The following is a 144,179-nucleotide window of genomic DNA, read 5'->3' as shown; positions in this document are numbered from 1 at the left end:
AAACTTTTGAAAAAGCAGTTAAAATAATGCATAGCACATCCACTTTATGGTCTTGATCTCTGCAGCATCAGGTGCAAGGTGGGAACCAGCCATGAAGAGGATGGCCTCCCTCACTTATACACCCAAACGTATTCTCACACATGGCCAGTTTGGATTCGCTAAATCACCTAACAGATGTGTCTTTGGGGGTGAGTGTGAAAATTCAACACAAGCATGGAGGGAACGTGCAAACTCCACACAAAGAACAAATAGGGAGTATAATTCAGGATCTGTGAGGCAGTAGCACTTACAGCTATAGTGCAGAGCTGCTCAACAATAATTCTCCATCCATCCATCCATTGTCCAACCTGCTATATCCTAACACAGGGTCACGGGGGTCTACTGGAGCCAATCCCAGCCAACACAGGGCACAAGGCAGGAAAGAAACCCCAGTCAGGGCACCAGCCCAACAATAATTCTCCATAAATTTAATTTTAGATCATAGTAACACAACTCTCTATAGCAAAAGGGGGTGCAATACAATGACATTTTATTGAGTCTGTTGTAATAGAGATAACTGTTCTGTGGTCAGCAAAATAGAACACAAGATAGGCATTTTTTTTAATGACTTCCAATATTCGAGCAAATACAAGAGTACATATCAAGCAAAGTAAATCATTCTACACAAATATCTGAGTTACGTCATCTTAGAGTTAATTTCAACCACTTATACACGAGGTGTTCCCGCTAGCAGAACACCGCCATATTTCATAGTTGTTTGTGTATGTTGCAATACACCACCGACTCAATTAAAGCATTAATAGTATTTTTACTTAACTAAATGTGTCTTTTTTTAAATGAATCATAGGTTTCCATGTTGTCTGCTCTCTTTTCATTAGTAAAATGTAATCTGCATACGAACAGTATATGCCAAAGCGAGTTAAGCGACACAACTGAGTGAATCAGCTTTTATCAAAGATCTCACCTACATCCAGCCACATACACTGAAAGGTTTATCACCATTACGTAGCTGAGTTTCAGACCTTTACAATGGTTTATTGTTGTCTGTGATTGGTCACAGAGACTGGAAATATATTGCTTTTCTCAAAAAGGGAAAATTAAACATATCTTAAAACATTTGTAGGTGTGCTACTGAGGATTAAAACTTCAACTCCCAGCAGTCCCTTCAGTGGCCCTGATTGGTCGTCAGCTGAGGATGCAGGGTCTGCTGGGTACAAGGAGGTCGGCACAACATTTAAAAGGGGGCCAGTGATTCTAAAAGATTAAGTCTTTTGTGTTTTGTGTCTGGAGTTGCCTGTCTATTTACCTTCCTGATTAATACTTGTGGATTCTTGTTTTGTCCTGGATCATCTCCTGTTTTGGGTGTATGGACTGTCTGGCGTCTTCCTGCTGCATGAGGACTCTCTGAGGATTTGTTGTCGTCTTGCAAAGAAAGGAGCACCCCTGATCCCATTCATACGCCATCATCTCATCAGGGAATACCGGTAGGACTGACATTTACATTCATATACAGCATGCAGATCCCTGGACTATCTACCATCATTTTATTTCATCAGTTGCCATTTTCATGAACTTCATAGTGTGTGGTTTTTGTTGGTGGTTTGTTATCGCCGTAAAGGGAACTGGGGTGGGATTGTTGTTTCATTTATTATTGTTCAATACATTTATTAATTGCTGTTTTTTTGTCTCTGTGAAGGAGTGTATGCAGGTCAGGCCAAGGCAGGTTTTGTCACTAGAATTTCCAATAAAAAAATAAATAAATCACTGTCTTATCAACAGTGTGAATCTTAGAGGCACTGGACTGCTACAATCAGCTTTTATCAAAGATCTCACCTACATCGAGCCACATACAGCGAAAGGCTCATCACCATTGCATAGCTGAGTTTCAGACGTTTACAATGATGTATTGTTGTCTGTGATTGGTCACTTGTACTACATGTCACAGCATAAAAGACTGGAAAAATAGTACTCGAAGGGAGAAAATGAATCACATATCTTAAAACAGTTTTTTATTCCTAAACTTTTGATTTCTACCGTTGTTTACAACATACCACGCAATTCATGTCCAGCTGTATATGGGGGATTTGTGGATTTCTTTTTTTTTAATTTTTTTTTTTATTAATTTTATTGCAATCCATACAAAGCAATCGAGTTTTTACAAAAAGAAAAATTGAGTTAAGAACAGATTGATCCCCATGCCTGAGAGAGACAGCAAGCCAAACGGCGTTAAATTTAAGGCTTGTAAACATACCTAAATTAATAAATTCTCTGTGCTTTATGAACTTATTTTAAAATATTACTGATTAGATCCTGCCATGTTTTGAAAAAAGTCTGTACGGATCCTCTAACTGAGTATTTGATTTTTTTCTAATTTCAAATAATATAACACATCAGTTTCCCACTGACTTAAAAGAGGAGAGTTTGGGTTCTTCCAGTTTATCAGAATGAGTCTGTGTGCCAAGAGTGTAGTGAATGCCATCACAATTTGTTTGTCCTTCTCCGCTTTAAGCCCCTCTGGAAGAACCCCAAACACAGCTGTTAATGGGTTAGGAGGGATTGTGAGTCCAAGGCTGTCTGAGAGGTAATTAAAAATTTTTGTCCAGAATAATGTTAATTTGGTGCAGGCCCAGAACACGTGACCCAGTGAGGCTGGAACTTGGTTGCAATGTTCGCAGGTTGGATCATGCCCTGGAAACATTTTGGAGTGTTTTAGTCGATACAGATGTGCTCGAGATATAATTTTGAGTTGTATAATTGTATTCTTTGCATATGGAGCTCGAGTGAATTCTCTGCATTGCTACTTTCCACTCCTTTTCTGATATATTAATTGAGAGATCTTTTTCCCAGTGTCCTCTTGGATCTTTGAAAGGGAGGGATGATAAAATGATTTTATATATTGTAGAGATGGAGTCTAAATCCTTGAGATTGAGCAATATTTTTTCCAGCATGGATGAGGGTGCAAGATGAGGAAAATCTGGAAGGTTCTGTTTAACAAAGTTCCTAATTTGAAGATTTGAAAGAAATGTGTAGCTGGAATGTTAAATTTGGAATGTAATTGTTCATAGGATGCAAAGACGTTGCCTATATAAAGATCTCTAAGCAAGTTAATTCCAAATTTTTTCCAGATATTAAATACTGCATATGTTTGTGAAGGTTGAAAGAGGTGGTTCTCTTGCAGAGGTGCCACAAATAGAAGCTTCTCCTTCTTAAAATGCTTTCTACATTGGTTCCAGATTCTAAGTGAGTGGAGCCGAATTGGGTTATTAGTATATTGCCGATAACGTGTGTTTGTTGGAGCAAAGAGCAAGGAATACAAAGAAGTACTGCAAGATTTTACTTCTATTGCGGTAAAAGCCTGTGTATGTTCTTCTATTTGTGTCCAGGTTCTTATCGCCTGTATATTTGCTGCCCAGTAATAAAACTGGAAGTTAGGTAGAGCCATGCCGCCTTCTGCCTTTTGTCTTTGTAGGGTCGCTCTTTTGATGCGTGGATGTTTTGAATTCCAAATAAATTAGGTTATTGTTGAATCTAATTGCCTAAAGAATGATTTATTAATGTATATTGGAATGTTTTGAAATAAAAAAGGAGCTTAGGAAGAATATTCATCTTAACAGTGTTAATTCTTCCAGCTAGTGTGAGATGAAGGGTTGACCATCTATGCAAGTCTTGTTTAATTTTTTCCATGCAGACGGCGAAATTTTGTTGATAAAGAGCTTTATGTTTACTTGTGATGTTTACCCCTAGGTATTTAAACTGTTCTGCAATGATAAAAGGTAGAGTATCTAATCTAATATTATATGCTTGAGAATTCACTGGAAAGAGTACACTTTTATTCAGATTAATTCTGAGACCAGAGATCTTTTGAAATTCTGTGAGTGCTGCTAAGACTGCAGGCACATAATTTTCTGGGTCCGAAATATACAGGAGATTTGTGGATTTCTATCTCCAAATGTATATTTATATGTATAAACTATAACTGCTACTGCAATAGTTATTTTGAGAGAATGTTTAGGTGCAAGAGACTCAACGTTTCCAATGAGAGACATTAGGTTTCTAAACATGGGGACAACTTGTGACAAACAGTATAACTGTACAATGCAATGGGATATGTCATCTAAACTTGGTGCAAAGATTGGGGCACAAACGAAAATTAATTCTAGTGATGTGCGTCATCAAGTGTCTTGGTTATGTACTGTAAAATGCAGTGTTTTAGAGAGACATTTTTTGTGTTTTATTTAGTTTGATATTGGTGTAAACTTGTAACGGTTTTTAATCATATAAATACTTTATTTTTAAAATTTGGAATGTTGTACTCACTGCTAATCACCCATTTGCAGCTCCTTTATTACATAAGCAGAATAATAGCCGTTTAATTTTAAGTATGCAATATAGGTGCAAAAATGTCAAAAACTCCTTAGTGCATAAAGGGTTAATTCAGTTCACTCAAAATAATTCCCACAAGTCAGTTTGGACAAAATTGTGCGCTCAATATTTTACACTAAAGATGGATTATTATTCATATAAAAACATGACACAGACATTAACATCAATAGGTAACAATGTATTAGTACTAGCTGTGTAAGCGCATGCTGTAAAAAGCCCGGGGTCCCAGAAACTATTGAAATCGTCAGAAAAAAACTGAAATGTAGAGATGTCAGGTAATTGAAAAGAAGTACTCTGGGCGTCTCTCTCTCCTAGGAGGATTCCTTTTGCCAACGTGCTCACCTCGCTTGTGTATTAGTGGCGGGAGGAAAAAAAAAGTAAAAGGGATAGAGTTTTGCTGATGTTAGTAGTTAAGCGGGGTCCTTTCATCGGATTAGCGCTATTTCAGCTGTGGAATGGCCAAAATGGGGGAGGCAGCTTGATGGATGAGGTTTCTAGGACTCTAAACAAATCCAATCATATGTGATATCATCTACTGTTAAATTCTACTCCATACTTCAAAAATTTATATTTTTATACTGTATTGGGGATTTGTTCTGTTCTGTTCTGTGTTTTGTATTGTATTGTATTGACCCCCTTCTTTTTGACACCCACTGTATGCCCAACCTACCTGGAAAGGGGTCTCTCTTTGAACTGCCTTTCCCAAGGTTTCTTCCATTTTTTTCCTACAAGGATTTTTCCTTGTCTTCTTAGAGTGTCAAGGCTGGGGGGCTATCAAGAGGCAGGGCCTTTTAAAGCCCATTGCTGCACTTCTTGTTTGATTTTGGGCTATACAAAAAATAAATTGTATTGTCTTGTATTGTATTGTAAGCGACTTTGTCCTTCTTCTAAGGTTTTGTTTTGCTGACGTGCTGGCCACACTTGTGTTATTAGCAGCTAAGCATTTTTTCTGTTTCCTTGGAGGTGGAGTCCTTACCCCAACTCCACTTCTCACTTCCAGGCCAGACAGATAGGCACACACATTTCCACGCATAAACATTTATATATAAGATAATAACAATACTTCAGAAAGAATCATTTCTAGTTTCATTTCATAAAAAAATATCACTGAAAAATAAAATAAAAACAAGTGAAACAAAATAATTAACAATTAAAAATGTGGTTGCTGTAGAGGGAGTCAGGCAATAGTGTGAAGAGCACAACAATGGACGTATTTTAAAATGGCAGAATCTCACAAAGATACACTTTATCCTCCCAAAAACAATATGAATACTCTGTTTTACAAATAAAGATCAATATTTGAGAACATTCTTGGCTATAAAAATGGATGTATTTAGAAATTGTTAACCCATTATTCATTTGTTGCTGTGCTCGTTTCGTCTGTGCATATTTGTCACTGCGCTCTTTTGTTGGCGCGCTCATTTTTGGTGAAGTTGTTGAAAATACACAGTACTTGACAAAGTTGGGTTTGTGTCCAGGAACACCAGAATGCTTTAGCAGTGCCTGTCCTGTTCAACTAAGTGATTCTGCACCATTTGTACCCAGTACATTACCATGAGAATGATCGTAATAGCAAATAGTACTTTTTGTTTTATTCTTAGTAACAATTTGCATGTAAGAAAGATATAGATGTGAGTCAAAGACTTTGAATGTGTTTAATTATTTTGGAACCTTATGAGAATATTGACATACCAGTAACGGCACACTGCACGATAGCATGCAATGAATACGCTTGATTTGAGCATTCATAGTTTTCATTCTCTTTCTCTGTATGTTTAGCATTCGTTTGCTCAGAGGTTGATGCGTTTGCTGCTTCCTGAGGAGCTCTTCATTTCTCCACCCTAGCAGCCTGCTTCTTCTCTTCTTTCATCGGCATCTTTTTGCGTTAAAACTGATTAAGTCAGTGTTTCTGTTTTAATTACTTAGTATGTTTCCCTTAGTTTTTCACTTAAGCTCGCACTTAAGTCTTCAATCTGCCTCAAGAATAATTTAAGATATGAAAAGGTGGGGGAAGTGATGGCGAAAGTGGTAGGGATGAGAACGACGCCTGTACGCATGTGCCACACAGCTGCCCTGCTGACTGCTGCCCAGAGTTGATTCTACAATAAAATAAAACTAAAATAAAAAGAGGAGGGCGGCACGGTGGCACAGTGGTAGCGCTGCTGCCTCGCAGTTAGGAGACCCGGGTTCACTTCCCGGGTCCTCCCTGCGTGGAGTTTGCATGTTCTCCCCGTGTCTGCGTGGGTTTCCTCTGGGCGCTCCAGTTTCCTCCCACACTCCAAAGACATGCAGGTTAGGTGGATTGGCGATTCTAAATTGGCCTTGGTGTTTGTGTGTGTCCTGCAGTGGGTTGGCACCCTGCCCAGGATTGGTTCCTGCCTTGTGCCCCGTGTTGGCTGGGATTGGCTCCAGCAGACCCCCGTGACCCTGTATTCGGATTCAGCGGGTTCGACAATGGATGGATGGATAACCTTGGAGGTCAATCATCACCTCGTAAGTGGATCGTAGACATCACATAGTATATGTGTACCAAATGTCAGGTCAATAGGTCAAACGGTTTGTGAGCTACAGGTGATTTAAAATCCTGGACAGACAAACGGAGAGCCACAGTAGTGTATTATATAAAAATATAGGAGTGTTTGAAGATTATCTGTAAGCTGATTGGTTCAGATTAATGAGGCTCTTGACTCTTATGCCAATGAGCCTGGCTTTCTTAAGATCGTTACTTTGCTATATTCTCCAGTCTTGTCATAGAGAACTGGGGTGCTCACATGGCAGTTCTTCAGGCTTGTTGTAATAAAGGACATCCAGCGGGTGGAGCTGTTTGTAATGGTGATCTCACATATTCCTTATTCTCTGTAAAGACCCCGCATACTTTTGACCATTTAGTGTAGAAGTCATAGATATTTATGTGAATATTCTTAAACTGCTACAACAGAAGGCACAATATCACGCTTGCACATGACGCTGCACACATTAAAACACTCAAAAGTGATCCCCATCTTGAAGCAGAGGTCAAGAAAATACAAAAGTAGCTCCTGGCGCTTAATCTTAAATAGGAGGATAACGAGTGAAGTGCTCTGAGTTTGGACAGATGAAGAAGTGGAGAAGGTAGTAAGTGTAAAGTTGTTAAAAATTTCAGTGAAGCCATTTAGAGATAGCTTAAGTATCCATTACGTGCAGGAGACTGAAGATAGATGGAGTATCTCCAAATTCTTGCTATTAATTCCACCAGTTCATCCATTACTCAAAAACAGTTGAAAAGATGAAAGTGTGCTTTTTTTATTTCCCAGCCACTTTCATTTTCAAGTCACAATGCCATAATATCAGCCTGTCTTTACACTAAGTGTAAAAGTGACCGCAGTTTCAGTAAAATGTGTACCCTTTTCAATTTTATTTGAAACACATTTTGGAAATGACAACTTTTTTATTTGTTTCTTTTTTTTTTAATTGAGTTTAAACGTTTCATTATAGTGCATACATTGCAGATCAGTAAGACTGGGTACTTTCTTTGGTAGAAATACCTTTATTTGAAACGTTTTGTTTTAAAAACTTTTCATTTCCAATACAAATAATAACTACTGTGGTATTCAGCAAAGCAGAAATTGCTATGAAGTGATTTTGTTCAAATCACTAAGCTCTGCTGTTTCTGAGCTTAGTGACAAATTTAGCTGTAATTGCTTGAGCTGAGCGCCCATGACGTGCCACAGTTACACGCACATTTCATCAGAAGTGTAATCTTTCAAAAGCTTGAAGTCACAATTTTAAACTCATAAAAATTGTTCCATGTGTGGAACAAAAGACAAATCATCATGGACCTGGAGTTGCTTATACAAAGAAAGAACTCTCAGACAAGCAAAAGGTAGATACACGAGAAATGTGGGAAGAATTGGCCTCTCAGTTGGGGAGACCCTTTTTAATTCCATTGGCAAAAAAATATGTTATTCAAAATAGCACAACAGTTGCAAGATGACAGAGCTGGAGCTTCAATAAACGCAGACCTCCTGTTGCCTGGTCTTTTTATATGATCAGAGCGGAGCTGTAAGGTGTACTGCAGGTGATGATCTCTTTGGGATACTTTTTTATTTCACAAACTACTTGTAACTTAGGTAAACATTACTTGCCTTACCTTTAATGAGTAAATTAAAAAGGAACAGAGCAAAAGAGAAAAAAAACTCACTTTTATTTCCATATAGCTACTTTGTTGGCCTCTCATGGACCCCATGATTATCAGAGGTGACTGTGTGCAGAGGGTCCAGACCTATAAATACCTGGGAGTGCAGCTGGATGATAAATTGGACTGGACTGCCAATACTGATGCTCCGTGCAAGAGAGGACAGAGCTGACTATACTTCCTTAGAAAGCTGGCGTCCTTCAACATCTGCAGTAAGATGCTGCAGATGTTCTATCAGATGGTTGTGGCGAGCGCCCTGTTATACGCAGTGGTGTGCTGCATGGGCAGCATACAGAAGAAGGACGCCTCACGCCTGGAGAAACTGGTGAGGAAGGAAGGCTCTATTGTAGGCACGGAGCTTGACAGTTTGACATCCATGGCAGAGCGACGGGCACTGAGCAGACTCCTGTCAATCATGGAGAATCCACTGCATCCACTGAAGAGGATCGTCTCCAGACAGAGGAGCAGCTTCAGCGACAGACTGTTGTCACCGTCCTGCTCCACTGACAGACTGAGAAGATCGTTCCTCCCCCACACTATGCGACTCTTCAATTCCACCTGGGGGGGTAAACGTTAACATTATACAAAGTTATTGTCTGTTTTACATGCATTTTTATCAATCTTTAATTTATTTATTTTTTATCAGTATGCTGCTGCTGGAGTATGTGAATTTCCTTTTGGGATTAATAAAGTATCTATCTATCTATCTATCTATCTATCTATCTATCTATCTATCTATCTATCTATCTATCTATCTATCTGCCTGCCTTTCTGTCTGTCTGTCTGTCTGTCTGTCTGTCTGTCTGTCTGTCCATTATCCAACCCACTATATCCTAACTACAATCACTTGAAAATTATAATGACAAAACTCAGAATAAGGAAGATAATGTTTACAGTATAAATTAGATGTTTTGCAGTAGAAGTTGTTCTCTGCCAAGTCACAGATGTGGCCAAATAATGAGCTCTTGGTGCAGTCCCAAGTAGGCAGTCCCCAGGGTGCGACTCCCAGGAATCTGAAGAACCAGGTGCATCCACTGACTTCTGACTGTGGGCTTCTCTCCCGTCGGTGCCTTTGTTAGCAGTGAACCTACCATTCAGTGACATCCACAGTACGCTGGCTGAGGACGTACAGTCTGTGGAGTGTCTCGTTGATTAAAAACAATCTCAGTTTGGTGTTCCCCAAGTTTAGCAACAGAGTGCTTGAAGTGCAGTAACTCCCATCTTGACTGGCAATTTCCTATTTGTCCTGTGTGTCTCTATGAATGGTTCCTGCTTTGTGCCCAATGTGATAGGCTGTGCCTCCAGGACCCTCAGTTAGATTAAGCGGAAATGAAAATGTTATGTTACATTTCTAACATTTTTAAAGATCAGGTACTTTGCAGCCACTGATGTTAATCGTGTACATGAAAAAATTTGGAACATTTTACAGAAGCTATTTTTCAGCTTGAGTTAGTTTTGAGTTTGCTTAAAGGCAAAGGATTATAGAAATATACCGGTACGTTGAATTATTTTCTGCATGATTCATTTCTTTGAAATAGATCTTGTCTGTGAAATTAATAGTCAGCTTTATAGTTCATTAGTTCAAATACTGAGAAGAAGTCTAATGTCAAAGATCAATCGACCAGCAAAATCTAAATAGGATGGATTGCATTTGTAAAAGAGAATCTGAAAATCAATCTTTATTGCTAATCACTCATATAAGAGCCACAGAAAAATAATGTAAATCTTTGGTTAAAATTTAATCTAAAGACTCTTCTGCTTATCTGTTCGAACCACTTGAAGATTTGATGTAGATCAATTTTCTGCTGATGAAGAGTGATGTACTTATATACTGGGAAATAGGGAAACAATGTTGAGAATCAGTCAAATAAACATATCTCTAACATACAGGTAAATACTGTACATTTGTTTATTTCAGAAATAATGTAGGGAATTGTTTTGAAGATCCATTTTGGATGATTTATGTCAATTGATCAGCATTTAAAGCCCTTCTGTTAAATTAAAACTAAAATGCTAAGATAATTTAAAGCCATTAGAAACAGAAACAGACAATGTTTGCTATTTGTAATTATTCACATTTGGTGAATTATTATCTGGTAGTGGCAGTTTGGACAGAAATTATACTCACAAGGCTTTTAGGAAAATGCTCTACAATTTTTTGCACTTTGGTGTGTTTTATTATGAAAGTAGTTTAAAAAGTGCACAGGAGGGTAGGAAAAAGGTGTTGCACAGTCCCTAACTTGCTCTTATGCTCTTACGATAAAGGTGTATGAGGGATGATACAAAAAGCACAAAACAGTGCAAACATCTCTTCAGAATAATCCGGGTATTACCGTGTGGTCATGTAGGCGCAATACATAGAAAAAAAAGGCAGTGTGGTTACTCACTCAGGTGGGTGTTTTATAATCTCTTGGACCAATAGCCTGAATTTTCTGCATCCAACTTATACAACCAACATTATAAAATTCCAGAAATTATATGGTAAAATCAAGTACTGATTTATCCACGTGAGAACTTATCTGTGAATATATATGGTACATGTAAATGGAAGTTTGGTGATGGGGGTCAAAAATTCTCTATCGAGTTAAGTTTAGATTCTGATTCTATGATCAAAATGCAGAGAAAAGTTGATTTTAGCTTGGTGTCTGTACGTGTGTCTGTGGAAAGCTATGTACAATGATTACTTAAGTAAAACTTTACCTATCTTTTTATTTTATAGTCCAGTTTACTCCAGTGCTAATCTCCATATGCTTTAACACTAGAATTATCAGAGTCTATGAAAAAACTTGTAGATCCAACCCACCTTAAATCCGTTCGCACCTCTTCGCCAGCGTCTTTTGTCCTCTAAATGTGCAGATAAAGACAAGCTGTAAGCAGCCGGCTATTCCATCCCCCACCAACTTAGAATGTGCATGAACTTCTCCCAGCTCATGGCTTGATTGATTATCTGGGAGTGAAGTGGAGTTTTAGAGTGGAAATAATAGATCGTTATTTAGACCACACGCATTTCATGTGTGTTCTGTTTCTACAGTATTCTGTGTAAACACATTTTTAAAACAGAAACTTTTCCATATTTTAGTAGTAAATGACAAAATGTAGGCATAAACTGTATAATTTATGAAGCCTGAAGTCCAAAGATCAAATAAACACTTTCACAAAAGGTTCAAGGAATAGACAACAGCTTCCATGGCTCGATCCCCTATCACTCCTATATTTTCCGTTTTTAGTAGTGAGCTGCTCTTATTGTTAATATTATACAGTACACACATATACTTCATTTGCGTCTGATACACACCATGTACATTCATAGGACTTGTAAAAGTTACCTTTTTTCCCACTTTTATTCTCTCTAAATCATGATCACGATACTTACTACTGCCCCCCCACCCAGGGATCTGACACTGTTTTTAGATTTATTTGAAACTGGGTGAGTGGTGTTTTGAGACAATGGAACTGGACATTCTCTCATCTGGAGGGATAAAAGCTGACATCTTTGTATCTCACCATCACTTTATTTTTTTTCTTTCAGGTGTGTAATAGAAACCACAGGTATACACGTTGTAAATGTAGGAAGGATGATCTTTGCGTGTGTGTGAACTGTTAACATTTGAATCTGATGATTCCATATAGCGCTGAACTTACTGCTCTCTATTATTCTTTCCTCTGCATGTCCTGGAGTACAAAAGAAACAGCATACAGCAACATGTAGGTAGTGGCAAGATCAGGAAAAAAAAACACGCGGTCACTGATTTCATACCGCAAGATGTTATGCGAATGAATATGAATAATATGAATAGTGTTGCATCCGTGCCACAAAGTTTTCCAAAATGTACTATACAGGTCATAAAATGAATACTTCCAAAAATCATATATACCTATGTCTCTGTTTTTTTTGACATCATAGACCATAAGGTGCATACTAATTCAGCGTGAGCAGGAACACTCAATAAAACTGAATAAAAAAAAATCAAGTGATGGTGAGATACGAAAAAGGCAGCTTTTGTCCCTCCAGATGAGAGAATGTCCAGTTCCATTGTCTCAAAACACCACTCCCATCTCCAGTTATTCCAAGTTTCAAAAAAAAAACTAATAGCATCAGATCCCTGGGGTATTTAGTATGTATCGTAATCATGATTTAGAGAGAATAAAAGTAACAAAAAAAAAGGTAACTTTTACAAGTCTTATAAATGTACACCGTGTGTTACAGACGCAATTGAAGTGTATGTGCGTACTGTATAATATTAACAATAAGAGCAGCTCACTACTGAAAATGTCAAATATATGAGTGAGTGGGGATCGAGCCAGGGACTCTTGATTACAAGTCAGCCAATCTTACCGCTACGACACGGAAGCTGTTGTCTTTTCCTTGAAACTTTTGTGAAAGTGTTTATTTGATCTTTGAACTTCAGGCTTCATACATTATACAGTTTATGCCTACATTTTGTCATTTACTACTAAAATATGGAAAAGTTTCTGTTTTAAAAATGTGTTTACACAGATTACTGTAGAAACAGAACACACATTGAAATGTGTGTGTTCCAAATAATGATCTATTATTTCCTCTCTAAAACTCCACTTCACTCCCAGATAATTAATCAAGGCATGAACGGGGAGATGTTCATGCACGTTCTAAGTTGGTGGGGGGATGGAAGAGCTGGCTGCTTGCAGATTGTCTTTATCTGCACATTTAGAGGACAAAAGACACTGGCAGAGAGGTGCAAACGGATTTAAGGTGGGCCGGATCTACAAATTTTTTCATAGGCTCTGGTGATTCTAGTGTTAAAAACGGTTTTAATCAACATTCAGTGACAACTGCCATATAAACTGTTTGATTTAACTGTGATTCTTGATTTCTCCTCCATTTATCCATGGGACCAGGCCTGTTTAACTGCAACATTTTTGCACAAGTAATTATTGAGATACATAATTTATATAAATATTCATGACTGCACATGCATGCTGACACTCTTAATTGAAATTTAAAGTGAAGATGAAGAAAAAATAATAATAATGTTACATTTATTGAGCGCCTTCCACAAACCCAATGTCGCTTTACATACAGAGTAAAAAATAAATAAATTACACAGTTTGTAGAAGAGGAAAGTTTTCAGTTGAGATTTAAAAGTGCAGAAAGAGGAGCAATCTCTGAGAGACTGAGGAAGAGAGTTCCAGAGTTGAGGGGCTGTAGCACAGAAGGACCTGCCTCCCAAGGTGGAGATTCTGGTGCGTGGGACAGTAAGGAGATTACTGCTCAAGGACCTGAGAGAGTGACAAGGAGTGTAAGGAGCTAGTAACTGAGTGAGGTAGAGGGGGGCAAGGTTATGTAGGGCTTTGAAGGTGAGAAGCAGAATCTTGAATTTAATCCTTGATGGAACCGGTAACCAGTGAAGCTGGGAGAGAACAGGGGTGATGTGAGCAAAACGCTTTGTGTGTGTGAGGACTCTGGCCTCGGAGTTCTGAATGTATTGTAGCCTCTGTATAGATTTTGCAGGGAGGCCAATGAAGAGGGAATTACAGTAATCGATACGAGGCATTATGAAACAATGAACCAGAGTTTGAGTATCATTAAAGGACAAAAATGGAGAGAGGCGAGCAATGTTACGGAGATGATAGAATAACATTTTGGAAAGAGACCTAATCTGTAGCTCAAAGTTAAGTGATGAATCAAACATACTGTAACACCAAGACTTCTGACAACAGGAGCAGGTTTGACAAGTGTACCATCAAAAGAAATGGAGAAATTGGATGCCTTAGAAAGTTGGGATTTTGGACCTACCAGTAACACTTCAGTTTTTATTGGCATTAAGTTTAAGAAAGTTATTTTCCATCCATAGCTTAAGATCTGTGATGCAGTCAGTGAGTGTGCTAGGAGATGAATCTGTACTAAGATATAACTGTATATCGTCTGCATAACAGTCGAAGTTAAGGCCATGTCTGCAAATAATCTCACCCAAAGGAAGGATATAAAGTAGAACAAGTAATGGCCCAAGTTCTGAACCCTGAGGAACACCACACGACACAGGTGAGGTGAAGGATTTATATTGGCCGAGTGTGACAAACTGTTGTCTATTGGAAAGATATGATGTGAGCCATTGAAGGGCTAAGCCAGAGATGCCAACAGAAGAGAGATGTGACAAGAGGATTTCATGATTAACAGTGTCAAATGCTGCACTTAAGTCAAGAAGGAGGAGAATATTAAGGAAACTGCAATATGCAGACATGAGAAGATCATTGATTAATCTGAGAAGAGCTGTCTCAGTGCTGTGCTGTGTATGAAAGCCAGACTGAAAAGGCTTATAGAGTGTATTATCTAGAAGAAAAGCATGGAGTTGTGTAGCAACCATGCATTTCATCACCTTGACCAAAAAAGGGAGATTAGAGATAGGCCTGTAACTGGAGAAAGGAAGGATCCAGGTTAGGTTTTTTAAACATTGGGGTAACTGTATCAGTTTTGAGGGCAGTAGGGACAGAACCTGAAATAAAACATGCATTTACCAATGAGGCAACAGGAATACTAATTATAGAAGAGCATGTCTTAAGCAGAGAAGTGGGGCAGGATCAAGTGTAAGAGGAATTAAGATTCATTAATAAGTTCAGAGATGGCAAGAGAGTCAACAGGTGAGAAACAAGTGAGTCTTTATGGCAGATCAGAATGAGTGAGTGATTGAGGTATGGAGGGAAAACTGTGATAGATTTGATCAATTTTGGTATTAAAGAAAAATAAGAAAGACTGACACTGTTCAGCGGTACTGGGGATGGCTAGAAGAGGGGGTTGAAGGAGCTTATTAACAGTTCTAAAAAGAGTTCTAGGCCTAGACTTAGCACCATTTATGAGAGAGGAATAGTAATTGGAGCGAGCTGCATTTAAGGGCATCCCTATATTTAAGTATGTGCTCAGTATAAAGCTGTGAATAAACTATGAGACTCGTTTTCTTATAAAGCCGCTCAAGACGCCAGCTAGTGGCTTTTATAGCTCTGAGCTCATCGGTGTACCAGGGACAGGAACGGGAGGCTGGAACCTGCCTAGTCCTTAAGGAAGCAAAGATATCTAATAGTTGGGAAACACAGCTCTTACAAAGGGAAACCATGTTTTCAGGAGAGGGAAGACTATGCAATTCAGAAAGAGACGAAGACAGAAGTGAAGCAGCAAACAAATCAGAATTAACAGAGCTAATGTTGCGATAGGAGACAGACTTTTTCTTGACAGATGTAGTGGTAATAATGCTAAAGTTACATTCAATAAAATTATGATTAGAAATACCAGAGAGTGAACCTGAGACATTATTCTCAGAAACATTATGAGAACCTGAGAGACATTATTCAAGCCATTTGAACAAAGCAAGTCAAGAATATGACCCTGAGCATGAGTGGGGAAATCCACATGCTGTGTCAAGTCGAAACAATCCAAAGTTGAGATGAATTCAGCTGTAAGAGAGCAGTTGATATCAACATGAATATTAAAATCACCAAGTGAAATTACAGCAGGGCAAAGAGATGAGATTACAGTGAGAAGTTCATTAAATTCAGACAGAAAGTTCACCACAGATTTGGAAGGGCGATAAACTAGCAACAGCAGCACAGGAGGGGAGGAAACCATTTTAACCGCAATATATTCAAAAGATGTGACTTCAAAAATGAGAGTTCCTTCATTGTCAAGGTAGATCTATAAATCACAGCCAGGCCACCCCCTTTTCCTGTTAACCTGGGTTTAGACAAGTGGGGGAGACAGTAAGTTTAAATGTAAATTGTCACCAGGTTGTTGCCAAGTTTCTGTAAGAAGAAATTTGTCCACTTGCTTCTGGGAGATGAGGTAATTAATCAGTGAGGTCTTGTTAGTGATGGAGCGAGTGTTCAAAAGGGCGAGCCTAAAGTTGGAACAGCCGGACGAATAGGGTGCAGACACTTTCTGAAGAGAACGAAGATGGCCTATGTTTAATCCTCGGACACCCCTAGCGTTACGCCAGTGAACACAGTGAGATGTCAATATACTTGGAAACAACGTGTCCGAGCCATAGATCTGCGAGGGGCCTCTTTTAGACCAGTGAATATAGCGAGGATGCTGAGTAATTCCAAGCAACTGGCAAAAAACTATAAGTCAGGGAGACCAATCGTGGATAACAGTCAAGATTTTCAAGTTCACATGGAGAATATATGAGCTGCATTGTCAAAAAAGTAGAAATGACAACACACAGCACAACTCCAAACCAGAGACAGAACAGGCTAAGAATATCCAGAAACCAGTGGACATCACCAAGAGCAAACAGAATGCCACACAACACCATACTAACTCCAGCTACACACGTCAGCCAACCCAAATATCACTGCATAACCAGCTAGAAAAGGAAAAGCACATTCACAGTTCTGACTGGCAACTGCAAACGAAGCAAGAGTAGATTCATACTCACTGCGAAGGCAGTAACAGGAGAGAAGGAAGAGAGCAGGCGCAGCACTGAAGCAGGTGTGATCTAGGCAATCGCCTGTGGCATTCGTAAGTAAAATTCAAAAAGAGCAGTAAAATCAGATGATAAAGGTGGAAAAGTCCGATGGGACAAAACAAAAAAAATATGACGACACCCGTGAGAAGCGTCAGCCAAACGCACATAGCGTACTCTCAACCAGAAGTGACAGGGTCCTCTGACAGCTAACATCTTGTGTGCCCTAGGAGAGCACATGCTAGAGGATGAGGTGATAGTACGTTCACATTTGTTTGGCTGAGGCCTTTAGTCAATTTGAGATACAATTGGTTACACTTCTTTCGTTTTTCTAATTGAACTAGAAACACATGAAGTGACTTGCTTAGGGTCACACAGTGACAGAAGTAGGATTTGATCCCACAACCTCAGCATTTGCAGTCCAAATCCTTAACCATGACGTCACACTGCCCAGATATGAACGATATGAGCACACATGAAAACATTCACACCACTACAGATCTGTGTGGGTCGATGTGAGTCAATTTTATACCATTATCTGCCTGTGCTGCTTGTTTATTTCATTTGACCCAATGTGTTTTGTTTTTATATTAAATACTATTGAAGTTGTTCACTTGATTCAATTTTCCTGTTAATTTTGCCATGCATTTATTTGTGTACATAATAAATATTGTTATAAGTTAATGTACTTGATTCTATGTTATTGTATTAAAGCTGGACTGACGTTTATAATCAGCGGAAATTTTTCCGGTGGCCTGCTGTCTGGCCTGGCCTGGCACTCGGAGCATCCAGTGAAATAAATTAATGGAGAAATGATACAATATAACGTTATTATACTGAAAAACAAGCAGCCGCTATTGCTCAGTACTGGGCACAAATCCTTTCGGTTTAACGTTGGAGGGTTTCTTCTTCAAGTCAAGTTTTGATTTCACGTGCGTCTTGCGCTCTGACAATTGAACAGGAGCGCAATGATGGGAGGTGCGTACTTTTTTACTGGTCCTTTTTTGATTAAAAGTTTGTAATATACTTTGAATTATATTTGGGTGTTGTATGGGTTTGGGTATTTGTTACTGTGTATTGATTTTGTTTTATGTTTGTTTCAAATTTTAATGAAGTGTAGCGTATGGTCACATTTTTAAGGTTTTTTTGTCCTTTTTTCCTCAAAGTGACTGAATAGTCTACAAGAAATGTTTTATTTTATTTTGTTATAATGAAACACAAGTGGAATGACTTGTGTTTTTAAAAGTACCTGTCGTTCTTTATTTCATGAAGTTAGTTAATGAACGTGTCTTGATTTTACTTTATTTTAATATTTTTGAAGTGTGTCTCTTGCGCTCTGACAGTTGAACCTTAGCGGTATGATGACAGAGTGACTGAACAGGCTACACGAAATGCTTCATAGTTTTTTTCTTTACTAGGTGCATCCTTTAAAAAATGCTTCACAGAATTCTGTGCCTCTGAGACATTTTTTGAGTCTTTTGTCTTCTGAAGAAATTCAAAGTGGTCTTTTTTAACTAACACTTCAATTTTTGTGGAAGAGTATTCAGCGTTACCATCCAGACACTGACAGCGGCTCGGCTGTGGAGATTCCAGACTCACCGTTGAAATTGCAAATATAATCTATGCACTGCGGATTCCACTGACAACTACTTTTTGTGGTTCAGTGCTTTTTGTACATTTGTTTTGATGTAAATATTATAGAACTACATGGTTTATTTATTTATGAAGTGTTGTTCCACACTTTATCAGAGGTTGTCTTGAGACTAATATTTAAGAGTGAAATGTAAGTGTAAAAGCTGAATCTACTGTCACCTAATTCATAAAAAATTCCAAGACAAAATGGTGTTTGTTGTTTTTTTGAGTCTGTGCCTGTACCAGAAAACTGATGTATATTGTGTGGCCTGAGATAGACTTGAGATTCCCGGCCTGAATAAGCTTCCCAGTCCAGCCCTGTATTGTATCGTACAATTGGTTCTATTGTATTGTAAAATCTTTCATTGAGTGTTTTTCTGAAATTTACTGATTTTGTATCTGCTACTTACCCCGTGTTGTTCATATTAACTGCTGAGAAAAAGTTTCAATCTCATGTTTCCAGGAAAACTAAAATATAAAAGTTTCTCACAGAGCTGGCTTCAATGGAAGGCATCAGCAAGCCTATGTTGAACAACTGCAAATAATGTTAAAACAGTCTTAAAACAATCTCAAGTTGCATAAGTCACACTATTTATCTAGTCATTTATACCCTTAGGGACAAACTGACAGAGATGGGAGTAGATTCTTACCTGTTGGCATGGATCATGGACTGTCTTACAGTATGTGCGTCTCGGGAACTGCAGGTCTGACATTGTGGTCAGTAACACAGGAGCGCCACAGGGGACTGTACTTTCTCTGGTCCTGTTCAGCCTATATACATCAGGCTTCCAATATGATTCGGAGTCCTGCCACGTGCAAAAGTTTGCTGACGACACTGCTATCGTGGGCTGCATCAGGAGTGGGCAGGAGGAGGAGTATAGGAAGCTAATCAAGGACTTTGTTAAATGGTGCGACTCAAACCACTTACACCTGAACATCAGCAAAACCAAGGAACTGGTAGTGGATTTTAGGAGGACCAGGTCCCTCATGGACCAGTTTGACATCCATGGCAGAGCGACGGTTGCTGAGCAGGCTCCTGTCAATCATGGAGAATCCACTGCATCCACTGAACAGGATCATCTCCAGACAGAGGAGCAGCTTCAGCGACAGACTGCTGTCACCGTCCTGCTCCACTGACAGACTGAGGAGGTCATTCCTCCCTCACACTATGCGACTCTTCAATTCCACCCGTTGGTAAATGTTAACATTATACAAAGTTATTGAATGTTATACCTGCATTTTTATTACTCTTTAATTTAATATTGTTTTTTATCAGTATGCTGCTGCTGGAGTATGTGAATTTCCCCCTGGAATTAATAAAGTATGTACAGTGCATCCGGAAAGTATTCACAGCGCATCACTTTTTCCACATTTTGTTATGTTACAGCCTTACTCCAAAATGGATTAAATTCATTTTTTTCCTCAGAATTCTACACATAACACCCCATAATGACAACGTGATAAAAGTTTACTTGAGGTTTTTGCCAATTTATTAAAAATAAAAACACTAATGTACATAAGTATTCACAGCCTTTGCTCAATACTTTGTCGATGCACCTTTGGCAGCAATTACAGCATCAAGTCTTTTTGAATATGATGCCACAAGCTTGGCACACCTATCCTTGGCCAGTTTTGCCCATTCCTCTTTGCAGCACCTCTCAAGCTCCATTGGGTTGGATGGGAAGCGTCGGTGCACAGCCATTTTAAGATCTCTCCAGAGATGTTCAATCGGATTCAAGTCTGGGCTCTGGCTGGGCCACTCAAGGACATTCACAGAGTTGTCCTGAAGCTACTCCTTTGATATCTTGGCTGTGTGCTTAGGGTCGTTGTCCTGCTGAAAGATGAACCGTCACCCCAGTCTGAGGTCAAGAGCGCTCTCTAGCAGGTTTTCATCCAGGATGTCTCTGTACGTTGCTGCAGTCATCTTTCCCTTTATCCTGACTAGTCTCCCAGTTGGTGCCGCTGAAAAACATCCCCACAGCATGATGCTGCCGCCACCATGCTTCACTGTAGGTATGGTATTGGCCTGGTGATGAGCGGTGCCTGGTTTCCTCCAAACGTGATGCCTGGCATTCACACCAAAGAGTTCAATCTTTGTCTCATCACACCAGAGAATTTTGTTTCTCATGGTCTGAGAGTCCTTCAGGTGCCTTTTGGCAAACTCCAGGCAGGCTGCCATGTGCCTTTTACTAAGGAGTGGCTTCCGTCTGGCCACTCTACCATACAGGCCTGATTGGTGGATTGCTGCAGAGATGGTTGTCCTTCTGGAAGGTTCTCCTCTCTCCATAGAGGACCTCTGGAGCTCTGACAGAGTGACCATCGATTTCTTAGTCACCTCCCTGATTAAGGCCCTTCTCCCCCGGTCACTCAGTTTAGATGGCCGGCCAGCTCTAGGAAGAGTCCTGGTGGTTTCGAATTTCTTCCACTTACGGATGATGGTGGCCACTGTGCTCATTGGGACCTTCAATGCAGCAGAAATTTTTCTGTAACCTTCCCCAGATTTGTGCCTCAAGACAATCCTTTCTCAGAGGTCTAGAGACAATTCCTTTGACTTCATGCTTGGTTTGTGCTCTGACATGAACTGTCAACTGTGGGACCTTATATAGACAGGTGTGTGCCTTTCAAAATCATGTCCAATCAAATGAATTTACCACAGGTGGATTCCAATTAAGCTGCAGAAACATCTCAAGGAAGATCAGAGGAAACAGGATGCACCTGAGCTCAATTTTGAGCTTCATGGCAAAGGCTGTGAATACTTATGTACATGTGCTTTCTCAATTTTTTTATTTTTAATAAATTTGCAAAAATCTCAAGCAAACTTTTTTCAGGTTGTCATTATGGGGTGTTGTGTGTAGAATTCTGAGGAAAAAATTAATTTAATCCGTTTTGGAATAAGGCTGTAACATAACAAAATGTGGAAAAAGTGATGCACTCTATCTATCTATCTATCTATCTATCTATCTATCTATCTATCTATCTATCTATCTATCTGTCTATCTATCTATCTATCTATATGCATTTTTCATAAAATATTGTTAAATAAATACTTTAAAAACTCAAGAAGTGCACAAACGTAAAGCACATTCAGGCAGGATTGAGGTTTTCAATTAAAGACTGGACTCTTGACCAATGAATGAGGAAGGAGGCCCACCTTTGGTTCAATAGCTTGATCCTATTTAAATGCTTTAGTAATGCTGGGACTCAGCATCACTTCCATTAGACATACTGTATGTATGAAAGACCTGTGTGTGCTTGGAGCAGTCTGCTCTGCTCACGCACAATCACAGCCACCAGATGGCACATAAATGCACTTTTACATTTTTTCAGCACTTGCATGCACCTCACTTCTCACTACGAAAGACCTGTGTGCTAATGACACAGATGAAGAGACACAACGTTGAAAAGAAGCAAACGCTGCAGCTCAACAACACTTCAGCAACAGAAGGCAAGGCTTGAAGGTTTCACTAGAAATATTGCCTATCTTTAGGTATTTTCTCAAGGCAAAGATTAGTAGGACTCATATGCAAGTGATACGGCTAAGATATGGTATTGCCAGTGTCTTCTTACGAAAGTAAGTGGGGCAACAAGCACATGGGCGTCCACGTCCTCTACACTGGGTAATTCCTAAGAGTTAGCTGACACCTCTTCAAGTTCACAAATATAATAAAACTGCTAGGAAGTCTTCAGGTTGTTTTTTGTCCCAAAGACCACACGCAGCTAGTTATCAATAAAAGCAAAACACAATCCAGCTTTGGACAGGATTCTGACTTGCACTAGTGGTGGCTACTAAAGTCCTCTTCAAGAGGTGTCTACAGCAGCTTCATTCTCCTTGAACAAATTCCACTGCAGTCATAACCAATGAGAAAGCAAACTGAGTTTATTTACAATAAAAGTGGGAGAATAATATTGTTATGAACACCGATACAAGATCTTCAATTTATCATCTCTTATTTCTTTTGATTAATGATTTTATTACTTGGCCTCTGCACAGCATATTGACATGGGTTAGTTATAAATGGAAGATGGCACTCTAATCAAAATATTTGCAAACACCAGAACATTACAATAAATCAGAGTGGCTGTCAGACAAGTCGCCGTGTGGAACGGAGGACATGTGTGCAAATTACCTTAATAGACTTCCATCTGTAAAAAACCGCAGCTTAATGTCCTAATCCCTACAAGGACACTTCAGCCTTGTTGTCATAGGATACCATTATAAAGTAAGCTAAACTGGCAGTTAATTAATTATAAAAAGCAATCAGCACAGGAAGGGAGAAAGATGGCCTTGTAAGACCAGTCAGCCTTTTTCAAAATAAAAATATTGTTATGTAGCTGGTGAAAAAGAGTATGTGAGGTAGAATGTCAGTCAGTCAGTCAGTCATTATCCAACCCGCTATATCCTAACTACAGGGTCACTGGGTCTGCTGGAGCCAATCCCAGCCAACACAGGGCACAAGGCAGGAAACAAACCCTGGGCAGGGTGTCAGCCTACCGCAGGAGGTAGAATGTGTTTTTTATTATCTACATCAACAGAAAAACCATTGAAGGAAATTTTATTACTACCTTTTTCATTTACTACCATTTTGTTTGGTTTATTGTGTCAAAGCTGGGCGCCGCTGGTGTCAACAAAGAAGCATTACTGTAGGCAACATTACTCAGCAGATCATAAAACAACAGAAATGTAATCTTGTGTTACAGCTCAACCTCCACATGCATTAGTCATTTTGTATATATTTCTGCATGTAAGAATGTTTTGAAGTCTTTCATGAGTGCCAAAAAGGCAGACAGTTCAAATAGTTTAGAGTGAGGATCAGGGAAAGAATGGAGTCAAAAGCACAAAGGAGAGGAAATGGAAGATGTGAAAGCCAGATTGCAAACTAATAACCAAAGTCAAAAAGCAGAGCTTATTTCTAGATCCAGTAATCAACAATCAGAAGATTCTCTGGACAACAAAAATGGCCGTCAAGACAGCCTTCAACCCTTCACCAACTGACCGCACTAATGTCATAACCCTAGAAGACATGTGCCTAGCAACCAGGACCTGTCTCACGATGAAAAAATGGTGGTGTCCACCAGCAAAACAAAATGACGTCCTGAAAGACTTTAACTAAAATAAAGGTTCTGAACAATAGAATTGAATTCTGAAATTATAAAACTCCCACAAACAACTCCTAAATGGTTTTTATAACTTAAGAGAACCTCCTTCCCCCAAAAATAAATTCCTAAGAATTAGGGGTTTAGGGACAATTAATACTTGTTATCGTATATCATTTTTAGCCATCTCAGGTTTGTGAACAGTGCCAGCTGCCTACGCTGGCATCCTGTTCTGAATGGCATGTCACTCTATTGCAGATTTAACGCAAACACTCACTGATACACACTCACAAATAAATGTTGAGCCACAACCAATGTATTAGTCTTTGGACTCACAAACTCACCTCTGTAAATCCCATTATTATGCGTACACAGAAAGGAGGAACAGAACAGGAATCTTGGTATTGTGTGGTGGTGGTAAATCCTCCCCATGCCAATCCTGTTTTAGTCTTTTTTGTAATTTGCCCTTGCACCCTTGTTTCTCCTCTGTCCAAGTTTGTATTTTTTCAAATAATTGTGATTTTTGCCACAGTCCCTTTAGCCCTCAGAGGTACACGTTTAGGCCTCCATGGTGTTCAGTTAGTGATCACTATTTAAAGCTCCTGCTTCCTGGGACACACTGCTGTGGCACTAGCACTTGTAGCAATGTTCTTCAGATCTCTTTTGTGCTTTCCCTTCTTTGTACTTCTTTTGGTGCTTTTGACAATTTAAGTTCTTTTTTCTAGCCTTGAAGTTTGCTGTTTGCTTCAGGATTTTGAGTGTTTGATTATTGATTCTGGCTGTTAACAATTTTTGTCACTGTTATATCTCTTATATTAAAAAACATTTTCTGTCGTGTGCACGTTATTCAGCATTGACCACTCCCCTCCCCACCGCTCACCCAATCATTACTCCTATTGTGCAAATCCTCTCTCCGTACCACCCCATGACACTCTCAGTGCTAACTCGCCCTTCAATGGAGTCGGTCAAAATGGTAAGGCAGAAAAGCAAATGATTTATTCAAGAACATCGAATTTTAGACTTCGATAGAAAAACAGCAGCAAGAGCTCATAATGAACGTTGAAGAAAAGAAAATGAACAAAAAAGAGCTACATATAATAAAAATGACGACAAAGAGAAAGAGTTAAATATCCCAAATAATATGCAAACAGAAAGAAAAAAAAAACATCGTTTATAAAATGTAAGTTGGAGGATTAGTAATTTGTAATATTGTTTTGACAATGCATTAATGTAATTTAATTTTTTATTTACTTTCTATTATGTTTTACGTTTTTACTTGTACTTTTTTACTTTTACTTTTTACTATATTTTATTATTCATTGTTATTTAAAATATACAGTTGCTTTGAAATGCTCAAACAACTGATTTTCTATCTATAATAACTAAGGACCAAACCATCTTCCACCTGAAGCCCGCATACTCTTCTCTATACAATGTGATAGATGACCAGGGACCCTGCCCCACCGGGACGAATAGAGGAAGGATGGACCGGGAGAGCAGCACTATTCTTCCCTGGGCGCCAGGATGGTCCTTGAACTCTGGAGGACAGCGTTTCCAGTACACCAGGAAGTGCTGACGGACCAGGGATGGTGTATGCCTGGGATGCTTCTGGGTGCAAGGGCAGTACTTCCGCCACACTGGGGAGTGCTGCCGGAAGGTCATCATCATGCATCTGGAGCACATCTGGGGCAAGATAAAAGGGGCCGCTTCACTCCAATCAGGGAGCCGGAGTCGGGTGGAAGAGGACGGAGCTTGCGAGAGGGGAGTGGAGGTAACAAGGACTGAGCTAAATTTGTAAATAGGGTGAATAAAACGTGTGTGTGTTTTGAACATCTAGAGCCGTGTCTGTCTGTGGCCGGGCTATCTTTTACAACAAACTCTTTAAATACAATCGCTTTCTTTAACAGAGGGGCATCCCAACGCCCCCCTCTAGGAGTTGGAGAGCGAAGCAAGCAGATGGCAGAGCCCCCTAGTTTCATTAATTTATCTTTTGAGGTTTTCTTTTGCTTTTGTAGTTATCACTTTTTGAAGTTTTAATTCATTATTTTGTGGACCTGTTGAGTTTTTGTTGTATTAATTGTTGTATTTAAATCAATTAAATAATCGTTGGAAACGTTTGGCCTTTCCAATTGGGGTAAATGAAAATATTTTTTTACTGTTTATCTTACAAGTAAAGTAATTATTTAAAAACTCAAAACTCAATAAGACCAAAACCATACAATTTAATGTACACCAATTTAATATCTCATTATTCCAGCATCACTGGATACAAGGCAGGTCAGCCTTGGATGTGACTGTCACAGAGCACAACCACATACACTCACCTAAAGGATTATTAGGAACACCTGTTCAATTTCTCATTAATGCAATTATCTAATCAACCAATCACATGACAGTTGCTTCAATGCATTTAGGGGTGTGGTCCTGGTCAAGACAATCTCCTGAACTCCAAACTGAATGTCAGAATGGGAAAGAAAGGTGATTTAAGCAATTTTGAGCGTGGCATGGTTGTTGGTGCCAGACGGGCCGGTCTGAGTATTTCACAATCTGCTCAGTTACTGGGATTTTCACGCACAACCATTTCTAGGGTTTACAAAGAATGGTGTGAAAATGGAAAAACATCCAGTATGCGGCAGTCCTGTGGCGAAAATGCCTTGTTGATGCTAGAGGTCAGAGGAGAATGGGCCGACTGATTCAAGCTGATAGAAGAGCAACTTTGACTGAAATATCCACTCGTTACAACCGAGGTATGCAGCAAAGCATTTGTGAAGCCACAACATGCACAACCTTGAGGCGGATGGGCTACAACAGCAAAAGACCCCACCGGGTACCACTCATCTCCACTACAAATAGGAAAAAGAGGCTACAATTTGCACAAGCTCACCAAAATTGGACAGTTGAAGACTGGAAAAATGTTGCTTGGTCTGATGAGTCTTGATTTCTGTTGAGACATTCAAATGGTAGAGTCAGAATTTGGCGTAAACAGAATGAGAACATGGATCCATCATGCCTTGTTACCACTGTGCAGGCTGGTGGTGGTGGTGTAATGGTGTGGGGGATGTTTTCTTGGCACACTTTAGGCCCCTTAGTGCCAATTGGACATCGTTTAAATGCCACGGGCTACCTGAGCATTGTTTCTGACCATGCCCATCCCTTCATGACCACCATGTACCCATCCTCTGATGGCTACTTCCAGCAGGATAATGCACCATGTCACAAAGCTCGAATCATTTCAAATTGGTTTCTTGAACATGACAATGAGTTCACTGTACTAAAATGGCCCCACAGTCACCAGATCTCAACCCAATAGAGCATCTTTGGGATGTGGTGGAATGGGAGCTTCGTGCCCTGGATGTGCATCCCACAAATCTCCATCAACTGCAAGATGCTATCCTATCAATATGGGCCAACATTTCTAAAGAAAGCTTTCAGCTCCTTGTTGAATCAATGCCACGTAGAATTAAAGCAGTTCTGAAGGCGAAAGGGGGTCAAACACCGTATTAGTATGGTGTTCCTAATAATCCTTTAGCTGAGTGTACATCTACTGTGGGGACATTCAGATTCACCAATCAATCTTTACTGAAGAAGAACATCTCTGTGATTGAATGGCTTTCATACACTATGATTTCCATGAATGTTTAGATGCATTAAAACCATCTGAAATTAAAACTCATTTCTATGTTAATTGTGTAGCAATTAATAAACTCGCTGGGAGAACTGCATGGTTCTTGAATAGCTAAAACAGCACCTTCTGTTGATATTCCCTGTGTTATACACATGAAAGTACTGTCTGAAATCACAGTATCTGTTAACCCTTCATACATCACCGGCAGCTGTCACAAAAAGGGGTGAGCATGGAGCAGTCGTAAAGTGTGACATGCCCAGTTACGTAAATCAATGTGGTCCAGCAACAAGCTCAGCAACTGCTGTAGGCAAGTCTGACACACCCAACAGCTAGAAGTCGCATGATGTGACATCGGCTTTAATTATGAGACCGATTGTTTCAGTACCATCATTGCTGGACATATTGTTTGTCTAAATGTGTTAGAGTCTAAGCGCTAGAACTGCTCTCAGATTAAGTTTGTAACTTGAGCTTGCAGGAAGCCAACTACCAGTAACAACAATCCCTTTGGCGGAAGAGGCTAAATGAATAATTTATATGCAAATGGTAGAATCTCACAAAAAAAGTTATTTAAGCTTTGTGAAAACATAGCATGTATTTAATATGTGCAAAATCTCAACAGGGCGGCACAGTGGCACAGTGGGTATTGCTGATGCCTTGCAGTTAGGAGACCCGGGTTTGCTTCAAAGGTCCTCCCTGCGTGGAGTTTGCATGTTCTCCCCGTGTCTGCGTGGGTTTCCTCCCACAGTCCAAAGACATGTAGGTTAGGTGCATTGCCGATCCTAAATTGTCCCTGGTGTGTATGTGTGTGCTCTGCAGTGGGCTGGCGCCCTGCCCAAGGGTGTGTTTCCTGCCTTGTGCCCTGTGTTACCTGGGATTGGCTCCAGTAGACTCCCGTGACCCTGTAGTTAGGATATAGTGGGTTGGATAATGGATGGATGGAAAATCTCAACAGTTGGATCAATATGCAATGAATATATGTAACAGTTTTCAGGTTTGCTTCACGTCTGGACTGCTGCCCCAAAGGTAGCGTTGTGTCTCATGAGGAGGCACAATGTTTTATAACTGTATTACTAAATATCAACCGAAAAAATAAAAATCAATGAAACAGCTTTGATTTCAGAATTATTGAAGTCCATTTCTAAGAGTGCCAAATGATTAAGTTTCAATAGTCTTCTGCACACCCCATGGTTAATTATAAAATATTAAATATAAAAAAAATATTATTCCTGCTTCTCAAAATGGGATTGAACATGTTTCAGAGTGTTGTCTCATGTTGAACATATTACTTATTTCTGTAAGTATGTGTAAAAAAAGGGAAAAAAATCATTATTTTCTTGCAGTTCTAAAATAAATAGCTATGTTAATGAACCGACCTTGTTGTTTTGTTTAAGTAATTGTCTTAAAGAAGCTAAAATGGAAAAAAACGATCTTTGGTAATTAAGGTAAATGTGCTTGCAGCAATCAAAGAAAATTAAAAGCACAATTAGAAGAAATGTTTTTGATCCTCGAAGGTTACCTGCAGCATTTATTCTTGATGCCTGCTGTGTATAAAAACACCCTGCTGATCACTGATGAAGCACATATTCACTCTGGTGGAGTGCTGTCAAATATTAACTTAGCTTGACTTTCCTAAAATACTTTGGCGATTCTAAAAGATCAGTGGACTTCTTTGTAGTTTACTCTAAGCTTGGCTAAGCAGCATACTGTATATATATATATATATATATATATATATATATATATATATATATATATATATATATATATATATATATATCTTTAAATACAATATGTTTCATATCTGTTTATCTGGTTATCAGAAGAGCCCTCTCTTTGAAGATTTTGAAACGCTTTGAGGATAAAATTCACATCAGCTGCCTCTTTATTTTAGAATTGACCTTATGAATCTTAGCCTCCAAATGATCTTATCTATTTAAGTTAGCAAGGGAACTTGAAAGGAAGATGAAGAAAACAGAGCTATGTTTCTGGAAGCAAATCTGTCGGGTGCACTGAGTTGCTGTTCTGTTGTTGTTTCATATTTCAGCTGGTCAACCAAGCTCAGAAAATGACCTTTGGAGTATTATTTAATGTTTCAGGCAAAGGCATGAGTGTCTTTCTTGTACTGAGAGCTTTTGGGGATAATGTCTGCCTGCTTTGTGAAGACGTCTAGAAATTGTTTTATTTGCTCTCATGACAGAGTGACACCAAATTTCCAATCTTAAATTACATTCAATTATTAGCGTATTACATTTTATTATTTTAGATTACATACAGTGCCTTCTCTGTTACTTTCCAACATAACTTTGCACCCTTTACCCCTTATATCAACTCTTCTTTGTACCAAATATGACTCCTTACTTTATACTGGAAGCTTATGTTTACCCTATAGAACACTAACTGGACTTCACATTCTACTTGTGGGGTAGAATGGTGTGAAACTTACAGTAGTTAATAAATTATTGGCTTCATTTTTGGACAGGCCAGTGAATTATTGAGAATTTTCTCCTTACCTTTTTCTATCTAATGAGTTTTCCAACCATTAGACTTACGTCAAGCTAATTAAGCCATACATCTTTTAAGAATAAGAATAGTGCAGTCTTAATAATAATAATAATAACATATGTCACAGGGGATTATCATCCCGGCTTAAATGATGCAAGACAGGGGTCCCCAGCTCTGGTCCTGGAAAGCTCCAGTAGCTTCAGGTTTTCATTCTAACCCTTTTCTTAATTAGTGAACTGTTCTTCTTGCGAATTAACTTCGTTTGAATTAATTTTAATTGACTTGTGTTTTAAGATTTGTCCCCTTGAATTTCTTTATTGTTCCTCTGAAGTGCTTCATTTTTTTCCTTAAATGGCACTCAAACAGAAATGAAATGTGAAGTGAGGGAGCCAACAGAAGACCAATGTAAGTCAGGGCCAGAAATCCCAACCAGTTTCATTCCATCCAGTTGCTTAATTAGGCTCTATTTCTTGTTGTTATTTAAACCCATTCTTTAATTCCATTTTTTTTCCAGGAACTCCAGGCTTGTCCCACATCCCAACAATGCGCAGGTTAGGTTGAGTTGATAGTTCTGTTGTCACTAAGTGTGGTTCTGTGTGAGGGTGCTCAGCAATGACCTAATGCCTCACCAAAGTTTGGTTCCCACCTTACACCCAATGATGCCAGGCTCCAGCTGATCAATGAAACATCATAATACACGAACAGTTAATTATTTTAGTGTTATAACATTCTTAATACAATAAAGAATAAGAGATGTCACAAGCCCTTAATGATGGCCCAAAAGCCTTGTACACATCAAATTAATATTCCACAATGGAAGAAGTCTTACAAGCCTAAAGGTGATGACCCTCAGTACTCTCAACTATCTGATAACCACCCTGTCCACTGGGAGTTTCACTGATAGAGACAAAAAAGGAAAACAAAATTCAATAATTAATTAGAAAGACAAAGGGATTAATTAACAAGAGACCAAATCCCTTTCAGTCCTTTACTTTTGCTTTAAAAAAAGGTCATCACACCCTTTATAAAAAAGCAATAGTCTGTACTAAAAACTCATACATTATTGAAACCCAGCCGGAAAAGGAATCCCAGGCAACATAACCCTGAAGCTAAAGGATGTGAAAAAAGCAATGATATCTGACAGATTATCGTATGGTGTCAGAACTGCACACTTGGGCCCATTCAGAAAGCCTTGAATTTGTACGCTTGACAGCTGTTTGGCAAATTATATTTATATAAAGAGACAACAACCTGGCAAGACTTCGGGAAAATGGCGTTACTGTTGTCAATTAAGGGATTAGAAGTTTGACAGCAGATTTCACACTGGCAATTTAAATTTTGGATGGAAAAATGCAAACAGAAAAAATGCAAAGATATTTATTCAACTCAGGAGATCTTTTTCCAAAAATTACACTTGTGATAATGTCAAAGTCTTGTATTTCATCAAATGATGTGGGAAGAAACAGATATTCATTTTATAAGAAAATTTACAGAATATTGTCACATATTTAGTATACAATATTTTTAAACATTAAGAGTGTATATACAGTATAACCACACTAATAACTGTGGTGTAGTGAAAATGAGGAAAAAATATGCTAGGGATCCAAATGTAGGATCAGATGATTATGGAGTGCTGTATTAGGACTTGTAAAATGTGTAATAGTAAAAGTATCTGTAAAAATGGCTACATTACATATGACCGATTATATAAAGGATTTAAAAACATTTTGCAGAATGTAACTGAAGAGGTAATCCCCTGGTATCTGTTCACACAAGGATAACACCAAAGGAGCTGCAAATATCAAAAGCAATGTGCTTCTTTTTACAGATAAGTGACAAAGACAAAGAAGACTAAAGCCCTCTGGAGTTGCCTTCGCGGGCGGTCAGTCAGTCATTTTCTCACACTGGGTGGTTTGCTAACTTTCTCACTTCCCAAAGAAGCACACCAAAACCCTTTCTGCTTCGCTGGTAACAGTCTGCAGTATGAAATCATGAATAAACTTGAGTTAAAGTGTGTGTGTCTGTAGATCCAGCATATACAGTACCAAAGAAAAGACAAATACCACAATAGTACATAAGGCACAGAACTGAAAAATGGTGTGTTTACACTTTACCTCAACCTCTCTCCAATAACCCTTATATTCTGAAGCTGTGTCTTGTAGTGTTTGCATTGAATGCTAGTACCCCAATAAGTATAAAAATGAGATCTGTCAGGCCACATTGTAACTGGCAACTAGCCAGGTAACATGGTGACAGACAAAAACGATAATAATCAAACCAACAATATGGGAGAGGACAGTTATAGGAACATATTTATGGAAAAAACATGTGTGTCAAAGTTAAATAAAATATCAATTATGAAATAAATAATCACATGAAGAAGAATGTCGATTATATATAAATGAGTCATTCAGCAGTAAAAAAAATGCATAATTGAATAAAAGGCACCTAATTATTATAAAATACAATATCATTATTTTATTTTGGTTCAAAAATGTTCTTACCTTAGATTTAATTACTACATGTTTTATTATAAATGACCATATTATTTTTATATTATATTTTTATTACTATTTAATTTAGTATTGTTTCTTTGTATCAGTATACTGCTGCTGGATTATGTGAATTTCCCCTTGGGATTAATAAAGTATCTATCTATCTATCTATCTATCTATCTATCTATCTATCTATATTTAAGAACGGGACTCTCCCAAACAACAGATTTCTGAATGGCTCTTTTAAGTCCTCACACTATTTGTTTCTGAAAGCCTCTTTTCGTGAATTTGTTTTTTTTTTTTGTTTAGTTGTTAATACAAACCAAAGGGTTGAACCTATTTCTATTGGTGTTAATCACTGCCTGTTGGTTGCTTTTGCCTGGTTGTAGGCGGTGGGCTACCAAAGGTCATTTGAGCTCTTTACATTTAAAGTCTTGGCCCGCTATGGTTCTGCATCGGTAGAGTTCTCACATACAGCAACGCAGCTTTCTAACTTTTCCACTGCAAAACTAGCACAACAAAGCTCTCTGTTCTCACATTCCATTTTTACAATGTCCTTTTTGTAAATCACAAATGATTTAAAGAGTAAAACAATGACGTTTACTTCACTGATGTTTAAAGCTTCATTCATTTTCCTTTTTTCGTCACTTAAAATTGGCTTAGTACTATTGTGTATTTTAGGAGAGTGATAAATTTTTCTGCTGTTTTTATAATTTAGAAAAAAACTGTTCCCATGTTTGAATAAAACTGCATCACTGTTGTAAATACGGTTAGGTCCATAAGTATTTGGACAGTGATACAATTTTCATAATTTTGGCTCTGTACGCCACCACAATGGATTTCAATTGAAGCAATCAAGATGTGATTGAAGTGTAGACTTGCAATTTTAATTTAAAGTGTTTAACAAAAACACTGTGTGAGCCATATGGAAAAGACAGCCATTTTTCTACATGGACAAACTAACATAATCATGAATATGATGATTTATTGGTTGAAAATTCTTTGCAGTCAATGACTGCCTGAAGTGTGGAACTCATGGCCTTCTCCAAGTGCTGGGTTTCCACTCTACTGATGCTTTGCCAGGCCTTTACTGCTGTTGTCTTCAGGTGTTGCTTGTTTGTTGGACTTTCTGCCTTCAGTTTTATCTTCAGCAAGTGAAATGCTTGTCAAATTGGGTTGAGGTCAGTTGATTGACTTGGCCATTGAAGAATATTCTACTTCTTTGCCTTGAAAAGCATTTGGTTTACTGTCACAGCAAGCTTTGACTCATTGTCCATCTGTACTGTGAAGCATTGTCCTATCAGGTCGGCAGCATTCGTCTGACTCAGAGCAGACAGTATAGTCCTGTACACTTCAGAAAGCATCCTGCAACTTCTGTCAGCAGTCATAACATCAATAAACACTTCCATTGGCAGTCACGCATGCCCATGCCATAACACTGCCTCCACCACGTTTCAAAGATGATGTGGCATGCTACAGATCATGAGTCATTCCTTCTCATCTCCATATCCATCATTCTGGTACATATTCATCTTAGTTTCATTTTCCACAGAAAACTGTTCCAAAACTGGATTTTTTTTTAATATTTTCAGGCAAAGCCTAATCTGTTCTTCTTATGATTGAAGATTACCAGTAGTTTGCACCTTGTGGGAAACCCTCTGTCTTTACTTTCGTGAAGTCTTTGACAATGATAGGCCTACCTCCCAGAGAGTGTTCTTGGTTTAGCTAAATGTCGTGAATTGTTTTTTCTTCACCAAGGAAAGAATTCTGCGATCATCCAGCATATTTGTCTTCCATAATTGTGATGAAGACCCCCCTCACCGCCCCCAGTCATTCTCAATAGTAAGCCTGCTTGTACTGTTACGCACACAGCAGGAAATTGTCTCTTGTCAGTACATCAGACGTGTTGACGATGTGTGCCTTCCTGCTGTGATAACTTGTACAGTGCTGTGCAGAAGAGCTCATCTTAACCTTTTGTCTTCACCCTGAATGTCTCTGAAACACAAATCTGATGCAAATGTTGGTGATACAGTAAAGAAGAGAAAAACCATCACCATTGAAAATAAAGCAGAAATAATAAAAAGGTCAGAGAGAGGTGAAACTCCATCATTCATTGGCAGAGCACTTACAGTCGGTCAACCATAGCATTTATTAAATTTATGTACGTGTTCCGACTTACATACAAATTCAACTTAAGTACAAACCTATAGTCCCCATCTCGTACGTAACCTAGGGACTGCCTGTATAAGCAAAACACTGTAAGAAGCTGCAACATGCAGGAGTTTCAGAGAAAAAAGTTTTAAAATGAATTCCTACCCACATGAACACAAGGAGGAATATGAAGCTTGAAATACAGATTGATAAATACATCCTTCATTTCTAATGACTGGCTGGTAGTAAAAAATAATTGGCTTAACTGGCATCATTACAAAAAAGACTGATGATTGTTGTCAACCACACCCCGCAACTGAAAGTGTTATTTTCACCTTAATGTCTAAGGTAGGAGAGAGGAGAGAGATTTTGCTGGAGGTCAGAAGCAGGAAGGAGGATGGCATTTTCATGGACGGCGCAAATTCAGATGGTGTTTTATGTGAGGCTGGAGGATGGAGGCCATTTTGGCAGAGGTAGGAGGCACGATGGATTTTTATCAGAGGAAGAGGATTGTTTTGTCGGAAGGAGGAGGGTGGCTCTTTGGAAGTACACCTGCACCCCCTGCACAAGAGTCACCTCTGATTTTCACTGAAACTGAGGTATTTGTTACTGAATAACTTAATTCGTCAAAAATTATCAGCACAGGCAGTGGATTTAAATTATTCCCTTGTCTTAAAAAGAACAATTGACTTTGAAAGTGATATCAAAGGCCAGACAACAAAAGGCTTGTAAAATGAAGTAAGAGGGAGAAAAAGAGAGAGCTGAAGGTTGCTGGCTCAAATCCTATAAACGCCAGAAGTGATTCCACTCCATTGGCCCCTTGAGCAAGGCCCTTAACCTGCAATTGCTCTGTCCCGAGTATGACGTAAACCTGCATCTGCCCTGTAAGCAGGCCCTCCATCTTACAGGGAAAACTTTGGGGTTGATGGCAGGATTGGGACTCCAGCCACTGTAAAAAACCTCACACTGTTCCATCCCATCTGAGATAGTGTGGTGTGGTCCTAATCTGGGATCCTGAGGTGAAGTAAGAGACTGCCCTATTATAAGAGACTGCCCAGATTATTCACAGAAATGAATGAAGGAGTAAAGCTAAAAAGAAGTAGATGATGAAGTTAAAATGGCAGCTTGGAGTTTTACTTTCACTTTGTACAATTTTAATTTGTTCCTGTCCTGTTTCAGCACACTATACTCCAATGGGTATGCAGACTGGCATCAACTGTAGATCTAAAACTGCAATCATGGCAATTTGCTTTTTTGATTATATGCACTAAATAAAATCTTAATAAGAGGCTATGGACATTGTATATCCAAGTTTTGTTTTGTTGGTCTTCGGTCACTCATGATTTTATATAGTTTGAGTGAAAAAGAAATCTTGAAACAGGAGTGGACAAGTAGTTTTCTACTGAAGATAATAAAGATAAGTTATTGTTGTATCTTTAGTATTTTAAAGTGTACAGTTTTAGGTATAAAGCACACCAGAGTTGAAATAAATTTCTTAATACAGAAATCAGGTTTTAAAAACATGTTAAGTGTTACAGTAGCACTGCCTCTTGGTTCCTGAAGAATGGCTTGAAATTTCAGCCTGTCTGATGTACTTTCGTCTTTGGCACGATAGAGTAATTAGTGATGATAAATTGTGAAGGACAGCATCATGTGAGTCTTCTTCAGTGATGGCTCCTGCCTTGTACCTGGTGCTTCTGGGACTCCTCCTGTCTGCCACTCAGTACAGAAATAAATTTCTTTGGAAGATGAACAATTAAGTCTGAAAAAAGCAGTATGCAAATTTAAACACATACTTTCCTATTCAATTCATTTCATTGATCACCAGCCTCTAGAGGGCAAGGAATAAGCAAGAGAGGTAAAAATTACTTTTCAATAATTTTAAATTGTCTACCACAGCAAACGCTTTAGTGCCATTTAGCAAGGTTTCATTCCATTTTTGATAATGTTGGTTTCTTTTTTCTTCAGGGCACTAATAATACAACCATCAATGTTCTGCGCCTGCTTTTTCCATTGTAGGTTTGTAGAACAGATTAATAGCTCTGGAAAAAAAAAAAAGCCTGCATGTAATCATTTCTACAGTTTTTGTGGTATCCTCTGTTTTGGATTTGACTCAAATGCATTTCACTTTAGAAAAACAGAATTGCACTACACAAGTTAAGTGTAAGACAGAAGGCTTACTGAGGAATTTTGGCTTACTTTGAAAATCATTTGTTATCTTTACTATAAAGCAGACTCTACAGCTAGAAAATCAGAACTCTGGGATACAAACTTAGGCTGACATTGCCACTCATCTTCTTTGTGAACCATAGTTGACTGTCTGTGTGTGACGGTAGTAGAACCGCCACCGGGTCTTTTATCAGTGCGGCGAGCCGGAAGATCCAGCAGCAGACGCTATTTAGCCAAATATAATACAGTAAAGAGTTGCTGAATGATTCATAACGTTAAATGAATCCCCATAAGACACTTATTGTTAGCACGTCATTCTGGTAAATATCAGATTTTTGATTTCAGATAATGCCTTCACTTACCGGCTTGGCAGAGTCCTCTTCTTAAGTGGACTAGCCACGTTAGTGGTCAGTTGATGGGCAGTTTTCATTCTACGCGCACATGGGTGCATACTCCCTTTATTATGCTGCTAAAAGCCGGGAAGCAGCTGATTTCACAAACAGTCAGGAGGAACCAAACGGGATGGGGGAAAAGCAGTCGCAGTGCGGAGATGGTAGTAGTTTTACTCCACATGTTCATGTATTTTATGTCTTGTTGTTGTTTAACAGTTTAGATGTAATCCTCGGGGATGTGTGAGATGTAGGTAAGATCATGTATGTGTAGGAATAAAGTGAGGATAAGGGGATGGACCCACCTCCATCTGAATGGCAGGAGCCCATTGCCTTTAGGCGAGTGGGTAGGAAATACTTAAAAAGCCTCAGTGCCATTACTTGGTAGGTGAGTGTTGAGGATAGGTGTCACTATTGTGCGTATTGCAAAGTTTCATTTTTTCCCCATGCTGTAGGTATTTTGTTCAACCTTTTTAAGCCAGAGAGATTCCAAGATTTCAGGGACAGTTTCAGTACTTGGGGAAAGACAGATTTTGGCTGCTCCAGAGCCACTGGACCAATTATTCGACCTTTTTCTTTCTACCACTTGTTTCTGTTTGGCAGCTTTGGACTACGTCCATTTTATGTGCCCTTGCCTATAATTACTATGCATGAATGTTTTCAGTAATTTATTGAATTTGTCCTGTTTGTTGGATGCCACTATTTTGTTTTGCTTGATTGTTGCATTTTATTTTTATGGATTGTTTATTCCATAATGACATTTTTTTGTAGATTTTTGTCCTTAATATCACCCGCAAATACTGGTTTCTGATTTTTCTTACAATAAACATTGGTGACTTTGATTTCTTGAGACTTTTTACTTTACCTGGGCTTTGGGTTGCCTTGAGCGCCGTTTTGCTATGAACTACCAGCGGACACTGACTGAATACAGTGTATCGTGACACTATGGTATAAAATATAGATAAATAATGTATTTTCTTTTCAAAGACTTAAAATCGATTCTATTAAAAAGCACTTGAGAATGTAAAAGAGTTGACCCTAAATTATGTAAAAACTAGTCTGAAGAACTCATCAGCACAAACAAATGCCTGTTAGATATGGCGTCTAAATGTTGTGATGCATTTCTAGACAAGCTGAATTGCCTAGTGCCCCCATCATGGCCTGATATTGCCTTGCTCCTCTAAAAACATTCTTACTAGAACATCTACAAAAACCTTTTGCAAATGATACCAATTGTAATATTTTATTCTTAATCAACACATCTTCAACCTGAGCCTGGAACAGGGGAGAGTCCTGAGGCTTTGGAAAGTATCTTGCATCACCCCAGTCCCAAAGGTATCACATCCTAGTGTGCGGAATGACTTCCGGCCTGTCACTTTGACGTCACATGTGATAAAGACCATGGAACGGCTACTGCTTCACCACCTGAGGCCACAGGTCCGCCACCCCCTCGATCCTCTGCAGTTCGCATGCGAGGAGAAGGTGGGAGCGGAGGATGCCATCATCTATATGTTACACCGATCCCTCTCCCACTTGGACAGAGGCAGTGGTGCAGTAAGAATTATGTTTCTGGACTTCTCTAGCGCCTTCAACACCATCCAACCTCTGCTCCTTAGGGACAAGCTGCCAGAGATGGGAGTAGATTCATACCTGGTGGCATGGATCATGGACTATCTTACAGACAGACCTCAGTATGTGCGTCTAGGGAACTGCAGGTCTGACATTTTGGTTAGCAACACAGGTGCGCCGCAGGGGACTGTACTTTCTCTGGTCCTGTTCAGCCTATATACATCGGACTTCCAATACAACTCGGAGTCCTGCCACGTGCAAAAGTTCACTGACGACACTGCTATCGTGGGCTGCATCAGGAGTGGGCAGGAGAAGGAGTATAGGAACCTAATCAAGGACTTTGTTAAATGGTGCGAATCAAACCACCTACACCTGAACACCAGCAAAAGCAAGGAGCTGGTGCTGGATTTTAGGAGGCCCAGGGCCCTCCTGGACCCTGTAATTATCAGAGGTGACTGTGTGCAGAGGGTGTAGACCTATAAATACCTGGGAGTGCAGCTGGATGATAAATTGGACTGGAGTGCCAATACTGATGCTCTGTGCAAGAGAGAACAGAGCTGACTATACTTCCTTAGAAGGTTGGCGTCCTTCAACATCTGCAATAAGATGCTGCAGATGTTCTATCAGACGGTTGTGGCGAGTGCCCTCTTCTACGCAGTGGCGTGCTGAGGAGGCAGCATAAAGAAGAAGGAAGCCTCACGCCTGGACAAACTGGTGAGGAAAGCAGGCTCTATTGTAGGCACAGGGCTGGACAGTTTGACATCTGTGGTGGAGCGACGGGTTCTGAGCAGGCTCCTGTCAATCATGGAGAATCCACTGCATCAACTAAACAGTGTCATCTCCAGACAGAGGAGCAGCTTCAGCAACAAATTGCTGTCACTGTCCTGCTCCACTGACAGACTGAGGAGATTGTTCCTCCCCTACACTATGCGACTCTTCAATTCCACCCGGGGGGTAAACGTTAACATTATACACAGTTATTATCTGTTTTACCTGCATTTTTATCACTATTTAATTTAATATTACTTTTTATCATTACGCTGCTGCTGGAGTATGTGAATTTCCCTTGGGATTAATAGAGTATCTATCTATCTATCTATCTATCTATCTATCTATCTATCTATCTATCTATCTATCTATCTATCTATCTATCTACATAGCCACCCATTTTTTAATGCCTTTGTTGGATAGCTTCCTTTTAGTATTTCCCACATTCAAGAACTGCATGACGCTTGGACATGACCACACACTTTAGAGCTTCACGCCATAAACATGTTACCCTATTAAAGAAATACTGAAGATAAGAATATGGGTGTCAGCTGCTCTGATTCTTATAGGGAATCCTGGTGTGGAAAGAACTCATACTGTATGTAAGTACAACCCCAAATCATAAAAAGCTGAAATGGTATGGAAAATGAAAATTCTTAAATTTGCTAATAATATAAAAATATAATCATTGCCTTGTGGTTTACTACTCAAATATCCATCCCCATATCTGAGTATACGAGAAAGTCTCGAGGAGACCACTCCTGATTTTTTTTTTTGCTTGTGCCATACGGTCCCAACTTTTTCTGATTTGGGGTTGCAAAAAAAATGTATTGTTTCCTAACATCACACTGACCAGTAAAAACCTGGCCACAAAGTAGTCTGCAGTTTGAGTCGTGCTGTGTGTATAGTCTGTGTATTCTTTCCATGTTATTGTGTCTTGTCCTTGTTTAAACCCAAACCTGTTTCGTTCTAAACTTGACGTTTTGCCATTTCAGCTTAGGCAGTTTATAGTCAATATATTTTCCTGGTTGCAAGGTTCTCACTTTTCTATGCATTTAAATCTATATGGCTGTATTTTGTCAGATGTAATCCAATGTCTGGGAGTATCACAAAACTCTCAATTAAGAGAGGCTAAGTGGCAGCATTTTTGTGCATGTTTTAATAATTATTAGCAAAAAAGGCACAGACCTTATTGTTTAGGTAATTTAATGTTTGTTAGAAAAGTCTGCACGCATATAGGGAGATTCAGGTAAGACCCCACCAGAACTGTCATGCCAAAGACACCACTGTTTATATTTGTCATTGTGTGTTTTTTGTGCTCATTAGGTATTAGTTGTGTGGGCAGATACTCCACACTGATCATGTAACGTCAAGTGAAGCAAGCATGCCTTTGCGGGCTCTACCACATGTTATATTTCTTATAGTTTTCCATTTAGTTTTATAAAACATTTTTTGAATTATTATTTTTTGATTCTGTGATAACTGATTTATTCCTGGAGCTGCTTAACTTTATTTAAGTGCATGTGCATGTCATATCCTTAAAGGACAAGCAAGTCAAAAGTCAAACATAGAGCCACACAAAGATATATAATAGCGACTTCACTTCCGCCACACTCATCTCCACACTTGTTCAAGTCAAATTTGTTCAGATGTTATCGTTAACACACCCATATTAGGAAGGAATTGAGTGCATTAATAAACAAGTGAGGTCAACAATCCAGATGCCTTCAAAAATATACTGTATATATATATTATTTAATAATAATCATAATATGAATTGACAAACCAGCTCATTTTCATCCTTTTGTATGCTCTTCTAGAAGAATTGTCCATGCATATGTTTTTACCTCAATTATTTCATAAATCCAGTCCAGAAACTCTGATACTTTAGCATAGACTCCTGGGTGATTGGGCTCAGCACATCCTGTACCCCAGCTGACCACCCCAATCAAACGCCAGACGTTTTCATCTTGGCACACCAGAGGCCCTCCGCTGTCACCCTGGCAAATAAAAATCCAATTTATTCCATCTTCAGTGGCAGATTAGTTTCAGCCTACTGTTAAATAACTGTTTTTAATGAAGAATGAAATATGTCTTTTTTTTCTTTCATTTGGCCTAATGATTGAACATAAGGAAAACTGATATCAGAGAAATTCTTACAAAAACAATCAATAAATTAGTCTGTTGGTTAGGCATGAATGGGGTGCTTGTTGCATTAAATACAATCACAATAGTTAACAGCATCTCCTCGGCACTAAGAAATATTACAATTAGATCCCTTGTCAACTACCTACATCAAAATGCAATCAGACCAAATCCATTTCTGCCTATTCTGTCTATTTCTACAGGAAATGAGTATTACTGCTACTTATTTATGACGCAGTCCCTCCTGAACCACTGACATTCTTTTTTATCTTAAAACTAATTTTGTAATTAGAAACCAATTCCCACTTTCAGTTGATGGCCTTTTAGTCAAATGGCTTAATCCTGCTTATATTTTTCTACTATACTATGGAGCCCCTTAAGTGACAAGACAAAGAAAAAAAATGAGGCATAAGAAAATAAAATTTGACTGAAGGAAAAAATAGATGGGAGAAAAAATATTTTTTTGATTGGGGGTGGGGGAGTAATGCAAAATACCTTTGTGTTCTCTGACAAAGCCTTGGTGTTTTCTCACAAAAGTATTTCCGGTCTAACCCACATTACATGTTGGCTGAAATGTAACACATGAACACAGCATCTAGCAGGACCGAATTGTATTTGTGAGTCACGTGCACCAAACCTCGACTAAAGCATCAAACCTGTTCTGCACTGTAGACTGCTACAAGGTGTACTTGGAATTACCGTAAGCAAGTGCATGTGCTGGAGGCACAGTCTCAAGTCTCAAGTTATTCTCGTAACAGATTATGTTTCACATGCTATGTTTCAGTCAACTGGTCATTTAGGTTTAGGTTTAAACATCCATCATCTAAAATTAGACCCAGAAGTACGTTTCTGAGAGAATATACAGGAATTTTAGCTGATTTTCCCCTGTCCCATCAAATAAATATATTTTTTCTCCCAATAAACACTCATTTTTTTTTCACCCATTTCACTTAATGGAATGCTCCACCAAAACATTATATTTGTTTTATATGTTTTTGACCTCATGTAATTTTTAGTTATGGCCAAGAAAAAAAGAAAGAGCACAAAGTTTCTGATAAAATGAGAGCCAATAGTGACCAATTCTAGACAACTGCAAATAATATCAAAATAATATAATAACAATAATACCTGGCTCTCCTCCCATTCTCTAGGAAAGAATCCAGTTTTCAATTTCTAGACTTTTCACATTCTGGACTTATTTAATACTAGTCGTGAACCAGGACAAACTTTAAAAATCAGTAAACAAAAAGGTATCGCTAGCTAAGTGGAGGCAAGTTACGCTCCAAAACACAAAGCTTCTCCCTCCCCTTGGCCCGCAGCCAGTCTCTCGGATTATAATAATAAATCAGTGCTGCAAGTGAACTATGATACTTAGCGCAATGAGAGAGGTTGTAAAATCAACCAGAATGTTCAAGCAAATTATAGAAAAAAACCCTCATCTAAATCCGTTAAGTAGTTCTCTTGTGAAAAGCGAACAGACATACTGACAGACAGACATTGGATTTTACATATATAGAGATTTTAGCAAAAAAAAAAAACGTGATTTGCACATCGTGTTAATACAACTGGATGACTTAACATGTGGATTTTGTGTCACGAGTAATGTGAGATTTTTTTCAAGGACATTCATAATATCTAGCATTTGGTCTTGTCTAGTGTTATGTCTAGTAACATTGGGTCCTGTGTTATCATATCACTTTTAATGTCCTTTCGCAGCCATCACTAAAAACTACATGGAGTATGAAATATATAAAAAATGTCATTTTTGGGTGGAGTATTCCTTTAAGGTGCCGAGTTCATTTTGGAATAACTCAGCAGAATGTAGTACACATAATACATTTACTCCTCAGTTCTCAGGCCTTTTTCCTCTCGTTTCATTCTAGATATTGTATGTAAGCAGCTTTTATGTGATGAAGAAATAGGTCTAAAGTGGCTCTTTGAAAATGTTAGATTATTGTTAAACTGAACCTTATCGGATACAGGTAGCAATATTGCTAAACACGTCAAATAAACTAAAATATAAAACAATTTCAAAAGAGCACTATGAACTAAAAGTTATTGATAGTGAGAGAGATGTAATTTTTGAGATCATAGACAAAGCTGGATAAACCATCCTTTCTCCCACTTAGAAATTAATAAACTCTGATCAGGCTAGCATGGAAAACAGTGATTGACACTAGAAAATGTGTAAAGTAGTTTAATAGCCTGCATGCAGTGTTCAGTAGAATGGAGGTTCATGTGCAGGAGAATGCACAGTGTGGCATTAATTCTTGATGATACAATTGAGGAAATGATGTGTTCACATACCATTTCAGTGGTATAATTAATGAACATGACGCTAACGTTTTTACACAAGCAGTGGATAGCTCTGTTTTTTCATGGAGAATCAGGGGCATCAGACATAGACTGAATGTGTGTAGTTCAATTATATCTACATTTATAATATCCAACTTTCACTTATTTGTGAAAATAAGAAATTCACCTTAAATAAGGCTTCAAAATTACAGGAATATCACTCGATAGACTTTAGCCATTTGCTGTCTGTAGAGATATTCTCCAGCTGTCTAAATGGCTTTCTTTTGGTATTCAGCATTTCCTCCCACATCCCCCCTGTAAATGTCTGATGATTCTAAACTGGCCCTGTATGAGTTGGGTATGAATTAGACCAGTTTGGATCTTTGACAATAATAATGGCTTCTGCCCAGATGATATCCACAATATATAAGACCACAAAAATAGGCAATCTACACACCGTCTGAAGGACATTAATAGCTCCACGATCGTACTAGCAGATGAATATCCTTACCTGACATGCATCTATATTGCCTTCAGGGTAGCCAGCACACAGCATTCTGGGAGTGATTTCTCCATTATACATACAGGAGCTGTTGCATTTCTTTGTGCTGATCAAGGGAACACTTGCTTCCTTTAACATATCAGGAATGTGTGCTGTCATCAAAATATAATAACAATAAACCAAGATATTATAGCATAGCATTCACAAGCTTGGTCAATGCAATGTAGGGTTGCAGGGACACAAATATTATGTATGGAAAAACAAAAACAGAAAGGAAATGTGCAAAACGGAATTATGTGTTTCCTTGTTTTGAAAATCATTTTACAAACAGCAAAAATAATATTGACTTTTTTGGAGAAGAACATTGTGTAACACTTGCACCAATATTTCATTTGCATGAACATACTAATGCACATCACCCCCTACATTTCATTCTGACTGTACCACTCATTCATTTAACATGAACAGAGTGCCAATTGATCACCGAGTATAATCGTGAACAAACCAGCACCCACTCACCCTGGCCACGTTTAGATTTGACAATCAAGCTAACCTGCACCTGTATGAGATATGCTCTGTGATGGCTGTTCTAACCATCATACCACCATGCACCTTCCTGAATTTTGATCAATGTACAATAATGTCTTTTTAAATCCTGATCCTTCAGAGATTTTCTTTGCCATCTTATGGATTTTATCGCAAATGTGGAGGAAAATGTCCTGAAGCTTTGTCAGTGGATATGAACAATACTGGACCACCTAGACCAACACTAAATGACATATTCATATCCTGAAATTATTAAATAGATGAATATCAATGGAAGTGACATGCTGACATTTTAATGCTCACATTGGCATCCTTTAACTTCATTTGCAACCCAGGAATCTCATGAAATGTTTTGTCATCCTTTTCTAATAATCCCCTATATATTTTCCTGCATAATTTCTTAAACAACACATGAGAATGAGTAATAGGAATAAAGAGCTTTGTGAAAAGGTACCAGAAAAAATGCCTCCAAGCCAAAATCATTAACAATAATTTGTTGATTAATTCTCTTCATCACATTAACTCTAGACAGCAGATTTATAATTCAATTTATTGTTACTTCAGGAAAAAATAATTGGAAGTAATCTACCAAAGAGAAAAACATAACCCTTATTTGACATTGTAAAATGAGAAAATAATAGAAAATAACAAATTGACAGAAGGTAATCTCTTCTAAGATTTTCTAGCCCATTGTCCACTCTAATAGCCATCATGCCATTTTCTGATCTCACCTATTTTAGGACTGTTGGATGGGTACAAGGTAAAAACCTACCTAGATTAGGACACCCATGTATCGAAAGGCACCATTTATATCCAAAGACGATTCTGAGGCAAACATGCAGCTTCACAGGGACATTGACGGAGCCTGAAGTTAAGAGACACACTAGTACTAACCACTGCATCAGTATGTCACTAAAAATATCTGCCATATTCTGCAACATCTACAAGATAAGAGTATGCAGCACCGCATTTGCTCCATGTATTGGACAATTGCAACTCTCTTCTGGCATGAAGATCAACCAGCAAGTGTCACCAAGCTGCTACAGATGATTCAAAATGCAGTGGCATTTCTGGTGTTCAACCAGCCAAGGTTAGCCCATGTCACGCCTCTTTTCAGATCACTGAATTGGTTCCCTGTAACAGCACATGTTTAATTAAAATTCTGAGTACCTGCCTACAGTGGCATATGGAGACACTTGTGAGGTTTTATGCTTCTTCTTGACCACTATGGTCTGCTGATGAAAGGCATCTGGTGATGACACCTCTACTTGGCATCAGATCTTGATCCAGACTCGTATAGCGTGTAGCTTCTAGCTTCCCACCTCCATTTGAAATTTTGAATACCTTAATGTGTTTAAGAAGCGTTTGAAAGATCTTTTTGTCTGTTAGGTTTCTGTAATGAAGCAATTTTGTAAGCATGTCCTGTTTTCAAACAGTCCCCCAGACTGATGTTTACTTGATTATGATCATCTCTTTTGTATGTCATTTTGAATAAAAGAATCTGCTAAGCAAATAAATGTAAATATTCTAATCAGACAGACTGCACTCCACAGATATATTCCTTACTGGTGATGAGCAAAGAAAAGCAAACTAAGTGCCAGTTTCCAAAGTCCCTAATTCCACTTCAGAGTAACAAAGAGTTTATCATAGCACCATCTGGCACAAGGTAGAAACTAACCATGGATGAAGGTAGACTTACACACACACATCCATCCACACGTACTAATTAATCAAAAAAAAAACTTTTTTAAACACCCAACATTCTGCTTACCATCATCTGGCCTTGTGTGGCCCCATCCAGATATCCAACAGCGAGTGCCACCTGCAAATTCTTCCTCATATTGTGGGAGGCAGACTGGTCTAACCGTATCTAGCAGAGGACAAACACAATTGACTTTCATGAATGAATTTATGGCATTTTCTGCCAGTAATCTCAGTGCTTAACAGTGCATCTCTTAGCCTAAAATGAGACTGCTATGGTGACTGCATTGACAGGATTACAGTTTCTTATGTAATTAGAAAACAAAAATCCTTCACAAGGACTTTGTAATGCTTGTCCATTCACCTGCAGCTTTCATTTTATTAAGTAGTCTGACACCCTTTAAGCTTGTAGTGAAAACAAAAGAAATGAGAAAAAGGCCAGTTTTGCTCAGAAAGTTGCAAGCTTAGACCATCCACAAAGAACAAAAATACTGAAATCTGATATGCTAATTTCTAAATCAAGAGTTGTGGACCGGAGAAGTCACAAGCAATTCATTGGCAATACTGTATAATCCAAGTTTACACAAGTTAAAAAAGTCAATGGCATTGATGGATGTTGGATATTGCAAGCATGGGAGCTGACTTGTCATATAGAATGGGAGGGCAAAAAATCCAAAATAATAAGAATTCAATAATAATTTACTGCGGTGGGTTGGCGCCCTGCCCGGGATTGGTTCCTGCCTTGCACCCTGTGTTGGCTGGGATTGGCTCCAGCAGACCCCCGTGACCCTGTGTTCGGATTCAATGGGTTGGAAAATGGATGGATGGATAATAATTTACACTATCACTGATGGCACTTATTGCCTGAGCTCAGAGATTGATCGTTGCTCCTCAGAACCCCTGCAGATTTTGTTTTTTATCTCCAGCCCTTGAGTTTTTGTTTATTTGTCTTTTTTCTGTTCCCCTGGCCATCAGACCTTACTTTATTCTTTGTTACTTACCCTGTTTCCCTGAAAATAAGACAGTGTCTTATACTAATTTTAGGTCCAAAAAATGCACTAGGGCTTATTTTCAGGTAGGTCTTATTTTTATTATGTCTCTCTCTCTTGCTCGTGCACTTGTGTGTGTGTGTCTCTCTCTCTCCCTCTCGCGTGTGTGTCTCTCTTTCTCGTGTATCTCTCTCGTGTGTTTGTGTGTGTCTCTCTCGTGCGCCTGTGTGTGTGTGTGTGTATGTGTCTCTCTCTCTCGCTCGCTGCACAGGGAATGCACAGGGAGAGACTGAACACGTACGGAAATCATCGACGTGCACAAACTGAACGGGAAACTGGCTTGTTCGTATACCAAGTGTGGTCATGAACAGATTTGGCAAACTTTTTGGTCGTAAACCGATTTGTACGTGTTCCAAGACGTTCCTGAACCGAGGTTCCACTGTACTTGTAAAAGCGCCTTACCTTATAACCAGGGTAGCTTCTAGGCTAAATATGGCAGCTCCCAGGACAGATGCAAAAATGGCGGATTAGCGGTAGGTCTTATTTTCGGGGGAGGGCTTATATTAGCGGTACATCAGAAATTACTGCTAGGTCTTACTTTCGGGGAAACACGGTAGTATTGCCAAATCGTATTTTTAGATATTGTTTTTATAAACTTTGCTTTCTTCATGTTATAAAGCACTTTGAGCTACTTTATGTGTATGAAAACATGCTATATAAATAAATGTTGTTTTTGTAATCGGTATCCAAAGATTAAGGATCAAAACTGCATTAATGCTTTCATTTAAATGAAGCATTAAAAACCCTGATACGTTATCAAGCCTAGTTTTTCATACACAACAGATAGGACACCCTGAGTAATTGTCGACTACGTTTGGAGTTTTTCCTTTTTAATATGTAGGGAATATTAGTGCTTGTCCGAAAAACGAATGTTGATAAGGATGTGTGGAGTTACAAAGAAGGGCAGAATTAGAAACAAGAAAATCATAACTATAACAAAAGTAGGAGTGATATCAAAGAAAACTGAGCAAAGCAGGTTAAGTTGGTACGTACAGTAAAGGCATCATAAGAGAAGAAACTGCATGTGGCAGAAATTGGAAAGTTGAGATTGTTGTGTCAAGTTAGAAAAAAGTACAGAATAAAAAATGAAACAGCCAGGGGTACAATTAAAGTAGGATAGATATTTACGAAAGTACGGGAAAGTTGGTTTAAGTGGTATGGATATATGATGAGGAGAGACAATGAATATGTGGGTAAAAGAGTGTTGAGAATGGAAGTACAGGGGAAGAGAAAGTGAGGGAGGCTGAAGTAGAGATGGATGGATAAAGTAAAAGAAGACCTGAAAGAAAAAAGCCTGACTGAGGAGGAACTGCAGGGCTAAGCTGTATGGAGAATGCTAGTCAAACATGTCAGCCCTACATAGAAGTGGGAAAAAATGAAGATAAAGAAGAAGATTGTAAATTCTTTGCTTGAAACTTTAATTTGTAGTGTTTCATTTTTCATAATACAAATACAACGATAATAATATCAGCCATACTGAAGTACGAGTAGTAAGAGATACAGATATAGATGCAGCAAAATACAATTAAGCAGTCAATCCAGACACCTTGGCTATAACTCTAAGCTTTGAATGCAAAGTTAAAATATAAGTGTCTTCCAAATGGGTTCACATTAAACTTGTTTAAAAACTTGCTAAATATTGCGCTCCATTATTCAGTACTGTCTATGAATAGATTGATGACACTCTTCACATTCACTCCTGGCTCGCTACAAAGTTCTCTTCAGTTAGCTTCTGATTTGAAAAACAATTTGACATTGTGCTTTGAGTGGATGGTGATATTGGGTTCTTGGAATATGGTGCCATGGACACAGAAAACACGAATTTCAGGTACTTCAGTAAACTTCTTGGAAGACTGGAAGATGACTGAAAGTAATGATAAAATAGAAAAAACACTTCAATCTCTCAAAATTAAGCTACAGCAGTGGTGTCAAATTATTTTTTTAAAGGAGACTACTTCATCAATATCCTAATATGTAACATATGGCGTGCTGTGACTGTGAGTTTTCACAAGGGCCTCCTTTAACATTTGTTTCATACAGTATTTGGATTCTTTTCATATGCAGATTATATCCACATATTATTTAGGTGAATAATATTTACGCTTCACATTAAAATACATCTCCAGTTATCTTCAGCTACTAGCCTGCAGTTAGAATGGGAACAGGACCCAACAAGAACAATTGAAAAAAGAGATAACACATCACACCCAAATAAACAGAATTTTGTGTTTTAGAATAACTCCAAAGAAGTGACAGCCTCATGAAGGAAATGTAGCTCAACAGGTGGTGCTGCTACTGCTCCACTCAATTTTTAAAACTACACAAGTGCCAGCGCAGGCCGCCCTTCCTGCCACTGCCCTACATGATTCTTTAGTCTTTTCCACTGGCTTGGCTGTTGTATGTGGATAGAAAATGCATTTGTATTTCCACTCTTGTCAAATGTGGCTATCGATGATGGAAATGCTCTAGTGCTGAATCCAGATATTAATGTATACACAATTCTATAATTAAGATATGGAAAAAGAAATGTCTGCAGCAATTAAATCTGTACTTTTAATATTACATTTTATTTTCAAAAGTAAATAATATTGTTATGCATAATTTATAATTTTGCTGTTATCAAAAATATCTGCAGTGACAAATTCTGTGTTGTGTTAATTACTGTTTTTTATTTTTCCCTAAAAAAATGACAACTTGTGTTATGCTATGTTATGCTCATCAGGTGTACGCAATTTTGCTTCCCGTTCAGGAATCGAACCACGAACGTCAGTGCCTGAGGCAAAGCCTCTGATGTTGTGCCACGCAGCTAGTTTGCTTACTTGACAAGGTGTAGATTGGGTGTAGACAGAGTGTACCCAAAAAGGGGAAGCAAAGGTGCGTACATCTGACAAGTCCCAAGTAGGGCAAAACACATGTCATGTACTTTTTGTATTATTTAACAGTTACTATAGAACATAACTATAATCTGCTTCTCACAACTGAAAGGGTGTGGCGGTTACATGCCAACTGGCCGACCAACCACAAGCGTTACCTGGTAGGTGATCACCCAAATCATCAGATTGTGATTCAGACCTATGAATATAAAATTCCAATCTACACTTTGTCAAGTTAGCAAATCAGCTGCCATCGTGCAAAATCAGAGGCTTTGCCTCAGGTGCTGATGTCCGAGTTCGATCCCCAACAGGGGAAGCAAAAGTGCAAACACCTGATGAGTCCTAAGTACAGCAAAACACATGCTGTGTACTCTATGTATTACTACTACTATATAACTATACAACTATATATATATATATATATATATATATATATATATATATATATATATACATACACTCTACCGTATATATATTGTGGTGTATGGCCGGCCGTTTATCCCGGCCAATACCCCCAAGCTGCCAGGTGGCGCCATTCCTGCAGTATGGAGGTTCCCCGAAGACCAGTAGGGCATCATGAACATTGCAGTTTTTATACACAGCCCTGCTGGATGCCTTGGGGGCCACTAGGAGACGCTGCAGAGGGGAACAACGGTTATTTACTTTACGCCCCGGAAGTACGTCCGAGTCACATGGACAAGGGGAATGACGTGCTTCCGGGGTGAAGAAAAAGGACTTTTTACCTGACCCGGAAGTGATACAAGATCACATGGACTGGGGATTGGGAACACTTCCAGGTCAGGGAATATAAAAGGACTATAGGAGGAGCTGAGCTGGGTGGAAGGGTGGCAATGCGTCTGGGAGTCAGAGGATTGGATTATTGGGTTTATTGTGATTGTTTATGAGTATTGTGGAGGAGAGGGTGCTTTGTGCACTGTGGCAAGTACAGTATATATATATATATATATATATATATATATATATATATTCGGTATAAATTTTGTAGAGGGGGATACAAAGGACATTTCAAAGGTCAGAGACAGAGAAAGAGAGGGAGAGATTAATCACGAAAGACAGTACATAGAATAAGTGAGGATGGGCTTGCCCTTAAATAAGATGGCAGCCAAAACTATGAAAACAGATTTCTCCTGCATAGATGTTGGACATGCCATCAAGTCACAAGTGGAATCAAAGTAGCCACATCTAAAATTGTGACTCATCTCTAATCTTAAAATTAAACAAACAAAAAAACCCAAAATGATTATATTAATGAAATATTCCTAGCATTAAGGCTTACTGAACATTAAGGTGTAGAGGCACTCAGCGATACAGGAAGGCCTCTTAGGAAAAACACTGCTCCTTCAGATCAAGAGAAGTCAGTTAAGGTGATTGAAACTCTGATTATGTCTCTTATATGTCTTGAAAATGTCTGAAATTGTGCAGCAGAAGCTGGAAAATTGGTGGCCTAGTCTTTCCAGGTCAATACACTGCCATTGTGACTGTCTCAGGGAAAGAAGATAAAAAGTGAAGTGATGTTTAAAAGATTTTAATTAGTTATTTTACAAAGTCACAGAAACTGATATTCACACTTGACTCCCCCCTTAGCACATCCACTCTTTTTGTCACAACTTAATGAAATTTTGCCTGCTATTTCATGAATTGCTGCATTTTCGTAGAAACAAAAACAGATTGTTAACTAAGTTAGCATGACCTTCTGTACATTCAAAATGGGCACAAGACCATTACGAACTTTTGCATTATAATTTATAGAGTACAATGATCACATCAGAAATGGTGGAAAAATATAATATTATTATTTATATTAATGTTAAATATTTCTTGCGCGACCAAAGCTCAAAGCTGCCTCCACGGGGCCAGAACTGTCACCACTGTGGTAAACAGAACCATTTTTCCAAAATGTGTTGTCCTACTCCCTGCTCTCATTAATTCACTGGCACAATTTGCAAGTAAAATTCACAATGGGATTTCAGGTCTAGCTGCTCGGATGTCATGCATTATTAGCTTAAACAGTATGATTATCCCTCTTTTATTAGATGCTGGTGCGACTATATCCCTATTAAACATGCACAACAATTTTGATTTCCATATTCTTTCTAATGGGCGGCACGGTGGCACAGTGGTTTCGCTTCCCAGGTCCTCCCTGCATGGAGTTTGCATGTTCTCCCCGTGTCTGCATGGGTTTCCTCCAGGTACTCCAGTTTCCTCCCACAGTCCAAAGACATGCAGGTTAGGTGCATTGGCGATTCTAAATTGTCCCTAATGTGCGCTTGGTGTGTGTGTGTGTGTGTGCGCGTACCCTGCGGTGGGGAGGCGCCCTGCCCGGGATTTGTTCCTGCCTTGCACCCTGTGCATGTTGAGATTGGCTCCAGCAGACCCCCATGACCCTGTGTTAGGATATAACGGGTTGGATAATGGATGGATGGATGGATATTCTTTCTACCACTGCCCATAGTTATGGTGACTTACAAATTTCACTTAAGGGTTTAGTCCACCTCACTGTTAAATTTGGTAAAAACCCATCCATTCATTAACTTTCTCAATCCACTGTATCCTGAGCAGGGTCTTGGAGAAGCTGGAGCCTATCCCAGCAAGCATAAGGGTAGCACCTGGACAGGGTGCAACTCCACTGCAGGGTGAACACTCAGACACACAAATAAACAAACACACACCCACAATTGGTGGGCCAATCCATGTCTTCAGACTGTGGGAGAGAACTTTAGCACACAGAGGAAGCCAACACAAAAATGGTGAGATCATGCAAACTCTATGTAAAGAGGACTCAGGATATGAACTCCACCCTCCCAGCAACACTATCACTACATCTGCATACTATCCTATTGTAAAGATTTTTCACCTAAAGAGTGCTTTAATGTGTTCTGTTCCATGCTCTGGGATTTGTTGTTATGAATAAAAAGTTGTGCATAACTCTTTCTGGTAAACTCAACACAAAATCAAAAATGCCCAGGTCTTTTTATAGGTTTGGTCTTCCTCACTGCCTTTTTCCCACAAGACTTTGCTGAACCCACTGTCACCCCTTATAATGCTTGACTGTTTACCTGCTGCTATCATCTTATTAAGTAGCCAGATAGCTTTTGGGCTTACACTGAAAACAAAAGAAAAAATGCCAGGTTTGCTTAAAAAGTTAGAATTTTTTACTATTAACATAGATCTTTTCTAAAAATTGAGAAATCTGTCATCTGTAATTAGAAAACAAAAATCCTTTCTAAGGACCTTGTAATAATTAACCTTTCAAACTGCTGCTATCATGCTCCTGTTGAGTAAGACTGTGGTACTACTCTTCATGTTTGATTGTTCTGTTACATAGGTGCATTTCTTCTGTTGGAGCGAGGGGGGTAGTTTTATGTGTGTGTGCTGTGTTATCTTTCAATAATCGCACTCAATTATGTAAGCTTGTCAGTTATGTTTCTGCCATGCTATACAATATCTACAGCACATTTACCATGGAGATGATGACTTTTTAACTGTAGTACACCATGCTACAAATCTCACTTAAATGAAGCATGAACAGGGAAACATCAACTGGAAGTAAAAAAAAAAACTTTGGCCAGTTCTTATTTTTGCTAGTTTTTTTGCTATCAACACTTAAGACATTATTGAAGAAATAGAGATTGTAAATGTAGAATGGTATCTCTCCATCCAGATTTTTAGTTTAGGGTTGCAGAGTTTATCCAGCACCATTAGATACAAGGCGAGAACAGACACTTGATGGGGCACCAGCCCATCACCTCAAATGTGCCACATGCCAGGCCTCTTTAGTACTGACGGTTATACTGGGGTACCTGAAGAAAACCAACACAAACATAGAGAGAATGTGCAAATGCCCCATAAATAATGTCCAGGTTTGAGCTCTGAGCTCTTAGGCCAGCAGGCTACGTACCTAATCATTTGTACCACTGTGCCACCCAAACAATAACTAAAGAAGCCTATATTTTATTCAGCCTTTGTGCTTTAGATATTACCATCAATTGTCTATCTTTATTGATGGTTTCATTAATTTTAAACAATTGTTTTTCTTTTCTAAAGAAAGTCTGGCACAGATAACAAAACACAAGGAAACTTCTTTTGACCCAGTGTGAAACATTCTGTGGATAATCATATTTTAGCTGTGCAAGGGGACTGGAATACCTTGCAGTCCTTTTTGATGTTATCATCGAAATGAATACAATTTAACTATGACCACATCAGACTGGAACATCTCCTTGGTTTCAGTGGCATCAAAATACCTAGACTGTACCAGATTAAAGGTTTGACCTGAAAAGCACACCAATTTCTAAAAAATGAAAATATTACTTTAAAGAAAATAAGTTTGCTTTAAATCAAGGAATTAATCTGAGCCAAAAAATATTCTACTCACCAGTAAAGTTCAGAGGCAGTTTTAACTTCATTAATGCAATGTCATTATCATGACTTCGGTGGTGGTACTTTTCATTGTAAATTATCTTCTCAACAGAATAGCCAGAGTTTTCCTCCAGTTTTACTGAACTTTGAGTCACTATTCCAGCATAAACAATCCAACTGGAAACCTGAGGTAACCTATAACTATCAAGAATAATTGCATATTACCTCCAGTTGTTGAGAAATGATAGGCTGGTGCACAACTTTCCTTGCTATGACTGGCAATAGCAGAAGTACATTAGACAAATGTCAAACTTTGTTGAACATGTTTAAAAATAGGCTAGCAAAATCCCACATTGTTACTTATTCTTTAAAAAAATGTAAGCAATACTCTATACTTAGTGAAAAACAATACATGTATGAGGTGTTTATCTCAATATAATATAATATAATATATTATTTACTGTTTCCACATGTGTTTTCTTTCAGGATCTTTCCACAGTCATTTAACTGTTGACTGATGACTCTAAACTGGTACGAGTGAGGGGTTCTAGTGAGTATACCTTGTGATGGAGTGACACTCGATCCAGGATATATTTCTGCATTGTGCCCCACTGCTTGTCAGGACAGCGTCTTGCTCTCCATGACCCAGTAACATTAAATAAAGAAGCTAGAACAGGGCAGAGTCAGGATAACTGTTCATCCATCCATTTTTGAAGTTGCTAAGTTCATCTCTGGCTCATGGGAGCTTAAAGCATGAGGAACAAGGCAGAAAGCAGTTTTGCTGAGATGCCAATTCATCAGAAATAAAAGACTGTTAATTCCACCCTGAAAATGTCAACTATGAATTTCTGCTGTTCAACAATCATGTCACGGAGTAGACAAAGCTTTGCTTTGATAGTAAACACTGGAAGAGATAGCAAGACCTGACTGACGACTTGAAAGTACCAGGACTACAACCATAGACAACAAATGATTAGTTTCATGGGGCCAGACACGATTCTCAAATGAGAATACATGCCTGGGGACAGCCCATTACAAAGTTTGCAGTGAACAGTGGTGAAATCTACCACTGCAAAGGCTACACTCACAGGAATTCCTCCTAAAACTCCCAAAACTAATTTCTCCTGTCCATGCATTTTAAACTGCTGAGGGGGTTTCAGAAATTAAAACGCTTAAATTGCTGTTATTAATTCACAAACTCTGTAATACAGGTAATTGAAGCTTAATAATTAATTTGCACTGTAACAGTGGAGACAGACAGACAAACGGACACACATGTAGACCACCGCAGGCTCCACATGACTGAGAAGTGCCACTGTCTGCTATTATATCTTTCTGTCATTTTAACTATTGCACGATAGAACAACATTAAATAGAGTTTAGATAAGCATTGTGGTCTATGGATATATAATGTGTTGAAACACTACACCTATTTTGTCATGGCATGTTTACATTTCCAATTAGATAGTAATGTTAAATGTCTTTAGTTATCCATTTTGACATGCATTCAGAGGGTTTATGGTCTCATCTAGGCATCTACTAGAGTTGTTAGGCAGATGTGTTGGTTTGGGTGTTTTGAGTACTGAAATCTGCATTTCCTATGTCTCTTTATCATCAGCTCTATCAACTGCAGTCATTTTGACTGAATGTGACACACCATTTACTTCAAATGCATATTTTCCAGTTCATATTTTCATGAATATAACTGCCAATTCTTTTAAACTTACATTGACACCTATCGTCATAACACTCAATTATAGAGACCACACACAGTATTTGTGACAACATGTTCAAGATTACCACTGATGCCGTTGAATGCCACAGAATACTATGATTCTACAGATTGGTTCTTCCATTGCATTAGGTTATGCTTGTTTTTAAAATATGTAATGTGCTCTCCTGCACACGTGACACACATTTATATGTCTAATGACTTCTTGAGTGTAGATCGTTCATGTTAAGCAGAAGCTTACTCTCTGTCAGAAAAGGTCAATGGGAGCACCTCTGATCTTTGCAGTTGAAAATTGCCAACCCCACTTTGAGTGCCGCATTCATGAGGTGTTGGATTATTTTAGAAATATGACACTCAGTAAGCTCTTTGATTGTTTCCACCCAGTTTTAAGCAAAATTCATTCATGGTTGTCTCGAGACATATATATTATACGTCTGGCTTCAGCAAGACTGGCAGATGATAGGAATCTGTGGTGAAAGAGAACCAGTTTGGCTGATCTCAAAAAAGGGAATAACAGCCTGAAGGAGATTTTCAAGGTACCACCTCAGCTCAGGCTCAGTATCACAATTAATTTGATTAACGCCCATTTACAGGCTCCCCCAGATGCTTTGCTGATTTATATATACAGTGGTTTGAAAAACTATTTGCCCCCTTCCTGATTTCTTATTCTTTTGCATGTTTGTCACACAAAATGTTTCTGATCATCAAACACATTTAACCATTAGTCAAATATAACACAAGTAAACACAAAATGCAGTTTTTAAATGATGGTTTTTATTATTTAGGGAGAAAAAATCGAAACCTACATGGCCCTGTGTGAAAAAGTAATTGCCCCCTGAACCTAATAACTGGTTGGGCCACCCTTAGCAGTAATAAGTGCAATCAAGCGTTTGCGATAACTTGCAATGAGTCTTTTACAGCGCTCTGGAGGAATTTTGTCCCACTCATCTTTGCAGAATTGTTGTAATTCAGCTTTATTTGAGGGTTTTCTAGCATGAACCGCCTTTTTAAGGTCATGCCATAGCATCTCAATTGGATTCAGGTCAGGACTTTGACTAGGCCACTCCAAAGTCTTCATTTTGTTTTTCTTCAGCCATTCAGATGTGGATTTGCTGGTGTGTTTTGGGTCATTGTCCTGTTGCAGCACCCAAGATCGCTTCAGCTTGAGTTGACGAACAGATGGACGGACATTCTCCTTCAGGATTTTTTGGTAGACAGTAGAATTCATGGTTCCATCTATCACAGCAAGCCTTCCAGGTCCTGAAGCAGCAAAACAACCCCAGACCATCACACTACCACCACCATATTTTACTGTTGGTATGATGTTCTTTTCTGAAATGCTGTGTTCCTTTTACGCCAGATGTAATGGGACATTTGCCTTCCAAAAGTTCAACTTTTGTCTCATCAGTCCACAAGGTATTTTCCCAAAAGTCTTGGCAATCATTGAGATGTTTCTTAGCAAAATTGAGACGAGCCCTAATGTTCTTTTGCTTAACAGTGGTTTGCATCTTGGAAATCTGCCATGCAGGCCGTTTTGCCCAGTCTCTTTCTTATGGTGGAGTCGTGAACACTGACCTTAATTGAGGCAAGTGAGGCCTGCAGTTCTTTAGACGTTGTCCTGGGGTCTTTGTGACCTCTCGGATGAGTCGCTCTGCGCTCTTGGGGTAATTTTGGTCGGCCGCCACTCCTGGGAAGGTTCACCACTGTTCCATGTTTTTGCCATTTGTGGATAATGGCTCTCACTGTGGTTCGCTGGAGTCCCAAAGCTTTAGAAATGGCTTTATAACCTTTACCAGACTGATAGATCTCAATTACTTCTGTTCTCATTTGTTCCTGAATTTCTTTGGATCTTGGCATGATGTCTAGCTTTTGAGGTGCTTTTGGTCTACTTCTCTGTGTCAGGCAGCTCCTATTTAAGTGATTTCTTGATTGAAACAGGTGTGGCAGTAATCAGGCCTGGGGTGGCTACAGAAATTGAACTCAGGTGTGATACACCACAGTTAGGTTATTTTTTAACAAGGGGCAATTACTTTTTCACACAGGGCCATGTAGGTTTGGATTTTTTCTCCCTAAATAATAAAACCATCATTTAAAACTGCATTTTGTGTTTACTTGTATTATATTTGACTAATGGTTAAATGTGTTTGATGATCAGAAACATTTTGTGTGACAAACATGCAAAAGAATAAGAAATCAGGAAGGGGCAAATAGTTTTTCACACCACTGTATATATATATATATATATATATATATATATATATATATAGATATATATATATATATATATATATATATATATATATATATATATATATATATATATATCCTTTTTTTCATTATAACTAATTAAAATATTTGTTTTTACTGCATAAAGATGATGGTAGTGTAGTCACACTATGCTTATTTTAAGTTAAAATCTGCCACAAAGAAAAAAAAAATGAACTCAATTTGAACAATTTATAGGTTTTCAAATTAATTTATGCTCTCCCACATTCTCTGAAATAATCTAAAAGCCGGCTCTGATTCAACCATATAAGTTACTTGTTGTGTATTATTGGACAAGTCTGTGGTTCAGTGGGCGACTTTTAGCCTCACAGTGAGAGGGGCTGTATGTGACCCAATTACTTAAAACATACTTTAGTAGCACACACATCAGGAGCTCATATTGAAATAACACCTGCTATGTATAGTGGCTCAACAACGTGAAGGAAACTTTATGGGAAGAACATTTAGAGTATGTTAGGTGGGTGTCTGTTATGGAAGGACGTAGAAGAAAGAATCCTGTGATTGCTATAATAGACATTGCATTTAATGACAAGAGGAGAAGACAAAGTGTAACAGTCTAAGGGAGTAAAATAAATTGTTGTTTATCTTTCTAGCCCACCACTAGAGATGCAGAATATGAGGTCTTGTTTTGTCTTGGGAAAAATTTTGTCATTGATAAGTTGGTAGATACTCTTGACTAATGAAACAAAATATTACAGTCAAAAGAATAACAACAGCAGGACTGTAAATAGTTATACACGGGATAAAAAAGCAAAATAAGTTAATTTATGCTCTTCCACATCAACTGAAATGATCTAAAGGCCGTCTCTCTCTCACCTTTGATGGAATATTGGCTACCGTGTTCTTAATCCTGGCAACCATTTCTTAAAAGGTATACTTCATCGTTATTGTTCTGATGGAAGTATTACAAACTATAACATTTACCATGCTGACATTGGCTTCTAGATACCTAGATGTTGCTTTTGGAATCCTTTTAATTTCCTTTTGGCATTATCTGGTTTGACTTTTTGTGAATTTCCTGCACTGCAAAAATACATTTGCAAAAACTAGACAGAACAACGGGAGTTGTTTTTATTTTATTTAGCAAAAAAAAATCTGCCAGTGAGGTAAGCAAAATTTACTTGACAAGATTTCTTAAAGTAAGCTATAATATCGTAAGTACAATTTTTTTTTAAAAGTCAATAATTCTTACAATAAGAAAAACTAGCCTGTTGTTGCATACGGCGGTGTAAGAATAGGAACAAAAAACAGTGAGAAAGGAATTCAGAAATCAAGAAGAAATAAATACTTCTTGAATAACACAGTTGTGAATAGGTGTTTTAGTGGTGACGGTAATGAGTCGAAAGATCTAACCCTAGAAAAAGCCACGTACAACTGACCGTGGCTAAAGACTGGTTGTTAGAATTATTGTGAAAAGTAAACAGCATGTGGGTGTGAGGAAGGCCGCGATTCTGAAATTCGATTACGTAAATATAATCAATAACAACCTGAAAAAGATGTTGTTGTAGAATGTCTCTAAGTAATTCCTGCAGCTTAATCCAAAAGACTCATACTACAATATCAGGTCTGTGCTCCGGTCTTTGTGTATCTGACAGTGCATGTGGAATTTCCGGCCAAGCAGGATTACATGTGAAAGTGATAAATAAATGAGGCTGTCCGAATGTACGTACTATGGCCATGGCATCCTGCTAGTTTTGTTGCATGTATCTTGGACTTCCTGGAAATGTGGATGGTAATATGATCATTTTGCCTACATGTACATTGTTATTTTCAGCGTTTGCTTGCAGTGCGTCTGACAGTCCTTTGTATTGTTCCATGCGCAAATCTTGTTGATCTAATCTGAGATAGTTGAGACGCACACCCTTTGTTTTAACATACGCATCTACGACGTACTGTTGGAATAGTTCGCCGCTGGAGTGCAAAATACTAAATATATTCCTCATTGCTAATCTGTACGCGTAAAATTGGCATTGAGTAAGCCTTCTTCGCTTGGTGGTTATTTTATCGGGAACATGTTGCAAATCTTTGTGCCAGCCAATGTTTCTGTAAGGGAATAAAAGTGGGTAAACCATAGGATTGCAATTCATATTGAGCGTGGAAATCTGTTTACAGGAGTTGCCTATGGGACAGATGCAAATGTCCCTTTCGACAGGCAGTTCGCCATTTTCTCCGACGAAAATCACTGCAAAATTGGTGTGACAATGTCGGGGCATTGTATCGTCGTAAATCCTGCATAGGGTTTTCCTCGAAAAGCATTCGTACAGATGCTGTTGGATTGAATTGAGCAATTTTATGCATGAGTTTCTATGATTTAGCGAAGGGTTTGATGGTTCTGAGCATGGAATCTAGCTGGAGAAGTAAATTTTCGCTGCATGTAGAGTTTGCTTTATTTTGTAAGTGTACTGCAGATGCTTGGCGTGAATGGGATGGGAATGGGTAGACAAAGGTTTTTCCTGTTCCTGCAGGACCATCTAAGAAGAAGCATGATTGTCGCAGATGGGAATTGCTGTATTATGCGTGTAAACGTGTGTTTGGTGAGGTGTTGGGGGCGGGCACATGAGCAGGCAGTGCGCATGCCTCGAGAGCGAGGGTGGACACGGGAGGAGGGTTAGAGTTGGTGGGCAGGGCTCTGTCGTGCATATCCCATGACGCGGGAGGAGGGTTAGAGTTGGCGGGCGGGGCTCTATCGTGCGTACCCCATGGTCGGGTGACTTGGTCGATTATATATATATATATATATATATATATATATATATATATATATATATATATATATATATATATAGATAGAAAAGCAGCCGGAACCAAAAAGAACAATGAAAAGTCAACGTGGCTCAGAGGTACATATGGACTGTAGCAGAGACGAATGCGACTGAGGCTGTGTTTGGTTAGGTGTTGTGTGCGGGCACATGAGCAGGCAGTGCGCATGCCTTGAGAGCGAGGGTGGACACAGGAGGAGGGTTAGAGTTGGCGGGCAGGGCTCTGTCGTGCGTATCCCATGATGCGGGAGGAGGGTTAGAGTTGGCAGGCGGGGCTCTGTCATGCGTATCCCATGGTCTTAGAGTTGGTGGGTGGGGCTCTGTGAGTTGGCAGGCGTGGCTCTGTCGTGCGTATCCCATGGTCGGGCGACTTAGTCAATTATATATATAGATAAAACTTATGTCATGATATAAATACTTTTCCAATTGCTTAGATTTCATTTTTTGTAGTAAGGAATGCCTACTTCTGGAAGTTTGGCAACTGTATTGAATATTCTTCCATTTGTAAATATTTATTCTTGGTGTAGAATATTTGCTGTAATGCAACAAAAATAGCTTTTTAACCATTCCAGACTAAAGAGAAACAACAATAGCATATCTGAGATCATTCCATGTATCCTGTGTATGGTGTTACGACAAACGTACACACTCCAGACTGAAATGCTGAGTATTTTGATTTTTTTTTATTTGATATACAATATTCATCTGCAGTTGAAAATTGTTTTTCGATTGACCGTTGGGTGTCAAAGCACACGGTCACCCATTGTACAGCACCTCTGGAGCAATTTTTCAGGTTAAAGGCTCAAACAGTTGAAGGGTCCAAAAGAGTAGGATCCTTTCTGGCAGTAATCTTCTTTGCTTCCCAAACTCAGTCCTGAGGCCCTACTGTGGCTGCAGGTTTTTCTTCCAACTAACTTCTATTTTTAATTGGACTACTAGCCCAATTAGCAAGCTGTTATTTCCCAGTTTCTCTGGTTCAGGATCAATGTAGAAATTACTAAACTAAGATTGGTCATTCTTTATTAAAATGTATTAAGCAGGTATATGTGGATATGTTTTTTTAACAATATTTTCATTCTGATTTTATTCAGTTTTTTTTCCAGGTATTCTGGTTATTTAATCCACTATTTACCAATTAGTGGGTCTGATAATGAAGTAGTTGTAGCTTTTCATCCTTCAGTGTTGTTCATCCGGATATCTGCTGTGTTTGTATTTAATTGTAATTATTAGGATACAACAAAGTGAGCAAACTACACAGAAAAAGGGTACGATAATAGGAGAATAATAAAAGAGAGTTCAGCTTTTAAGCTACTGCAAAAATAGACATGTTTTATAAATGTAAAAATCACACTGCTGTACTTTTCTGAATGCACAATAACAAAAGTTGAAAAAAAAAACAAATTAAATAAGGTCAGTTATTATCAGTTAATATGACTGATTATGAACACAAATCTGCTGCCACTGGGGTCTCCAGCATTAAATTTGGGAATTACTGCAGTAGCAGCGCAGATCCTTAGCCTCAGAGCCATCAGCTTCAAAATACATAATTAACTGATAATAAAGCTGTGGTTGAATTCTGCATGCAGTCTTATTTTTTGGTCAAAAAAAAGGAAAAACAATAATTTATTTTGTGCCACATGAGGTTAGACTTCTATCTAAATTTGGTACAGGAGGAGGTTTAAATGGTTAGTTATGTCCTAATGTTAAAAACCATGGAATTGAAAGAGGGTGTTCTTATTTGCTTACATCATTGTACATGCACACGAGCAATATATTTCTTTTTCATATAAAACATTCATTTAGTTATACTAATAATTATAATTATATATGTAATTATATTGTAATTGAATACACTATTTGTTTTAACAAACAGCTTACAGAATTGTAAGCCTCAATTAAATGATCAACCGTAAGAGGTTTAGAAGTCCAGCAGTGCCTAATCTCTTAAAAAGAAGCCTCTACTTTTGTAAATATTTCTTGACGTAGTCCAAATGCAAAGCCTTGGCAGTGGGCAGCTGAAACTGCGACTTTGTGAAGTGTATGCAGGATTGTCCTCCTCCTTCCATGGATTGTAAAGTCATCTAATACTTTTTATTGAAGAGACTTAAATTATCTTAACTCTGATCAGGATGACACAGTTAAAGAAAATGTCTAGAAGCTATTGGTGGTAATGATATGTTTATATTGTGCAATGAAAAGTTGTACATGCGGAATGAATGTGGACCATTTCTCAAACTTACTTGTGTACACAGTGTGCAGCAGTCACTATCCATTGGTTAGTTATTATAGAGCCTCCGCAAATGTGTTTTGAGCTTTGATAAAGACTCACTTGCCATGGCCATCTTCCCAAATTTGCCTCAGTTCCTCCAATTATTCTCGGTAGTTTTGCTCGTGTGCCACAATCTATAAAACATGGAAATACATATTAAATGAACCACAGCACTGCACGTGTTTAATAAATAGAAAAAGGATGAGTACATATAGGATAGAAAGATACTTAATCTTAAAGAAACAAGCTTAATGTTTTGGGAATCTTATGTTAGAGAAGAAATCCTACTCCTATATTCACAATGCAGCAGTTCAGAGTATGACTTGGATAACTTTGGAAATAAATATTTTCAAAAAACATTTGATTAAATATAGATTACTTTAAACAGAACACACAACCAGCGTTTAATTTTCTGAACCCATGGTAAAGGGGAGCTGGAGTATATTCTGGCAGTATTAAGCACAGGACAGAAACCAACTCCAGACAAGGCAACAAGTCCATTACAGAGGACGCGCTTGTCGTTACGAAGAGCCAGTTTAGAGCCATTAGTTAACTAAAGGGCATAACTGTGGGATGCAGAAGGACAATAGAGTTCCTGGAAGAAACATTCAATGGAGACATTCATTTGACATTTAAACAAAGGCCTGGGCCTAGGCCTGGAATCGAATCTTAGTTCCTTAGCCATTCTATTGCACATGAAAACTCTAAATTTAAAAAATAGAATATTCTAGATAATGTCTACATTTAATAGGAACCATCACGATGAAGCAGATTAAAAACTGTGTGTCATGATCTGTACTTTGTTTTATAGTTTTTAAACCTTTTCCTTGACCTGTAAAAATAATGAAGATATTGTTCTGGGGGTTTTAGAGGTAAAGAAATTTAATGTCTAATTAAATTTTTAATTTAGAATTTTTCAAGATGTTATTTTTTAAATATTATACATCTTCCTGTGGTACCATTTTGTTTTTCTTATGGGTGCCACCATTGTTCACTGTTTGTAATGCAGAGATGCCAGACTGTTACAAGGCTGGACGATTGCGATCATATGACTTATCTTTACTATGATGGAATAGACCTCAGCACCATACACTTCCTAACCGTAAATTTGTGGGTAAATACAAAGGAAAAAAAAACTTGCTTTATTATTCTTCAGATATTTCGATTTTTAATTTATTTTCTGTTCTTTGACTTAGATTTATTTCTTGTGTTTTGGTTAAGGCTACATGAAAAATTCTGGTTACTGACTTTCTGGCTGTGTTTCTTAATCTATGATTTTGTCTCACGTGCTCAACTTATTTTATTTCATTTCTGCCCTTCCCGTAATGGCTGTGATTTGTTATTACAATCACAATCCATCTTCTGATTCCATCTTAATTTAAACTGCTGCTATCGTGTGCAGGCAGTGCACAGTGAAAGAAAAACTAAAAAATATGTATATTTTGTTTAATAAACTGAAAATCTGTGTATAATACAAATATCTAATGTTCGTTTAAAAAATATTGGTATTCTGAAATATAGCTGTTATATTGTCACATCTACAGAGTACAGTGTATGTCTGACCTTGTGAAGTGTATAAAACAGGTCAGACCAGCATTGCATTGGATCAGAAACCTGGGTATTCAAAAGGCACATGGAAGGAAAGAGGAAGCTACAAAAATTAGGATTTTGAGATGGACAGCTGGAGTAACAACGCCTGATAAGATTGAGAATCAGAGGAACAGTTAAAATTGGGGAAATCTCTAAGAAAAAACAGGAAAGAATTTTAAAGTGGTATGGTCATATCATAATAGGTGAATTAAGCAATGTGTGGAGAAGAAACATGGATATGGATGTCTTTGGACTGTGGAAAGAGAATGACCAAAAAGAAAGTGGATGGAATTTATAAAGGAGGAGCTAAAGGAGTGAGGGGTATCAGGTGAGGAAGAATACTTCAGATGAGAATGAAGGAGGCTGGTCTGATACAGAAATCCCATAAAAAGCTTTAAAAGAAGATGTTTGACCATGCAATAAATCCAAATAACATCAAATCCAAAATAACAAAAAGTTGATATTTTAAGGTCCCTAAAGTCCTGTTCTCCACCACACTACGTGGTAATTTATTCCTCATTTCTATGGTCGCCCGGTTGGGCATAATCAGCTAGTTGGCCGAGGACTCCGCAATGCATGTGACTGTATCTCACTTTGCCTTTCACTTTCTCTCTTGCAATGTTCATCTCCTCGGTTGTCAATTGGCCATAATTAACAATAAATTAATGGGCAGATATTGTTGGTTTCCATTTATTTTAATCAGTTTCTATTTTGTTTTCCTATGTATTTTAAAAAATCTGTACCTTTACATGTATTATTTCTGTATTTATTAATTAGTGTAAATTTATATTTGCATTTCACCTGTGAATATGTTCACAGCACTCTGTGCCCTCTGTGCTCTATAAAGTTAAGTTGTATTGCATTGCATTGTACTGTTTGATTCTTTGGATGAAGAAAATCTTTTGTGTAAAATCTGTTCTTAACACATTTTCAATTGTTCCCCTGTGTTCCTGATGCAGAATTAGTTTTTAAGTAATAACTGGAGTTCACAGTACTAGTTCCTGCCATAATTTTAAACACTTTGATCATTTCACCTCTTACTCTCCATTTGTTTAAGTTGAGAAGGTTCAGCTCCTTCAGTATCTCCTCATATCTCTTAGTCTCAGTACCAACCTAGCTGCTCTTCTCTGGACTTTGTGTCTTTTTAATAATAAGGAGACCAAACTGTACACAGTGCTCCAGGTGAGGCCTCACTAGTGTGTTATATAACTTAAGCATAACATCCTTTGACTTGTACTCTAAACATTGTGCTATTTAACCTTACTATCCTGTTAACCTTCTTAATGGTGTAATAGACGGCTGGCAGTTTATCCCGACTGGGATGCCCCAGTAATGGAAAAATGGGGGAAGGCAGCTTATCAAGAACACTGCCTCCCCCAGGATTATAGATGGCGGCTTCCCTGGACTGCAGCGGTACCCCGGATGCCCGCATGGCACAATGAGACTTGGAGATCGGCAACTGCTGGGTACCATGGGTGTCGCCAGGAGATGCTGCAGGGAGACTGGGGATTCACTACTGTTTACATACAGTAGCCTAAAAAATACTTCAAAGTCACGGGGATGGAAGCACAGAAGTACTTCCGGGCTGAAGAAATTACAAGTTCTCCATCTCAACCAGAAGTCGAGGACTATTTAAAGGACTGCTGTGAACCCAGCAAGTGAGCCAGAGTCGGGTGGAAAGTAGATGAAGCTTGAGAGGAGTGGAGGTGGCAGAAGAGAAGTAAAGAAAAGAATGAAAGCAAAGAGAGAAAAAGGACAATGAGCACTGTTGGGAATTTGGGTACTCTGTGGTGCTGTAGAGAAAGAACAATAAACGTGTGTGTTTTGGACTTGGCTGTCTCAGTGTCTGTCTGCAGCCAGGCTGGTCTTTTACAATGGCTTCTGTACATTGTTTGGATGTTGATAATTATGCCTACACTTTGACTCCTAGATCCTTCTCATAAAGACTACTTTCAAGTTTCAGGCCTTTCATTATGTATTTAAATCTACCATTTCTGTAACACATTACATTTAATTACTGTAAATGTGATCTCCCACAAATCTGTATGCTGTCCAAGTTCCTCTGCAACAATTTAGCTAATTCTGTATTATTTGCACTTCCAGGTAGTTTGGTAGCAAATGTAACCAGCTTTGCAGAAATCAGCTTTGGACAGGACACCAGTCTCTCTTTGACAATTTAATATATTCATTAAATACTACAAAACAGCCATGAATGCTACATATTTTCCCCAAATGGACCACCATCTGAATAGCTCAACAAAATTTGAAATAAAATCAAAGCACTGAGTGGTTATTTTCAAAGGGATGATCCTTCTATTGTGGATACCATGCTTATTTTCCCAGCTACTGTACTCTTTCAATTCATAATCCAATTGTTTATGCCTTTCATGTCTATGAATTTCTCAGGATTTTCTGATCAGAGCACATTATAGAGAAGACTAATGTATATCAAGATTCTGCACTTGTTAAATGTTATTACATTTTGTATCACTTTATGCATTTGTCCCATCCATCCATACATGTGGATATTCCACTCTGTTTCTCATAAGGTGAAAATTGTACATTTGATCTATATACAGGCTTTGTTTATTAAAGGATGTGGCTAGAGGGTGTTGGAGATTTTCAGAGAACAATGATAGCATTTACTATAAATCCCAACACAACAAAGTATCCACTGGGAAGAGGTACCCTTTCAGATTCCAAAGCTAAAATCGGTATATCAGTCCACTAAAACTTCTAACTCCCAAGGGCTTTGTAATGTGAAAGAAAATGATAATGTATAATGAATAATAAAACAAAACAGAACACTTTCTTTATTTAGCACAGTTATAGGAATGTAGGATTAGACTAGTTTTACATTTCATTGCATGCTATACTTACATATTATGATTGTGACAAATAAAGTTTTGAACTAAAATATTAGATTACTTTGGAAAAGTTCTGTTGTACTTTATATGAGATGTGAGCAGTATCAGGTGTAATGGAGGAGCCAGCCTTTATGTGCTACACGTGCTAACACACCCACACACACTGAAATTTCAAAATCAGCCCAGCACACAACTCATGAGGATGTGGAAGAAAATGAGGGCACACAAATAATACTATCATATAGATGTGATGGTCCACATAAACATAGGATTCAAATTTTGAGTTCTTGAAACTGTAAGGTACAAGTTAAGTTAAAAAATGTATGTTAAGTGACTGCGGTGGGTTGGCACCCTGCCCGGGATTGGTTCCTGCCTTGTGCCCTGTGTTGGCTGGGATTGGTTCCAGCAGACCCCCACAACCCTGTGTTCGGATTCAGCAGGTTGGAAAATGGATGGATGGATATTAAGTGATGTTACTGACTAGACTTAGCCATAAAGAACATTCCACCCTGGTATGTCTGAATTAGGCTCTGGTTGTTGGCTCTTTTCTGGAGATAAAACCAAGGATTAAGGAAAATGTTCTTTGTTATGGATTCAAATGGAATTACATCTGCAGGAGTTCTTTCTAAAATACCTAAAAACTTTGCTGCTTCATCCTAAACAAAGAAGATAACATACTATGGGACAGAAATTGTGTTTCATTTACTTCTATCCACATTTTAAACTGCTGAATTCAGGTCAGAGGTGTGAGGAAGAAAGCCTATCATGGCAGCAAAGAGCGTAAAACAAAAACCAAGCCTAGTGTACAAAACTCTGAGCACACTGTCTGTTGTGTCATCACACTCACAGGTTATGCGTGAGCATGCGCACGTGTTATTTCTGTATTTGATGTGCAGAAACGCTTTACTTCCAGGAGTCTGTATGTTGTTGCATTTGTTCAATTGTTTGTTGATTTTGTGTGCGGCTGTTTTATGTAAGATTTATGCTTTGTTGTTAGTTTTATTAAAAATATAACAATTTTTCGCCAAGTAATGATAAAGTTCTAATGATGTTTTACTAACGTGTTCAGGCAACCCTGTCAAAGTGTGTTAAGTTTAATGTTTAAAACTGTATAAAGTACGCTCAGAAATGTTGTTTCTTTATTAATATATAAGAGCTTTTAGAAAATAGACTTGGTAATGGCTGTTTAAGTAGTGATTTGTTCAAATCTGTACAGTGCTAACGCATTTGGTAACTTTTATTCAGTGCCTTTGCCCATGATGGCACTTCATAGCGCCCTGTTAGTTTCTGCCACTATCTGCTGACCTTTTTAGGTATTACCTGTGTTTAGCATTCTGTGAAAGTTATTTTATGTTATTGTATTTGTTCTGTTTCAGAAACACATACATTTATCTGCAAATAAATATTTAGCTCTACAAAGCTATTGCAACAAATCCTTCCTTTGCAACATTCAGCAGTTAATTGAGTTTTTCCACATTAATTCTGGTCTGCTTCATCCTTTTTATTGGGGATTAGGATTTGGTGCCACATACACACCAGTTTGACACACGCACGGTTTAACTCCTAGACAGGACACAAACTCACCACAGGGCAGACTTAACCCAAGTGGGGTTAAATTAGCGTACTAGTCAACCCAATATACACAGTGTTTGGGAAAACAGGATTATATTAAGAAAAAAAACACTATACACAGGGAGAATACAGTATGTGAACTCCACGCAGACAGCAACTAATTGTGACCCTGAAGTTATGGAACAGCCAGTGCAAACATGCATTTGTTTCATGTTAACACATGTAATGAGTATCTAGTCATCACTGCCCTTCTACAATGGAGAGGAGGCAGGGAACATTTAGCAGAGTGGTATAGAAAATGTTTACTTCCTATGTATAATACCATTTATTTACTTACATAAAATTTCTTCTGCTCCAAGTTTCCCCATTCTGTATAAGTTATTCTATAACAATTTAGCCAATTGTACATTATCATATCTTCCATCTAGTTTGGTATCATCTGCAGACTTAACCAACTTTCTGTTCTTGTTCTGACCATTTACTGTATATATATTAAAAAGAGCAGCACCTCCAGCACTGGTTCCAGAGGGACACCCTAATTGGGACACCCTAACCTAATTCTGCAAAAAGACATTTGCTTCCCTTGTTTGAGACAAATCTTGTACAAACCTACACACCGTGTCTTGAATTTCCACCTCTCTTAGTTTGATCACTAAACTTTCATGTGGTATCTTAACAAAAGTGTTCTGAAAACAAAGATAAATAATATTATATACACCTCTCTTATTGTATACTTTTTTTATTTCCTCATAGGATTCCAGCATATTTGTGAAACATGACTTTCCGTCTAAACCCATGTTCACTATTTGCTGAATCTTTTCCTTAGTAATTACTTCCATTAAATTAACTGCAATGCACATTAAGTTTACTGGCCTTTACTTACTTGGATCAGGCCAGTCACCCTTTTCATACAATGGGGTGATATTATCTAGCTTCCAGTTTTTAGGAATTCCCACAATGTGCAATGCTTTTTGAAAAATATGTGTAAGGGTTTACTGTTAAGTGTTCACTCTTTAAAAAGGAAATCTCAAGGTATCAGGCTCAGCCTAAGGACACATCATGATAGTTGTATGGCATCATCTGCTAAAACACCAATCAACATGATGTTCTTTGTCAGATGTCATGAACCAGCTACCTGATTGTTAGTAAAATAAGAACCGGGACGCACCACTATAAAATATTTTCTTTTTCATTTGTTATTTATTTATTTTCAGTTATTGTGAAAGTTGCCCCCTATGGAACAGCTAAAATCAATCCAAATTTTCTTCATTGTAAAGCTACCGATTACCAATTGATGTCAAACTATTTAACAATAAGCTTTACTTAATATTTTTGCATTTTGTCCTCTATGATGAATGGCTCCCTGGGGGAACAAGTCATGCATATTTGTCTATCCATCCATTATTCAGGTCAATTCAGTTCAGTTTATTTTCGTATAGTGGTCTTCATTGGGTAAAATGCAAATAGAAACTTTACTAATTACATAATTAGTACACAATGACATAAAATATTCAGTCAGTGAAGTCCAGTACTATCTGTCCATTAATTAATTGTTGAAATACGGCCAATTGTCATCAGAGGAATGAAAAACAAGAACTCCAGATAGCAGCATCCCAGGAGAAAAATAAACCTCTTGAAGGTCCAAAGTCAATTATAACAGAGAAAGACCTTAGCTATCTGGCAGCCCACCCCATCCTGGGCAAACATGCAGAAGGAATGAATTCTAAACTTTATAATCTTTATTTTTTTGTGTGGATAACAATGAAAACTAACTCACAATATAGACACGCTATTGTAATTATGATCCTGTTATTCCGCTGGGTGTTTATTTTCACTGCTGAAGCTTGCAGTTTGTTTCTAGCTAGTGATTACATGTTAGATCTGGCATAGCATCAGTGGTAGAAAACTATTTCAAACTGTGGCATATTAAAGACTGTCCCATATTACAACATTTCAACCACTTTGGGCAAAAAGTGTTTGCATCTCTACAATCAGGTGGATGGTACTGCAGGATCAAACCTCCAAACCTGCCGCATATAAATAAGGTTTTTCTTCCAAAGACTGCATGTTGTGAACACTTCAAACACTTTCATTGAGTTACCACCATAGTTATTATTTTTTTCTGTAATCTTTGGGAGCTGTTAAATGATTTTATTTTTTAACTAGTCAAACACATGGACCTCTGGTCCTCAAATAAAAGGATTGTGAAAATGGGTGGACAGATCTTGCGTAAAAAGCAAATAAGAAGTACATTCTAATTCTAACTTCTTGAACATGTCTGCTGTTGGACTTTGTTTTGCAGAGTTGTTGATTCTGTCTTTGTGTTGTAGTTTCTTCTTCAACTACATATGGAAGTTATAATGTCTATTTGGACACTTGCAGTTTACATAGAGAAAGCAGTGATTCTCCATTTTGGCAACACAGACTTTACTTTTCCCTCTGAAAAAATAGTGTTTTACAGCGAGCACGTAGCCAATCTAACTTGTTCAAGTAGTGTTCATGGAACATTTCTTCATTGCTGTTGTGTTCTCAGCCTGTATCAAAGTGTGAGTCTGTCATGACGATGGGCCAGAGTATCAGAAAGCTGCACAATGGATTTATATTCAGGCCTTCTTCTCACTTTGGCATGAGCAGTAGTGTCTTGGTATCTTAGTGGTCATGGGTCTTAATTTTGCTTGTGACATGCCGGTGTGTATCACTTTAATTTGCGATGAAATGTATATCTCATAGTTGAGGGGCAGCAGATGACACTGCTGTTCTTCTTGTTGTTTGTATGATCCGCATGAGCAATGTGCTTAATAGTGCGCAGCGTGAAATGTAGTCATAACAAAATCCAGCAATCGAAGTCACTCTACCTGTCAGGCGAGGTGTGTATCCACATCTCCACTTGCCTTGACAAGGAGTGAAAGCCCGTTTTCTAGGTCACAGTAACCTTCTCCAAATTCATGGGTCGAGTTGCATGTATAACAACATAAGCTGTCTACTGAGATCAAGCTTAAAGGGCCACGGGTTTGTGAGTTTTTGTGTAACAGCCAGACAACCGATAGCATTTGTATACAGTTAGCTCTGCCATTTTTCAGCTCCAGGTTCCTTAATTTTCTTTCTGGACCTGTCAGTATTTGTTAGGAACTACCGCAAACATCCATCCCATGTTAGCATGTTTTTTTTTCTCATTTTCCTTTAATATGTCAAAGATATACATCTTAGACTGACTGGCACATATTGACTGAATTGTAAAGAGCACGAGTGTGCCCTAACAATCAGATCCTTAATTAATAAAAGAACATTTTAAAAATGAATAGACACTAAATGAATGAAGAGAGAAATCCACAAGACAATAAATGAATAAAGAGAGAAATTCACAATTAGTTTGATAAACCAGTAAAACTTAGTACATGTTAAGGGAAAGCAGGGATAAAAGAATATAAAAACTGATTGGGAGGCAAATTGACAGAAAGCAAAGAAAAATGACTGACAGTCAATCCAATGACTTACCGAAACACTTCAGTGCAATAACTTTCCCTGTAACACAACTTCCCCTAAAAAGAACAAAAGAGGTCAAATTAGAATAAGAAATGTATGACGATATACTGTCATATAATTCAAAAGACTGAACCTTAAACAGAGAACGCAGCAAACTCTGCATAATCCATCATTCATTGGCTTCTGAAATTCCTGTTATTCTAAGCATGTCTGACTTAAAATGATTAGTCTTTGAAATATGCTTACCACATTACACAGGAAAGCTGCTGCAGCAGTCCTGGCCTAAGTATGGGATTTGAAAAGCTTTGTACAACCACAGTAGCCCGGCCTTCCCCAGTGAGAGGAAACCTGAAAAGTCTCACTATTTCAATGTTTTCAGAAAGTGCTTATTTTGTTTTATATGATAACTGTACATAACAGCAAGTACCCACTTATGAGTCATCTTAGCTAACATCATACTCTGCAAATTACCTCTCCGTGGCATTGTGGAACTGATTTTAATAATATTGTTGTGTTCATTTAACTATTATGCATCATGACCTGATATGCTTAGGAGACAATTTCTAGTTCTAATGTATTTAACTGCTTATGTTACGACTCAGGCAAGTAGTAAATAGAAAGCTCTTAGCAAGCCATCTGCAACTGCTGAAAAAGATTTCATATTTTGTGCTAAGAGAACAGTGAGATATTCAATTAGATTAGATTAGATTAGATGAACTTTATTAATCCCATGGGGAAATTATATACACAATGCCTGAGACAGACTTTCATATGGGTTCTACTCCTGCTTGTGTAGCTATGTAGGCCTTACAGAACCTGATGGAAATTTAGTTCTTTGCCACAGAATTAAATTTTCAAAGTTTCTAGATTGGCAGACAATAGAATCAGTTAAAAACTCTGTAGGATAACATTTTCACACTCATTCCTGACACAACTGGACTCATGGTGGGAACCAGCCCTGGATGGTGGCCACTTAGGTACACACCAAATAATTAATAATAAATAATTAACCAACCGTGAACATCTTTTGGAGAAAAAAAAACAGCGTCAATAGCTAAAACTCCATATACATAAAGGGACATCCCCCCGACTGTATAAAGTTACTGTCTGGAATTTGAGCAGAAGAAGCTGTTACCATGAATCTTCACCAGTAGAAGAAGCTAGCTCAGATTAATTACATTTTTTATTATGGCAAAATGGACTTTAATGTTGCTAGTAGAGCTATTCTAAAAAAAAAATAAAAAAACATAACTTAAAAGGACTAAACTCAACAATGAAAGATATTCATATACTTTATAAAAACTTTACTGAAAAAGCCAGATACAAAGTGAATCTGTTATGATCATTATTACAATAAATGTAGCATAAAAACTACATATAATTATCAGGAATTATGTACATAGAAAGTAAGTTTGGCCTGTGCCTGTATAATAAAGTAAATCTCAGTCAGAAGGTTAGTGGTTGATGGTCCAATGAACACTTCAAACGGTCAAATTTCCCTCTACACATCTTTAGTGTATGACAAGAATTCTGAATGCAATGGGTGAGTTCTGCCTGAAAGGACGCTTGCTGATTTTCACACTGATTGTTTGTTGCAGATAGATTTGATCGTTAAGACCTTACCATTCTATTTCACAAGTTGTTTAATTTTATTTTTGTTGTTAACTTTACCATTTCCAAATAAACCAAGAGAGCCATGAATAAAATGAAGGATATGTTTAGCTAAAAGGTGTTATAATTTAATTATTAATGGTAAAAAGACATGTCATTCCTTATTTTTTGTGGGTAGAACCCCAGCCTAAGGTCACTGCTGAGGGGTCCTTCTTCTGACTTTATATTGCAGTCAGAAAGTGAGACCCATCAGGCGATTGTTGAGTTTGTCTCGGAGTTTACTGTGAGTACTGGTATTTTGTGATTTTTCTAGCTGATTAGATTTTTTTTCTTTTGTTATTATTTGATTGCTATATTGAACATGTTTGCCTTCAGATTGCCCTTTTCAGGAAATACAATTAATTTTCTATCTTTGTTAATATGTCTTCATTTTGTAAAGATTCATTGTTGTCCTTTTGTACTTTGAGCTTTTAAAAGCAGTTCTTCATTATGGCCCTAAGCAGGCCAAAACCTGCAGGTAGTAGTTGTTGGACTGGCTGCCTTGGAGTGAGACTTTATTTTGTAGGCAACACAACCCCATCATCATATCTGAGACTCCAATACACAACAGTATGTGCCTTCATAGAACTTACCTGAGATAGCAGTTTCTTTTACATTGTTAGGTTAAGTTAGGCAGACTTTATTATCACAGAGGGATATTTGTTTGCAGCAGGAAAGTACATTATTACTTTTAGCAGTGCACAAAATAGTAATTCAGAACTTAGGAGTATATCTACAAGTAACAGAATTCAAAATTCTTATAGCTCTAGGAATAAAAGACTTCTTAAATTTAGTGATGTTTACCCCTGTGAACCTAAATCTGCAGCCTTAGGCAACAGGTAAAGTTTAGGTAAAACGAGGACAGCTATTGTATGACAGAACTGAATTGGGCTTCTTTCAGACCTGTTTGTGATACAGCTCAGTGTCAGAGGTATCCTGCAAAACAATGATTTCCTCGACAAAAAAAGAAAAAAAAATGATATACAGATATACATTATCTGATATTTTAGTTTTAGGGCCATATTTCCTGGGGACACAAGGTCATGTCTGTTTCCATTACTAGATTTCATTGTGGCCACCTGAAGTCAAAGAATGGAAGACAGAGAATAAAATTTTCAGTGACAGAAAATATTGTACTTCCAAACTTCATCTATGGGCATATTTTCTGCCCAGTATGGCCTTAAACTATGTATGACGCCAATTCCAAAAATGTTGGGATGCTGTGTAAAATGTAAAAAAAAAACAAAAAGAAAAAGAATGCATTGATTTGCAAATCTCATAAACCCAAATTTTACTCACAATATAACATAGAAAACATATCAAATGTTTAAACTGATAGAATGTACCATTTTAAGAAAAGAATAAGGTCATATTGAAATTGATAGCAGCAATATGTCTCAAAAAAGTTAGGACAGGGCCATGTTTACCACTGTATAGCATTTCCTCCTCTTTTTCCAACCGTTCATAAATGTCTGGGACCTGGGGAGACCATTTACTGGACTTTTGGGAGAGGAATGTTGTCCCATTTTTGTCTGATACAGGATTCCAGCTGCTGAACAGTCCTGGGTCTTTTTTTTTATTTGCCGATGTGTAAAACATTTTCAATTGGTGAAAGGTCTGGACTGCTCTTCTACTGGACTCTTGTACTGAAGCCATGCTGTTGCAATAGATGCAGTATGCAGTTTAGTATTTTTGCTGAAATATGCAAGGCCTTTTCTAAAAAGGACATCATCTGGATGGGAAAATGTTACTCTAAAACCTGTATGTAGCTTTCAACATTGATGGTGCCTTCCCAGATGTGCAAGCTGACAATTCCATGGGCACTAATGCACCCCAATACCATCAGAGCTGCAGGCTTTTGAACTGAATGCTGATAACAAGGTGGATGGTCCCGCTCCACGATATTCTGGAGGACGCAAGTTTTTCAAAAAGAATTTCATATTTTCTTTTGTCTGACCACAGACCAGTTTTCCACTTTGCCTCAGTCCATTTTAAATGAACTTTGGCCCAGAGAAGATGGTGGCGTTTCTGGATCATGTTCACATATGGCTTCTTCTTTGCATGACAGAGCTTTAACCTGCATTTGTTTATGACACAGCGAACTGTGTTCACAGACAGTGGTTTCTGGAACTGTTCCTAAGCCCATGCAGTGATTTCCGTGACGGAATCCTGAATGATGTTAATGCAGTACCGCCTGAGGGCCCGAAGATCATGGGCATCCAATACTGATTTTCAGCCTTGTCCCTTGTGCATGGAGATTTCTCCAGATTCTCTGAATCTTTTGATGATATTGTGTACTGCAGATGATGAGATATTCAAAGTCTTCACAATGTTATGTTGAACATTATTCTGAAATTGTTCCACAATTTCTAGACTTTTTTGCAGATTAGTGAACCTCTGGCCATCTTTACTTGTGAGAGACTCTGCCTCTGTAAGATGCTCTTTTTATACCCAATCATGTTACTGATCTGTTGCCAATTAACCTAATTAGTTGACGAATGCAATTCCAGCTGTTTCTTTTCAGTCCCACTTACTTTTCCAGCCTCTTGTTGCCCATATCCCAACTTTTATGAGATGTGTTGCTGCCATCCAAATCGAAATGAGCTAATATTTTTATGAAATAATAAAATATCTCACTTTCAACATCTGATATGTTTTCTATGTTCAGTTGTGAAAAACATATGGGTTGATGAGATTTGCAAATCCTCGCATTCTGTTTTTTACATTTTACTTGTACACAGCATCCCAACTTTTTTGGAATTGGGGTTGTACATAAATCAGAGAAACACATTACCCTAACGACTTTTAATCCAATCCTCCCCATCCTTACAGCCATCTTGCCTCTCCAAATGAGCTATGAACTCAGTAAATCAGTGTTACAGGCCTCCAACAAACTCAAAAGCTAGTCAGATTTGAGTTTATAGACATTCTCCACTACCCTGTCATTGATGAATGCCTGTTGCAGTAATAACTTTTTTTTCTAATAGTTTTTCTATTATATTAAGTTGTAGAAATGATTTATCACACAAGTTAACACAATCATCAATTATTAAATTATAGCATACTGTATTTCATTCTATTTTGCTCATTCCCACTAATTTCATTTGCCTAAACCAATAGCTAAACTGCACCGATATTGTCATCCAGGCAGTTCCTAAAATTGTCAAGATGTGCCTTGACTAAACATAAACTGTTATATCACGTATTTTTAGCAATCCGAGATGTATTAAAAAATAATTCCTGGAACCAAATATTAATGTCTTCACAAAAAAAGACTGCTTATTATATACTTCTGCTTATTCATATACCAGTGTGTCACATTCTGCCTGCTCTTATGACTTTATTGTTATTTTAACTGCAAAGCTCTTTAGGGGTATATTGTAATTTTTTGCTTTGCTTGTGACATTTTTGTAACTAGTTTTCAGGTTATTATCACTTTCTTAGCTATGAATGCTGTGCCACTTTCTAGACATATTGGCATATCTGTTCATTTGTAGTGCAGCCACCATCTTGTATAAAGACAGCATTAAAAGCAGTTTGTTCTGAAAATGTTAATGAATCATTTTAAATCCCAAAGCCACTCAAACTACTTCTTTCACAAATACTAACAATTTGAATGGATTGATATACTTGTCACATTGTGCCCTTCGCAAGCTGAACAGAGTTGCACTGAGTCTACAAATGTCTGCATTTGGTGCAGATTTTGACAATTTGTGTCTTGAGCTATGTGTAAAAATTAAGTTTGAGAATGTAGAGCAGGAGGGTAGTCAAAAGTTCAAAAGTTGTCAGAAGTAAAATCTAAAAATCATGAAACACAAGAAAAAATTCTATGAAATGAACTGGTTTCTGTTAAAAAAAATCGGTGTCAAATTAAAAGGGCATTATTGAGAAACAGATAATGTGACATGACACTTAAGGATGAATGTCAAATATTTCCTACTTATTTTAGCGTACTGCATTTTATTCATTTGTTCAGATCTACACATGAAAATAAACTGAACTTGTTAACATTATTTTATTTCTTTTGCCATGCTGTTATTTAACAGTGTAATTTGTTTCTTTCCTTTAAATAAGTGTATAAAAATATATTGTTTTATGTCTTTCTGTACAGTAGGCATTCTATAGTTGTCACATTTTGAAACGTACGTGACACATGATAAATGCCAATGTACTTAAAATTGTCATAATTCTTACATATATAATTGATTATTAAATAAAAAATAAACTGACATTACTGCCATGTAAGCATACTGTCTGAGTCAGTTAATCCATCAGTCCCCTGAGGGTTAAGAATTGAAAAGAAACAATAAAAAATGTATCTATAGTCAATATTGTATTCCACAGAAAATTCTCTGCAGTACAGTCTTATTAGTAAGCAATATAAAATCATTTACCTGAACTGCCATATATTCTTTAGATCATTTTTGGCATCTGCATTAATTTGAACAAATCCATCCGTATAATTGGGTCCAATGTCTGTAAGATTGACTCCTTTGTGTTTTGTGAGCCTTTTGAGAGAAGAAGATTAAGTATGTATTATTACAGCATATAATTAACTAAATACTCTAAAAAATGCACTGTCTCATAATCAGCCTATTGCTGTTCACTGCTATAAAGGAAGTTAAAGTGTGGTGCGGGATATCTCTTCATGTTTAAGACAAGATGCCAGAACAATGAAGAGATGTAGATTTCAATTTATGAATAACGTTATATCCCTCTGTTCATAAATAAGTTAATAAATCAGCTAAGGTGCACACAAATTCATTTTCACTATTGCTTGGGGTTTGGATTTGGTGATACAATATTTTTATCAAATAATTCAAATATAGCACCTGCCATTATAAACAAATCAATACAGGTTATTAATGAAATAATAATAATAGAAGATGGAAATATTCTTGTATTTACAAGATAATACACATTTCAAAAAACATAAATATAACAGCTTTGTTTTCTTTCCCTTTTTCCATAAAGAAGGGCGCAAACTTATGAGTTATATCTCCCCTCCTCAATTTTTGTCTGAGTTACCAAATGAAATACTGCTAATTCAGAACTGGCTTTTAAATGCTTTTGGAAAACGTGTTTTTTTCAGCCTGTTGATAGGATATACTTTACTTCATAAGTTTCCAATGTCTTCTTGTTTTTAAATTGATTTGATCCTCTTCACAATCTGTTTTGCCTCACTACCCTAAAAACCCCTGTTCTTCAGTGAGGGAATGGATGTATGTCTTTTTGTGTTATACTGTTTTTAAACCTGCTGCTGACAGATGCTGTTAATTAATGGAAGATGTTCTTTCAAGCTTAGTTTTACTATTAAATTTAGGATAGAATTGTAAAAGTTAAAGGTTTATCAATCACAGGTTACTACCATCAAATCAAGTAACAAAGACAAGCAGAAATGCATATGCACATTCCCTGGCTTTACATTAGTTGTGAGATTACAAGAAATATTAATTTTAGAATGAAAACTATAAAGTTGTTTATGCATTCTTTGATTGGTTCCTGCCATCTTGAGGATGGAGGTGACTCTTTTTCTGGATTTCTTCAGGGCCCGCAATGACATTTTCACTAGCACAGGAGAAAGGAGAAAGATGATGAGCACACTTTGTAGTTGTTTGTCTAATCATTCTTCTCTTTATTTCTCTTTCAATGGCTTCCGCTTCCTCACATTGTGATGGATAGCCATATACTGCAGCTATTATATTCTTTGAAGTTCTGCATGCTGTAGTTTTTATTTTCTAGCACATTGTATATCTGTTCTGCAAGCACTTTATTGACTTTATGCAAATCCCAGGCCCAGGCATAGGGCACTGTGACATGTTCACTGATAAATCCAAATATAATCTTTCTAAATTACTATTTACAAAAAGCATACACATAAACACAAAGATTTGCTTAAACAAACAGGAAAAAAAGTGGTTTAAAACTGATTAATATAAGCAGAATACATTCATTAGTTTACTATGGCCAGTTTACAAAAGAGGAGAGGAGAAAAAACTCCAGTTAGCAACATTCCCGGAGAAATAAACTTCTGCAGAGGTCCATGATTAGTTATAATGGGCAAAGATAAACACCTGCATTTCCGAGCTCTGATTAAGAGTTACAAGGGCAGCCCCAGTTGGTGACACCAGTACTGCCTGCCCCACATTAAATTAAACACAGTGCCAGTTTTTCTATGCATACTGCTGAAACCTGATAGTTTAAGGTATCCCTACTGGCCTCCTATTTCTTTTTGTGTCATTATTTTTTCAAGGTTTATACATTAATTGTTCATTTTAGAAAAGAGTATGTCTTTTAGTTTTAGGAATTTGCCACAGCATGGAAATTCATCATTAAAACAATAATATTAATGCAGAAAAACAAGAACAGGCATTAACTCTGACATTAATGGGCAAGGCATTACACTTTAAACCAGATATTTACAGATTTAATCCCTGCCTATAAATTTGAGCAAATCATTAATCTCACTTGTAATCCATTTATAAACAATAAGAAAATGTATACATGACATAACATTCAGGGGCATTCAGAGAGCAGTTTGAAAGTGTGAGCATTCAGATTTTCAAAAACATTCAACTTTTATAAACCACTTCATCAGATACTGTACACAAATATGTTTTTAATACTATTATCTTGTGACTGAAATTGCTTTCATAGAAAGCAGATTCCAACACAAGTGATGTGAAGACTCATGTGCAATTGTTACTTGATGTTGGATGTGGAGAATCTGTGGCTAATTGCCGTTCAGACTTCTTAAACATAATTTTTTTCAAAAACGTACTCAATGGAAATTTAAAATCTGTGCTTCTGTCTCAGGTTAATATTGTTTGCTGCATTCAAACATGACAGTGGATCAATGTGACCCTTTGCTGATTAATTGTATCAGAATAATACTGAATAATTATAATCTTTTAATAAGGCAACATAAGGCTGTTTTTAGTGTAATGGAAATACTGATTACACATTTAGTCACTGTAGCATATGTCACCAAGCTAACTTTCATATATGTCTTGTCACGCACGAGCGCATCGGGAGCAGTTGAAAGACCCGACATGCACCGCGATAAACCCGGCCGGGGGACAAAGACAGCATACTAACCTCTCTCTCCTTTCTTCTGTAGAAAAGACGAAGCGACGTCGCCGTAAAACCCAGAATACACAACGGTCTCTACTTCCAGGTTCCTTTCTTCCCTCTGGTCCCCCAAAGATGACGTCAACCTCCCACAATCCATCACGCCTTCCCAGCAACCATCACATCTGATTTTCGGTCCATCCCTTTATATTGTCCCCCCAACCCGCCATCTTTGTCTTATGATTTTGGTATTTTTATGTCTAAAAGAAAATACCTTATTTTTTGTTACAGTATACGGGGCAAAACCCCAAACCTTTATGCAAGTGTCTTGTGCTTCTTTTACAGTCTACATAAATTAAATTGATGCTATTTTTTACTTTTAATGAGTATCTTGTCACTTGTCACTTACCTGCTTTAATTTCATGGAGAAGGAGAAGTGAGCTGCTGTGACTACAAGGTTGCTCAAGATGCCATGCAGCTCTAAAGACAAGCTTAGGGTGTGGCGGAGACAGAAGCCAGACTCTTATTGTGTAAAATTCCCATTCAAGCTGGGCAAGACACACCCAATGGGTTTATTGTGCATGAACAGCCAGTGTACTCACAGACTGCATACTTGTTAGCGCTCTCTGCATAGTGTTTGATTGTAAACTCACTAACTGACTGTTGTGCATAATAAATGTCTAGTGTACTTTATGTTTATAGCCAAAACTTTAACTTCTAATAACATTTAGTTCTTGTATATGTAAATACACCATGATAACCACATTTCTGTTTTCTGAATGAGTTATTAATATTATTCACTGTTTAAGGGCAATAAGCTGTACTTTACCTTGTTCTGTTCTAAGATGCTAACTATGACATGTTTTGGGCGTACAGAATTGTAAAAAAAACTTAAAACGTTTCTCTTTTTGTACACAAATGCCGTCTTGGGCCTGCATTTGGAAATTGGGGTAATAGCGCCATCTATAGGTTGACTTAATGGAGAGACAGCATTTCAAGTTTAAGGAACTGAAAATTTTGTGGTTGTAATTACTCTGCCTGGGTAATCTATAATGTTTCCGTTTTGCTATTTTGATTGTTTGTTTATCTTTGATATGTACTCCATTGGTACTTACGTACTTAATATATTGCTTTCTTTCTCTATTTCTGTTTAGATATCGATCACATACACATCTATCTGTTATAGTGTTCGATGCAGAGCATGGAAGGGTGCTCAGACTACTCTTTGGAGTAGCTGCTATTCTTCCTAACTGAAGAATTAGGCCAGCTGAGGCCCAGTAATGTACAACTGTCCCTCATAGATTGCATATAACAAGATCCACCCATGTATTGTGACACAGTATTTGATGGTACAATCCATAAATTACATCATTACTACTGTATTGAATAAATAGAGAATATCATTATCTGTGAATTAAATAAATAAATGCATATATAACGTCATAACTAGTAAATATGACACTGCTCCCCTAGCTGAGGCGTCACCAGATGGATACTCGTTCCTTCATAAGTCTAGAGATTCTGGTCGAGGAGGAGGCCTTGGAATAATTCATTGTAACAAAATGCAAATCACTTCTAAAAATTTAGGAAACTTTACATCCTTTGAGGCATTCATTTTAAATATTAAAACAGATTCCAACACAATTATAGTGCTAGTCTACAGACCACCAGGGCCATATTCATTGTTCATGACTGAATTTAGCAACCTTCTATCTGATTTGGCTATAAATTATGATCACGTAGTTCTGATGGGGGATTTTAATGTACACATTGATGTGGAAACTGACACTTTTAGCAAATGTTTTACTTATTTTTTTAAATTCAGTAGGATTTTGTCAGATTGTCAAAGGTCCAACTCATAATCATAACCACACATTAGATTTAATTATAACTTACAAAGTTGAAATTCAAAATTTAAATATTACTCCATTAAATGTAGTTATTTCCGATCACTTCTTAATTACATTTGATTTAGTTCTGCCCATGCCAGCGCACTCGCAGATTAAAACAAAGACAGTGCGACATCTAGATTGTAATTCTGCTTCAAAATTTATAGATACCTTGAGTAAGTCGAGTGTAATTGTGGAAAACCATTTAGATCAGTTAACATCAAATGTAAACGTGGAAAACAATTTAGATCAGCTAACATCACATTATAATGTGACCTTGAGAGATGCTCTGGACACAGTGGCTCCCTAAAACAAAAGTGATCAAAGCACATAGAAACTCTCCCTGGTTTAATGAAAACACTCAGCTCTTAAATTAGAGTGTCGAAAACTGGAGCAGATGGAGAACAACAAAGCTACATGTCTTTCAAATTGCATGGACAGAGAGTGTTAATAAATATAAAAAAGCCCTCTTTAAAGCTCGCTCAGAATACTATTCTACATTAATAGATAGCAATAATAAAAATCCTAGGGTACTGTTTAGAACAGTGGCTAAATTAACAAATGGGAATTCAGATCAACAGTGCAAAATACCAACAGATATTAGCAGTACAGACTTTATGAACTTCTTCAATGAGAAAATTAAAAATATAAGATCCCAGATCTCAGCATCACAGTACAAACCAAATACTAGCTTAGCAGACCCTGTCTCACATTGCATTCAGCACTTTAATAATTTTAATCCTGTAACTGAGCAGGAAGTCTTAACTTTAATTTCTAAAATGAAGCCCACTACTTGTTCCCTAGATCCAGTGCCAACAAAACTAGTAAAAGTGCAATGGATGTTCTTGCAGCCTATTCTAAACATTATCAATAGTTCATTATTGCATGGCACAGTACCTGATGCACTAAAAGTGTCAGTCATTAAACCATTACTTAAAAAGTCAGACCTAGACCCACACATACTAAATAATTATAGGCCTATTTCAAATTTACCATTTCTCTCTAAAATACTAGAAAAGTAGTCGCCAGTCAGCTTCAGTCACACCTTACGCATTACAATTTATTTGAGAAATTCCAGTCTGGTTTTGCACTGGTCATAGTACAGAAACGCACTAACACGGGTTGTAAATGACATTCTGATATCCTCTGATGAAGGAAACTCCACTGTAATTATGTTGTTGGACTTAAGTGCAGCATTTGACACCATTGACCATTCTATTTTACTGCACAGGCTAGAAAACGATGTTGGGCTTACAGGCCCGTGCTGCTTGGTTTAGTTCTTATTTATCAAATCGATTCCAATATGTACAGAAATGTGCTGACAGTACTCCATCATTATACACAGAAGTTCAATATGGTGTCCCCAGGGCTCAGTACTGGGACCTTTACTGTTTTCACTTTACATGCTTCCACTGGGATCTCTCATTAGGAAACATAATGTTAATTTTCACTGTATGCAGATGACACCCAGTTATACCTTTCATTTAAATCAAATGAAGTTTCTCGATGTTGTCTTTAATTAGTTGTGTTAGTGAATTAAAGGAATGGATGAATGAGAACTACTTGTCTTTAAATACAGATAAAACAGAGATGTTAATTGTTGGAGGGAATGACGCTGATCACAGCAATATTTTGTCATCATTTAACTCAGTTGGAATCCCAATTAATTTTACTAAATCAGCCCGCAATCTAGGAGTTATCTTTGACTCTAGCATGTCATTTAAAGCACATATTACAAAGTGTCCAAAACATGTTTTTCCATCTTAAAAATGTTAGGAAATTAACGCTTTCTAAATAAACAGGATTGTGAGAAATTAATTCATGCATTTATCTCTAGTAGGATTGACTACTGCAATGCGGTGTTCACTGGCTGGTTCAAACTGTTCTTATACAGCCTCCAGTTAATCCAAAATGCGCTGCAAGAATTATTACAAGAACAAGAAAATATGAACACATAACTCCAGTTCTTAAATCTTACACTGGCTCCCAGTTAAGTTTAGGGCAGATTTCAAAATCCTCCTTTTAACATATAAAGCATTAAATGGCCAAGGTCCGCTTACTTGTCTGAACTTATCATGACTTACAAACCTGAGCGCACATTAAGATCTCAAGATGCCGGTCTGCTTAGGATTCCAAGGATTAATAAAATAACAGTGGGAGGTCGAGCTTTTAGTTACAGGGCCCCTAAACTGTGGAATGGTCTTCCTGCTTCCATAAGAGATGCCCCTTCGGTCTCAGCCTTTAAATCCCGGCTGAAGACTCACTACTTCAGTTTAGCATATCCTGACTAGAGCTGCTGATTAACTGTACAGACTGCATCTCTGTTGTTAGTCATTAGCACTAAAACATAAGTAACATGATAATTATATTTGAATACTAACCCTCACCTATTCTGTTTTTTCTCGGTACTCAAATGTGGCATTGGTGCCACGGCCCACCTGCCAAGTTGTTTGCCTGCCTATGGTAAAGTCATCCCTGATGGAGGATCACAGAAATCATGGGAAAGAGGGTCCTTTCATCGATTGGCTGCAGACTGTTTCAGCTGTGGAATGGCCAAATGGGGGAGGCAGCTTGATGGATGAGGTCTCCAGGACTCTAAAAATATCCAAATCTTATTATGTGATATCATCTACTGTTAAACCGTACTTCTAAAATTTTATTTTATGCTGTATTGAGGATTTGTTCTGTTCTGTATATTGTATTGTATTGACCCCCTTCTTTTGACACCCACTTCACGCCCAACCTACCTGGAAAGGGGTCTCTCTTTGAACTGCCTTTCCCAATTTTTCCCTACAAGTTTTTTTTTGTGAGTTTTTCCTTGTCTTCTCAGAGAGTCAAGGCTGGGGGGCTGTCAAGAGGCAGGGCCTGTTAAAGCCCATTGCGGCACTTCCTGTGTGATTTTGGGCTATACAAAAATAAACTGTATTCTATTGTATTGTATAACTTTCTTACATGGTAACACTCAGCCATCCAGCCAGGCCTACATGTCACTACCAAACCCCCAATTCACATGTCCTACAGTGAGGTGTACTTACTTCAGCACAGCACAGCAGCAGGAGTTTCATTCTTTTACTAGCAGAAGCAACTATTGAACAAGTAAAACTAAAAAAAAGAGTAAATTATACAAGTTGAAATAGCTGCTTTCATAGTGAAATTGAAACACCCAACTTGTTTGTATTGGACGTCACACAGAATGTTTCCCTGTTTCAAGATAGACAGACTGGCTGTTGCTCCTTAATAGGACTTCTTGCCCTTTCAAAAACATATACAGCACACCAAATTCAAAATTTATTAGAAATTGAACTGTACTGACAAATTTCATTGAAAAATAACAACGTTTGAACAAAAATTGTTCCACTGGGAGTTGAGTTGTTTCATGTAGTCAGACAGATAGATGGACAGACTGACAGGCAGGAAGACATGCCTATTATGGTGGTTGCTTTTTGATTAATTTGCAAACATTCCTAAAAATATGAATGTCAGCCATTGTAGATATATCCTCACATATTGTATTTAAACGCAACACGCATGCCAAAAATTCCCTTTGATTAAAATGTGAGGTTTCTGGATAATTTAATATATTAATCCCATTCTGGAAACCACTTGGAAGGAATATAGCATATTGGTAAGTTTGGGGTTAGTGGAAGAGTTAGGTGGATGTTAGAGAAAATATTTTGCTGCATTTGATTAACACTGTAAAAATATCTCTGAGGACAAATTTATATTGAAATACATATAGTTTCTAAATTTGCTCTGGACTAACTTTAGCGGTTCTTTGATTTTTAAAGAAGAGACTGACTTTTACCTTCATATTTAGGTACAAGTCTTTGTGGACCTGGGAAAAGCATATGAGAGGGTGCCTCGAGAGGAGTTGTGGTATTGTATGAGGATGTCAGGAGTGGCAGAGAAATATATGAGTTGTACAGGATATGTACGAGGGAAGTGTGACAGTAGTGAGGTCTGCGGTAGGAGTGACAGATGCATTCAAGTTGGAGGTGGTATTACATTAGGGATTGGCTCAGAGCCCTTTCTTTTTTGCAATGGTGATCGACAGGTTGACAGACGAGATTAGACAGGAATCCCCTTGGACTGTGATGTTTGCTAATAACATTGTGATCTGTAGCAAAAGTAGGGAGCAGATTGAGGAGACCCTGGAGAGGTGGAGATATGCTCTAGAGAGGAGAGGAATGAAGGCCAGTAGGAACAAGACTGAATACATGTGTGTAAATGAGAGGGAGGTCAGTGGAATGGTGAGGATACAGGGAGCAGAGCTTGGGTTGGTGGATGAGTTTAAATACTTGGGATCAACAGTACAGAGTAATGGGGATTGAGGAAGAGAGGTGAAGAAGAGAGTGCAGGCAGGGTGGAATGGGTGGAGAAGAGTGTCAGGAGTAATTTGTGACAGACGGGTATCAGCAAGAGTGAAAGGAAAGGTCTACAGGACGGTAGTGAGACCAGCTATGTTATATGGGTTGGAGACGGTGGCGTTGACCAGAAAGCAGGAGACAGAGCTGGAGGTGGCAGAGTTAAAGATGCTAAGATTTGCTTTGGGCGTGACGGGGATGGATAGGATTAGAAATGAGTACATTAGAGGGTCAGCTCAAGTTGGACGGTTGGGAGACAAAGTCAGAGAGGCGAGATTGCATTGGTTTGGACATGTGCATAGGAGAGATGCTGGGTATATTGGTAGAAGGATGCTAAGGATAAAGCTGCCAGGGAAGAGGAAAAGAGGAAGGACTAAGAGAAGGTTTATGGATGTGGTGAGAGAGGACATGCAGGTGATGGGTGTCACAGAGCAAGATGCAGAGGACAGAAAGATATGGAAGAAGATGATCTGCTGTGGCAACCCCTAATGGGAAGAAGAAGAAAAAGATTTAGGTACAACAATCAAATGTTTTCTATTTAGTAAAAATTTTTCCAAGGCAGTATGATAGTTTCAGTGTTTAGTGCTGTCCCAGGTACCCAGTATATGGGTTTGTCACAAGCCTCCTAAAGGTCATGACCTTCTCATTGTACTTGTGTATCCTCCCACATCTCAATGACATGCACAGATTGTTGGGTGACTCCACATTACTATAAAGCATACACCTGCACATTTAGAGTGCCCTATTTTGGAGTGACATATTTCCTATGAGTGGTCTTGTCCCTATTTCTTCTGCAATCTCACTTTGTACTAAATGGAGTGGATTCAGGAAATCAATGTAGAGATGGATTCATATTACGCTTTATTTTATGCTACTACATTTCTTTTAAGATCTCAATATCACCATTTGAGTGGTTCTTTTGGCATACAAAGGAGAGGTATGCTAAGTGGTCTAGTAAAGTAAACCGATGTCATATGTATGGATTTGTTGCAAATCTGAAAATTGACTTCAGTGGGGACACAGGGAAAGTATTTTAAAGTTAACACCACATACAATAACGGACATTTTTCCTCGTCCTCTGAGGTGGGGAGGATGTCAACCTGAAAGAATTCCTCTGAGCCCACCTGCAACCTCCCCAAAATTGCATCTCTTTCATGTATGTAGCAAGGCTTACTGCCCAGAATATCTTTTAAAATTTTGCAGGTGTTTACCAGATTTGACCAAGACACACCAGTGTAGCCAATGGTGAGGATTCTTCAGTGTTTTCAATTTTTTCATCTTAGCGACAGTAAATGGGGAGTTCTGCTTTAGTTCTGATGCACCCATTTATGTATTTGTTTCTATTCTGTTATATTTGTACTAAGACGATGGTTCCTTAAATTAGTTGAAGTTCAAACCACATGAACTGAATCATACTGTTTTAAAAACCGTTGCAAAAGAATTGGGTGATGGGATTTAAAAAATGACAGTTTGTGTAATGACGTATGTGCCTCAGAAGAGAATTTCTTTTTCTTTTTCATCTTATTCATTCTGGCAGGATTGGCACTCTAGCCACTGTAGAAAACCTCACGCTGTTCCAGTGTGGTGCTGAGGTGTCACTGGCTGCACTCGGCTGGGTCCCAGTCCAGGAGGTTCGTCGTGTGGTGGATGTGGCTATCAGAACATGCTCCCAATCCTTATGCATTCATTCAAAGATAGACGGTTTACTGTATTAGCACATTGGTATAACCTTGCCATGCACATAAAGAACTATATTAATTTTGAATTGGTCTGGTTGAAGATGTTGGGTTTCCTGCCTCTGTCATACAGTACAAGGAGGCAACTTTATGTGTGAGTGGCAAGTTTTCATTTTTTTCAAACCTGGGCATTTGAATTTTAATTAGGTATATGCAAGCTCTTTCAGTATTCAAGTCACCTGGTTGTTTCTGGATTATGGACTAGGGGCTAATGGCTAACTGCATATTTGGATGCAATTACAAAATAACTGCATGTGTTCATTCTCTCATGATGTGTGTGGGGAGAAGGTTGCTCCAGGCACCAAAGTCATCAGCAGGGAAGATTCTGTTGAGAATGAAACTCCTTAATATATTTATGTTATAACTAGCCAACCATTTTACAGATGCGATTGTAAAAAATATCCTGTTTTAAATCCTATTTTCCCTTTCTGCCAGTTTTCCAAATGAATAGACATTTCAGTAAAAATCCACAATTAAATGATTAGCTACCGGGTAGGTTCTTTTGTTGAGTCTTTATCTCAGTGGTTCACAATTTTGACTGTTTTCTAGTCATCTATCTTCCTTTTTTTGATATATTGTTGACATGCAGCCTGACAGTTGCTTAACTGAAGGGCAAACAAATAAATAAAAAGTAATGGATCACACCTGGTGTCTATAAAGGTCAATATTCTGTGTTTTTAGCTTTTGATACTTTGTAAGTACAGTAGAATAGAGCATAACAAAACATTTTTAAACTTTTAGTATAAAAGTAATCAATCTACATTTAATAAGCAAAATTACAGAGGAGAGTACAAAAGACAGAAGTAATGCAAAACCTAAAGTCGACAATGCACTGAACATAAGAGTAAAGTAACAGTTTTAAGTATGATAAAGTCAAAAGGACCAAAAAATATTAGAATTATGGCACAGTAAAACCACATGAGGGAAAAGTGTGCAGTGGTCTGGTGCCACTAAGATTCATACCATCGAAGAAACGGTGATTTATTCATTTTTTTGGTGGAAATTCCAGGGAAGCACCCAGCCTTGACCCGACCAACACACACTCACAAGCAGAGACACAAAACCAACGAATGAATAAATAAATAATATATTAAGTGAAAATCCAATACAAAACAACAACAATCAGACAAACCTCCCCTTTCCCCTACGGCGATATGGTTGTAACATAACAATGAACCACAACAATAAACACTCACGACAATGCCCTTATACAGTCAAATACAGCAAAAGCAGGTGAAATGGTGTGAAGATAAGAATCCCGAGAAGAGCTTCCATAGAAAATGAATGAAACAGCGCTACCAGTAGGCCTAAGCAGAGATGGATGATATTTGCAAGAGCGCTCCTTTTGAAGACACAACAATTAATCCACCACTATATACACAACAGGCAAGCACAAGACAGTCCATTCCTTCTAACGGGAAACGATCCAGGGCACAATTGACTTTTTAGACGACACATTGGACAGGATACACAAAAACACTGATCGCTCATTGCTCCGTCAGGCTCCTCTTTTCAACTTTCCCACTGGCCTCTTTCGTCCCCAGCAGCCCCTATTTCCTTTCCAGTCATCCAATGCAGGTAATTCTTCTTAAGCTGCTGGGAAATTAAGTTCTTCCAACGGTACCACTGCTACAAGTGCATTGACAAATATGCACAGGAAAAATGCACGCAGCTAGTACTCCTTTTTTGGGGTTAGTTTTGCTTAAAAAAAGATATTTTCTTATAAAATAATATAAATGAAATGTACATAATGATTATCTAAACACGTAACACCCAAAGACAAATGAAGAGAGACTACAAAACCATGTAAATAAAAGGTTATATAATTGTACTGTGCAATTTATTCCGCTCATTTCAATATAACCCCTTGCAGCAAGTAAAAGTGGCACCCGTCCATATGTCAGCATTAACTGTTACAAGCAGCGATTAATCTGGACATATGTTGATTTGGATGTAGGGGTGGGTGGTATGGCCAAATGTCCGTGTCAAATTTATAGTGAGAAATTGTGTTGGTTTTGTTAGATATCAGCAAAATGTATTTGTATATAGTTTGTAAACTAAATATTTTATTTATTTAACAAATAATGCACATATATATAATTAATTCTGCACATAGGTGCAGCACTTACAATCTGTTCATTCTCTGTAGATTATCCATACAACACTTTACAGTACATTGTCAACCTTTGCAATGCTCTCCTATCTGAATGGATTCAATTCTTTTCCTGCTTCAAATCACCAGCTTTAAACATACATAAATGGTCAAATGCAGTTAATTCAATGCAGAATAGTGGGATTCGAAGATAGCATTGACTCCAACAAGTTGAGATGCACTGTTCTTTGATCAGTATCTTTAAAGGGATAGACTATTTGTTACACACTGTTCACATATAATACACATCCATACACAAAAACTTTACCTTTAAAGTATTACTACACTGACATAAAACACATTTCCTGTTTCTTTTTGCACGTAAAACATTTTTAAAGATGTAGGCTCATGTATTACACATAAAATCACAAACGAGCCAATACATAATTACATTAACACAACGGTTCTCAAACTGGGGTCCGTGGTCAGTTTTGGTGGGACCGTGAGAAATGATTGCATATTTATACTATTTATATTGTCATAATTATTAACCTTTACCATCTGAGAGGAAGTAAGTGACTGAGCTCTGTAGTTACCTCCACCACTTAAACCCAACCACTAATCCGCTGTTCCGTTATTTGCTGCCACCGCATTGTTTTCCCACCATTATCGCTCGGCATAAACCAGCCCTTATTATTTTTATTATAATCAAAAATTATCGATTCTTTCGTAGAATCAAAACACTCACAAACAGTTTTCGTATATTTTAGAAGCAAGTAAGAGCGCTAAAGTTGGATACAGATAATCAACAAACAATATATTTTACATTTTTTGTGTTTTTAAGTGGTGAAATTGCCCGCTCAATGCAAATGAAGTAAAAATGATTATAATGTGACAATTCAAAATAAAGCGATTGCTACGAGGCGGTTTAAAAAATCGACAATGAAGAAAAGAGTCTTTTCTTTGAGGCGCTTGGTATCAAATGGGAATATATCATTGGCGCATGTACTGACAGCACTCCAACAATGCTTGGTTGCCATTCTGGGTTTCAAACTTTGGTTAAGTAAAAATCCCCAGATATTATTGGTACACACTGTACTATTCATTGCCAAGCCTTAATGGTGAAAGCCTTGCCTGATGGGTTGAAAAATGTTCTCAATCAGGTGATTACAGCAGTAAACTTCATTAAATCTAACACACTTAACTCTTGTTTGTTGTCTGAGTTATGCAAAGAAAGCGATTCAGAATTTGAAACACTCTTGTTGCACTTACACGTGAGGTGGCTTTCCAAAGGGAAAGTTTTAAAGAGAGTTTTCATACTACGTGAAGAAATTCAGCACTTTTTGCAAGATGCCAAACCAGACGTGCAGGCAAAATTCTCTGATGTCCATTTTCTTATATTCCTGTCATTTTTGATCGACATATTTGAATATGTGAATTCTATCGACCTGGCGCTGCAATGAAAAGATATCACAGCGTTCCATTGTCACGAAAAACTGACAGCTTTCAAAATGTAGCTCGAACTATGGCATGGAAAGTTAGAGAATAAGAACTTTGCCCCATTTCCACAACTGAACACATATATTGATGAAAATGAGCTTAACGTTGATGACGATATCCTTGAGGTGATGAAACAGTATGTATCAATTCTTAGCGAAGAAATTTCTAACTGTTTTTCTGACCTACAAGAATTTGAAAAATACCAACAATTTATCAATAACCCGTTTGTACTCTCCATTAGTTACCTGCCTTCAGAGGTCTACTTAATTCAAGAACAGTTTATTGATTTGATAAATAATGGGGGTGCAAAACATGTTTTCCGTAAAATGTGTTGCAGTGATTTTTGGATTAAAATGGCACAGTCCTATCCCGATGTTGCAAAGATGGCAATAAGAGTGCTGATTCCATTCGCAACCACCTATGAGTGTGAGACGTCTTTTTCCACACTACTTACTATCAAAACAAAATCTTGAAACGGATTAGACGTGACAAATATGAGAGTTGCACTGGCCAAAACAAAGCCAAACATAGAAGAACTGGTTAAGGCAAAGCAGATGCATCCATCCCATTAAAATTTTACCTTAAATTTAATAACTAAGATGTACATAATATTTTCTGAATAAATAATTGTTTGTCAAAAAATGTTTTATTCACTGCAGCCTGTACCTATGCAGTGCCACACAGTGGGTATGTGGCACCCTTGTGCAAAGTATTTGGCGCCCCCAATTTTCTTGAAATAATATTGATTGTTTAATTTTTAATAAAAGTGTCCGCGAGCCATCAAATAAATTTTAAAGGGAGCGCCACGCAAGAAATTCTAAAGAAGTTTGAGAACCGCTGCACTAACATAAAATGACATCTCTAAGGTGGACTATTGAGAAGGCAAAATAACTTCAGGAGGATATCTACATGTGCTTCAGTGACTAGAGTAAGGCATTAGTTAGTGTGAATCATCAGATAATCTGAATCATGCTACGAAGCACGAATGTACCAAAAAATTGGTTCTCATGCATACTTTCTACAATGACCAAATGCAGAAGTTCGAACAGAACAAGGGACAGTAAGGTTCAAAATTTGTAGGGACATAAGACAAGGTTCCATACTGTCTCTGTAGCCGTTCAATTAAAAAGCAAAAAAGACTTTTTCAGAAAGCGGGGCTATATGAAAAAACGAAATGCTACTGTACTTAAGTTTCATCTGCTTAATCTGAAAAGGGAAAAGTCTACACGTATACAATTTGCAGAACAAAAAGCATCATTTAATTTATACTTTAATAAAAACAAATGTTAAGAGTCTATGGAGACTCCACCTGTGAAATATGTCTGCCACAATAATTTTTCAGTAGTTGTTAAGAGGAGATCACTAGACTTACAGCAGAGAATTAGAAGAAGTAACTCACATGTGCATACTGTCGGTCTAAAGGACAACACATTTAGGACTTACCCTAAGGATGAAGGCAGAGAGACAGAACGGTGATTGTTAATCAACATGCAACTGTGACACACAGAATTTAGGATTTAAAAACTTAAACAGGTCACATCTAGACCCAGTAGATTCAGTTATTTGACCATCGAGCAAGAATACACCTTACACATCTCGTCCTGAAGAGGGTGGTGGTCTCCCTGTCTATAAGCAGAAACCCTCCCTATAGATTTGGATGAGCTCCTGCCAAGAGTATGAATGACTGCTGCTGTCATCATCCACAGTGGAATAAATGACTCAGGTCACATTATACTTCTAGTGATACTTAAAGTAAAAGGCTTAAGGGCTGAATTGATAAAGTAATCTTCTCAAAAATGATGCCTCTGTGACATGTTAATCCAGCTAAAAGTAGGAGAAAAGCAGTAGGTTAAATGATTGACTCCAATCTCGAACATGCTTTAGGGTGCAGTGAGTTATCTGGAAGAACCAATGGAAACTGTAAGTTTTAAAAAAGGCTGCATTTGAAATGGAAGGCAATGAAGTACAACAAAGGCATAAGCCTGCAAGTATTGTTGAGATGAGGTCTGGTTATAAACATCAAAACCTCACAGTGAAATGAAATATAATATTTTAATTACTAGCCAACAGGACATATGTAAGCACTGAAAATAGTAATATATGATAAATAGCTTATTTAAATATAGGGTGGTTCACATCTAATTATGCAGATCCAGATCGTCTGGATGACTTTGATTTATGCGGGGACGATTCCAGTTCGGCGCGAAGACAATTCTTCATGTCGTCAGTTCACACACTTCTCAATGGTCCAGGATTTTTTGGGTGATTTTCTATGTAATAAACTTAGTAAGTTATAGTGGAATGAAAATTGCATAATTAGATCTGGACCACCCTATAGAAAAAGTATTTAATATAAATTACATATGCTGAAGTTATGTAAATGGTACCTTGGGGATATTTGTGGGGGTGTGATTGACATGACTATAAACTGAACAAATAAGCCAAATGGACAAAATACAAAAATGAAAACAAACCGGCAAAACCAATAACTACTCACGGTCAAACTACAGTGGATTATGAAAGTATTCAGGCCCCGTTGTTTTCTGCATACTTTAATTCAATTTTAAATGCATATATCTGAATTTTTGCCCATCAAACGATACTAAATAACCATAATAAAGTGAAAACATGTTTTCAGAAAATTCAAATAGAAAAATCAAAAAGTTAAATTTCTCATTGATAGAAGTATGTCAGGGACTCCAAATTGTGGTCAGGTGTATCCTTTTTTGCTTTAATTACCTTGAGATGTGTCTAGAATATGAGTCAACCTGACCTGTGTATATAATGTCTCAATATTCACACTGCATGTTAGAACAAAAGCCAAGCCATAAAGTCAAAGAAACACTGTGTAGACTTCTGTCAGTGGCGAATCTACCATTAGGGTGTTCTAGGTCCAGTCCCACTGGCCAGTGATGGCAAGGCGCCTTTTCATTAATCCACCCTTCCCAGTGTGATAAAACTATTGAATGTTTGTTTGCTGAAATGACCAAAGGGAGGGTTTCTGAAACGTTCAAGTCTATACCTGAAAATGCAAGAGTGGAAAGTACTACACATAATGAAACTTCTAGGTGTCTGTGAAGTTCATCATTAAAAGTAAGAAGCTAAGTCTTCCAGGGGGCAAAAGGGGTCTTAATCCAAGTTTGACTAAATTTGTGGTGAGGAACACATTAAGGCACGGGTATAAATCAATTTTTAAAGCTTTGAGTGTTCCCTGAAGCACAATGCCTCAATAATTGTGAAATGCAAGAAGTTTGGAGCATCTCAGCAGCACTTTATCAATCAGGCTTTTATTCTAAAATGGCTAACACCGACTTGGAGTTTGCCGAACAACATTTACAGAGCTTTGAGAGTATAAGTAGAAAAATGGTCTGGTTTGATGAGTCAAAAAATTGAACTCTTTGAGAAGAACTCCAAGCAGTATGTCTGGCAAAAGATCAGGCACAGCTCATCACTTGTTCAATACCATCCATATGGTGAAGTATGATGGTGGCAGCTTCATGCTATGATGGTGCTTCTCAGCATCAGGGACAGGGAGGCAGGTCAGAATTAATAAAGGTCCTTAAAGAAAACCTGCTCCAATGACTTGGTTACAGTTCATCTTTCAGCGTGACAATGCCTCAGCTAGAGTGGCTTCTGGACAAGTCTCTGACTGTCTTTGAGTGGCCCAACCAAAGTCTAGACTTAAACAATTTGGAGCAATTGTAAAGAGACTTGAAGATGGCAGTTTATAGATGTTTCCCATCCAAAGAAATGGAGCTTGACAGGATGTGCCTGGAAGAATGGGATAAACTGCCCAAATCCCATTACCCAAGAAGACTCAAAGCTGTAATTGCTGTCAAAGGGGCCTTTAAAAAGTACTGAATTCAGGGTCTAATTTACAAACATTTTAAGCAACCATTTTAAGTCAATTTGTAGTGCTTACTAGAATAGTGAGAATAATGTAAATAGCAAGGTGGAAAATATTAATATTAAGGTGAGAGCTGCTGCTGACATAGTCACACCTGAAAAGATAGTTAAAAAATCTTCTAGTACTGTTATACCGTGGAAGACCCAAAGAGTGTCTGATCTTAAAAGAACATGCCAGAGAGCTGGGCATAAATGGAGAAAATCTAAACTGACTGTCCATTATGAAATATTGAAGGAGTCTTATTCTGTATGATTGATCATCTGCTAAATCCAGGTCACGCTATGGAATGCCTCCAAAATACTTCCATTGAAACTTGTGAGGCTTTTGCTGTATTTTTTAATCAAAAAATTAATGATATTAGAAATAATATAGTACATCTCCCCAATACTGAACCACTTAAACCCCGGTACTCCATTTTAAACAAATTAAAATTCTTTCGCCAGGATAGATTTACATGATTTATATAAAATAATTTCTCAACTGTGACCCTCCACCTGCATCCTTGACCCAATACCAACAAGTTTTTTTCAAAGAAGTATCAGGCGCGCTAATTGATAGTATTCTCGACATAGTAAACTCGTCATTAGATATGGGGGTCTTCCCAGACTGCCTTAAGACTGCTGTAGTTAAACCCCTACTCAAGAAAAATAATCTCTGCTTTTGAAAATGTTAGACCCGTTTCTAATCTGCCTTTCTTAAGTAAAATTCTAGAGAAGGCAGTCATTATGCAGATAAATAACCACCTCAATAAAAATGCTATTCTTGATAAGTTTCAATCGGGTTTCAAAACAAATCACAGTACAGAAACTGCACTCGTTAAAGTAGTAAATGACTTGCAGGTAAATGCAGACAGAGGCTGTTTATCTGTTCTCATCCTCTCAGATCTGAGTGCCGCATTTGATACCATTGATCACAATATTCTTAGAAATCACCTTAGTCAGTGGGTGGGCCTCTCTGGCAGTGTTTAAAATTGGTCTGAATCCTACCTGGCAGGTAGAAAATTATTTGTAAGTTGTGGTAATTGTACTTCAAAGAAAGATGATATTCTATATGGTGTTCCACAAGGCTCTATCCTGGGTCCGCTGCTCTTTTCGATTTACATGCTTCCGTTAGGTCAGATTATCTCGGGGCATAACGTGAGCTACCACAGCTATGCTGATGACACACAGCTGTACTTAACAATATCACCTGACAACCCCGACTCTCTTGATTCACTGACACAATGTCTTACTTGTGTTTCTAAATGGATGAGTAGTAATTTTCTCAAACTAAATAAAAAGAAAACAGAAATTTTAGTGATTGACAATAATGGATATAATGAGGTTATTAGAAATAAACTTGATGCATTACGATTAAAACTCAAAACGGAAGTAAGGAATTTAGGGGTAACTATTGACTCTGACCTGAATTTTAAATCACATATTAATCAGATTACGAAATATAGCAAAAGTTAGACCCTTTATAACATTGCAAGATGCTGAGAAATTAATACACGCTTTTGTTTTCAGTTGACTAGATTACTGTAACACTCTCCTCTCAGGACTATCCAAAAAAGACATAAATTGCAACTAGTGCAGAATGCAGCTGCTAGAATCTTAACTCGGAAATGAAAATCTGAGCACATCACCCTAGTTTTGATGTCACTACACTGGTTACCTGTGTCATTTAGAATTGACTTTAAAATACTGTTTATAGTTTACAAAGCCTTAAATAATCTAGCTCCATCTTATATTTTGGAATTTCTTACACCTTACACTTCAAATCATAACCTTAGACCTTCAAATGAGTGTCTGCTTAGAATTCCAAGAGCTAAACTTAAAAGAAGTGGTGAGGCGGCCTTCTGCTGTTATGCACCTAAAATCTGGAATAGCTTGTCAATAGGAATTTGCCAGGCTAATACAGTGGAGCACTTTAAAACGCTGCTGAAAACTCATTACTTTAACATGGCTTTCTCATAGCTTCATCTTAGTTTAATCCTGATGCTGTACATATTCAATTATCATGATTATTTATGATGGCTCCAAAATCCATACTAACCACTACTTTCTCTTCTGTTCTTTTTCTGGTTTTCTGGGATGGCAACCTGCGCCACCACCAATTAAATCAAAGCACCGTGATGTCCCTACATTGATGGATTAAAGGCCAGAAGTCCACATGACCGTCACCATCAAGTTCTTCCATGGGGACTGATTGAGGTCATTTATTTTAGGTAGAATGCCTAGAGGGGGTTGGGCGGTCTCATGGCCTGGAACCCCTGCAGATTTTATTTTTTTCTCCAGCTGTCTGGAGTTTGCTTTGTTTTTTCTGTCCTCCCTGGCCATCAGACCTTACTTTATTTCTATGTTACTGTAATTAGTGTTCCCTTATTCCCTTATTATGTCTTTTTTTTCTTTCTTCATCATGTAAAGCACTTTGAGCTGCATAATTTGTATGAAAATGTGCTATATAAATAAATGCTGATGTTGTTGTAGATACTTACTGTATAAGTGTAAGAGATGTCAGTTTTTTATTTTTAATAAATTTGCAAACCTTATTGAAAACATGTTTTCACTTTCTCATTTTGAGTTATTGAGTGTATATTTATGGTCAAAAATGGAAAATGAATCCATTTATAATTAAATCTACAACACAATAACATGCAGAATTTTAGTAATCCACTGTATACATGGATTACAGTGACCAGACATCCCGGTTTACCTGGGACAGTCCCTATTTTTGGATCACCCGTCCCGGCGTCCCCGAAAGATCAGGAAATGTCCCGGCCTGTGGCGTTTTCCGAAAAAATGTGTACTTTTCCCTAGAGGCCTAGACCCCATTCAGCCTTTCTGATTCCAAATCATACTTTCTACCCATCATGACGTCAGACAGTTAGTCAACCTTCTTCTGAGTTTGACGCCTGCTGGTGGCCATTGTTTGCGGTATGGAAACGCATGGAAGGCGAGAAGGCGGAAGCGGACGCATTGTCGGATGGTATCGGCCGTGCCTTGTAATACGACACGTTTTGGCTATGCTACGCTCTGAGCCAGGAATTATCTTATTATTCCTGCTTTGAGCCTGATATAAGAGCTGATGCCTGATTCAGTTATTCACTCGTCAATAAGGCGTTCAAGGTGAGCCGTTTTCACTGAAAACACAAAGCTTAAACTTAAAAGAGTTAAACTTGCCAATTTATTTTGTACGACAAAATTGAAAGTGCTGACAAAGTTTATTTAATTTTAGCTCTTTATTCTTTACGTAAGTACTGCTGTACACACTTTACTGTATAGCCTCAAGCCTGCAGATTGTACTCTGTAAATTTCGTCGTATTTGTGAATTTGATAATATTCATTTATATATTAATAATGAATGAATATTTGACACAAGTCACAATAACATTTGCGGATGCTTGCCTGTTCCTTACACTTACAGCTGTATTTTACTTTGTTTTCCTTTAGTTTAGAGTGCAGAGTGACATTGCTTCTTCCCTTGCCTCTTTGGAATGTGGTTTGCTGTTTCTTCTTTTGAAGTCGGGACATACACTAGCAATAGCACATGTACCTGGGATGCAATATTGTGAATGAAGCACGTTTATCCTGCAAGTGTAACTGACCTACGGCTACATTACGTCTATGAAGTGAACTGTACATAATGAACTGAAACTGTTCAACTATTTTGTTTTTAAGTTGTGTTCCTATCTTCTGAATCTTTTCTTACTTTTTACTTACTTTGATATAATGTACACTAATTAGTTTGTTATTTGCTCTTCAGGAAAGTGTGTTTTTCAGTCAATTTTCACAAACTGTTTTTGGCAAGATCTAGCCTGTAATTTCATGAAAAATAGCATACAATGGTATAGAACCCTACTTTGAAAATGGGTATATGTTTGTGGTTTAATAATATGATTGTTTCAAATGGAAGAAACTCATACAGAATAAGATGCAGGAAACACGAAAATAGGCATTTCCAATATTAAAGTCTATCTGGCTTCGAGACCCCTGCCTGGTGTCCCAGGTTGCCCCCAGAAAAATCTGGTCACTGTAGTTTAACCCTTTCTGACATGCAGTTTGCCAACCACACTTATCCACAGGGTTGTACACTGCATATTTCTATCTCCTCCTTCCTTCCTTTTTGTTCTCTAGTATCACTTTATCACACCAGTCATACTCTTGCCAACACCTAGCTTCATGTATTTCTGTCTGATGACTATAAGGACCTTTTAAACCCACACCAATATCGACTTCTGGGGGTGGACTTACGACTATTCATGGGGCAAGATTATAAAACATCACCAGGCAGCCCAAGGTTTTACCACAATTTTGAACAGCACATTTCCTTTACAGGGACAGGCCTACCTCAATATGTCTATAAACTGTCGTCTGCCCATATGCTTTGTACTCGTGTCCCAGGAATATATAAAAAAAGTGCAAAATACAAAACATTTGCACTAAAACAAACGCATTTCAATCATCATGAACTATTATTGATCTTCATCTATTCTATATCTCTTTCTAGTATACTGTACTCAATGTCACTGCTAAATTGTCAAACAGCTACTCCTGTCCATGGAGGCAATCTGAAAAATATTGGTGGCACTAGCGTCCAAAGATTACATTTTTTTATTAGATGGCTGAAAAAGTACTTACATTGTTGGTGGTGTTGTAGTCATGGTATGGAACTACTTTTTTCAGTTTTTGGACGTGGTGTATGCTTGTGCTTTGTGTTTTTGTAATACTTAAGTTATTGTATCATTATTCTGAAAACCCTGTTTCGTGCTCTGCTGTTTGGATGCTCATCACCATTATATGACTTTATTTGTACAGCTGCAGCCATATGGTTTACTTTACGTGTACCCGTTTCTGGTCATATGACGTGGTGATCACATGACATACTGGGCCATCATTTCCCATCCATAATGAGGCCTGTGCATTACATCTGATATCTTTTTTAGAATCTCTATACTGTATTATTAAAACAAACCTCTTTAGTTTTTCATTTAAGGGTAGTTTAAAACAAGAGAGTGAAAGGAGTTTTGCTTGGCTTCTTGGTGCTGATTTTGAGCATTTTAGTTGTAGTTTTGCAATTCCATCCTCTTTCTGACTTCTAACATCTATCTGACCTCCTGTCTGTCAGGGATCTTGTTGGTGCTCTGCCTTTCCTGCTAGACATTTTTCTCTACTTCAGAACAGAGAAAAATCAGAGGTGCTTCCACAAAGACTTTAGTATAGGTACTTTTAGCCTGTCTGTCAATAGTATGTTTGTATTTGAAGTCAGGGTTATTTTTTATTTGCTTTCTCCATCCCTTAAGTATTTTTAATATCCTGCAACCTCATTCATGTCTCTGTTTTTGCATGTCCAGTCTGGTGCTTTATTTTCCTGATCATACCACCTCATTTGACCTTCTGCCCAGGAGGGGGTGGTCAGCCAGTTGGCCTAGGTCAGCAGAACTGTGACTTTGTCAGACACTGACTCAGACTTTGTCTGGTAAAATGGCCATGAAGCTCTGAGAAGTTTATTGTCACATTACCTGTTGATTGACTTTTTGTGTTCCTCGCTTCTTTCTCAACTGATGATTTCTGTTATAACGTTAACCAAGTTGAATTATCATGATTGTATGTTAAACAGATTAAAATTTGCTCAGTTTTACTTTATGTATGATTTATGCCAAAATATCTTTTAATTATGTTATAGACACAAGACGCACATAGTAGTATTAGTAAATAATTTTGGAATAGTGTAAAAATGAACAGTGTAAATGGGGAAGTTTGTAGCGGGGCTACATAGAAATAGTGTTTTCAATGTTTGTACTGAGTGCGTTTTGTTTCCATCGTCCCGTTTGTTGTTTATCATGTGTGTATCAGTGAATGTTTTCCCTGTAAATACAGAGGGGACAGATGATGGAGGGAGACCGCAGTCCCAAGATGGAAAACACCTGTTTACAAGCAATCAATTACATCCAGCTCATTACTATATAAACAATCATGAGGGAACAGAGGAAAAAGGAAGGAGAAAGACACAGATTACATTTCACTTACAAAGAACCACCTCCTTTGGGATCTTGTTTGTTTTTCATTCTGCCTGACTTATATCAATTCAATCATCGCCAGAGGCCCTGGGGTTCCACCACACGCCAAGGATTCACGGTGAGGTTGCTCCATTTTTTCCGGGAAATTCAAATGCATCACTTATCTGTTGGCCAGTCATCAGTATTCAGGACAGTTGTATACTCTGACTCATGTTCACTATCATTGACATTTCTGTATTCATTCATCATTATTTGTGTTATGTGTTTGTTATATGTTACTGGGACAAGGGAAGGTTTTGATATTGTATATATGGTATTGTCATGTGTTTAGTTTGGAAGAAGGGATATACATACAGTAATCCCTCGCTATATCGCGCTTCGACTTTCGCGGCTTCACTCTTTTGCAGATTTTAAATGTAAGCATATCTAAATATATATCACAGATTTTTCGCTGGTTCGCAGATTTCTGCGGACAATGGGTCTTTTAATTTAAAGTACATGCTTCCTCAGTTTGTTTGCCCAGTTGATTTCATACAAGGGACGCTATTGGCAGATGGGTTAGAAGCTACCCAATCAGAGCATGTATTACGTATTAACTAAAACTCCTCAATGATATAAGATATGCATCCCGCGCGGTGCTTGATTGTTTGCTTTTCTCTCTCTCTCACCCTCTCTGACATTATCTGCCTGATGGAGGGGGTGTGAGCAGAGGGGCTATTTGCACAGAGGCTGTTTACTTAGAAGATACAGACGCTCCTCTAAAAAATGCCGCTTTGTCGCGGTGCTTCAGCATACTTAAAAGCAAGTATTAATTTTTTGATTGTTTGCTTTTTTCTCACGCGCTCTCTCTGACATTCTCTGCTCCTGACGCGCTCGTTTGAAGAGAAGATATGTTTGCATTTTTTTAATTGTGAGAAAGAACTGTCATCTCTGTCTTGTCATGGAGCACAGTTTAAACTTTTGACTAATGGGTGTTATTTCATGTCTAGAGGGCTCTAATAATGTTAACAGTGTGGGAGAGTTTATAAGGGCTTAAAATATATAAAAATAACCATACAAACATATGGTTTCTACTTCGCGGATTTTCACCTGTCGCAAGGGGGTCTGGAACGCAACCCCCGTGATCGAGGAGGGATTACTGTATATATATATATATATATATATATATATATATATATATATATATATATATATATATATATATACTAGCAAAATACCGCACTTTGCAGCGGAGAAGTAGTGTGTTAAAGAAGTTATGAAAAAGAAAAGGGAACATTTTAAAAATAACGTAACATGATTGTCAATGTAATTGTTTTGTCACTGTTATGAGTGTGGCTAACATATATATATATATATATATATATATATATATATACACACACACACACACACACACACACACATATAAACATATATACATATATACATACATATCAACATATATATACACATACATATACACACATACATACACACAGATAAATATACATATATACACACATACACATATATATATACACATACATACATACATACACACACATATACATATACATATCCACATATATATATATATACATATATATATATATACATATCTACATATATATATATATACCATATATAGCAAAATCCCCACGCTTCGCAGCGACGAAGTACTGCTTTTAAATTTTTATTAAGAAGAAAAGAAAACCTTTTTAAACTGAAGGAAAATATACCAATATCTGTCTGTTAAGGATCTCTTTGTATACCACGTTGTCAGTTCAGCACTCCGGTTGTAATATGACCAAGCTGAACACTGAGCTTACGTTGAGACGTTGAGTACGTTGAGAATGCAACGTATAGTTGTCCAGGAGAAAAGCAATGTTGCCTCCAATCAATGGCAACCTTTTGTAGGGTCTGTCCATGAAATGTATTAATTGTCATTGTGAAGCAGAGCCTTACTGGAAATTTGAGGCATTTGAATTGAAATGGAAGATCAGAGGGTATAACGGTGATGTGAGGAATACATTCAGAGTGTGGCGCTCTGCTGTTTTTTTGTGTAGCTGCCTTCACACAGCTGCCCCGCTGCTTTATATAACCATATAACACCATATAAGGCCATCATTTCTCCTTGCTTTGCGGTTCTGTACTGTTTTATTGTTCGTGTATTACGATTGCTATAGTTATTGTGTAGCTATTTGAGACTTACTTTACTGTTTAGGTACCCATTTCCTTTATTTAATCCACGGCTTGTACACTATTTTTTGTTCGTTTATTACGATTATAGATATTTATTGATTCCCTTCTTTAGCTGACTGCCTGCTCATATAAGGCGCTCCGCTGTTTTTTTCTGAAGCAGTCTTTACACAGCTTCTCCGGTGTTTTATAAACAAACTACATATAAGGCCACCCTTTTTCCTTGCTTCGCCAAGGAAGCTGCCTTTTTATTTAATCCATGGGTTCTCCGCTGTTTTATTGTTCGTTTATTACGATTGTTATAGTTCTCTTTATATAGCACGTTGTCAGTTCAGCACTCCGGTTGTAATATGACGAAGCTGCGCAAGCTCACTCTTGAGAATGCAACGTATAGTTGTCCAGGAGAAAAGCAATCTTGCCGGAAATCAATGGCAACCTTTTGTAGGGTCTGTCCCTGAGACTTATTACTTGTCATCGCGCAGCAGAGCCTTACTGGAAAGTGGAGGCATCTGAATTGAAATGGGAGATCAGAGGGTGTAACAGGGATGTGAGGAATACATTGAGTGTGGAGAAACTCTAGAGACAGTGTGTGTATTAACTTGTGGATTTTTCTGTAAATATTTGGTGGCAGCGTGACGAAGTTGCTTCCACAAGACTGCGTTATCTGTGGAGCTCAGCTCGGAGCATATTCTTTTCCTACCTTGTCAATTGTGTAATGCATTTTTTGAACAGGTTTGATGCATGGAAGTGATCACTCGTACTGCATTCAGTTAGTTCAAGTGAGCTGCTACCTTGTGTGATATTGCGATGTCCACGGCATTATTTAATGTTAGCTAAGACCCGCCACTTAAAAGTTTCTCACTGCACTCCGGTTGTAATATGACGAACCTGCGCGCGCTCACTCTTGAGAATGCAACGTATAGTTGTCCAGGAGAAAAGCAATCTTGCCTGAAATCAATGGCAACCTTTTGTAGGGTCTGTCCCTGAGACTTATTACTTGTCATCGCGCAGCAGAGCCTTACTGGAAAGTGGAGGCATCTGAAATAAAATGGGAGATCAGAGGGTATAACAGGGATGCGAGGAATACATTGAGTGTGGAGAAACTCTAGAGACAGCATGTGTATTAACTTGTGGATTTTTTGGTGGCAGCGTGACGAAGTTGCTTCCACAAGACCGCGTTAGCTGTGGAGCTCAGCTCGGAGCATATTCTTTTCCTACCTTGTCAATTGTGTAATGCATTTTTTGAACAGGTTTGATGCTTGGAAGTGATCACTCGTACTGCGTTCAGTCAGTTCACGTGAGCTGCTCTCTTGTGTGATGTTGCGATGTCCACGGCTTTTTTTAATGTTAGCTAAGACTTGGCACTTAAAAGTTTCTCGCTACAGCAATTTTAACTCCGTTACAAAGTGATCCAAAGTCTCGTTTATACCTCGTGTCTTCTCATTAAACTTGTATCTCGCAAATAAAGTATTCGACGAAGGCATGACAAACGGCAGCGGGAGCGTGTCCATAAACTTAATTTAAACTTACGGTTTACACCGTGCTTTGTTTCCGCAGTAGCTGCACTTATGAATAAGCTTGTATGCGTTTTCTTCAGCTCTTTGGGAGCTCTTCCTTCTTTTCTACGTACTGCGTTCACAGTCAGTTCACGTGATTACATGGGAGGCTTGATGATGTGACATGCAGCTCCGCACCCCACGGCCATCGAGCTAAAGTCCATTACAGTATATGGAGAAGAATAGGTTCCAGTTATGACCATTACGCATAGAATTTCGAAATGAAACCTGCCCAACTTTTGTAAGTAAGCTGTAAGGAATGAGGCTGCCAAATTTCAGCCTTCTACCTACACGGGAAGTTGGAGAATTAGTGATGAGTGAGTAAGTCATCCAGTCAGTCAGTGAGGGCTTTGCCTTTTATAAGTGTATATATATATATATATATATATATTTTTTTTTTGCTGGGTAAGGGGTCGGCCGTTACAAGTTATTGTCATAGAAGTTTTTAATTACTCAAAAATAAATTAGAAAAACCCAATCAATAATGGAACACATAAAAGGAATTTATTGATGTAATTAATTTTTATACCAAAAAAAGGGGAAGCCTGTTTTAACTATTAATTATATATTATTCAAGACATAATTTACAATATAGACATTCACTGAATATGTAAACATTAAAATCAATACAATTAATATCAGAAAAGTCAATTTCAAGAAAACAATTCCAGTGCTCATTCCATCATTAAGGTTTTGGCTAAAGTTTTACAACCAGATACCCTTCCTCACACTAACTATCTGTATTTATTCAGACTTCGGACAGGCACCAAGTTGCACTGTTTTGCCCCCTTGTTGAAAGAGACCACCTCTTGACAAACAGATGTAGTGGTAGAACAGAAAGGTGCAGGATGAGATAAAGGCTAAGAAAGAGGCTAAAAAGGAGGTAAAGAAGACATGGTACCAGTTAGGGAGAAAGAAAGACAAGGACATGTATTGACAGACAAAGAAGGTGGCAAAAAGGGTAATAGGAGCAGCCAAAGCACAAGACTCTGAGAAGGTGTATGAAAAATTAGAGACAAAAGAGAGAAAATGATTTTTAGAAAAGTGAAGACTAGGAACAAAGCTGGGAAGGATTTTAGTCAGATGAAGCAGATGAAAGATGAGTATGGTATGATCAAGAACAGATGAAAGGGGAGCGTTGAAAATCTGTTGAATGAAGAAAATCCAAGAGTTTTGGGGATGGAGTCCTAAAATGAAGGGCTTGCATCAAGAATAAGTAGGGAGGGAGGGAGGGAGTAAAGAAGAAAAGAAAGAAGAATGGAAAGGCAACAGGACCAGAAGAAATACCAGTGGAAGTGTTGAAGAGTATAAGGAAGGAGAGAGTAGATGTGTAGTGGGATCTAATGCAGAAGATCTATGAATACAGGAGAATACCTAAAGAGTGGAGGACAGTATGATTGTACTCATTTATAAAGAGAATAGAGATATTCATGATTGTGAAAACTAAACGCTGATGTCACATACAATGAAAATTTCAGAAATGGTTATAGTGAGAATGCTTAGGGAAGAGACCACCATAGGGGAGAAACAGTTTGGTTTAATGCCAGGGAGTGGAACAACTGATGCAATATTTGCATTTAAACAGCTCTTAGAGAAGCATTGAAAAAAACAGGAAGGTTTGCATTTGGGGTTTATTGATTTTTAGAAGACTTATGATATAGTACCACGTCAAGAGGTCTGGCAGTGCATGAGAGAAAAAGGAGTACCTGAGAAGTATGTGAGGATTATCTAGGATATGTATGAGGGAGTGACGACACGGGTTTAAGCAGTGTTGGGATAACAGACAAGATCCTAGTAATAGTAGGTCAGCACCAGGAATCTTCTTTATGTCCTTACCTCTTTGATCTGGTTATGGATGTGTTGCAGCAGAGGTATTTTCCTCTGAGAGACATCTTCCTCTCCGTGGGATCATTTACTTATTTAGGTGATGCCTTTAACCAAAGCGACTTACAGCATTTATGATACAATTGGTTGCATTTCTTTTGTGGTTTTCCAAATAGAGCACAGGCAGGTCAAGTGACTTACCGTATATACCCGCGTTTAAGTTCTCCTGCAGATAAGTCGGGGCTTGATTTTACTGTAAAATTTCCGGTATTTTATAATGTCAATCGTATAAGTCGAATGTGGAAAACTCACACTATTGGTCCAAGACATTATGATATGCTAACGCCCACCTGAGAGAGTAACCATGGAGCACACTTTTTTTTTCTATGTATTGTGCCTATTTAATCACACAGTAATACCCGAACTATTCTGAAGCAAAATTTGCACTGTTTTGTGTTTTTTGTATCTCACTCTCTCATACATCTTTATCATAGGAGCATCCCTTATCTACAAAGGAGTAATCAATCAGAAGAAAATGTGAAGCTGGTTTTAAATTAAAAGTCATTGATGTGGTGAAAGAAATTGGCAACTGCGCTGCTGCAACAAAATTCTATGTGTCTGAGAAACTGATTGCGAGATTGGAGGAAGCAAGAAGATGTAAAAAAAAAATTAAAGTGTCGTATTTTTGAACGGGCATATAAGTCGGGGTCTGATTTTATGGGTTTCAAGACCCGACTTATATGGGAGTATATACGGTATTCATAGTCATACAGTGTCAGTAGCAGGATGTGAACCCACAACCTCATGGTTTAAAGTCCAAAGCCTTAACTGCTACACCAATGTGGTTCTGTCTGTGATGATAATAGGTGACAACTTACAATACTTCAGGTATTAAGGAATCAGACTTGGAGTGTTAAAATACCCTGATGAGTTTAACTGACCATCCTAATTAAAAGAGACCAATTTTCTAATTTGAGTGACATTAGTTCTTTTGGTTCAGAAAAAAATGCATAACTTGATATATAATAACTGCCTCTTAATTTTCAGTTACATTTTAGATTTTTGTCAGATTAAAAAACACATCTCTCACAGCTACAGAGACCTCAGCATGAACCTTTTTTTTGGAAATTTGCATGTTTTCTTTGTGTCCATGAGAGTTTTCCATTTATTCACATTTCTTCCCACTTACTTAGATATATTCAAGTAACACTGATGTCACATGCTAAAATAGTCCTTTTTGCATGAATACTAAATTTATTTAAAATGCTTAAAACATGTTTTGACAAGATGAGTACTTAATAGACTTCATATTTTTAATTCCAGCCTTAAATGTACAATAATGAAATGGGTAGTGCTCCTGCTTTACAGATCTAGAAGTTGGAATTTGAATATTGTCAGTTTCAGTTTGAACATTCTCCCTTTGTTCATTCTACATAATCCAGTTTCCTCACTTCATAAAAATATATGTGTTAAGTTAATTTGCAACAGTAAGTTGGCCCAGTGTTAATGATTGTGGGTGTGTACAGTATGTGAGGCTGATCGCTGCCGTCTTTAAATTTAAAAATGTATGAATGGTTTTATTAACTGAAAGGAATATTGTATAAAACTAAGATGAATAGGAAAATTCCAATCAATTAATTATGAAGAGTAAAGAAAATGATCACTTGTAAAATGTACTACAGGACTGTAACGTAATGGTCTGCTGCATTTAACATTTTGATAAATTATGCCATATCAGTGGTGCCTACTTCAAATACATATCAAAGAATCCACAGCATTGCATTACTGATGCAAAATCTTAACTAGCTATGGCTGTCATTTAATTAATCTCCTTTTACGCAAAAGAGTCCGTTAATACACTCTAAGCCTTTTATCTGCTTCTGGCAGATAGAACAATACATTATAGAAAAAGAAACATACATTTAGAAGAAGAAGAATGAATGTGAAGTGGAGACAGCGGCATCTTAATTTGTTTTTTTGATTACTCACCTTAGGTATCCAAGATGTCGGCAAATTGAGTTTCCAAGACTCGCATTCCATCTTTCATAGCATACTGGAAGCCAGGATTGCAATTTTTCCAGTTGTATTTCAAGTAAAGAGTTCTCTGAGCTTATTCTGTAAAAAACTGAATACAATGTTTTGAAGTTCCATCATGGCAGGCAGGTGAAACAGAATAAATTATGGACATTTTACTTGGAAAGCTCAATATAAATGCAGACAATTTTAGAAAATGTACATTCTCATTCCGGTTAACCTTTAGTCTTCAGCACCACGACGTGATGATAATACATTCTTGCAAAACAAAAGGTTTAAAATATAAAATGAGAGTTATACATATGTGGCACTGTCACAGATTTTATGCTGCATTTTATTTATTTGCATTAAATTCATTACTGTAATAATGTTCAGTATATATTTTAAACATAGGGGTTATTTTTATCCTAAGGGTGGTCTGCAATGTCTTCTATAGCTGATCAGAAGTAACAGACGTATGACCAGGAAGGTCATCAGAATTCTTGGAAGTGAAATCATCACTAAATTTCAGCACAATAAGTCAGTGGACTTCAGTGGCAACAAGGAATATTACTCGAATTCACAAAGGTACCATTACACTTTCTGACCCAAGATGTTATTTCTTCATAAATTTTCAAGATGGAGTTCTTGAGTTGATACAATGATAAATAGATGCGAACAATTTCAATTAGTGATCCACAATATAACTTTCTATATTGTTCACTTGTTACTTTTCTTCTTGCATATTAATTTACAAAATGAGTCTGTGGCTGCAATTTATTTATTTTGCATAATTTATATTTCAGGGTTTTGTTATACATGTCTAAATTTATATAAAGTCAGGCGATATAACATGATCTTCTGTGATGGATATTCTGTATTACCTGTATTACTTTCTTTAATGTAAACATTTATCCTTTGGGGACAAATAAGTACCTCTCTATCTATCTATCTATCTATCTATCTATCTATCTATCTATCTATCTATCTATCTATCTATCTATCTATCTATCTATCTGTCTGTGTTTTTTTTTATTTTTATAAGGGGAATTGTAATTAACTGAGTAGAGTTTTAAGTTCTACAGAAACAAACATGGCTCAGTTTGTAACACACTGAATAAAATCACTGATTTATTTACACTTAGTTTTCTAAAGGCCCAAAACAATATTAAATCATATTAGCAGTTACTTGGGTTTTTAACTTTTCTTGCAAACATTGCACTTTTTCCAAAATTCTGGAGACTATTGCAAGGGTAGTTGTTTTCAATTCTTTTACTTTTGCTTTTTTACTTTTCCAGAATAAAAAAGAATGTATGTAGCAGGCAGAAAATTACTTTTGAATAGGTACATGACATACCTTTTTTGTGGTCAGGTACAGGAATGTCATCTGTAATGTTGCAGAATGAGGTTTCCTTGGTGTCTCCAAATTCTACTGAGCCCTGAGAGGCCATCGGTTTTATAAAGAATTTAACTACTATGGAAATAAGTCAATTATAGGAAACACATCAATTAAAGAAAAACACTTAACAATTATAAAAAATAAATATACAACAGTAAAAGAATTAGTATGTGCAGTTAGTGTCACTTGCAGTATTACCAAAATATATTCAACATTTAGCCTGAAAGTAGCCATAATGTATCTAAAGATTCTATATGCAGTATATAATTGTATACAGTAAGTAAGAAAAGGACAGCCAAAAAGCTCCCAAAAATCATTGAAAAATAAATATTTTTCACTTTTTAATACATTAGTAAACTAAGAGTATTTCACAAATATTTTAAACTAAAAAAAGAGCAGTATTTCAATCCACAAGTAGCTATAAGTGGCAAATATTGCAATAATTTTTGATATTGATGTTATGTTTGTGATATAAAGGAATACTCCACCCAGAAATTAAATTTTTTCATATATTTCTTACCTCGTGTAGTTTGTATTCACTAAGAAATACTTTTTACAACATTAGAAAAATCTAGATGAGAACAGGCCATTCAGCCCAATCAAGCTCACCAGTCCTAGCCACTTAATTCTTCCAAAATAATAGTATGTCTAGTTTTGAAAGTTAGTAAAGTCTTACTGACTACCACAGTACTTGGTTACTTATTCCAAGTGTCTATGGTTCTCTGTGTGGAATAAAACTTCCTGTGTGAAATTTACCCTTAACAGGTTTCTGTGTCCCCTTGTTCTTGTTGAACTCATTTTAAAATAACAGTCTCAATCCACTGCACTAATTCCCTTCATAATTTTAAACACTTCAGTCATGTCGCTTCTTTCCCTTCTTTTGCTTAGACTGAAAAGGCTCAGCTCGTTTAATCTTTCTGCATAACTCATCCCCTGCAGCCCTGGAATCAGCCTAGATGCTCTTCTCTGAACCTTTCCTTATGCTGCTTTGTCCTTTTTAGCCTGGATATCTCATGTTTCAGTGCAGAATGGAGAAGAAAGAGTTTATGATATAATAGAAGCCAATGCTGCACAAAAGCAAACAATGTGAAAAACATACAAGAGAAGAAAAAATCTTATATTACTCCTGTTGCATAATACATATCACCTATCCAGTTATATGCTCAAAATGTGCAACTTTTTTTTCTAAAATAAAATTAAATATGGTATATATTTCCAGAATAATCATCATAAACAAGAAACGAAAACATCATGGGAGCCACTTTTTGAATTGAAGACACTTGACAAACGAATCATGGGGAGAGGCAGGTCTTCAATTCAAAAGGTCTTTTCCATGAAGTTGTAGTTTCCCGTTTGTGAAGTGCACATTTTGTATGTTTTGAGCATTTGACTAAATAATTGACTGTCATTATTATCCTGTATCATAAGACTTTTTTCTTTTTTCATTAATGTTTTTTCACACTGTTTGCCATTGTACATCTTAGGTCACTATTGGATTTTGCTATGCCATAAACCTTTTTCTGTCCATTCTGTATGAAAACACAAGATTCAACATTTTATTGGAAACCGTTATAAAATACAAGGGTAAGTAACATACAAAAAATGTAATTTTTGGTCGGAGCGTTCCTTAAATCTATGAGGTGGTGTTTATATGGCACACAGTTCTTTTAATTGCACTTGGACTAATATCTAGACAATTATCACAAAGTTTAAATTCATAAACATGAAGACACAGGTGCAGATCTAGCAGGAGCAATGTTTGCTTGGGCTGTCCTGTAAGCCAATGTTTGATAAAAGAAATACATTTTCTAAAAATGATAAACAAGGTTTGTAGTTGAATTTATAAGACATTGTAAAGATTTTTTTCTAAAGCCCCTTTACCTTAAAGAAGGTAATTTTAACTTGTTTAAAGGAATACTCAACTCAAAATTTTTGCAACTTTTACTAAACTCCACATTGTTTGTAGTGATGACCAGAGATCAAATTTCAATCGCTTGTTTTCATATAGAATGGAGGTAACAAAATTCCTGATATAATGGGCTTCAATGGGGTCCCAAACTGAACAACAGCAAAGAATATTAAAACATTCACAGCAAAATTTCTAATTATTTATGTCAAATAATATAAATGACAGATTATATAACCACAACATCTCATACACATATATTTATTGCTGAACTCTTATTAAATAAACAGTTTTTTCTTAAATTTTCATATGCACAAGAGTGAAGTATGCTCAAGATGATTGAGCATTTCAGTTGAAGGCCTTTCTCCTCCTTCATGCTCACATTCTCACTGGTGATAATGGCAGGGAGTGATATTGAAATTGGCAATGGGGTTATAACAAATAGAAACGGCTTACTGAAACACCAAAGTCCAAAACACGCAGCAAAACAATCATTGCCAGAAACTAGATATGTCATAAAACCTTTTACAATGAAGAATAATGCTAAGGCCATGAAATTTGTCTTTAAATTATCCATAAACTTGCAACAGTTAAGAGCAGGGTGTTAAATCTTAACACTAGAATCCCTGAAGCCTAAAAAAAAAAACTTGTAATCCTGAGCCACCTTAAATTCCTTCGCACCACTCCATCAGCCTCTTTTGTTTTGTAAATGTGTCAATCAGCACAAGCAGCGGGGTTGAGTCCGTTGCAAAATTACCAGAGCTCAAGTCTCTTTATCTGGCAGTGAGGTGCCTGGAGTTTTATAGGGTAAATAATATATCTTTATTTGGAATACATATATACAATGATCTGTGTAAGAGTAGGATGACAGGAACTGCTGAAAACATGGCTAAAACAAAAACTTTTTCCATGTTATACTAATAATGACATGAAGTGTATAATGTGTGAAGACTTTAGTTCAAATATCAAATAAACATGTATGCTTTTATTGGAGAAAATAACCAAAGAAAAAAAAATCATTCCATTTTCATGTTGCTGTCAATGAATTAAAAACCCAAGCTCAAATGTCAATTGACAGAAAGTTCATATGTCTTCTTGGATGGTGCAGAGGTAAGAACTGCTGCCTTATAACACAAAGGTTCGAGGCAGGGCACTCCGCATTTTGAGTACAGAGCTGCTGTTATTTTTACTATAATATAATAAAAACATACATTTTATTTCAGTCTATAACACCCAGTGTAAATTTTGGCTACTTGTAAAAGCTAGTGCTTGTTTTTTTATTTTTCAGTTTTATTCTCTCATTGACGTTCACATGGTACAACAAACTTGCCTCTCCTTTTCTGAATTGATGGCCTCTCTTTCTGAATGGATCTCCATTTTTTTCACAAGAGCAGCGATGACCACAGTTGGTGCTGTGATTGATGCCTGCTCAGAACTGTTTGTTGTACTGGCTATCAAAGGAACGATGTCCTGTGAACGCAGCATTTGTGCTTTGACAACAAAGATACGTGTCCAGAACATTTGAAAAACGACAGATTTGCTGCGATCTCGGACTTCTGGCAACGTTTTGTTGAGAACTGTGTTTTGAGTTACAACCCAGGGCAACGACTTTCCGAGTGTGTGGTCATAAAGCCTATGGAGCCATTTCTGGACAAAGGCAGAACCGTAACAACAGACAGCTTCTTCACAGCACCTTTCCTGGCTAATAAACTGCTGTACCATGGCACAACTCTGCTTGGCACAATAAAGTAAAATGGGACTTCCACCTGCAGCTAAAGTCACTTCAGTCTGTGAGCAAATTGCCACGCTAGTGTTTAGCTCAGATATTAGTATATCCCACAGTGATGACAACTAATATCTTAAAAGAGTACCTAATAACTTCTTCAAAAGCCATGAACTATACAGTTGAATAAGTAAATAAAACATTAATATAGATATTAAATATTAGTAAACATAAAATAGAAAAGCAACATTATTTTTTAAGCATATGGTTCAGAGTTTCCATAAATTTGTTCTTTTAAAGAGAGAAAGGTGTTGGCAGAAAGTACCAGGAAAGAAAGATGAAACACTGGCACACTGTGTAAAATACATGGAGTCTATCGTAAACTTCAATCCGTGGGCATGAGAACATATACAGTAAATTGTAGTATAATGCTTGACAGACATTTCCCACACAGCAGCTATCAAATGTTATTTGATTTCATACCATACACACTGTGGGCTGAATTTGTGAGCAGTGTAGCTTTGTGTACGGCAACAAAAAATAAAGAGCAAAAAAGGAACTGATTTTTGAGGCTGGTTTCCCAAACCTTACACACCTTTTTTCCAATGTCACCCCTATTTATCTAGTAGTTTGGGTGAGCACTGTGCATTAGTCTGTACTGTTATAATAGTTAAATTCATAGCAAACTTGAAATTAATGACAATTATCATGCTTTATTTTATTTTTATTTTTTCCTATAATCAAGCTTTATGTCTTTATTTAAGAGATATGCTGAAGTTTATCTAGGGACTTGAAAGCAGGTATCAAACTGTCTTTTACACTGTCTTTTTAATGTAAATGTTATTGTCTCTTTATATCCGCAAACACATAATATTATATGCCATTAACATAACATTATATATCATCAAATCAGTGATTATGACCCTTTAAACATACTTGCTAGAAAGCAGTGTGTATCCACTGGCTCCTTTCTGAGAGCCTGATGAACGATGATAATGTCCATTGAGTAGGGTGATACCAAACAAATCACTGGTACATTCAATGTTACTTTAAATGTTCAAATATTGTGATGGCTGACATGTTTAATGCAGATCAAATTTTAATGATGACTAGAACAAATTTTTAAAAATACTGCAGAAAGCCTGTAGCTATGTTCCTACAGCAAACGGTACAATTCATGTGATCTCTGCAGACAGTCTGCTGCCATGTCAGGCAAAAAAAGTAATGCAGTTAATTAACATGATAATGATTAGTCACTCACAGCTCTCAAGCTAGCGATATCATTTTGAAAACCATCAAAAATGAAATTCTGCCTAGCTAATAAGGCACAAAATGATTACCCTATTGGACATTTTGAACAATATGTACATTCATTTTTGAATTTAAATATTTCCCTATTTTATAGATGACAAGAACAGTAGTGGTAAAGGGTCTCACACTCTTCAGTGTGCTTTTTACTGTAAGATTTTGATGTAATAAAATACTGTAATATAATTGCTGATTTTTAATATGGTGTACATATTTACACAGCAACAGAAATGATAATAAACATGGTAGTAAAAGCAGTGAAAAATAAAAGTGTTTTTGTAATACAGTATAGTATACTTCTCAGAAATAATGCATTACTTTGAAGAGCAACAGATTTTGGGATACTAGTATATACCTGTACACTGTATAATGTATATTGTCACGCAAGTGTGCAATACCCCGCTGAGATGGGTGGGCGTGGAGGGGTTTTGGTATTTGGGGCTACCACTAACATTATTTTCTTGTTCTTCTTCCCTCACAGTGCCAAGAAACTGCCCAGTAAGGGCACCTAGTTCCCACCCCTTCCGGTCCAGCCGCCATAAAACATGGATGTTCCAGGAGAAGGCGTCTTATAAAGACCACAGCCTACCACAGGTTATAGGAGTGTCTTAGCGACGCTTAAAAGAATTAATTTTTCTGTTCCTTATTTATAAGAAATCCCATTTTGGGGAGCAGCACAAAATGGCACGTTTTCTTTTCATTTTTTCATAACTTCAAGTTCGTCTGGAGGTGAATAAAAGGGGCTACCCGGCTGATGTTGATGCCCAACCACTTATTACATTGTGAAATAAAACCCGTTATTAAGGATAGAGCTGCCAGGTAAGAGGAAAAGAGGAAGACCAAAGAGAAGGTTTATGGATGTGGTGAGTGAGTACATGCAGGTGATGGGTGTAACAGAACAAGATGCAGAGGACAGAAAGATATGGAAAAAGATGATCTGTTGTGGCAACACATAACAGGAGCAGTCAAAAGAAGAAGAAGATACTGAAAGAAAGAAATTTTCAGAATAATGAATACTTTTTGTTGGCCTGGACAAATGTTCATACAACATCATGTTTAGCGGATTGTGTTATAATGAAATTTAAATATCAGTATAACTTTTTATTTCTGACAAAAAAATGGCAACTAAAGATAATAATGCAATTCAACATACTTACTGCCACGCTTATACTTTCGCGGAGTCTCAGCTACAGGCTGCCTCTTTCTTGTTAGACGAATAGAAAGTGACAGTCTGTCGTGAAACTTCCGGTCTCGGGCAGTTTCGGCGGGGTTCAGTGAGAGAGTGGCGTGACATTATACACAGTGCAAAATTCTAATGGCGCTTTTCCACTGCATAGTACGGCACGACACGGTTCAGTTCAGCTCACTTTTGGGGGGTTTTCCACTGGGAACAGTACCTGGTACCTGGTCCTTTTTTTAGTACCACCTCAGCCGAGGTTCCAAGCATGCCGATCCGTTACCAAAACGTGACGTGTAAACTCTGCTGGTCACTGATTGGCCGGAGAAAATTGTCATTACTGCGTCACTGAACTTGCGACACGAGACACAACAGACCCGCTAGATTTTTAGCACAGCCAGCGAAGGTTCGGACGCACCTTTAACCAAACATGGCTGTTTCGTGGTCTATTGAGGAAGTACAGACGTTCCTCTCGTTGGTAGCCGAGGAGCGGATCCAGCGAGAGCTGGATGGGGCGACGCGGAATGAAAAAGTTTTTCAGGAGGTCGCAAAGCTCTCGGGTGCACATGGCTACCATCGGACTTACAAACAGTGTAGGGACAAGTTAAAAAAAATGAAGAGCGAGCAGTAGAGGCGGCGCAACTATAATGACACATGAATAATCCCGCCCACTCTAAAGTGGTACTAAACTGCAGTCGAAACGCAAACCGAGCAGAACTGAGCCGAACCAAGGTGAGCTGAACCGTGCTGTGCCGTACTATGCAGTGGAAAAGCACCATTAGTCAGTTCTCCTAATGTTTCATTTTCAATCTATATTCATACCTATATTTCTATGAAGAATGGTTAAATCTAACATCTCATTTTCATTCTGTATTCATATCTGTATTTCTATAAAAAGGTTACATTTAACATTTCACTTTCAAATAAAATATTTTTTGCAGTTTAAAAAGTGCTGTTTTATTTTTCAAACAGGTATCGTCAAACTTGGGTCACAGATTTGCAAAAGAGGCAGGAAGGTGAGTCCAGGTTCCCAAGGAAAAGTCAGGTAGTTTATTACTGTCTACAGAAGGCAGGTACAGTCTCAAGACTTCATAAAAAATAGGAGCTGTTACTTCACTCAAGCACACAAAATAGGAGCCTTGATACAGGCAATCATCCTGCTTTACCTCCCATCTTCAAATTAGAAGAACACCAGCACCTCAGAATCCCTGCTGTGGCAGACCAGGAGTGTGCAAAGAAGAGCAGGACAAAGCCGGTGTTAAATGTTCTAAGCATCGTGTGACAAGCATGTTATACAGTAAGCCTAATCCTGCAGAGGACAACCAATTACTTTGCCCTTGGTTTACCATTCACCAGATGCAGCAGAGCAGCTATGAAAGTGTACTTGTGCCCCCACCATAGAGATGGCAAATCGTCGGCGACCCCACTCACAACAGTATACGTATTTTCCCCATATTTGTTGTGACAAAATTTCCGTTATAATGAAATATCTTTATGGTCCCATGAATTTAATTAAAATGGGATTCCACCGGTATTATGAAATACAGTACAATGTTATCATTTTATTTGGTTCAATAATGTACTTATGTTACATTGAATTATTGTAAATTTTATTTAAAAATGCCTTTATATTTAAATAGATTTTTTATTTACCAAAAGAACTTGTCCAAACTGTGCATTTTAGAATGACCTTTTTAATGGCTGCTTTATTTATTTCAGAATGCATCATTTGTGATGGTTTCATCACTTGTCAAACAAAAGCAATATGCTAAACCTGTTCCTCTTGGTTAGTTATTTTCTGTCAATGATTTGTAAATTTTTTGAATGATTAATAATCAATAAGACAACCAACCCAGTAGAGCAAATTATTGCAGGTAATGGGGTGTAGGATCTCTGTTTCACGTTCAGGCCAGGATGCCAGAAATATGAAGAGATCTATACAATTTATGAACAAGGTTCATACATCGGTGAAAGCCTATATTAACTCTTTCACTTTCTCTGTTGTGATTTGAAACGTGATTTGACTGGCTTTCACAAATAACCTAGACACACTTGTTGAAATAAGCAAAATAATACAGAATAATAGAAGATGGATATATGCAAAATATATATATATATATATATCATTTGCCCTGGCTCAGAGACCACCTCCCCACCACAATGAGTTCTCTATCTCAGTTTGTGAGGTGCTGCTGTGCGCTTTTCTTTTGGATTTAGGGTAAGAAACTTAATAATAGTAATAGCCAGAACTTATCCTTCATAAGAATATTATCTTTAGTTACAATTAATACCAATACCATATTACATTAGTTGGCTTTGTCCAGTCTATTAAATTGAAGTCAATAATTCTTGGAATTAAAGTATACTTACGGTTGGAGGTAAGCGATGCTCAATTCATCTTCTAGTTGGCTTTCTCCAGACACATGGAAGGATTTTTCAGTGCATTTTCTTTTCCTTGTTCAGAAGTCTCCTTCTTCATCTTTGGCTGCACTTTCTGGATGTAGGTGGTACTGCAGTGTTCTCTTGGAGGGTTTTATGCATATTGTCCTTTGATGCTAGCAAAGTTACACCTGCTAAGTCAACTGGTGATCAGTCAGTGACAGTTGTTAGCAAGGTGAACATGTGGTTTTCTTGCAGTCACTCTGCCTTGCTTCTGTCCTTGCTATCCCTCAGCAAAGTTCGACTAATGGCAATCTCATCCAAACTCCAATACAGACGAGTATTCCACCTTTTCAGTCCAGTATGGCTGTCGTCTGGAGTAAAGGGCTTGCTTTGACCTCTGTTGCGGCCACACCTTATCAGCTATGAGTTCTGGCTATGGCCAGGCAAGTAATGGCCAGGTCAAGCTATAGCGTAGTGAATTAGGGTGTTTCTAGGGTTTTAATAGAGAGGAACAGAGGTCATATCATTGACTTCTTGGGGGCACATAAGCCTGTGCTCTTGGTTGACCACTGGTGCAATTTTATGTCCATCAATGTTACTCATCCTGGATTTATGCTCCTTTGTTCAGAACTTGAGTCCATTTCGCGCCTTAGAGAGAGCTGTCTCTGGCTGTTACATGGTCTGGAATCAATCATATGATCAGATAAGGCTGAAGATGCTATATACCAGAGGAAGGCCCAGTCAGGCAAACTGAGACTTTTAGCTAGTGATTGAAGTGACTGGCAATGGTTTTCTAAGCCAGGATACTGGTTCCAGCCTGGTAAAATGGATAATGCCAGTCTGACCTACAGACTTTTTCCTGATTGTAGGTGGTAGGCTACCAAACAGCTTTAGCATCACCTTTCTTATTCAAACTGGCAAAAACATTGAGGCAGTAACAGCAGCAATAGTTTGTTTCGCAGATGAAATATGTAGAGCTAATTTTATTTATACAGTAACTGTACCAATAACAAGTTCATGAAACAATGATAAATTGCACTAGAAGATTAGCAACCTAGTTACACTTTCCTGCAGGAAATGCCTCATTTAACAAAAACAATATGAACAAGGATAAGACGTTACTAGTCTCATGCTGCTCCTGCTTCGTAATGCAATACTACCAGAATCTCTGATCAGCCATTCTCACTTTCTCTCTCTCTCTGTCTTGATGATCTACCAAGAAAAGCACCAGAACGCCTGCATGCTGATGCTTTTAGCTTCTCTAAAAAAAGTCTCCTGCCTTTTGGAAAATTCTTTAGGTTTGTGCAATGTAGGAACTCCCTGTCCTTCTCAAACGGGTCACCATCATTTAAGCATTTAGCTCCTTCTATCTGAAGAACAATCTGTCTATGATGATATATTGGGAATGCTCAGACAGATAAGTGCTCTTCAAAACATTCACAACAATAAAGAGGTTTTCAGTAGTTTAACATCAATTGAGCGCTGTTTCCACAAAAAAGGTCATCTGGAGGCATGTCACCTTGAATTTCCATCCTTGGACATTCAACATTAATGCTTGCCTATGTGGTTTATTCACAGTCGCCTTTTGTGTGGACATGGTGCTCAATCAGTCTTAAATTACTAACAGTTTTCTTATCAGAATCAACAGTTTGAAGAGCACTTGTCCATTTGAGGATTTCCAATATACAGTATTGTCAGTTTATCTCAAATTATCATCATGTGTTAAATAATCTCTATTTTGCTTGCAAAGCTGGCAAATCCGATTGTTAACTGCCTCCATGTCTTTACTAGTTGGATTGCAAGAAGCAGTAAAGATCTTCGGTATCCAGATTATTTTGAAACTGATGTTAGAAGACGTAGCTAAAATGTACATCACCAATGCTGAAAAGTCAACAATGGCAATTTTAACGTCATTAAAATGACAAAATAAAAATGAGTCATACTTGTAGTATATGGGAGGGCTTAGGTTAGTTCTGTGCAGGAATGGAATTACACCTTTATAGAGTGGATGAGATATAAAATAACCAGTCTTGTACATCCCTCTAATGCAAGATAAATTTTCAAATATACTTTTAAATATTAAAAAAATGCATGCATGTTCCTAATAAGATATTAGGGCAAATCTGATGATTTCATAATTGGACCAAATGAGTCCTTACACAAGGATCACCTTGGGATAAGAAAGAAACAATTTAAATATTTTTGGATAGTGTTATCCACTTAAATATCATAACGCCATGGTGTTACACAAACCTGAGGTGCCCACTATGCAATTACTGCTATAAATAAAACACGTCATCTTGCCAGTCACAAGATCTACAATGTGAAAGCACTAAAAATGACACAGTTCATTAGAAAGCTGAGATTAATCATTAGGGGAAATATCTTTGATCAGCTGAGAGCCATGCTGTTTGTCTCAGAAAGTTTCAGAAATTCTAAATTAGCATATGTTAGTCATACAAATATAAAAGCGGCATATGAGCAGAAGAACTCCTTTTCATATGAAAAGTACATTTAATTGAACAGTCATTTGAAAGATCAAAGCATCTTATGTATTAGAATTGTGGGACACAGGATTACTGCTACAGTAGATAACTGAGATGCATAATGCTTTGTTTTTTGCAGAGCCAGCAAATCTAGCAAATCATTTCTGCCTACCTGATTTTCTGCAGTAAAAATAGAGGAAGAATCATTTAATTTCACATATCTCACTTCCATGTTTCAGAGAGCTCTGTTGACATATTAAGTACATTATTCTTTTCTCACATATAAGCCAGCCATCTGCTCATGTGTGAAATGGAATCCTGACTTGTATTACTGTACATCTTTTATTGCAATCTGCTTTTATTTATTAGCAATTATTTTTCCTTTACGATAATCTTTACCTCTTAAAGCACTCTGTATGTGTGTGATCGTTAAAAGCTAAGAGTGGCCAATTGATTTATCTTTAGCTTCTTAAATTTTGATGTTGTCAACCAGGGCTGAACTCTGAGTCCACCTCATGAAAGAATTATTGTACATCTGCACTTTATTAAATGTTGCTGTCAATGTTGAGAGATTTCTGATATCCTATTGGTAAATGATATTTAATTTTGCAATTAAGGTGAAGTAATTAGATTGGTGTCTTATGACCTCCTGCTTCCTAAAATTCCTTCACAATTCATCAGCAGCTACAGCATACAGTAGATGCTACCATAGTAATTCTTGATACTGTAAGGTGAAGAAAGTTCAGCTTATCAAACATGTTAGCAAGAACAGTCGATTTAAAGAACAAAGCCCAAATGTCTCTTCTAAGGTGCTGATTAAAAGCTCTTAACTTGTCACCTGCAGACTCGAGACACAATCGCAAGAAATGGCGTGTAAGAAAGAATCGACCCAGCTCTCATCTGTTAGAGGTGGAAGGACAATGAACCCACCCAACCAATCTCTAAACAGTTTCAAACAATTTTATTAAATGAAAAGTATCATATTTTACTTTGCAATGGTTTTCTAAGCATTACTGGTTTGAATAAAGCAAAGCAAGATATTACATTTTCTGCAAAATGTGTAGAAACTTCCCCTAAATATACACTAGAGAAGAAATCACATTCATGATAGTAAGCTATTTGACTTTCCCAATTATGATGAAAATATTATCTAAATCTTCAATAGTTAGCACTGACATCTCTGGTTTATTATATCAGACTCCATTTTCAGCACCATGCATGACTATTTTCATATCTGTAATTGCACACGTCCCTGTGTTGCAGAAAATTTCCCAACACATATCTGGCTGTGTTTATGGTGAAGTTCATCATACTGGGTTTCACTGCAGTCATTTGTTTGTTTGTTTTTTTTTTTGATAATCAATTATTTTGATAATTATCAGCATAAGTGCAATTACCCCCTTTCCCCTCGTTTCACTTCTGGAGATTTGTTTTTCACTTTAGAAATGCTCTAGGTCAGAGGTCCCCAACTCAGGTCCTGGAGGGCCTCAGTGGCTGCAGGATTTCATTCTAACCCTTTTCTTAATTAGTGGCCTGTTTTTGCTGTTAATTAACTTCTTTTGAATTCATTTTAATTGACTTGCTCTTAAAGACTCAGTCCCCTTTTTTCTTTTTCCTTAATTAGCAGCCAAACAATAATGAAATACAAATGAGCCAAAACATGACCAGCAAACTGTGTCCATCATACAATATCTGAAAATAAAGAAAGATGAAGGTCTCAGGAATGTTGATCTGTTCAGGTCCCCAAAACATTTTAATAGTTCTCTTAGAAAATCAATCAGTTCAGAAATATCTGCTTTTGCACAATGAGAGCAGCAACAAGCCATGGAATTAAAGAACGGGTTTAATTAACAACAAGAACCAGCGCCTAATTAAGCAACTGGTTGCATTAAAATTGGTTGGAGTTTCAGGCCCTGACTTAGTTGGTCTTCTGTTGGCTCCCTCACTTCACATTGCATTTCTGTTTAGGTGCCATTTAAAGAAAAAAATCAAGTAATTCAGAAGAATGATGAAGAAATTCAGGGGAACAAATCTTAAAAAAACAAGTCAATTAAAATTAATTCAAAAGAAGTTAATTAACAGTAAAAACAGGTCGCTAATTAAGAAAAGGGTTAGAATGAAAACCTGCGGCCACCGTAGCCCTCCAGGACTAGAGTTGGGGACCCCTGCTCTAGATCGAATCTTTGGTTAGATCAAATGTACTTGTTTTCCCTTCAAAAAACAAAAAGAAAAAACCTCAGTTTTTGATCTCCAATCAGTTTAGTGTTGCCAACCATCAAAAGGCATCAAATAATGAATGTCTACCACCTGCTTAAACAAATAAAGAAAATTATGTACTGCATTGTCATGTGCATGTAATGCATAGTTTAATTTATACTGCATACATATCTCAGTTTCTCTGTAAAATGAAACTTTCTAGAAAATGCCCCTTTTAGGATGTCTTCTATTATCTAATAATTGTGCTGATTTGCAAGGTAAGAATAAAAAAAAGCAATACCACATGCTGTTTTTCAGACTTAAACCTTTATTAGCTTTAATAATTCTTTTATGGTGGGCCCTTAAGATTATATTTTAATGCCACAAAATATTGCTTGTAGCAGGGCATAAAATGTACCAATTATTTAAAATTTTCTAAGATAAGCCAATGATGTGTGACAGATTGAAAAAATCCAGCTCACAATTAAATAAGATAAGAAACTGGAAGCTGGCCTGACCATTTTATGATAAGTGAAAAGTATAACACAGTATAAATTTAAGTGATTAAATAACAGAGTGGGGGGAAATAGCAGGGGTTGTGCTGTCATTTATGACACCTGCTATTAGATTCACAGTAAACACAAAGGCATTTTTGGAGAGGTGCGTGGGTGTAGACTCGGCTCAAACTGTAGTTAAACAAATGCAACCTCTGTCATTTTGTGGTTTAATTGTAACATGCTAGTAAGAATACCTTTTCAAATAATAACAAGCTTTAAACTATAATTACCACAGACTACATTTTGAGCAAAGTTTGACATTACCACTGTCATTCTTACTGTTATATATCCTAGTAAAAGTATAGGTCAGATAGGGAAAAAAACCTTAAATGTCATATATTTGAAAAACGTATTTTTAAATTAGTAGGATTTCTGGAAACCCAGTTATTCTGCTAAGGAAGGGTGTGCGGTGACTAAGGACTAAATTGCCTTATTTTTAAACAATTCCTGTGCTTGTTTGATGTTAAATTAGAATGTAACAAAGCTGGAGTTTACCAAATGAACACCAAAGATACAAACATTCCACAGTATTGCAGGTAAAGTAAGGAATCCAACTGACATTATAGGCTGCACTATTCAAACGACATTGATAAATACAGTTAATGTTAAACATATAAAGGTGTTTCATTACCTTCATTTTTCAATTGGACTATATACTATTTTAATTTGACTGTGCTACATTCTTCACTTTAACTTCTCAAACTAGCCTACCTTGTTTTTGTGTTTGTATGTAAAATATTATTCACAGAATACATAGTTAAAATTTATTTACTAACACCATGTATGGTGCTGAAAATTCTTTTCAATACATTTTTATAAGAAATTACTGTTCATTGAGATAGTATCATCTATGTTATGTTCTTTCTGTGTGTGGTGTCCAGAACTGCCCGCAATACTCTACTCTACTCACTTCTGGAGTATGGTGTGCAGTTCTAGTCACTACACCACAAGTAAGACATAACAGCACTTGAGGGTCTGCAGAGGAGAGCAACCAAGTGCATCCCAGGACTTGAGAACATGTCCTACTTCAGCAAACTAAGAGAATTAAACCTGTTTAGTCTCAAGAAGACTAGGGACTGTATGGGGAATGAGTCAGAATTCTCTAAGGCGTTAACAAAGTACTGTAGATTCAGCCGAATTCTTCCAACATATCAGTGAAAGACATACTTGAGGACAACATTTTTACTCAAAGATTTGTGAGAATCCGGGAAAATCAGCCAAGACATGTAGCTGAAGCTTTAAGAATTATCTGGATGAGATATTGGGACAGCTTAGTTATTAGCTAAACAAACAGGAATGATGGCCTGAATAGTCTCTTCTTGTTTGTTTCTTGTTTTATGTTCTTATTTTAAAGTATAATTACATATGTGAACTTAACCGACAATAATAATAAACAACAAAAAAAAAAAACAATAAATAAATAATGTAGTTTAAGTTTTCAGTACACATGGTCCATTACACTCCTACTGCTTCCTGGCCACAGATAATTTATATTTTTATTATTAGCCTTCTTTTTGTTTGATTGACCATTTATCAGTACATGCTAGAAAAATGACTTAGATATTCCTAGTTTTACAGTTTTTTAATTATTTTTAGCTATCTATAATGAATGCCAAACACCATAAAGAAATATTGAAGACAAGGTGAGGCTAAAAGGTTTAGAGTAAAGAGCAGCATCTTCGGAAGGTCTAAGGCCTGTCAAGAGTTTCATATGCAAAGTGAGTTAACTATACATAAGTTCATTCATCAAAAAATGCAATCAACTTTGATGTTTTATAAAAGTCATTGTCTGTCTGGATAAATGTTTTATGTATTACTTTTGAAAGGATAACTAGATTTTGTTTAAACATTGAAATTAAAAGGTCCACCCATCCATCTATTTGTTTTCTTCACTCCATCTTCCAATGCAGGATCAAAGGTGAAAGCCTACCTTAGGCAATGTAATAAGGTTTATGTCAGGGGCCACCCATAGATCAGGCAAGCATGCATCCATCCATCCATCCATAATGCACATAAGCAACGGCACTAGTGTGGGGCCAGGTAATGCAGCATGGGATATGAGAGAAAAAATCGGTACCCAATGAGAATATATGGTTACATGGGGAGAATACACAAATTCCATCCAGTTACCACTGAGCCTGTATCTCTAAACCTGTAGTACCAAACCCTCAATCACTATGTATGTAGTCCGAAGGACGCACATTCTAAACCAATATGTATCTGGATTGGGTTTTCTATAATGCAGAGTTTTAGTCATGAAGATTATCTCTTTAACAACCAAGATGGATTATCTCGTACAATTTGTAAACAGCTTAAGTCACTGTACAAATTCTGATACTCTTTTAATTAACTACTAGTGTATATTCACTGAAGATATTTCATTGATTGATAAAAATATTAAACAAATATGTGGTGCAAACACCTCTCTGTGAGTAAATAGTGGTTTCACATATATTTAATTGAAAAACATGCTGAGGACTTCTCTCCACTTATTTCTTTTGTCTAGGAATGTGTTTTTACTAATTGACATTTACTGACATTTTTTAAATTTGACATTTATACTAATAATCTTAACAAGTTTTCATCTTTTCAATACATTTCAAAGGGGTAAAAGTTTAAATTTACCCATACCTTTTTCATTTATTGTAAGTTCAAATAACCAATACTTAAACAGAAGACAAATGTAGGTTTTCTTACCTAAAAGCCAGACTCCCACTGCCAGTCCACTCAGAATTCCCATGGTGCTCACAACTGCTAATATTTTTATTAGCTTGCACACATATACTTTTGATGAGGCTGTAAAAATATTTGACACATGCAAATCAGTGGGTTTTTTTTGTAAAAAAAAATAAAAGTGTAAACACAGTTCTCAGCTAAGTTAAAGAAATAATTTGTCAAGATATGAAAAGAAGCTGAGAAAAATCCTAACTGCTGGGTAAGTGCCAAAAACACCTCATGTACTGGTAAGACAGACTTCAGGCACAATAATAAAGTACAAATACTGTGCACAATTATTGAAATATTAATAACCCTAACCTCATGAAAATTAAGACACAATTAAAAAAATAAGTAAGCAGAAACAAACTTTCCATTAAAATATTTATACCTAAACACAAATCATCTTGGAAGCAAGAAAAAAATGGTTAGGGTAAGAAGACTTGTAGCACTGTATAGTGGACTCAAAAGATCAATTAGAAAGGAAAGACATCTGAAACACTGTCTATTAAGTTAGTATGGAATAACAACAAATGGAAGAATCAACACATTTAAGCTCCTAATGAATAAGTGCAGTGATGTGCAGAGATCTTTTGGTGGGCAGTGGCTCAGAAAGGGAGAAGAACAAGCTTGTTATATTGTACTCCTGTTTACAAATTAGCGTTCACTTTTGTTTCTATATTTTTTAGTTTCATGAAACTAAACTAAGCAGCATTATAATAGTTATTATCCTGGCAAATATATATGTATTATGTGATATACAGTATATATATATATATATATATATATATATATATATATATATATATATATATATATATATATATATATGTGTGTGTGTGTGTGTGTGTGTGTGATACAGTACATGCCAAATAATACAAAGTGGTTATAGTGATTTTTTTCTCTAGATCAAAAGATCAGACAGCAGTTCTTGTCCACATAGGTTTCTGAGTGTGGATTTACCCGGACTAAGCTTGCAAAACTTCATTCAGCAGTTGCTGTTTGAGCAGGTAATGTGGCACTGAGTGTCTGCAATATAAATAGCATTATAAATATTAAGTTAGCATCAAACTCTTTACATAGACTCTGAATTCTTTGGGGCTGTGTATGCAAAATGAAATACCTTCATCAACAGACCCGACCCAGCTGAGCTTGAGAGGTATTGCCAAGTCTGAAGGCCCAACCAGATCAGCCCTTCTTATTCTCACAGATGTCTGTGGCTTCACAATGCATTAAACAGTTGCAATGTGCGTGAGTTGACAGACATAAAATACTGTGGTCTGTGCTATTTTAGAAATATAATAGATTTTATAATTGCGGTGGGCTAGCGCCCTGCCCAGGGCTTGTTTCCTGCCTTGCGCCCTGTGTTGGCTGGGATTGGCTCCAGCAGACCCCCGTGACCCTGTAGTTAGGATATAGTGGGTTGGATAATGGATGGATAGATAGGTTTTAAAAATGGGCAGTGGCTGATAATGATGACAAGTCAAGTAGAAAAACTAGCATGATAAGCAAAGTGAATACAGTACAGTATATGCAGACATTTACAGCTCCCTTCTGCATCATAATGTCATACAAACTAGTATGATCAGCACACAGATGTTAATTATATATGTTTGTGAAATTAATATTAAACATTACCCCAGACCAAAATTTATTTTCATATGAGACTAGGGGGCTTTGCCCCCTGCTAGCTTCGCTTGCCAACCCCCCTCAGCCTGTGCTACACGCCAGCCACTCCACATCTCTGCTGCTCACATATGTGGATTTAACTATCACCAAACAACAAATCTTTTAATTCCTGCAGATATGCCTGTTCATTGGGAAGAAATACTACTTTTCCCTGATGGCAACACAAATTAGACAATCTACAAATCTCCGACTTAAAGTTTAAATCCAAACAATATATTTGTAGCCCCCGGAGTTTAAGACGAGTTCAAGCACAGGTAAAACGCGTGCCGAAAGAAATATCTCAGTCCAAAAGTTTGTTTTAAAAATATTTTGTGAAAATTCAAAGCAAATAATCCACACAAGAATAAAGAAAAAAGTTGTTACACACATAGAATAAAATGCAAAAAAAAGAAAAAGAAAAATGTATCTTCTCTAAACTTAGGCTTTCTTGAGAAACTACTTGTTTCTATACTTAAAAGATACTTAACACCTTCTATACTTAAAGATTCTTAACTTCTTCCCTACGCTTTAAACGTATGGTGCAGCACTTTCAATTAAGTGCTTTCTCTCACATGTTTCTTAGCACACAAAACACGTAATGCTCAAAAGGCACGAGAGGCACGGTTTAAAACCATGTGCCCTCTACACCTTACACATGGCAAGGCTGATCACTAACTGAGAATAATGCTTAGTCAGAGCAGTTAGAAACAGCTAGAATATACCAATTCATTTCTACTTATGGGGGTTATAGGAACCTCCCATAGATTGTACGCTATCATTTAGTTAAACATTTATGAATCTTATGTAACTAGGAAATGGCTCTTACAATGTTCAATCTCTTTTTTACTATCATTTTTTTGAGACTTTCAAATTTTAGTACTTTCACTATCTTTAACCTGCTCTGCTTGTGTATCACAAAAACGTTTTTGAATTCTTTATGACGTTCTACTTTGTCATCTACTGTTTGTCTTTATTTCCAGCCCCAGGTGTGGTTAAATCTCTTGGCACAAAGTCTCATTTAATGGAACGTGAAAGTTTCTCTCTGAAAAAGTCACGTCTTGTCCCAAGCTAAAATGTCTCATCTTGTCCCAGGATTTTTTTATTATAATAGAGAGATAGTAAACAGTAGCATCTCTAGCTTTCACAGTGCACATTGTTTATCGCTGCTTTTTCTCTGACTCATGTAAAGAAAAGGAGGCACATGCTTCTGCTCTGTGTTGATTAATTAGGTATTAATGCGAGAAAAGGGCACTTGCACATCCCTAAATAAGTTATCACAATTCAAATATTAACACATTGTTAAATGCAATGTGCCAGGTGAGATAACATTGTGCCATGAAAAATATCCTACACCAGACCTATTCAAATGGCGGCCCACAGGCCATGTGTGATCCAGAAGCAACCTCTGAGTCACCCAGCCCATTATCCTTCCAGGGCTCTAGACTGCAACTAAAATGGTCTCAAATTCAACCAAAAATAAGCTTTGGCAATTATCATTTCTACTTAGTTTGCCAGTTGCGAATGAAATCATTGAAACATTAAACTAATTATATTGTAAAAGATATTAAATGCCATTTTTTATTGTTAAACAGATGTGCCATTAACAAATGTGTCGGTATGGGCCCCCCTTGCATATTCTTGAGCCACATAAAGGCCGGTTTATATCCCGCACTGGGTGCAAGGGAGTGACGGCGAAAATTATATCAGACTTGGAGACGTAGGCGGGAAAATATTTCTAAGTACATGGTGCTGCTGATGGGACAGCCGTATATTCCAAATGGAGAATTTCAATGAGAGGCTGGTTACGCTTGTGCCAGAATAATGAATGAATGCAAAACATTTGAAATTCATTTGCCCATCATATAGGTCCCCTGTTATGAATATATCTGTGCCCTGTGGAATTCAGTTGTCCCTTCTGATTTGGCGCGGCACACTATGGTGTGATTTGTCAATGAACATCTTGAATAAACGCATCTTTACATATCATTTGTCTTTTGATTTAATGCATACTCCATGGAAAATGTCGGCCTGTCTGTCAGTAAACATGCCCGAGCAGCCACCTGTCCGCTGTTTCGTCATGCACAACAATGTGGTGAAGTCCGCATTTTAAGGTTGAAGGTGTATTAAAGTCGCATTACCAGGGTACTCTGTGATTGATGGCAGACAGTAAAGTTTGTTAAAATTATATCAATAAATGACACTTTGTTAGTTGTGACTTCAGCTGTTTTGGCATGCACACTATATGTTCTGTTACTAATAAATGCTTCAACAGGAGCTATTAACAAAGAAACATGGAAAATAAGATTTAGTACAAAAATAGTAATAACTGTAATTAATAATTCATTACTTGACACCCAAGAACTCTGTACAAAGATATTTTAAAGGCAAATCATTAAAATAAATGTACCAATCTACTTTCACGCCATATGTGGTGCCTTGCTCTTAAACATTTACTGTGATGGTGATTCCAAACTTCTTCAATTTCACAATTATGGAAACCACTGTGCTCCAGGGAGAACATACAATTTTAAAACTGGTTTTATACCTTTGCCATTGATGTCCTACCACAATTTGAGTTTGGAAGTCTAAAGAAAGTTCCTAGAACTTCATGGTTTGGTTTTGTTTCTGAATTGTAATGTAAATTATGGGACATTATATCTAATCTATGTTCATTCGATTCAATTTGCCACACATAGACTCCTGTCAAGGGATAGACACATGTTCAATCAAAGCAAACAGGATGAACCTGGACATAATTTTGAGTCCCACTGTGATGCATCTGAATACTTACATAAATGAGAGATTTCAGTTTTTGATTATTAATACATTTGCAAACCTTTCTGAAAATATGTTTTTAGCAAAAATAGCAGTTTACAGACACTTTCCATCCAGACAGAACTTCAGAGGATCTGCCAGAAAGAATGGGGTAAACTACCCAAAGCCTGGTGTGCAAAGCTTGTACAGACTGACCCCAAGAAGACTTGAAGCTGCATTTGCAGGCAAATCGGCTTTTACAAAGTAGTGGATTTAGGGGCTGAATACTTATATGAATAAGAGATTTCAGTTCTTGAATTTTAATAAATTCGAAAACCTTTCTGGAAAGATGTTATCACTTTGTTAATATAGGTCATTAAGTGTAGATTGGTGGAACAAAATGGCAAATTTATCCATTTAAAAATAAATGTACAAAACAATAAAGTGTAAAGAAAGTGAAGGGGTCTAAATACTTTCTGAATCCACTGTAAATAAGTCCTTGTTTGCTTAAGTAACCCTGTGTTGAATTAAAGCATATTTAAGTTTTTTACTTATAGTAGTATAGAGAAAGTATAGTAATCGTAAAGAAATTTGACCTTGAGATTTTGATGAATCTCCACATTTCATGCGCTTCTGGACACCTTTTGCAATAATATCTGTGTGTGTGTATGTACGAAAACACGATAACTTAAGAGCACTTTCAGCTAGATAAATGAAATTTGGCATATGGGTGTTATATCAAAATGTTAGTTTTCTATCAACTTTTGTGCAATATACATCAACTGGAGTGATACTTTACCTGAACACATTTCAAACTTTTTCAAGTAAACTGATACTGTACTTAGTTTAAATAAACAATTAATTTAAATTTTGCATGGTAGCTTTTTATGTGAAAATTGCATTATAAGAAGAGAAAAATAAATGAAATTTTATATCATCATTAGTTAGGCTGCTTTAAAATGCACATGTTAAATTCATAATGTACTTGTGGAATCTGCAATCTGTAAATCGTACATAGATAAGGATTTTAATGTTCATTATATTAAATGTGTGAAGATTTCTGCTGTGAACTGTGTGTCCCACAGCTGTTTACGATTATTATGCTATTCACTTTACATCATATAACTTTCTGTATTCTAATAGTTTCCATACAAGCAACTACTTGTGTGATATAACCCCCCAGATATGTGACCTATTAGTTGATTTTGCTAGCACGATGTTCAAAGCTAAACATTTTAGACACAAGATTGCCTTTTTACTTTCTCTTATATGAAGTATAGGGAAAGTATTGGAATTTGATTTCGAGATTTTGATGAACCTCAACATTTTCAACCTCCCCGAGTCCGAAAATACCATTTTTAGAATTATGTTTGTGTGTTTGTCGGTGTGTGTGCGTGTGTGTATGTAAACATTGTCACAAAACGAGTCAAAGACAGAAAAAGGTTTGGGGCAGCCACCCATGTAATTTGGTATCCTGGCTGCAACTTTGTTTTCTTTCTAATACCAGCACTGAAGTGCTTACAACAGAGTCCAAAACAAGACTGACACAGAAGGGAAAAGGGAAGGCTTTTAAAGGGGAGACAGGAAGTGAGGTCATAAGGGTGGACGCGTGTTCATTGTTCATTGGTTTAGTCCCGGATGTGACATCAGGGGGCGGAGCTGGCAAGGTCTGTCTCCATTGGCTCGGTCCCAGAAGTGGCGTCCAGAGAGACAGGTGGAACCTCCGGGTTAGGTCTACAGGGAAGTGAGAAAGAGAGTTAGTGCGCTCTGCCACATCCCGGCATGGCTCAGAACTGCCTTCACTCGAGCCCTTTAGCTGCCTCCCATGCGCGCGTGTGTGACAAGGCCCCCCCCTCAGCCCAGACCCGTCGGGTCGGGCGACCCTTCGAGAGGTCGTAAACCGAGAGAGCATCGGCGTTGGCATGGAGAGCACCCGGCGATGAGCGGCGAAAACTTATGCGGCTGCAGGTCAAGAAACCACCGGGTGACCAGCGGATTCGACTCCTTGTGCAGGGCCATCCACTGTAGAGGTGCATGGTCCGTGACAAGGGTGAACTCACGGCCCAACAGGTAGTACCTCAGCTGAGTGATCGCCCATTTAATCGCCAGAGCCTCCCTCTCCACCGCCGCATACCTGGTCTCCCGGTCCAACAGTTTCCGGCTCAGGAACATGGCGGGGTGTTGACACCATCGACACTTTGGCTCAGCACGGCTCCCAGGCCTGTGTCCGGCGTCCGTCTGGAGGATGAAAGGCAAAGAAAAGTTAGGTGCCATCAAAATAGGTGCGGGCGTAAGGGCCTTCTTCAAGTCACCAAATGCAGCGTCTGTTTTGCAGTCCATACCACAATGTTGGGGCCCTCTTCTTTGTTAAATCAGTCAAGGCGCGCTTTCTCCGAAAACCGGGGTACAAACCGGCGGTAGTACCCGGCTAACCCGAGAAAGGCTTGGACCTGCCGCTTGGTTCGCGGGCGGGGCCATTTCAGAATGGCATCAATTTTGGAGCACTGTGGCCTTACGGTACCCCGACCCACCAGGTAGCCTAAATATTTGGCCTCGCTTAATCCAAAGAAACATTTCTTGGGATTAATCCGAACCCGCCTCACCAAGTGTCCGTAATACGCTTGGACATGCTGTAGGTGTTCCTTCCATGTGCTGGAATAGATGACCCGTCATCTAGGTAGGCAACACTGTATGAGTTATGAGGCGAAGCACTTTGTCCACCAGGCGCTGAAAGGTTGCTGGAGCCCGTGTAACCCAAATGGAAGGACCGATACTGCCAGTGTCCGCTAGGGGTACTAAGCGCGGTTTTCCTTCGCGGAGTCCGTTAAAGGAACCTGCCAGTACCCTTTTGTCATGTCAAGTGTGGTCAGGTATTGAGCCTGTCCAAGCCTCTCGAGGAGGTCGTCCCAGCGTGGCATTGGATAGGCATCAAATTGGGAGACTTGGTTAAGCCGGCGGAAGTCATTGCAGAACCTCCAACTCCGTCAGGCTTACCGGCGAGCACAATGGGGCTGGACCAGGGACTATAACTCTCCTCAATTACACCTAGTTCCAGCATGCGCGATCTCAGCTCCACTTCAGCCTTTTTGCCTCGGGAAGGCGTGCAGGCGTTCTCGGACAACAACCCGGGCTCTGTCACAATGTTGTGCTCAATCAGAGAGGTCCTTCCGGGTGTTCACTGACTACCTCTCGACCGGTCCGGATAACTGTTTCCAGCTCCTGCCGTTGCCTGGGTCTCAAGTCTGCGCCAAAGTTAAGGTCGTGTGTGTGGCGAAGAGTGGCGGGGCTGGCGGAGGAGGGATCAGGGTCCCTGTCCTTCCACGGTTTCAGCAGGTTCACATGATATACCGCTCCTTTGGCGGCGATTGGGTTGACTCACCAAATAGTCGACCAGTCCCTTCCTCTCCTTAACCGTAGGGGCCCTGCCAGTGGGCAAGCAACTTAGAGTGGGAGGTAGGCACTAGGACCATGACCCGATCTCGGGTGGAACTCCCGAAGAGGCGTGCAGCGGTTGTAGTAGCGAACCTGTGCTGCTTGAGCCTCCTCCATGTGACTTTTAAGGACAGGCCGAATCTTTCCAAATCTATCGCGTAACTGCGCGATATACTCCAATATGTTAGTGGTGGGAAGAGCCTCTTCTTCCCAGCCTTCTTTCAAAATATCAATATGCCCGAGGTTGTCGCCCATACAGTAGTTCAAAGGGGAGAACCCGTGGAGGCTTGTGGGACTTCCGATAGGCAAAAGGGCGAGGGGAGGAGCTGATCCCAGTTCCTTCCATCCTCGCTGACCACCTACGTAGCATTTGCTTGAGAGTTTGATTAAACCTCTCTACTAATCCGTCGGTTTGAGGATGATACACGAGGTTTTAAATGCTTTATTTTCAGTAATCTGGCAGTCTCCTTGAGCGTCTCCGAGGTGAAGGGGTCCCCTGGTCTGTCAAGACTTCTTTGGGGATCCCCAGCGAATACCCTAGTAATTCCGTGCGATGGCTTTAGAGGTAGCTGGCGCAGCGGAACAGCTTCGGGTATCGTGTAGCATAATCCACGAGGACTAAAATGTACTTGTGTCCTCGGGCTGAGGGCTCTAGAGGTCCCACCAGGTCGACCCGATTCTGTGGAAGGAGCGTCAATCAAGGGAATAGGAACAAGAGGAGCACGGTCCCTCCTAGGAATCTGTGCAGTTGACACTCCGGGCAGGAAGCGCCAAAGCGGCGAACCTCCTCATTAATTCCTGGCCAGTAAAACCGGGCTTGATCCGCTCCAGAGTTTTGGTGCCCAGGTGGCCACCTAGGAGGTGGGCGTGTGCTAGCTTCGCAGACCTGCGCGGAAGGTGCAGCGGCACTAGCAGCAGCCTCGTCTCCTGCCCGTCATGCATTGCTACGGTAAAGGAGGTCATTATCTAACACAAAGTAGGGGCCCTGTGGCATCGACTGACTAGTCGCTGGCCATTGACAAGGACCACTGCATTTTTACAAACTTCAGGGAGTCGTCATTCCATTGCTCCCTTTTGAAAGAAGCGGCGTCTTTTTAAATTGAAACCGCAACACGGAGAGAGGGTCAGCGCCGACCTCAATGGCGTGGTTTCCTCCCGCTCCGCCCGGCGTTGGTGGATGGCGTGTCAGCCTGCGGCGGCCGGGAGTTGCCACGTCAGCCAGGGCGGCTGCTTCACCTCTCTCTGCCGGCTGATTACGGCGTGGAGGCAGCTTGAGGCGGTTCATCTCCGTCCATAACGAGGCCCAACTTAACCCGGGAGTGGTATGTGTCTCCGCTTTTAATGTCAGACCAGTCCGCCCTAGTATCACGGGTGCGGAGGATCAGGAAGGATTGCCACGGTTACTTTCTGGACTGATCCTCCGTAGCTAATGACACAGCGGCGGTGCTGTACCAGCGGGTTTCCCGTGGACACAGGTTATACTGGTCTTGAATTTTAGCCATTGTCGCGGTAGCACAAAGCGGCGGGCAACAATGGAAATGTTGCTGCGGAATCGAGCAAGCGGAAGTTTTAAACCGTTAACGATCACCCGTCTGTATGCGGGACCGTCAGCGGGTTTGTCAGAGCACACCAAGCCCTCCTCCCCTCCACCTGCATTCCTCCTCGCCTCCAAGCGGTTTTGCGTGCCAGCGGCGCGGACGCCGATGCAAGCTCCGGGTTATACAGGGAGGGGCTAGGTCTTGGGACATACCCGGCTGAGTTTGGCAGAAGGGCGGTTCTGCTCTCCCAGAGTGTGAGGCCGCCCTCTGTGTTTCCAAAGCTCTATGAGCTCAGACATGTTCTTAAACTGCACGCCCCAGACCGGCTGGGTGAAGCCCTGGGGAAGTGCTTTCAGGAGCAGATAGCGCTACCTGCTCAATGACCTGGTGGGGCTTGTTTTCCAAGGGCGTAGCCACTGCCATACTTTTGCCCATAAGGACCAGGCTTGTTTACTGGTCGGCCTCTCAGGGTCCAACCTCCACTTCGTTATTTTACTCACCTGCCAGTCTGGGGCACCCCAAGGTGGTAAAGGGGCTGTGGTTTCACTGGGGGCAGGCACTCTCCCCAAGAGAGCATACTGAGTCCCTCTTGTCTCCCCCTCCAGGGCAGCCCAATTGGTGAGCCCCACCCGCACACTCCCTGGCCTCTCTAGGCGGCCTAGTTCTGCGTGCTGGGGCGGAGCCCGCACCGGTCTCGCCGAACCACGGGGCACCCTCCCGCCTGAATACTCGGCCCGATGCGCTCCCACCTGGGTGTTTTGCAGGTCCTGTCCCCTTCTCTTCTGGGACTTCTCCATCCTGCCGACTACGCCACTGTCACAAAGCGAGTCAAAGACAGAAAAGGTTTGGGGCAGCCACCCATGTAATTTGGTATCCTGGCTGCAACCGTTTTCTTTCAAATACCAGCACTGAAGTGCTTACAACAGAGTCCAAAACAAGACTGACACAGAAGGGAAAAGGGAAGGCTTTTAAAGGGGAGACAGGAAGTGAGGTCATAAGGGTGGGCACGTGTTCATTGTTCATTGGTTTAGTCCCGGATGTGACATCAGGGGCGGAGCTGGCAAGGTCTGTCTCCATTGGCTCGGTCCCAGAAGTGACGTCCAGAGAGACAGGTGGAACCTCCCGGGTTAGGTCTACAGGGAAGTGAGAAGAGAGTTAGTGCGCTCTGCCACATCCCGGCATGGCTCAGAACTGCCTTCACTCGAGCCCTTTAGCTGCCTCCCATGCTGGCGTGTGTGACAATTATCTTGCGGTTTACTCCTCAAATGTCCATCCCCATATCTGAGGTCACAATATTGATAACTGGCCGCACTGCCAATTTGGAGGATTCTGAAGAAGGCTCCCATCAAAATCAGATGTCATTTATTATTTTCCTTTTGGAATTTTTTTTTGGCCATCACAATTTACTGGGTTCACTTTGGTGGCTCAAATCTTTTTCTGTGTCTCTTTGTTTTAATTACAACTAGGGGGGCTGAATACATGCTAAGGAGATGCGGTCAGATCAGCTGCTGGCTTGTTGTTGCTGCTGCCGAGCTGTATGTACTGTTTGTCGCGCTGCGTATCGATCATTTAAAAGCCTGTACAACAGCTGTCCTTTTATCTCACCGCCTTGTCTCGCAGGATATTAAAGTGTGTCAGAGAAAATCACGTATTGTCTCCATCCAAGCCTTCCAAGATTTTTTTTTATAATAGAGAGACATGTTCTCACAGTATCATGGGAAAAGCCTCATAGAAATGGGGTATGTGTAAGCTACACACAGCTCAGAGCTAGTAGACACTGCAATGCTATGCCACCCTATCTAAAATCTACTGTACCTAAATACAATACTGTTAATATGTTAGTATCTCCAGTGAGTTAATGGTCACTGAACACTCCACTATTCTACCCAGGGGTTTTGAATATAAAGGGATAAGTAAAGACATTGGTAGCAGGTTAGGTTTCAGGCCATATAAAAATCTTAAAAATGTGCAAAGAAAAGACAAAGACTGTGTAGTGTTCTGTGCAAATCAACAAAAACAAAAATGAGTAAAAGATTGTGTTTAAGTCATGTTCTTTAAATACATTTCTTTGAATGTGTTGTACAGTATAAGAAACAAATTGTGAATTAATCCTGGATGACTGTTACAATACCTTGCAATGAAGACACTGTTTCACGCGGCCATGGTGGTGTTACTCCTGCCTCTGGTGACCGTGAACTGCCTTCATTCTGAGCTGAATCATCACTTCTGATGTCATATATATTTCCAGGGTTCTGCAATATTTGAGGAAAAGATACAATTGAACTGTGTTTTATTTTATTAATGCATGATTATTTCATTTACAATAAGCTCTTATAGGTTTAAATGTATAGCAATTGCTGAGAATTAAAGTTTAAATTTAAGTTAAACAAACAAAATTAAAAAGCAACTGTATCCAAGTGATTAGAAATAGGATTGCAAAAAGTAGGTTTGCAAAAAAATGGCTTATAATGCAAACTGTTCATAAAGAACTAATTTCAAATGAGATATGGGCAATTCTCTCCATTGCCATGCTGAAAACAAAAGAGAGGTAGCATGTACGCGACCTGAGTCAGCTACACTGGCCCAGGGATGACTTTTGTATTGTTCAGTCACTGCTGGCAGTTTATGTGCTTGAAAGCAGCCCTAACATAATCTGTGGTTTCTCTTTCACTTTTGGACTTTTTTGAACTTGGAGTTAAAAATTCAGGTAATATCCTAATTAGTCTCACTAAACTAAGACACTCGTCATACAAGGAAAGTAAGACAGAAATGGAATGTAACATAGGCTCAAAAGGTTAATCTAAGTACATTGCTCACTGAAAACCAGACTGCAGAAAACAGGTTTTCTAAAACTCTTTATAGAGAATTTTGCCTTATCATATTGTACAAGTGGGCAGCATGGTGGTGAGGCAGATAGAGGGTCATTTCTGGAGGGTGGGACTGGACCGTGTGTCTGCCTGGGGGGTTGTCAAACAGGATCCCGAGTTGTTTCGTTGTGTGGTGGGTGCAGCAACGCACTATACCAGTGCATGCTCCCCCAACCTGACCTGACCCTCCCACTGCTCAATGGTATGCAGGTAAAGTGAACTGGTAATTCTAAATTGGTTCTAGTGTGCATTTGGACACTTGGACAGATTCAGTGGTGCTGTTAGAATTATGTTTTTGGACTTCTCTAGCACCTTCAACACCATTCAACCTCTGCTCCTTAGGGACAGGCTGACAGTGATGGGAGTAGATTCACACCTGGTGGCATGGATCGTGGACTATCTTACAGACAGACCTCAGTATGTGCGTCTCGGGAACTGCAGGTCTGACATTGTGGTCAGCAACACAGGAGCACCACAAGGGACTGTACTTTCTCCAGTCCTGTTCAACCTATATACATCAGACATCAAATATGATTCGGAGTCAGGCCACATGCAAAAGTTTGCTGATGACACTGCTATTGTGGGCTGCATCAGGAGTGGGCAGGAGGAGGAGTATAGGAATATAATCAAAGATGGACCCTGTGATCATCAGAGGTGACTGTGTGCAGAGGGTGTAGACCTATAAATACGTGGGAGTGCAGCTGGATGATACAGTAAATTGGACTGGACTGCCAATACTAATGCTCTGTGTAAGAAAGGTCAGAGCTGACTATACTTCCTTAGAAGGTTGACGATCTTCAACATCTGCAATAAGATGCTGCAGATGTTCTACCAAACGGTTGTGGCGAGTGCCCTCTTCTAATGTGGTGGTGTGCTGGGGAAGCAGCATAAAGATGAAGGATGCCTCACACTTGGACAAACTGGTGAGGAAGGCAGGCTCTATTGTAGGCACGGAGCTGGACAGTTTGACATCCGTGGCAGAGCGACGGGCGCTGAGCAGGCTCCTGTCAATCATGGAGAATCCACTGCATCCACTGAACAGTATCACCTCCAGACAGAGAAGCAGCTTCAGCGACAGACTGCTGTCATTGTCCTGCTCCGCTGACAGACTGAGGAGATCATTCCTCCCCCACACTATGCGACTCTTCAATTCCACCCGGGGGGGCAAACACTAACATTATTCAAAATTATTGTCTGTTTTTACATGCATTTTTATTACTCTTTAATATAATATTGTTTTTTGTATCAGTATACAGCTGCTGAATTATGTGAATTTCCCCTTGGGATTAATAAAGTATCTATCTATCTATCTATCTATCTATCTATCTATCTATCTATCTATCTATCTATCTATCTATCTATCTGTGTGTGCATTTCACCTGTTATGGTCTGGCATTCTGTCCAGGATTTGTGATGTATATTATCTGGAATAGGCTCCAGCATCCCTGCACCACCCACACCATGGCCGTGGTCTAGATTAAGCGGGTTAGAAAATGACAAGACCTATTGTATAAGTGTTTTGCACCGCTTTTGGGATATAGTATAGCATGTCATCTGATAAAAGTTGGCCATAGCAGATTATTGACATGCTAAACTTGGTTCCAGCACACTTGCTGCTTTATGGAGAGCTGGTTACACAGCATGATTTGTACTCCGTGATCCACAGAATATTTAAAGAAGCTGGCCTTCCTAGAGAAATTAGTCTCATTACCAGCAACTGAGCCTACCATTTTTTGACAACTTGAGCAGCTCACATATGAAGCATTATATCTTTTCTGACCACAACAGATGGGTTGTTTGCTATGTTTGCCAATATAATGGTGAGTGGAGCCCTAAAGACTTACAGTAGATTCAGAAAGTATTCCAGTCCCTTCATTTTCTACACACATTTTTTGTGTTGTAGATTTAATTTTAAATGGATACATTTGCCATTTTTATTCATCAGTATACAATCAAAATCCATAATAGTCAGGGGCTTCTTGTTTGCTTTAAGTATTCTTGACATATATATAAAACTCAACTTGAATCCATAAGTGGCAAATTGAACTGATTGCACATCATTTAGAAAGGTGTGCACCTGTATATAATAAGGTCTCACAATTCACACTGCATGTCAGGATAAAAACCAAGCCATGAAGTCCAACAAACTCCCTGTTGACCTCCTCAATTAAACTGTGCAAAGACATAGATCAGGGCAAAGATACAAAACCATTTCTAAAGCTTTGGGTATTCCCAGGAGCACAGTGCCCTCAATAATTGTGAAATGAAAGAAATTTGGAACCACCGGGACTCTTTCTAAAGCCAAACTAAGTAACTGGGCAAGAGGCCCTTGGTCAGGGAGGCAACCAAGAACACATTGGTCACTCTGTGCTGACATGGCAGAACCTGTCGGAAGGATGGCCATCTCAGCAGTACTCCATCAATCAGGTACATATGGCAACTCACTTGGAGTTTGCCAAAGAGCATTTGGAAGACTCTGAGAGCGCAATGAAAAAAATACCCTGTCTGAAAAAACAACAATTGAACTCTTTGGGCAGAACTCCAAAATTGGTGAAGACAAGGCACTGCACATTTTTTGTCTAATACCATCCCTATGGTAAAGCACGGTAGCCTCATATCATGGGGATGCTTCTCAGTGACAGGGATAGGGAGACTAGACAGAACTGAGGGAAAGATAAATGCAGCCAAATACAAAAAGGTCCTTAAAGAAAATGTGCTCTAGAGTACATGCAATCTCAGACTAGGGTGATAGTTCATCTCGCAGCATGACAGTGACCTGAAATATACAGCCAAAATAATGCTGGAGTGGCTTCCAGACTATTCTCCTACTGCCATTGAATGGCACTGACAAAGAC

The 144,179-nt window shown here is 38.1% G+C and overlaps 1 protein-coding gene across 1 annotated transcript; it reads right to left on the bottom strand.

Moving 5' to 3' along the window:
* Positions 1-36,408: 36,408 nt before the first annotated feature.
* tmprss5 (transmembrane serine protease 5) lies at positions 36,409-140,663 on the bottom strand. Its single transcript, XM_039762517.1, has 12 exons — positions 140,589-140,663; positions 129,048-129,146; positions 112,574-112,690; positions 111,193-111,328; positions 79,480-79,593; positions 73,448-73,491; positions 63,895-64,057; positions 54,894-55,078; positions 46,646-46,744; positions 44,338-44,480; positions 41,234-41,386; positions 36,409-36,533 (listed from the first exon to the last, which is right to left on the bottom strand). Exons 2-12 carry the CDS (start codon positions 129,088-129,090, stop codon positions 36,525-36,527), a joined length of 1,206 nt encoding a protein of 401 aa, XP_039618451.1. The 5' UTR covers positions 129,091-129,146; positions 140,589-140,663; the 3' UTR covers positions 36,409-36,524.
* Positions 140,664-144,179: the final 3,516 nt, after the last annotated feature.

This window comes from Polypterus senegalus, chromosome 9 (genome assembly GCF_016835505.1).
Source record: "Polypterus senegalus isolate Bchr_013 chromosome 9, ASM1683550v1, whole genome shotgun sequence".
Taxonomy (NCBI): Eukaryota; Metazoa; Chordata; class Cladistia; order Polypteriformes; family Polypteridae; genus Polypterus; species Polypterus senegalus.
This window is presented reverse-complemented; position numbering and strand designations above follow the sequence as displayed.

Bases quoted from the DNA above. Each gene is read 5' to 3' on its own strand.
- tmprss5 (XM_039762517.1), bottom strand. From the start codon at position 129,090: ATGGGAATTCTGAGTGGACTGGCAGTGGGAGTCTGGCTTTTAG. The intron at 73,492-79,479 runs GTAAATGATTTT...TGTTCTTTTTAG, and splicing joins AAGAATATATGGCAGTTCAG to GGGAAGTTGTGTTACAGGGA. The intron at 46,745-54,893 runs GTGAGTAGAATA...GTCCTCTGCTAG, and splicing joins ACTGCCTCTGAACTTTACTG to ATACGGTTAGACCAGTCTGC.